General features: G+C 40.0%; 1 protein-coding gene across 5 annotated transcripts; it reads left to right on the forward strand.

The window, feature by feature from the left end:
• The first annotated feature begins 305 nt into the window (after window positions 1-305).
• Vps50 (VPS50 subunit of EARP/GARPII complex) lies at window positions 306-101,470 on the forward strand. Of its 5 annotated transcripts, none has more exons than XM_087657162.1 (28): window positions 306-435; window positions 6,628-6,696; window positions 16,557-16,679; window positions 17,774-17,845; window positions 20,344-20,397; window positions 21,291-21,361; window positions 23,126-23,243; window positions 24,603-24,638; window positions 26,006-26,088; window positions 33,655-33,697; window positions 34,834-34,932; window positions 37,717-37,857; window positions 47,054-47,186; window positions 49,377-49,465; window positions 53,668-53,762; window positions 54,058-54,156; window positions 60,587-60,677; window positions 63,682-63,858; window positions 66,712-66,830; window positions 70,484-70,590; window positions 82,936-83,057; window positions 85,823-85,903; window positions 90,603-90,751; window positions 92,216-92,312; window positions 92,939-93,097; window positions 96,635-96,756; window positions 98,441-98,630; window positions 100,797-101,450. In XM_087657162.1, the coding sequence occupies exons 1-28, from the start codon at window positions 403-405 to the stop codon at window positions 100,914-100,916; spliced, it is 2,892 nt and encodes a 963-aa protein (XP_087513288.1). In that variant the 5' UTR covers window positions 306-402; the 3' UTR covers window positions 100,917-101,450. The 5 variants fall into 5 exon arrangements, with proteins under 5 accessions (XP_087513288.1, XP_087513289.1, XP_087513290.1 ...); XM_087657163.1 differs by having other exon boundaries at window positions 34,840-34,932; window positions 49,374-49,465; XM_087657164.1 differs by having other exon boundaries at window positions 34,840-34,932.
• The last annotated feature ends 27,260 nt before the right edge of the window (window positions 101,471-128,730 follow it).

The following is a 128,730-nucleotide window of genomic DNA, read 5'->3' on the forward strand; positions in this document are numbered from 1 at the left end:
CCTCGCCCTGCTATTCCAGATGTACTTTCTCTCACACTCCTAGAGGGCGTCTTGACAAAGTCTTGTCAGAGTTTGTTTAGTTCAGTGGCCAGACTATCTAGGTCTTAAGTAATCGTCACGCCCAATCCTCTTCCGTGTCCAGGTACTGACGCTGGACTAAAAAGATTCGAAGTTCATTGACGCGTTGCTTCTTGGTAAATGTAGTACTGAGGCTGGCTTCCTTCTTTGATTGCAGCCGGAAGACTACATTTCCCATCATGCTCAGGGAAAGGAAGGCTGACCCAGGCGCGCAGCTCCACGTGACTACTTCACTATGGCTTCCCTGTGTTGTAGCTGGCTGTTGGGTGGTCTTAAGTGATTTGTTACTTCCCAGCGGCAGGGTAATCGTCTCTCGAGTTCGACATGCAAAAAATCAAATCTCTTATGACCCGGCAGGTGAGTTCTGTTGTCCGAAGCAAAGAGCTTCCCGCTCCCGGCTGGGAGAGGAGCCGAGACGCCCAGTTCCCGTGTGGCGGTGGGCGGAGACTTAAGTTATAGTGGGTGGCCGGTCTCAAGGGTGTTGGGCAGCTAAGTAGTATCCTGGAGAACTTACCTGAGCTTCCTAGATGCGACCTCGACTCTTTGTGGGAAGTGTCTTCCTACACACATTCATTTAGACAAAGCCAATCAGGGAATTGGGCTGTCTTTGTCTCTCCTCATTTGCTTTAGCTTCCTTTCCAGGACAGCCTCAGCTGCTTTGCAGCATCCCCTCGTCCTCACTGGTGGTGTTTTGCCAGTAGGTGCCCTGGAAAGTGAGGTGGGGTCTATGCAATACAGAAGACTCGAAAAGAGGGAGGGTGAAGGGACAGGGCTATTTGTAGGCAGCATGGTAGTGTTGTGCTTTGGAAGCAGCTCCCCAAACCTTGTACCTGTTTTCTGGATGTAAAAATGGGAATGACAGTTCCTTTTCTATCCCCCAACCCATCTCAAAGCACGCGTTGTATATGAACATTCTTTGTGTATTGCTACTTAAAAACATAATAAATGTCCTGGCAAAACAATGATCTTTTTATGTTTTTGCCACAATGATAATTCACGAATAAGACTACTTCATCTTGTCTCATGTATGTTAGGGTTGAAGTCGAAGAGATTTATTTTTTAGGTATTTATTGAACATTTTATTTTCGAAACCTTTCCTTTGACTGTAGCAGTTTTAGCTACTGTATCGTTGTTTTAATAAGAAAGAAGCATAGTTTAGATGAGTTTTTAAATAAGGGTGGCTTAGAAATGTTGGTAGAGTCCTTTCTTTAAATCTTTACTTATAATTCTTGTAATAAGTCAAAAGACTTCTTGTCCTGCTTAAGGTTTCAGAATTTTAGTGATAGTGGGACAGTTACATATAGTTTCTAATAGACAGTACCTACATGATCCTTGCAGAATGCTTTTTCTTTTCTTGATTGGGGTTGAGAAACTAGGAAAGACGTTCTGTGAATAATAAAACGAACAAGTAGGCAAGTAGAGACATTTAGCAATCTTTCACATTGTTGCACGCTGGGGCTGTGTTTCCTGCTGCTTCTTACTTGAGAATTGGTTTGGAGGCTTTTCATCCTGAGGTAGGAGGAGAGAAAGCAGAAGACAGTCACGAGCTGACTTGCAGCCACTCAAGTGCTAGATGACTACATTCTGGTTTTGCTTTCTGTCTGCTTGGTCTCCTGTTAAGCAACATAGTCCATTGTCTATCATACCACTTGTAAATGCCTTGGACTGCTGCATTTGGACTTTTTCTTTCTGAGGTTGGTACTCTCTTCCATTCGGTGCCTAGTATCATAGGTGTATACTTTATGAAAATGAGTGGAAGAGAAGAACCAAACAGTTCCAGAAAACTGATGATAATATATTCATGTTTATAAATGTAATGCTGACTGCAGAAAGTGCAAATTCTTAAGCCTCACACAGTTTATTGAATTATAGTAGGTTATATCTGTGTTTAGTTGGAGAGGAAAAAAACATCTTTAGGACATATACAAGAAACTACTGTATAATTGGTGACGCAAAGTTAGGTTTATGCAAATGTGTGGTTCTAATTATATGTTTAAGGCTCAATTATACATATTTTATTGTTATGCTGTTGATGCATATTAAAGAGATGAGATTCTGGTTTTTGAAATTTTAATTTTATTTATGTTCTCTATCTTGCTTAGTCACCATTTTGATCTTTTTTTTTGCAAAAGGTTCACAGGGATGGATGCCTTTTGTTAACTGGCCTTATGTAGATGAGAGGTATGACTCATCATTTCTCTCTATGCTGGCCTCTGTTCTTTCAGTTCTGCCAAATTGAATTGAGCATTATGGGCCAGGCACTATTCCAGATTGGAATGGGAGAGGCAGCAATGAATAGAATAGACAATGCTAAGGAAGACATGGTGACGAAAATGTTTGAGGAAAAGGAACTAAGAAGGCCTGGGAGGTTTGACAATTTAAGATCAATTATATTTATAGATATCGGCTGGTCATAGAAAGCTTTAGTGCAAAGATAATACAAAGGCTGGAGAGAATTGAGGAGGTGAGCTGGATGAGTGGATACCAGCAGAAGAAGAACAAATTCAGGAAATGTTATAGTTGAGTGTAGGCAGAGTAAAGGGAATAAAGGAAACGGCCTTAGAAGATGAGGTCAGGGTGAAGACATTGATCTAAAGGCAGGAACCAGGTAACACCAAACATTACAAGTCATAGCATACCATGACTTTTGTTCTGAGTGAAATGGCATACAGCCATTTTGGCCTCCGTTTTAATAATATACTTAAGAAGGAAGAAGAACAAGAATAGAGAGACTGCAGAGGCTACTGCAGTGATCCAGGTGGTATAGAGGACAGGCCTTATCCAGGGTGCTAGTGGTGGACATGCACTGAAGCTCCTGGATTGTGGACCTGTTGTAAACGTAGAGCTAGGAAAATTTCCTCATGTGTTGTGTAAAGGGGTCAAGGGTGGCCCAAGTTGGTTCAGCCCCTGTCACTTTCGGATATGAAGGACACTGGAGAGGCAGTGATTTGAGGGAAGAGGTTTTTAAACTTGTTTATATGAAGGCTGCTTAGATATTAAATAGACACTTTGACAAGTGGGTCTGAGTTTATGGGTAGGAATCTCAGGCATAGATAAACCTTCAGGAATTAAAAGTCTATAGCTGCCAAACACAGACAGACTGGCAGACAGCATTGGCTGAAGTTAAGTGGACTGACTGTAGATAATATGAAAAGTCCAAACTGCTCTTTTCATTTAATATTAAGAGATGGATTCTGCAGTGCAGAGCATGAAGGAGCTGTCAGTGATGTGTGAGGTTTGTAGCAGCCTGATGCTTAATACATACTTAATGAATTTGGATAAAAAGAAAAACATAAAAAAGCAAGGATTTAAAAGATGCTTTAGATCCACCAGGTCAGACTTGAGTGAGAGTCAGCTTTGGGACGGAACAGCTTGGGGGACCTAAGAATAGCCTGCCCTCCTTCCTTCCCTCCCTTTCTCCTTTTCTATGTCTTTCCCTCCATCTTTTCCTCTCTCTTTTTTTTCCTTTGACTTTCTCCCTCTCCTTAAAAAAAGATTTTCTTGTTTTTATAGTTTATATTATATACATTTATTTAATTTTTATTTATGTGTTTTCCCTGCATTTGTGTCTCTGTGACATGAGCCCTTGTAACTGGAGTCACAGACAGTGTGAGCTGCTATGTGGGTCCTGGGAATTGAACCCAAGTCTCCTGGAAGAGCAGTCAGTGTTCTTAAGTGTTGAGCTCTCTCTCCTGCCCTGACAATGGTACTCCTTGTGAAGTGGTGGGGAGAAATTCTGGGTGGGTTGGGCTCGTCAGCTATATTAGGGAGAGAGATGGAGAGAAATGACAATCACTCAAGTCTGTCTACGAAGAGAAAGAAACACAAATGGCTGCGAATGTCATTTTGGTCTAATAGGACATAATCGCTAGTTTCATAAGAGGAATAAAAGGTTCATAGCTGTAATCGAAGTGTCTTTATTGTTAATTGATTTGGGCTGGAGAAATGGCTCCACCACTAAAGGTTAGGCTCACAAACAAAAATAAAAGAAAGTAGAAAGGCAATTCTATCGATGCTGAATTTTATACACATTTAAATTGGGGAAATTGTAAAAAAATTTAGATATAAATATTAGATAGAAGATAATGATAATAAGAAATGTTTTGTTGATAAATGCAGATAAACTGTACCACATTTACAGAGGCGAACTTGTGTCCTAGATGAGAATAACAGAAACTTAACTTCATATTTAGTAAGAACTTAAAAAGTTGACAATGAAAGGGTTAACAGCTTATAGTCTTAAAATACAGTTGTGTGCTACATATGTGTAGAGAAATGTAGGTCCTTGTTTTTTTGTTTCTATTTTGTTAAAAGAAAAACCATTTCTCTGTGATCTAATAATTCTAAGTACAATAATTCTAATAATTCTAAGTGCAAGGATTAAAATTCAACAGATAATTTGTAAGCTCTGCTTTGGTTCTGCTTTGGTCCCACACAGGCACCGTCCCTTTCATTCTTTATAATGTTCTTTGTAATTCTGAGTTCTCACCGTGGTTGGGGGTTCTATCACACAGGAAGTGTCGGTAGATTGTGCAAAGCCATGGAGACCTAGGGCACAAATGAGGAAGTCTGTTTTGGAGTCCACTGTTGGCTCTTGACATTGGGCTTCCAACTTGTATTATTCTTACTTTGTATATTTGGCAGAAAGCTGCCCATGCTTTCTGTTGATAATTGTGTAATAATTTAGAAGTGAAACCTTTCTCTAGATACTGGTTTGTATCACACTTATATTCTGGCATTTATGAAGAGAATATAAACATGCTCTATTCATTCAAGGGTTTGTCAAATTAATCATACCTTTAAAACATGTTTAAAGACATGCTAGCTACATGTTGAAAATGGCATTTATGTAATAGTATCACTTGGATTAAAAGTTTGACTTTCCTATGTGTGCATGGTTATGTATAATATATGTCTGTAGAGGATTTGTGTGTGTGTGTGTGTATGTGTGTGTTTCTAAATCAGCTTGATGCTTCATATGAGTTGCAGTGAAAGCCATCATAGGACGAACAGTCCAAGCCTTGCAGTGGGATCCAACACGCACTCCTTGCGAGGCATATTAGACTGCAGCAGACTCCCCCACTAAGAGTTCCTGGAAACTGCAGCCTGTAGTCAGTTGCATGCTCCCATGAGAACACAGTGCTGAGTGGTTGGAGATTGGAGCCTGAGCAACAACTTATACCCAAGAATTTACTTTCTAATCTTAAAAAGGTTTTTTTGGTGCTTGTTTTGTTTGGGAACTTAGCTAGCCATTGGCAATAAAGGCAAATAACATTTGCTTTCTCCTTTCCTTGAGACTTAAAAAGTGTGAGAGAAGTATGTGCACTTCATGTTAAAACTTCACTGATTTGGCTGAGAGATTGCTTTGAAAATGTCTGGCTGCGTTTCTGAAGTATGAACAGTCCTGAGTCCCCCAGTGTGGGAGTGCAGACTGACCCAGTGCAGAAGAGCCTACTCGCTAGGTGCATGGCAGGACCTTTAAGAACTTCCCTGGGTGGTGGTAGGAGGCACAGTCCTTAGCTGTGTTTGGAAGTACGTGTGCCTTGAAGCATGGGGCTTTAAGAAAACTCATAAGAGGAGATAATTCTGAAGCTGGTGGGGTGTTGGTTTTAGAATTTTTGGAGATAGGAGGGAGAGTGATAACGGGAAAGGAGGGGGGTGGGCTGGATAATCTGGAAATAATGGTAGGAAATGTTGTTATAAACTTGTAGATGTGACCGGTACTATTTCATAGCAAGAAAGATTAGCACCCCTACAGCTTACAGAGAGTAAGTCCAAGTCTGCAGTAACTGACAGAAGTACTGTATTTTGGTGACTAAAGGCCCCAGAGAGTCAGTAGGAGACATCTGAAGGGCAATCGTATGTTTTTTTTTGTTTTGTTTTGTTTTGTTTTGTTTTGTTTTTTAAGATGGGGCTTTAAAATGGAGTTTAGATGGCTCCTAAGTGTCCCTGGTATATGTAAGCTTTTTCTGAACCCTTCAGTTGCTATATTTACAGAAGGACAAATAGCTAAACAGCAGTGAGATGGGGCTTTAAGTCTTACCTTAGACAGCATGAATCGACTATATTAGTGACAAATAACCACGATTAACAGAGGGCTTACTTATGTTTTAATGAGCATTTTAAAAGTTTTGAAGTAGATCAGTTGGTGAGTGTATTTTTATCTGTTTATCATTAAGGCTTGCTTGGATCCTTTTCTCAAGGTGAATTTATTAATGATTTAAATAAAAGTATTTTTATAGAAGGCTTTGTAATATTTTCTTTTTGTTTTAATGTTGGAGTTAAGATAGATTTCTGCTTCTCTGCTGACAGTGCCACATAATACTATTTTATTTTAAAATACTCCAAACACATTCTTACTTGATTTCCTAGCAGAAATCAATTTATGTGTTAGGTGACAATTGTTCTTAGAATGTATATTCTCTGTATTTTGAAGCAGGAAAATCTCATTTTAAAACTGTCATGTCTGTTTTGCTAGGTGTGTTCTATCTTGTTACAGTTCTTTAGCACAATTAAATTGTGTTTGTGTGTATCTCTCTCTTTTTTAAGGGTCTGAAGAGCCCTCCGGAGAGCCTCAATGATCTGGGTGCCTTTGAGAGCCTTCGGGTCCCTGGAAAGGTATTGATCTACATGTGTGGTTGACTTTTCACTTCCCCAAGAAGAGACTTTCTGCCCCTGGGTACTAATTGCTTCTCTGAAGCTCTGCTTCCCACAGCAGGTGGTGGCTGTGATAAGCTAGGTGACACTTTTGCTTTTATTGTGCGGGGGTGCAGTATGACTCACCAGGAAAGCAAAAACTCAAAATTAATAAAGGTAGGGCTTATTATATAAATTCTTGGCTTGTCAGCAGACATATATGTATGTTTTTATTAACTTTTTTGCTATAATTTGAAGACATCAAATACTGACTTTTTAATGCTATAGCATTCCGAGCCCCAAAGTATATTTAATTATGTTCTTCCTTTGAGTGGAGAATTTTGATAAACAAGTGAGACCCAACTTATATTAAGTCTGATATATTTCAGATTTTAATCCCTTGATATTTATGTGAGCATCTCAGTTTACAAGTTTAATGTATGCCACTTGAAAGCTAGCTGGCTTTCCTCTGGAGAACAGCCAGCCATTGTTAACCCTGCTGTCACTGCCTGTGGGTTGCTGCTGCCCCTCAGTGCGTGGTGTGAATCACAGCTCTGCCACAGATAAAGGCTTTCTGATGATTTTAATTTGAGGATTAAGGTGGGGGGTGGGATTTTCTCCTCCCCCTCTTTTTAAACAGCCAGGGACTGAAACCAGTGTTTCAGATTAATGAAAGCTTTTTTTTTTAAATGAAAAATATTAATTTGAAAAGAGTATTTAAAAATAACCCTTTCGTTTTCTATAAAAGTAGTTTATGTGAAGCACAGAGAAGAGTCCCTAGAAGACTATTTCGTGCTTGCCAGGCAACTGTTCTGTAGCTGAAGTAACCCTCCAGCCCCTGGGCACCATAGCTAACGGACTCCTCGTTTTTCTGTCTGGCATCCCCACACAAGCTTGCTTTTTCTTACTAAAAATTCCTTTTACATACTTTCATACATTCTTACCTTATTATATGTGGTTATACAAAGAGTGTTTGATACAGCTTTGTAATGACCTTTGATCACATTTCTCTCCTGCCTGCTCTGAGCCCTCACCCTCCTTAGTTGTCCCTTTTGTTATCCATTTAATTCAGCTTCTGCTCTCAGGTCATTTGTATTCATTTGTATGTATTTATAGCTTTTATATGTATTTATAGCTTTTATATGTATTTATAGCTTTTATATGTATTTATAGCATCTAGGACCTGTAAATGAGAGGGTATACAATGATTGCCTTTGAGACTGAGTTACCTTGCTTAACATGATGATTATGTCTGTCTTTCTGTAAATTACGTAATCGCTGGAGAAAATGTATTATGTACACAAAACACATTTTCTTCATCCATCCCTCGTTGTTGGAAACCTCTGCTAGCTTTCTAGCTTAGCTACAGTGAGTCCTGTTGCAGTGAGCACTGGTGCGCCGTGCATTGGTGCCTGGTTGCCAGGGGTCTTGTGGGCAGATGCACGGGAATTGTGCATGGGATACCACGGATGGCCAGTGTTTAGTTAATTATGGGTGGGCTGGTTTCCGTTCCCAGCGGCAGTTCATGTCCTTGTCAGCATAGGTGCTGTCTCTTTAATACAGGAATTTTCATGTTCTATTATCTGAGGCTCCTCATACCCCAGTGTCAGTTCCTATGTCCTTCAGAATCTTCACCAGTGAAGTAAATTTTAGACTTACTATTTAATCTTCATGTGAGTTCAGACCCAAGCATAATGTCTCAATATAATAAAATACTAACAATCATTTCGCAAGAAGTAGTTCAAACAAAGACATTGCACACACGTACACACACCACACACACACACACAGACACTTATTAAATGGATGTGGTACAGTTAGCAAACAAGGACTGACCATACATCCTAACTGATTAAAAAGTTGTCTTTATCTGTGTGATGAAAAAAAGATGATTATATATCATGGACACACCTTAAATTTGATTGTATTACATGTTATAGAGTCAATGTCAAGTTGATGAGTGAATTTCATTAAAAATACATGAATTTCGTAGTAGGAATGGTCTGTTGTCTTTAAACCCCAAGACCTGATGTTTTTTGTGATAGTGGTGGCAGTGGATTTGTGCATAGTTCTTATGGATTCTTTATTGCATTTTTTTGTGATATCTGGCCATGGGTAGAGTGTACAGACTGGGGGTTACAAGATCAGCAAGTGAAACTGGTTCAGGGGAACGTTATGTCTAACCATTGATCTTTTGGGCACATCCTGAGGAGTTTATAGATTGTAAAGTAATTAATAGAAACTGATGCTGTGCGCTAACTTGCAGCTAGCCTTATGATAAGAACACCTTCCAAGAGCCCCGTGTCTGTTTGCTCTCTGTGTACTGGCAGCATCACAAAAACTGGGGATTGTAGGGCTGCTGCCACCTCTCCAAGTGGCTCTACACACACAGGAGCCATACAGTCCAGGGTGGTGATGCTGCAGTGGTAGACTTGAGTTTGATGTGAATTGGACTCACAGTCAGAGGACCCGAGTTCTGTGACTGCACAGTGGGGCAGAGTGTGTGTGTGTGTGTGTGTGTGTGTGTGTGTGTGTGTGTGGTGTGTATGCATATGTATATAGTATTTAACCATATATAGTAAATGATTTCTGTACTGTTGCTTTAAAATTAATGTGTGTAACTTAGTGCTTGATCACTTGCAATTCGCTGTCTTCAAAAACTGATCCTAAGTTTTTCAGATTAGTGAAAGCATTTACAAAAATGGAAAATATTAATTTAAAATGAGTCTTTTAAAATAACCCTTTTGTTTACTGTAGAAGCAGCATATAAGATATACAGAAAATATTCTAGAAATAATTTACAAATTCTAGAAAAATATTACAAAAATCCCCAGCACTGTGAAGGGTGACGTTTTCTTCCTGTAGTCTCCCCGTGACTTTTCAGTGACAGTTTGAATATTGCCTGTGTGCTAGACATGCTGTAGAACTGGCAGCACCACAGTGGAACATGACCTTGGAGGACAGAGGTGACGAGATCACCTTAGCCAGGCTGTGCTGCTTCATCTGAAGTGTGTCCCCTCCTGCTACTGTACCACAGGGCTATGTGCACTGGAGATGATTTTGAAACTTAAATTATGAATTCAGTAATCTATCTGTTGCATGAAAAATACAGTATATTACTAGGGTTAAAGCTATTTGGTGATGGGTTAAGATGAATGTGTTATTTATTCTACTTAAGCAATTTAAATGCTGTGAAGAAACATTCCACTTAATGGCATTACCATACTCATCAATATATAGGTAGAACATTGAAAATAATCCCTTCTGCTCAAGAATGAGCTCATTTTTTTTCTTTTTAATGCTGTAACATTCTAAACCCCAAAATATATTTATGCATTTTCTTTGGGCAGAGAATTTGAAAAATCAAATGAAGTCCACTTTATATTGTCTGATATATTTTAGTCCCCTAAAATTGACGTGATCATCTCAGTTTACAAGTTTAATGTATGAATACTTTTCTTTTTTTCTTTGTCATAATATCTTTCTAGTTGCAAGAAGGAACTGTCAAATTCAAGAAATAATTAGATTAGCTTGAGTTGTGATATATTGGAAGGCTCTAGAATAAGGGCTAGTGTATGTAGGAGTGGATTATTAGGCTGGATCATACTGTGGTCAGTTAGGTTAAAAATGATTAATATTTGCAAGTTCCAAGCTGGTTCAGCTCCCTAGGAAAAGGAGGGCAGTGAAGAGGAAGTGGAGAACAATGTGTTGTGCTGTCTGACGAGCCAGGACTTGCTTATTTTTTATTGTTTTAATTTTTTTTGAGACTTGTGTAATTGCTAAGGGAGGGGCAGAAACCTTGGACATTATCTGCATGGTGCTGGAGAGCAAGGAGTGGTTCAGGGGCAGGTGCTGAAGCAGGGTCCCCTGGAGGCTGATTAGGAAAGGTGATGGGTCACTGGACTGGTTTGTAACACAGGGGTGAAGACTTGGCTGCTGATTAAAAAGATACATACATGTGGTGGAGAAACAGAGAAGCCATGGATTTGAGGGAAATTTAGAAAGCAGAATCCAAGATTCAGGATTTCCTTGATGTGAGCAGGGAGAGCCGAGAAGTACTGAGGCTGGAGGGGCTGCGATGCTCCTCTTAGCAAATCGTGTTCTTCTAAGAGGGTCTAAAAGACTGTAAGAGCTAAAGGAAAACAGGGCAGGCATGCAGTGTGCGGCTCTGTCTGAATCCCTGAGTGTGCCGTGCCCTCGCTCCAGTATTAGCACTCCAGTCGTGGCAGACCGCTTACTATTCATCGAAGCCGAGCGTTATTTTTAAAGAGAGCTTACATTTTTTAAGGTTTCCAATGTTACTATCTTCAGTGTTTTTTCATACAGTAAATTTATAAAAATATAATAGAATCCTAGACTTGGGTTTACGTTTTAGCTGTACAAGAAATTGCTCACAAATATTTGGCAAAGGGTCAAAAAGAAATTTATGGTGTCTGATTTTTGTGATTTTTTTTTAAAGTAGATCAATATAATACATTTGTATGGTTGAAATCAGTTTTTATTAATTACTTAATTTTTCCACAAAGTGATTAAAATGCTTTTATTACCTAATCTTATTTCAAGTATGGATTAAAATAGTCATACTTTAACAGCCTCGCAGGAGTGTTTGTTCATAAATCATTTACTTGTAGCCTTCTTTCAAATTGTAATGTAACCAGTACGCCACTAGATGGCACTGAAGACCTGATGAAAACAGGGAAGGCCTTTATAGCCTGCTTTACTTAAAAGTACAGAAACAACCCAAGGAAGCCACTACATTTCATAGATTATTATTGTTGTTCTCCTGGGAATATAAGAACTGTACCATTTCTCCACGTAATCAGACATATGGCAGTTCATTATAATCTTATGTGGTACATGGTTTAGGATAGCCGAGATCTGAAAATAGGTTTGAAATTGTTTCATTTGGAAGCAGATCAGCCCTATATCTATCTGTTCAGTGATTTATGACTTTAATAATAATGATCAAATATTGAAAACCATATTTTTTTCTGTTCATTGTATATGGATTTGGTGACTAAGTTTATTAATTTTTTTGCTTTCACTTAGGGCTCTAACAGGATATTAGCTTTATGAGACTGCAGCATTGTGACTGTCGGTTCTACCTTGCCGTCTGGACTGAGGAAGGGATGCCAACACTTAAAACACAGACAAACAGACAGGAAATGCGTGCTTAGAGCTACAACATTTCTCCTTATCATCCTTCCAACACTCAGTCAGTCAGTCAGTCTGTCTGTCTCTGTCTCTGTCTCTCCCAGCATTCTGCCATCTAGGTAGAAAAGCAAGCATTTGTAAACTATGATCTAATATGGAAAGGGAAGTCGGGGTTCCAGTATTTAGTATATTAATTTTCTGCAGAGCTTTGATCATGACCTATGAACTGAGGAATTTATGTCAATTTACGTTATATAATTAGTTTGAATAAAGACCTAAAATTGATCGTTATGTATTCAAGGTGTTGTTTCTTTAATGTGAGGAAGCAGTTATAACTAGTTACTTCTGGATTAAGTGTTTGGCTCAGAGAGTATGGGGTTTTGGGTAGTTGGAAGGTAGTACTTAAATGCAAAACTTGGAGGCTTCTTTTCCTTTACCACGGATAAATTCCCTAAGAAATGACCCCGAGGTATGGAATTGTTTTTTAAAGTGATCATTTAGTTCCTCAGAAACCGAAAATATCTTGGAATGTTTTCCTCACAATCTTCATTTGAGGGCTTGCTTTGTTTTATGGGTTTGAATCCCCATAAAACCTTTTGTTTTTATGTTTAGATAAGAAGTAACCCAGCCTATGCAGAAATAATGACTGAAATATGTTACGAATCTTTTTCTTCATTTCTCATAAACTTGTGTTCGCAGTGTACGTTTTATGTTGTTTGTTCAGGTAGCTTTATCTACCTCCGAGATAATCGAATGGAGGAGCAGCTAGGTGGTAATGTATTCAACCTGCGTGCGACGGCAAACAGCCGCCACACACCAGGAGCGCTTCCCTGCCAGGCTGCTCAGATAATCCAGCCTGCTGTATTCTGTTAATAAAATATTGAACATTGATGCTTACTTTTGATACAGTGTCTGCCACAATGGCATATGTTATTTACTTTAATTAAAGGAAAACATACTTCTAGCGCATATACATGTATGTCCATACATTTGCGTGGTTTTAAAAGTCCCAATTTGTTTTCTTGCATCCTACTGCTTCCTAGTGAGCATGCATGGTACCTTTTTTTTTTTTTTTTTCCAAATCAAGGATCCTACAGGATTCATAATTGCATTTTGTTCTGGTCCTCGCTTTAAACTTGAATTTTTATGTGCTCTTCTGTCTTCCGAATGCCTCTCTTTTCCCTGAGGTTCGGAGCACTTGTACATTGGTCTTTTGTCTCCTTTCTTCCCTCTGCTCTGCTGGCCTTGCTGTTTAATTGTTCATCGAGCCTCTTTAGTCACTGCTTGCGGGCAAAGCCGAATTTTACTCACCACTGGCTGTGCCGTGGAGGAGAGTTTTCCATGTAGAGAATGAAATCAGCGTTTGTTACATGTAGCTCCAGTGGCTGACCGAGGGACGCTAACGGAGCCTGTGCAGCAGGCTAGCAAGCTCCTGATGGCACTGTGGGCTGATGTGTTCCTTTGCTTTCTCTGCTTTTGTTTCTTTCATGTGCTGTCAAATCCATGACTGTAATTGTTTCTTCCCAGCTTTAATTATGAGATGCATTGATGTACATTTTCTGTATTTTACTGATCGACAGTTAGGTTTTGTTGCATTTTATAGCCTTGACTTGTTGACAAATTAGTTTTGGATTTCACATTTTAAAGAGCATTCACACTACACTAATCTTCATACTCATTTAATTATCCTCTATAAATCGTAAGCCTCACTATAAAATAAACCATTATACTTCATTAATAATATAACAGTTAGCAAGACTGAACTATTTAATTCTAACTTACCTGAACTATCTCATTAATGTAACCTCCGTTTTCTTAACGTATTTTAATATGCAATAAAGAATTTTATATGGATTTAGTTTTTTCTGTTTGCCTTAAAATTTTTTGTAGGGAGTCTTTGGTTCATTTTTTATATAAAATATCTCATACTTACAAATTACCCTGTTGATTCTGTTTTAGATACAGAATTGCATATTTTTGTACATCCCTCATGCTAGGAAGTGAGTTTTTAACTCTAGCAAAATTACGCAGCAGCTATATTAAAAATGCAGTGTAGCTGCTTGTGTTTATTTTTTCTCATTTGCATACATAAAATACTTTTAAGTCATCTGATATTTTTGTTGTTTCTCATTAATAGAAGCATTATGAGTTTATGGACCTTGTTGCTTACCAAACTGCTTTTGTTTCGTGTTCTTTCTGAATATCATTCACTGTGGCATTACAAATTGACCTGTTAATTATTCCTGGAGCGCTTTGGCACTGCAGGGCATCACGATGCATCTGCAGCGTGGGCTGTGACTGGGCAGGCAGCCTAGCACCAGGGAAGCGTGCAGGGAGTGATGAAGTGGAGGCAGAGCCTGTCGGGCTGCAGCGCAGCGACTGCACCTCGGATGAGCGCAGATGTGCACTTCATAGAGAAGTCACTAGATAGGCGGAAAGGAGGGCTGTTTTATCGGGTCACAGTGATGTATCAGGGTATCTGGTTTGGGTAGAGTATTAATAGGAGAAAGACCACTGACCCAAATCATCAAGGCCAAACTAATTAAAGCAAGCAATTAATTAAAGCAAGCTTTTTAATTTGTGTACACAAGCTGCCTCCCCCTGAGGTAGGGCTTGAGAGGTCAGCCTTGGATGTGAGGAGGACAAGCAGGTTTTTTGTTTGTTTGTTTTGTTTTTCATTTTAATAAGCTCAGGGTTTCTAAATAAGGGATTTGGTGGACAGAATAGGTGGGTTATAGGAGCAGAACATAAACCTAACAAGTTAGCCATAAGCGCCTAAGTTTACAAGGTGGTGGTAACAACAGGAAGTCATAGCAGGGTAACCATAACAACCCTTTTGAAACAAAGTTAGAGTTGCAAGATGGTTATTAGCTTTTGAAAGGAAGATGTGAGGGCCCTTCCTGGAACCCGCAGTAGGCAGCCATTTGCAGTTAATGTGGCAGGGAGGGTAGACCCATCCTTGAGAATCAGGCTTCATCATAAGCAGGAATGCACTTAGCTTTTCCTTGCTGTAAGATAGCTGTTCAGAGATTGAGGCATGCTGGCTGTTCGGAGTGCTCCACTGTACTGTGTCTTTCCCTGCCGTGCTCCATTTTATCCCCGCCTGTCATTTAGGATTGTGGTGTTAGAGTGTGAAGTTCTCCATGTTGGTTCTTTGTGCTCTCTGATGTTGACTGAATAGATCTCCAGGAAGGAACGGCATCTGACCTTTGTGTGCTTACACAGATTGTACTGTTTTTATAAACCCATCATATTTTTGAAATGTACATTTGTGAGATATTTTTAAATGAAACAACATTTCCCCTTTGGCAATTTTAATAACTTTAAAGCGGATAAAAAAATAGGCGTGAAGAAGCTAAATCAAATTTCCAAGGTTGTAGAGATGCAACTAAAGCTGGAGTGTCTTTGCCCTCAGGTCAGCCCACTCTTTCTGGGCTGAAGGAAAGCATCAGCATGCTGGTCTGTGCTGGTCTGCGCTGGTCTGTGCTGGTCATTCTCTTAAGATGAAGGGACGCTTGATGGTTGCATGGTTTTGAGTTTTTGGACTTAGCTACAGATGATAGTTTCCAATATTACTTATTTAGTAATGTTCACCATTTCTTTTTGAATGCTACCAACTTGTATTTCAGATGCTAGTGCCATTTTAAGGGAGGGAGGTTTGCCAGAAAACTGAGTTCTCTTTCTAGTTCATCCTTCTCACCTTATATTTGCGCTGAATGAGGGGAAGACGCTTTTCTTCCACAGGTGGTGTTGATTTCACTCCAGCCCCAAGTTGAGCATCTGCTGTCCATGGTGCCAAGTAGGTTAGAGTTGCAAATAACTTCCCTTTCCCAGCAGTTAATTCTGCTGCTGCAGAAGTGCTGTTCTCATTGTGATGATGGTGGGGTTGGTTGGTTTCCCCGTTTTGTTTTGTTTTGTTGTTGTTGGTGGTGGTTTCCCAGTGTGGGAAGAAGTAAATATCTAAATTGAGGAGATTTTTCTAGTTAACCAAGGGATTGTCAAATAAATCAATGAAATTGCATAGCATAAAGACACTAATATTAGGGATAGGGATCTGTCTGTCACGATTCTTTAGAGGAAATGTGTGGAAGACCATTCTGTGCTTTGGGGAGGAAGACTCTAGTACTCAGCTTGGCTCCACAGCCAGATCATGGATTGCAGTGTTAGTACACGTTGGAGGAGCATCATAGGACATAGGGAGGAAGCTTGTAACCCTGTTCTTGAGCTGGATCCTTGCTGCCCTCTGTTTCCTAGCAGAATGAGATGCTCACTGCACAGAGTTCCAGTCCTGCTGGGTCCCAGCGCCCATCGAGATGGTGCTTTTGTTATGTGTTGTCAGATAGGTTTTAGAATACTTTTGGTGTGATAAAATGTGAGTCAGTGATGTGTGATTATTATAGATTTAGGTATTTGCTTGCGTGTAAATTAAACATGTAAATTCTTTTAACCTTCCTGCATACAAGCAGTTCAAAATATAATCTGATATTTTTTTTTTCAATAGAAAAGCAGTGTTTAGCGTTTGTCTGTTTTCTAGTTTTCTGGTATTTAATTCATTTGTGTTCTCGGTCAGAATGGTTCTCAGAAGGTATATGATTGAAGATACAAGATTATTTGTTTTTATGCTGGTGGAATCTTATCAGTTATATATAATTAAGACTTTATTTTTTTTATCTTTTTATTTTTTTAAGGAGGAATTCAGGGAACTTCGAGAGCAGCCAAGCGACCCTCAAGCTGAACAAGAGCTAATTAATAGTATTGAACAAGTTTATTTTTCTGCGGATCCATTTGATATTGTTAAATATGAGCTGGAGGTAAAAGGGAACTTTGATTAAAACACATCTAAAGCCTATTTTCTCAGTGCATATGAATGAATTTGTGAGATCTGAAGTTTGGAGGGAACTAATATTTTCTTAATAGCACTAATAGGTCTGTGATTATTACAATATGAACGTAATGAACTGTCAGCCCGCGTTATTAAGTGCACCTTCAGAGCCCTGGTTACAGAAGCACTTCTTTGCTTTTGGTATTTAATTGCTGCTATCCAGCATGTTGTTATTCTGCTTCTCACTGTACTTATTGTACATGTTGCCAAAATATGTTTAAAAGTGCTAAAATAAAATAAAAATTTAGTTGTAAAAAATGTAAAATAAATGCCTGGAGAAGCCATGTAGGATTTTTTGTTTGGCTGTGGACTGGTTTCAAACTCCTGGGTTTAAGTGGACCCTCCCACCTCAGCCCATTACAACCATGTAACTCTGGGCCTGACTAGTGTACTGACTCTTTAGATTGTAAATGTATAGTGTGCTGAAAAAACCTTCTGTACAAAACTATCTGGATGCTCACAGTAGTAAATTTATGGGGACTCCATACGAATAGTCAAAACAGCAAAATGAGTTTTAAGCTAGGGATCTGTTTCCTCATATTCACAATTCCGTGTGCTTTTTGCTATTTCTTCATGGTGACTTAGAGTGTTGCCTGTCACTATAATATTCAGTTTACTTATAATATTCCTGAAGGGGGAAATCTGCATTGAAATGTCTTATAATACCATTAGCAGGTAAAATATAGGATCCATGTTAGAGCCTTTTCTTACTGTTTTCTGGCTGGAATCTGTAAACAGTCTCCCTGATGATGCCAGGTGGCCCAGTGGGTCTGGGTCTCTGCAGCTCGAGTAGCAGCTGTGGGTGGAGCAAGGCTGGACGAGGTTGAAAGGAAAGAGTTGTGTAAAACAGATACTGAGGCTTGTGTGACTGGAGCTGAGTGAGAGAGAATGTGCAGAAGCATCAGAGGACAGTGGGATGGGGCACTGTTGCATGTGCACGCTATGGCTCTCTAGTTAGAAGGGTTCTGGGGGTCAAAGCAAATTCAACAAATTTATTCTTCATTTATAATTGTTTTGCTATAGAAGCTTCCTCCTGTTCTCAATCTGCAAGAGCTAGAGGAGTACAGAGACAAATTAAAGCAACAGCAAGCTGCAGTAAGTAAAGTGCTTCTCTTTGATAAAACTGTACATGAAGACAGAGAAATCACACGCCCATCCCGTTGTCCGGCACCACTCAGACAACACGCTTATACTGTCTCCCGCTCTGTGCTTCTCCTGCTGTTGCTTTGCTGGGTTTCCTTCTAGGGATTGAAGTTCCCGAGATGTGACCAAGGAGCTTAGCGCAGATGTCGCAACCTTCCTAAGACTATGCTGCTTTAACATAGTTCCTCATGGTGTAGTGACCCCCAAACACTTTACAAATGTGATTTCGTTGCTGTTATGAATTATGTAACTATGTAAGGGGTCGTGGCCCATAGGTTGAGACCCGCTGACTTGGAGCTTGCTTTCTGAGCACCTACAGGCACCTGCAGTGGTGTAAATGGTGTTCCTACCCAGGATTTGTAGTGGAGCAGTTCTTAATCTCACAGTAAAAGTCACACTTACAGTTGAAATATGGGAAGAAAATGTAGAACTGAGATTCAGAAAGTCACAGTTGTCACTACTTAACTATGCCAATGGGTAGCTTGCTGAACATTACTGACTTTGTAGCACTTTTAAAATGATAGGTGTACCCACATTTCTTTAAATGCTATGAAGTTCAACAATTCTATATTTTCTTTGTATGAGGCAAAACAATGTTTATGAAATTCATTGGAAGTTTAGATGATACTAACGTGGTCTTGCTAATTATTTTAAGCTAGAGGAGCATTAATAAGAAATCTGTTTGGATTTAACACATGATTATTACTAACATACCTACAAGTTAAGGAGATAAATGTTTCTCTTTTCTGGTACTCACAGAGGAGTGTTGGAGGTCTTGTGAGAAGGTGTGGCAGTGCAGACAAACAGCAGCTACACCATCTGTTTTCTTTGTAAAGTCATCTGAGCTAGGAGGTTCTTTGTGTACATGACATAAATTTCTTATGGCAGATTTTGTGATGTCGAGCTAGAGCTTCCTGACTTCATTTTCTTATGACTCCTTGACACTTTCTAATAGGGATTATATTATCTAATTAAGCTATTGTTAGCCTTGGAGAATCTTTAGAATTCTTAAAACAATATCGAGGGATTAACTGAATTTTCTTCACTAACTGATCTAAAGCTATTTAAAGCTAGTCTTAAATGAAAAGCTTCATTGTAGTGGAAATTCTCTTAATTTTCTGATTGGCTAATAGAGGTGACAAATAGCCAATTGCTTGGCGAAAATGAGGAGGTGGGTTTTCTGGGCAAGACAGGAAGAGGAGAGGAGGAGGAGGAATTGGAGGAGACAGTGGACGCGGAGGACAGAGAGAGAAAAGTTGGAAGGCAGATAGAAGCGTGGTCTGGAGTAGCAGGGATTTCATAGCTGGGGAGAAAGTGGAGTAGAGGCAGACCTGCCCAATATGGGTGTGCAGCTTGTAAATACATAACTGGGTTGTGTTTTCCTTGCATGGGCTTATTGGGGTTGGAGATTTACCTCATCACTTCATAGATAAAAACAATATAGAAAATAATTTACATAATTTCAAGGATGCAAGCAGGTTAAACAATATAGAAAATAATTTACATAATTTCAAGGATGCAAGCAAGTTAAAAGAGTTATTATGCACTATTTAGTATGTTTGAAACAGCAGTTCTCAACATGTTGGTTGTGACCCCTTTGGCAAACCTCTATTTCCAAAAGTATTTGAATTAGATTCATAACAGCAAAATTACACACACACACACACACACACACACACACACACACACACACACACTAGCGATGAAAATAATTTTATAGTTGGGGTTCACCATAGCAGAAGGAACTGTCTTAAGGAAAGTTGAGAACCACTGGTTTAAAATTTTGTTCTCATTTGGCCTGGGGTAGGAGAACTAACTGTGTACCTCATTAAATGCTTACCCAGCCCAGCTTGTTGCTAGATGTCATGTATGGTTGAAAGGCCCCTAAAGCTTAAGAACTTTGTATTCACAAACAATGTAATATTAACCATGCACGTTAATATTATTCATGGAGTTGATAGCATTCCGACCAGCCAACCAACAAACCCAAAACGAACCAGTGAGAAAACCTGAGTATTTTTAGCTTTTCAAAGTAGGGACAAAGTGATTTGTTTGTTTTCTTACATGGTGCAAGCAGTTTCATTTCCACAAATATTAATTACCTCTGTAAATGCACTTAACTAAATCTTGCCTTAACATATTCATTCATCTTTCCAATCAGATCTTTGTCCTTAAAGATGGTTATGCTTACCTTTCTGTCTGTTGGAGCCAGTAATGAAGCACATATCCCTCACATCCATATGACCATTTGTTGAGGGTCTAGTAGGATTGCGTCTGTGCTAATTTATACTAACTTCCTAGTCTAGGTGAATGTTAACAGGATGATCATTCCAACAGTGTTCTAGAAGTTACCAGGAACGACTTGTATTATTGACTGAAGTTTGACATAAATGGTTTAGTGGAAAGTGTGAGACTTTTTCATTATTCTATTTGACTGTATGTTCTTATAGGTCTCTAAAAAAGTGGCAGATTTGATTCTTGAGAAACAGCCTGCTTATGTAAAGGTAAGATACTCTTTGCTGCTTGTTATAGTAAAGTTTAAAACTGGTTTAAGTTTATTTGACACTTAACGATATTAGCTATTATTCTTTTCTCTTTTGTGTATATATGTGTGTATATGTATATTCGTGATATTTTTATCAAATTAAAGAACCAATGAAAGTTGCTTTCATGAGCTTTGTGACAAATGTATAGAATAGTAATTTAGCAGTATGGGTTATTGTAAAAGTATGCTGCTGTTGAAACTAAGTCTATAACTGGATCTCCGTCCTCATCAGAAACAGAGTGCTGTAGATTGGAGAGGTGGCCCAGTGGGTAAGAATGCTTAAGGCATAGGCATGAGTCTGGATCCTAGAACCCATGCAAACAGTTGGGTGTGTTTTATGTGTGTGTCTGTGCCTCAGTGCTGTGTATTTGGAGATAGAAGGATCATTGGAGCTTGCTGGCTAGTCTCAGTGAGAGACCCTGTCTAAAAGGAAGAAGGCAGAATTCTAGAGCAGGACACCCAGTATGCTCAGGCCTCTGCGGTCTCATAGTGCACACTGAAGTGGGGCCAAAGAATAGCCTTCCAGATTCATGGAAACCCCTTAGCAAACAGAAATCAGATTTGTCATATCCTTAATTAATTTGTAAAGTCTTGTAGGGCAGAAATATATAAATGGATGTATTATTGGTATGTATTCCTGCCTGAAATAGATCGGGTTTAGATTTCCTTACAAACAATACTAAATATTTTGTCATTTGCCATTGTGAAAATCAATTGGAAGTAGGCATTTTAAATTACTTTTCGTGCAATATACTAACAGTTTTAAAGTTTACTTAGTCTTTGCTAGAATGTCATGTAAGTAGGAAGAAAGCAAACGCCTGAGACGATCGTCTGTACCTACTCTTCCCGCAGGAGCTTGAGAGAGTTACATCGCTGCAGACAGGTCTTCAGTTGGCTGCTGTTATCTGCACAAACAGCAGGAGGTATTGCTTTCTATGACTTTGCTCCCTAAGCTCAAACTATTCCAAGAGCTACTGAGAGATCTACCGTTGCTACTCTGTCTGTAATGTGTACAGTACTTTTCAGTAAGCAGATAGCTCTAAGACTTGCACCAGAAAGGCATGTGCCCTGTACCCACAGATCTCCTTCTACACTATTTGTAGTGAAGAACCAGAGTCCCCCTCCTCTTCTTTCTGTTATAGGCTATTTTTGTCATATACAGTAGAAGCAGATGGTTAAGAAAAGAAAAGGGAACAACAAACTCTACATAATGGAGTGCCAGTTTTTTAATTACTAGATCTACAAATAATACTATTCGGCTGTTTTGAGATGCTGTCTATTTATGTGTGTATATGCATGCATGCATACATGTGTGTTTTTATTTATATTATTATTTTACTTATTCACTTTATATCCTGCTCACTGCCCACCTCCCAGTTACCCCTCCCACAGTCCTTTCCCAAGCCTCCCTCCCTCCCTCCTTCTCCTTTTAGACAGTGGTGGCCTCCTGTGTATCCCCCTGACCTGTTACTTCTAGTCTCTGTGAGGCTAGGTGCATCCTCTTTCACTGGGGCCAGATAAGGCAGTCCAGCTAGAAGAACATCTTCCACAGACAGGCAACAGCTTTTGGGATAGCCCCCACTCCAGTTTTTCAGGACCCACACAAAGACTAAGCTGGACATCTGCTACATGTGTGCAGGGAGGCCTAGGTCCAGCCCATGTTTGTTGTGTGGTTGGTGGTTCAGTTTCTGAAAGTCTCAAGGGCCCAGGTTAGTTGACTCTGTTGGTCTTCCTGTAGAGTTCCTATCCTTCGGGGGCCAGAAGTCCTTCTTCCTGTTCTTCTATAAAGTCCCCAAGCTCCACACTGGCTGTGGGTGTCTGTATCTGTCTGAATCCGCTGGTGGTTGGAGCCTCTCAGAGGACAGCCATGCTAGGCTCCTGTCTGCAGGCATAACAGAGCATCATTAATAATGTCAGGGATTGGTCCTGGCCCATGGGATGGGTCTCAGGTTGGATCTGTCACTGGCTATCTATTCCCTCAGTCTCTGCTCCATCCCCGTGCCTTGTAGACAGGGTACATTTTTGGTTGAAAATCCCATGGGTGGGTTGGTATCCCTGTTGCTCCATTGGGATTCCTACCCAGCTACATAAAGTAGCTTCTTTAGGTTCCATATCCCCAAAGCTCTGAGTCACAGCTAAGGTAACCCCCATCGATTCTTGGGTACCTCCCTTATCCCTGGTCTCTGTCTTGTCCTGGAGATGTTCCCCACCTCCCCCACCCCCATCAGTTGTAGATTTCCATTCATTTTCATGGCCATCTAGCCATCTCTCCTGTCCCTACCCACACCTGATCCTGAGGTCCCCATCCCCCTCTCCATCCCCTCCCCCTCTCAGTTCCCTCCCTCCACCTACCTCTTATGACTGTTTTATTATCCCCCCTCTAAGTGAGCTTCAAACATCCTTGCTTGTGCCTTCCTTCTTGTTTAGCTTCTTTGAGTCTCTGGAGTGTAGCATGGGCATCCTGTACTTTATGACTAGTATCTGTTTATCAGTGAGTACATAACCCAGTCCCAAAAGGATGATATTTTCAAGATGCCTCTTCTTAATCTCTGTACTCCGCACACACCATGCGCCATGAACAATGATGGGTTGGATCAGTCCAGCACCATGTGTGAGCAATGCCCTCCTTTAGTAACCTAGGTTCTGGTTCACTGATTGCCTAACTGTTGTGTTGCTCACATCCACAGACACTTGAATATTGCGAAGGAAGGTTTTACTCAGGCTAGCTTAGGCCTTCTTGCAAATCAAAGGAAACGTCAGTTGCTGATTGGACTTCTGAAGTCACTGAGAACCATTAAAACATTGGTATGTATGAGTCACATTTTCAAAATTAAAACTTGCAGACTAAAGATGGTTTAGCAGTTAAGAGCTCAAACTGCTCCACTAGAAGTCCTGGTTTCCGTTTCCAGGCCCACTTCAGGTAGTTTACGCCTGCCTGTGGTATGAGGCCCCATGTCATCTAGAGGCTCTAGCGTCATTGGGCACCTGCACTCACATGCTCTTATGGCCTACTGCTACATGTACACAATTTAAAGTAATAAAAATACATCCTCTGCCACATATACAGCTGGAGCCATGGATTGCTCCATGTGTGCTCTTTGGTGGTTTAGTCCTTGGGAGTTCTTGGAGTTGGGGGTGTCTGGTTGGTTGATATGGTTGTTCTTCAGGGTTGTAAACCCCTTCAGCTCCTTCAGTCTTTCCCCTAACTCCTCCATTGGGCTCCCTGTGCTCAGTCCGATGGTTGGCTGCAAGCATCTGCTTCTGTATTTGTCAGATGTTGGCAGAGCCTCTCAGGAGACAGCTACATCAGACTCTTGTCAGCAAGCACTTCTTGGCATTAGCAATAGTGTCTGGATTTGGTGTCTGTATATGGGATGGATTCCCAGGTGGTGCAGTCTCTGGATGGCCTTTCCTTCAGTCTCTACTCCACAATTTGTCCCTGTATTTATTTTAGACAGGAGCAATTCTGGGTTAAAATTTTTTTGAGATGGGGGATGGCCCCATCCCTTAACTAGGGGCTGAGCCTATCCTCAGAATATGGTCTCCACAGGGTAGGGGAATGCTAGGTCTGTAAGGTGGGAGTGGATGGGTGGGAGGGGGAGCACCCTCATAGAAATGGGGAGGGGGCTGGGATAGGGGGTTTGTGGAGGGGAAATCAGGAAGGGGGATAACATTTGAAATGTAAATAAGGTAATCAATTAATAAAAGCAATGAGATCGTGATTAAATATAACTAAATAAACAGATAAGTAAATCTAAAAATAAATAAAAAAGGAAAGCACAGGCTTCTAGGAGATTAACAACAAAACACAACAAAATAAAATAGAAAATCAAACAAAAACCAGCCTGTCAAAGTTAGACAAGCCAAGCCAAGAGATAAATAGAAGAGCCTCAAGATAAGGCATAAGAATCAGAACCCACTCATTTGCACATTTGTGAGTTCCATAAGATTACTAAACTGAAAGTTGTAGTATATAAGTACAAAGTGCCCGAGGCAGACACCTGTAGGCCCCTGTGCATAGGGGAGGAACAGGGAAGAGTACAGGAAAGGGAAACCACATTCAAATTATATTGTATGAGAAAATTATGAAATTAAAAAGTAAATCTTAAAAATATAAGTCATTTTTGTAATTGAAACAGATTTGACTTTTTTTTTTTTTTTCAGCAAAGAACCGATGTACGCTTAAGTGAAATGCTGGAGGTCAGTGACCAAACTACATTTCTTGATGCTAAATTATTGCCAAGAAAAATCACAGAGGACAAACTTCTGCTCTGTGCTTTTCTTTGACCGATATCCTCTATAAGGAGAATATTTAACAGGAAAGGTACTTGAGCCTTTTCTGTCAGCAAATATTTCATTCGGAAAATGAACTTTGATTGGGGAAACATTTCTTTTGTAGTGTTTGCATGCTGGCTTTGGGCTTTTGATTGTGTCCAAACAATCAAATTAAATTCCCAATTAAACATATGGAAGTAATTTGTGAAATTGGTAATATTTTCCTTATATTTGGTATCTCATATAGTAATTTGTTTCCTGAGCTAGCCATTTGCTTTCTTTGATATTTCTGTTATATAGTAGGTTTTCCTAAAGCATAATGATATATTAAATATTATAGGAAACATATACTTGATCTCTTTGGGGTAGGTGCTTTGCTGTTATCTTAGCATCCCTAGTGTTTGAATTATTTCTGTTGGATTTAAATGCAAGCATAAGGAAATATTTTTGAAGTTTTCTGTATAACCAGTGTTACTTCTGCACCAACTAATAAACTGAGTCTGAGACATCTATTGGAAAGACTTATTTGGAATTGCATTACTATTTGGGTAACAACATGTTTTTAAGCTCCTGAGTTAGGTAGTTACTGAGACTGAATATCCAGGAAAAGAAACTGACAGAGGAAGGTTCCCTCAGGGTTTCAAAGGTTTTGGTTCATGGCCACTGGGTCTGTGGGGTATAATAGCCTGTGACAGGACCAAACAGGAAACACCACTTCCCTCACCTCTTGGCGCCTCTTGGAAGAGGGATGGAGAGTAGAGGAGCTGGCAGGGTGGGGGTTGGGGGTGGAGTTCGGTATATTCCTTCCTTGGGCATCCTTCTTGAAGGCTTCATTGCAGTCTGGTCACTAAGCCTCTGTCACATGTTCTTTTGGGAGACAGTTTTAAGCTATGCAGTTACCACTATTTATGCAGAGATGTTTATTGATTCTGTGGTGGTAAAACAGTTCAAACTCTACTGCACACAGGATGCGGACTTTTGGCACATTTTTTTAGAAGCGTTACAAGAAGATACTATAACTGCTAGAGAGAAGCTCTCTGGGAGTAGCTTCTGCTTCTCTAGTTCACTCTGGCAGGCTGGGAGCTAAGTAAGTATCATCGCACAGCTTTTCTCCACATAGGTTTTAGGTCTGAGGCTAGTTGCCTCTAAATTCGCCTGCTTTGTTACTTGTCAGTCATTAGTATTCTGATCTTTGTTTAAGAGATACATTGTCAGCCTATCAACAGCAGTGTGCTTCTATCAGGCTTTTTAAGGACTTGCTTTTAGTCTAATGGCTTTCCTTCTGTCTTAAGGAAGAGGACTATCCAGGAGCTATTCAGCTGTGCCTGGAATGTCAGAAGGCTGCCAGCACTTTTAAACACTACAGCTGTATAAGGTATGGCGGAATATACATTTTAACCTGATTCTATACTTTCTGTTTAGGAATTGTTCAACATAACGATGTGAATAAGCATTGAGGCTTACTGTGAACTTCTTAATGTTTGTGTTCTTAAACGGCACTGCAGTAAAATGACTACCAGCTGCTGAGGAACGGAAGAGCACATGCTTTTCAATCCTGCCTCTCCATCTCTTGGGGACTGCTGCTCATTGTAGAAAGATTGAAGTAGTATTGCAGCTTGTTTCACAGGTCCAGTTGTTTCAAGTGGTTCGTTTTCTGGAAAATTTAAATATTATTTCAGTTTATATAATAGTGGTGTTTGTGGTATTTAATGATTCTGTTTTATCTTTTGTTTAAACTAGATGCTTAAAAATATAAAATACTAACCTGACTGTCATTATTGAAAAGCTTGACAAAAACATTTACACGTAACTAGATTATCTAAGTGAATACAGAATTACCTCCCGTATGTTGACTGTACTCAGGAGTTCCCTTTCTCCCTTTTCTCTCTACTCATTTTTAATATTTTCCTTTGCTGGGAAATAAACCCAGAACCTTGCGTAGATCCTTGTAAACTTCTGACATGTTCTGAGTTTCTGAAAAAACATTGAGCATCTGTTTAGTTCTTTATTCTGGTACTTTTGCATGGTGGTAATAAGTTGGTGGGAGTGAAATCATTGAGGTAGCTGTGCATTTTCTAAGTGGGGACAGTGGGGAGCCACACACAGTGCCATCAGTACAAACCCTTGAGCAGCTGGAACTGGACGTACAAGGTCCATGCACTGGAAGCGCTGATTTCCCTCTCTTCCAGGATTCCATTGGCCTTTGGTAGTCTCCTATGAGACCTGAAGGAAAATGGAGGTAGGGGGTGAGGTAGGCCAAACTAAATGAGTCATGGATAAGAAATTCCTGCACCATGAGTGAAATCTTAGCTTTAGAAATGCCAGGAAAAATGAGGACTGAAAATATCTGTTGGCTTTAAGCAATAAAGAAGTTATGACCAACCATTTTGGGGTCAGATTTAGGGAGAGTTGGCTGAAGTGTAGGTATAAAATGGGGAACTTTTGTGAAAAACATGGAATTAAGAAAAGAAGGACTCGGATATTTGAAACTTGATGGAAAAAGAGTAAGAACTGGAAAGTAAAATAAAACATAAAATGCCAAGAGTTTGCAAGGGTTGACTTTGCAAAGGTCACTGTCTATTACAGGAGGGAAGAATGAATATAGAATTTGGTAGCAGGAAATTGAGAAAGCTGCTTAACTGTTGAAACTATACTCCCCATTAATTAAAAGTTCTATTTTAGCTATGCTAAAGTAAATGTCTTATATAATAAAATTTGGCTGTAAAATGTCTGAAAGTACATTTATCAGGAAGTTCTCCCAAGAACTTTTATATTAATGAATGTTTTGATACAAGGAGGAGATGTTATCAGACATGAGATTGAAAGTGATCTGAATGGCAGTATAAATTGATAATTGCTTTATTTTAGATGATACAGTGCATATAAAAAGCACCCATTGTTTGTATACATGAACGAGGGGCTTGTCTTTCTCTACAGATGGATAGACATTTGTCACAGGTACATTTGTGTGTCTCAGGAAAGCTGTGGTAGCATGAGCTTACCTTAGGATTCCTAAGAAAATTGGTGGATGGAGCTGGGTATATATCATGTGACTTACTTAAATGTGCAGCAGTGGCTGGGGCCAGGATTCTCCTCTGGCTTATTAAGTAGCAGTTTGCTTTGTCCTGCCTAGCTCTCCCACTTTCCCATTTCCTGTTGTCTCTTATGGTACTCCTTGTTCCTGCTTGAGAAAAACATACATTTCTCTCTTTTAAAAAAATCTACTCACATTTGAGGATGATTTATACTTTTATGTATTAACAGTTATATATTTATGGAGTATAAAGTGATATGATTTTCCAAAACAGTATGGAATGATAAAAATCCAGCCAATTAGCCTATTGTGACCCCAAATACTTGATTTTCTATGATAAGCACATTTGAGTTTATTTTTGCAGCAATATTGAAGCCAACTGTTCCTAGTTACTTGCAGCATTTTTTGCAGCGGGTTTCTAAAGTGCAGAGCGTGCTCTGTTACTTATATCCTATGCTTTGTATTCTGTGATGATCCCGTGAATTCCCAGTTTTAACACCAGGGAATCAGTGAAAAACAATTGGACACTCTGCTAATCATAGGAGTAGTATTTAATTTGCAATTGAATCTCCATATTCAAATTTTAAGTACTGTTTATTCTTTCATTCTTATGAGTACTAGAGAATCATTAATATTTTCTTTGTAATTATTTGTCTGTCTGTCTGTCTGCCTGCCTGCCTGCCTACCTACCTACCTATCTTGAGACAGGGGTGGCCTGGAACTTGGTGTGTATATATATTGGCCTCAAACTCACTGAGATCTGAATACCTTTGCCTCCCTAGTGCTGGGATTGAAGTTGTGTGACACCTGCCCCCCACCTCCCAGTAGAAATGTCTTCAAGAGAACTACTTCATGATATAGAGCATTTCTGTATTCTGATTTTTTTTTCTTTCAGTTACATTTATCATAACCGTGTATCTGCTTGGCTATGTCTTAATTTGGCCTTGGTTGGTTTCAGGTTCTAGTCGCCTGACTCCTTTATTTGAAATAAAAGGAGAGGTCTGGTTTGAGCATTAAGGTCATGTCTGCAAGAAGGAGCTTGGGTAGGTTAGGGACAACTGGGCTAACTCTTAAGGTTCTGAAAGTAGGAAAATCAGAATTCACACATTTGCTTTTACATAAGGGAGTCTCTAGTTTAACACTCGCTGTTCCAAGTGGTACTTGAGGCACTCAGTTGGTTACACAATGAAAGGTAACAAAGAGGTGCCTCTTCCGAACTTTGTGTCTTTGTTGAGATATACTGAAATATATCCTTAATAAAATAAAGTGTAATACCAATTCTGTTCACTTTGACTGACAGAGAACCTCTGTAATGTTATTGGAAATTTGTTGAGTCGACTGACATGGATCATATAGTTGGAATTTACTGGGAATACAATTCAGAATGTGTTATGTTAAAATGTATCTGAATGAAGTTTTTATTTTTCACTTGAAATTTATCTAAATTAGTTTCAAGGAAAGTTATCCCAAAAGTCGTAACTACTTTATTACTTTTTATTTCATTGGAGAGAAACTTCTTGACAGACCCTAAAAGTGTTGTGTTATGGGCTGGAAGTGTAAGTTGTCAGAACTACTTTGTTGAGCACTATACTTTTCCCATAATATAATGTTTAAAGTATCCTTTATTTTTTTTCTCAGAGTATGATGTTGACAGTTTTATGAACTTAATTTACAGTAAATGTTTACAGCTTTTAGCTGTGGACATGTATATGCTAAGGACTTTGCTTCTTTGTTTTCCCAAATTTGCTAGAATTGAGAATCCATATAGTTTGAAGATGTTTGGCTATTTAGCATTCTTAGAAATGGACTCCAAGCTTTGTGCTGATTGTGTTTGAAGTTTAGGCAGAGGATTTGAGGACAGAGATGTGATTATAAGCGAAGTCACCTTGCTTGTTCTGCTTGGTCTGGTCATGTCAGCTTTAGAAGATCATGTACCTGTTTCGTGATATCTCGGGTTGTTGGCTTCATTTCACGGTATTTGGTCTTCTTCAAGGTCTGTGGGTAAACTCTTTCCCATGTGTAGATTGGAACCCCGTGGGGCAGGCTCTAAGGCAAGCATACTGTTAATTTTCATGGAATATGGATATTAAATATAATTTAGAATTCCATTTTTTCACATTTATTCTAAAAGTTTTAGAACTTGCTCAGACCAGTATATATAAAGATGTGGTGACTGAATAACAGGTATTTGGGAAACCTTAGAGCTGGAAGCAGTCTTTTGAGTTAGCCTACTTTATAGAGCAAAGTGATGCCCAGAGATCTTACAGAAACTGACTTGAAACACCAGACCAGGCAAAGTTCAGTACAGTGCTGTTATCTTTGTATTATATTGTCTTTGTATCATCAGATTTATACAAAGGTTTTATTTTCCATCCTTACGACCAGTGTGTGTGTGTGTGTGTGTGTGTGTGTGTGTGTGTGTGTGCACTAGAGCAATTACATAAAAGCACTTAGTTAATTATTAAGGATACAGTATCTTTGTTCTTTCTCTGGTGATGCCCAGACTCAGCAGAAGCATTTGGTTCATTCCGTTGAGTTTGCAGGTAGCTTTTCAAAGCTTTTAGCCTTCCATCTTAGAATTAGTGATGTTTTTTACCACAATGCAGCTTTTATTTATCAAAATGTTTATGGGTAATTCTTTTGAATATACTGATTAATGTGACTAAAATGGCTTGAACTTAACGTTTCTAACCGATACCTAAGGGTTTCTTTAAAAGCTGCACATCTAATGCCTGCGCCTTTATCACTAATTTCTCTCTGTGTGTATTTAATTAGTAGGCAATTGTGGTCAAACTGCAGTTGTAGAGTTTGAGAGCCTTCTTAATAAAATGAAATTGATTTCTAGATTTTATGTTTATAGCGTTTGACATGTTATTTACATAACCATTCTCACAGAAAAAGAATGATGTAACTATAAATAATAACTGCCATAAAAGCAGCCAGATTTACAATTTTATAAATAAACAACCATTTTTATAGTGATTGAATGGGTGTGAATGCAATTGGAAATACTTCTTTGTCCTCCAGAGTGAAAATGTTCTCGAAAAGAAAGGGATTGCCAGTTCTAAAGTGCCATTATATTGCCATTCTTCCCTCTCTCCAGCTCAGCTCAGGCGGACTTTTCAACCTCACTGGGTGCAGGAGGGTATCTAGGTTCAGCTGTTACTGAAGCACTTGCAGGGTCTAATAGGACAGCTTTTCTTCTCCTTTATCTTTATAGTTCAAGTTATTAAAGTAGAAATGCAGGCTAACTAATGATTTTTCTTTACATTGCAGATTGGATCATAGATATGTTTTTGGCTCCCTAAGTCAGGTAGTGAATTTGGTCCTGGGCAGTCACTGAGAAATAGCGATTGCCTCCTGGAGGCTTTCCCCTGGGAACACAGTCACAGATACCCATTAAGGGGGGGACCAAGAAGTGAGTGGAAGATGTCACCTCCTAGAGAAGGTGACCTTGGAGACTGGAAAGCTAGGTGGATGTTTGGCAGAAGAGTTGTTCAGCTGTGAACACAGAGCAGGGATAATAGTGTGGAAGTCTGGGCTTTCCTTGGAGTCCTGTGTGCTGTCCGTGTGGATAAAGGGCAGGCTTTGGAAACTGGATGAGAAGTTGAGGCTCTCACACTCCATGCTAACTTTCTATTTGTCCTTATTTGGGAAGCTGCCAAAGTGTTTATTGCCTATGGGACAGTAATATGATTTTGCTTCAGCTTTAGGTGCTGCAAACATTGCTCTGTTGAGAACCAGCCAGGCAACAAAATCACGAGAGTGTAGATAGAAGCCCTCAGAGGCTAGGACAGGCAGCCCATGAGCCTGAGGATAACACGTTCTAAGTATTCCTCTAACCCATTCCTGTGGTTTCTGCTGTATACTGTGTGTTGGTTCTAGCTAGAGATCTGATTATTTCCAAGGTATCAACCTGGAAATGCTGGTGGACAAAGGATTTAGTTTTGCTCACTGTCAGTTTTTCTAGAGACTGTAGCTGCCAGTGTCTGACTTCAGGTATGACTAAGGTATGCGTATGGCAGCATTATATGCTTTCAAAAGGCAAGGTTTGTGCTGTAAGCTTGAACATTGATCCTTAGACCATCACACACATCATGCTACTGTTTTTCCTTTCTGGTAAATTGCTTTGTACCTGTATGACTGTCTGTGTGTCCATCTCCCTGTACTGTTACCTCCTTAGTGCTCAGTGAGAGGCTCAGCTAGGAGCCATTACAAGGAGCCCGTTGAGGTGTAGAGCATGAGGGTAGGATTGTCAAGGGTGCCTTTGACAACGAATAGTCCTCCTTATTTAAAAAAATTAGGAAAATTCCTCCCAGAGACTAATGACCTCAGAAATAAACTTTTTTTTTCTGTGCTCGTATCCTTTTCTTCCCTTAAATGTGCTTTGATCTTACGAATGATGAATTGTATATTGTAATCCTCCCTGTTTGCATGGGCTATCAGGAACTTGAGAGTCAACTTTATTATCAGCAGGCGATATTGAAAATCAAGATTTCAATGCATTGAACTAAGTCTTTTACTTCTTTTTATTATTAAGAGGTTTGTCAGTTGTCAGTGTTTTTTGAGATTGAATTTATTTTGTGAGTGGATTTATTTTATTAGAGTTCGGAGACCTCTTTTGGTAATATATAATTTTAATAATGTCAGCTTTATGGTTTTTGACTGTTACAAATAGGCCCAAGAATTGTATATACACTTTGGTTAGATTTTTTTTTTTTTTTATTAACTTGAGTATTTCTTATATACATTTCAAGTGTTATTCCCTTTCCCGGTTTCCGGGCAAACATCCCCCTCCCCCCTCCCCTTCCTTATGGGTGTTCCCTTCCCCACCCTCCCCCCATTGCCGCCCTCCCCCCAACAGTCTAGTTCACTGGGGGTTCAGTCTTAGCAGGACCCAGGGCTTCCCCTTCCACTGGTGCTCTTACTAGGATATTCATTGCTACCTATGAGGTCAGAGTCCAGGGTCAGTCCATGTATAGTCTTTAGGTAGTGGCTTAGTCCCTGGAAGCTCTGGTAGCTTGGCATTGTTAGATGTTTGTACCACACTGGAACTGCTAAGCTACAGAGTGTGGAGCGCAGTAGCCTTTAAAGATTTCCTAAGAGTTGTTGAGATGTCCCCTGTGTCGTGCAAATGCTAGAGTATTCCTTTTGTTCCACATCCAGCCAGAGTTTAAAGATGCAATCTTTAATTATTTAAAAATATCTTTTGGCCATTCTGCTTGTTTGTTTTGCTGTTTTTCATAGAAGCTTTTTCAGAATAACTAATGGACTCAAATACCACTTTTTTAAAAAATATTTTTTGTTGTTGTTTATTGGCAGTTGAATAGTCTCTGCCAAGTGTCTGTTGGCGCCATTTGCCCCCACGTTCACTTCACTCTGTGTCCTTCTGTCAGCCACACTGTCTTACTGCTGTATCTTGGCAGTCAGGCCTTGCTAGCCTTGTTCTCTGAGATTTAAGTCGCCACAGAGATTTCAGGAACTGATTATCAGATTCTCCAAGTAATGCTTTTGATTAAAGTTTGGTTATTGTAGATCACTTGATGAACATATTGTTGGAAAGTTTGATCTGTTAGCATGACGTGCTCTTTTGTGTATTTAAGCTCAATTTATTTCAGCTCAGCATTGTATTGCATAACTTTTGTTGATATTTGCTCTCCTTAAATTGTATTTTTAAGATGTTATTTTCTATTTCCTTTATTCCTGTGTTGTAGAAATTAACTTTGTGACATTTTACTTTTTAACTTAATTTTAAAATGTGCCATGAACTTTTAACTCTTCATTCTCTGTAGTTCTTATTATTCATTTTTCTTTTCTAACATCAGTGCACATACTGTGGGTACTGGTTTTCTGTTTATTCATCAGTGGTATTTAGCACTAAACACCTTTAACTGTTTTATTTGGTAGTGAGCTGAATTCAAAGCTGCAGGATACTTTGGAGCAAATTGAGGTAGGAGTTTTATTATAAATTGGATAGCATTTTCCTTTTGGAGGTTTTTAGCTAGTGTAGACACAACATTATTTTTTGTGTTTGTTTTATTTCCCTTGTCTCTTGTGTTTCATTTGAAATATCTATGAAATTAAGTCAGATTTAATCTACTTGTAAACTAAATAATACTTCTAGAATTAGGGGGACTTTAAAGCAGAATTTGAAGATATCACTTTTTCTAGAATAGTAACTCTCAAAATGGGAAATGGCTGTGTTGTCATGTTGTACAATGAAAATACTTTCCACATATTTTATTTTATAAATTACTTCTCTTTTTGACCCTATAAATTGATTTCATTGTGTTTATTAATCGACGAAAACCCTCATAAACTCCAAAAACAGATTGAAAGTGTAGAGGTGGGAGGAGAAGGGTTCCTCACGGAACTTTCTTACAGTTCTACCTGTGTCAGAAGCCATCTGCCTACTGCAGCCTTTACAGTACAGGGAGCTCCATTTACAAAGCAATATGAGCTCCTGGATTCCCTCTCCACCTCTTGCTTTCCTGATCAGGATACTGTAATTGTAAAAGGTAAACTATCAAATGACCTTTTGTGAAAGAAGTCTGGTCAGAAATATTATTTGGTAATTATAAAAATGTCTGTTTATTTGCTAATCAAAAGCAAGTGACTTGAATTCTGTAAGAAAACGTTGCTCTGAATATTTTTAATGAGGGCCTTGTTGAAAATTCAGTATTTATTCATTCTTAATAAAAACAAAAATAGTATTCTGTGCATATAGAAAATCATTATTTAAAAATGAAATCGTTGAAATAGAAACCCAATAAGAAGTGCATTTATGATGGAAAAGCTTAACTCGGGTGTGCATTTTTCAAAGTCAGTGCTGGGTTGAGAATGCTTATTTTGCTTCTTCTGAAATACTAGGCATAGGTTTCAAGGTAAATAAAATGCTCATAATGCTAATGATTTATTATTAATATAAAAATTATAGCAGCTAATTGTAAATTATACATGGTTTCTACTAATCCAGTAAAATGGTAAATAGTTATTAATTATAAATGGAGGGAGGGTAGTCTTAATATTTTCTTTATATTGCTGTGAAAAAAGGTTCTTTCATGAGCTCTTCTGTTGATTGCATAGGAACAGTTGGATGTAGCTCTTTCCAAGATCTGCAAGAATTTTGACGTTAACCATTACACCAAGGTTCAGCAAGCTTATCGGCTTCTTGGAAAAACACAGGTTAGTTCCGAGCAGATGTCACTCAGGAACCTTTATGATTGAGTCTGATTGTTACCAATATGATATCCTTACAAAATTTCACCTAACAAAGTGCATTTTAATGCCGAATAAATAACGGTAACATCTTATTAATAGAGTCTCAGAGTGTTAATTTGACAGAAACATCCTAAAACTTTGTTTTAAACAATATTTGACAGTTTTGCTATTTTCCCTACTTATGTAGGATTTAAGAAAAGTATATTTTACTTGAGAGGATGAGGCAGGAATATTGCAAGTTCAAGGCCATAGCAAGAACCTGTTTTCAAACAAACAAGTAAGCAAAAAACCCACAAAGGGAGGAATGGAAGTACAGCTGATTAGAGTCAGTGGGAGAGTGCATGAGCATCTGTGCTTTAAGTTGTTCCTGTGAGGGGGATCTTAATAAGAGCCTTCGTTTGTTTCCTAGACAGGCTAGCCTGACTCCTTCAATGATATATAAACTATTTCTTAGTGAGTACATTTAACCTAACAGGTTTCTCTAGTACTGTAGCTTTGTCATCTAATGTGTGCACACTCATTATGCACAGTCTTCCATGAAAAACATGAAACTGTTATAGTTCAGGAGTCATCACACAAACCATACGAACTCTGATCTCAGTTTGGCAGGAGTATTTTATTGAACACACCCTCTAAGACCGATCGATCCAGATCACAAAAAAGGACTCGGGACCCTAATTGTGGTACCAATCTGTTGTTAGGGCGAGTTTTTTTTTTTTATAGGAAAACCAAGTTCAGAAGTTGAGAAAGTAAGGGTGGAGGCAATACCATGTGTTTGGCTAACTCGACAAAGTACTATCAACTGACAGTTAAGCTGATTGGTTCTGTGTGAGGGTACGAGGGGAGGTGGACGGGCGTTAGATGGGTGGTGAACAGGGGAATTTCAGAGTATTGAGATAACAGGGTATAAGCAGTAATACAACCATAGTGTTAGGACCTTCTAGAAGAATTTTTCTTATGTTAGCTATGGATAATTACACTTCTGAGAAGCAGAGTCTGAGAACCTGAACTTGAATCCAAAATGGCTACTATTATATTAAAGGGAGAAGGCCTCAATAGAAACAAGGGAAGTGGTGTGAAACTTAATTGTATCTTCCGTATCTAGAATTATGCATTTAATCACTCAGCCTTTACACGTGATAGACACAAGCTTTTATCTTTTTCTCTTTTTTAAATGATGTCTTCTTTTGGAAGGAAATTCAAGACTACTCCAAATGTTTTGAATTTTGTTTAGTATCTAAAAACTGATTTTTTTATATTTTCTTAATTTTCATAAAGACTTCATATTTCTGAGTGACATTCGTAAAGACCTTTAGAACTAAGATTATGACTTTAAGTTTTCTCCATAAGACTGTTGGGTATTAAATATACATGGTACCTTCTTACTGTACTACTCCAGGTCCCAGAGTGTAACTTGTCATATGTATCCTGTTGTGGTGAGGGAAACCACTATAGTCAATGTTCTATTGCAATGTACTATGACCAGGGCAACACTTACAAAAGAAAACATTTAGAGAGCCTGCTTATTAGTTTTATTATCGTGGTGGGGATCCTAACACCACTGAGGCAGTCATGGTGCTGGAGAAATGGCTAAGAGCATTACATCCATCGATAACAAGCAGAAAGAGATATGGATCTATCCCCAACTCCACCCCTGCCCCCAATGGATCATGGGCCCATTTGGTCCACAAGGGCAGCGGGAGCAGAGACAGAAACCTGTGAGTATGTACTACGAATAACCACATCCATCGGGACTGGCTCTCAGGAGGCAGGTCAGCTTTGTTTAGGTGATTTAAGGCTTACAGTGTTTTGGAGGATTGAGGGTAGCACATCCAGGATAGACAGAGGTCATTGGTTGGGAGCTTAGGGTACCTTAAATACATCATTAGCATAGGGAAGCATTCCAGGAAACTCAGATGCTGGCTAAGCAGGCTTTATCAGGACAAAGGAAATTGATCCTAAAATCTAGCTGAGGCTACATGACATTCCTCCAGTAGAGGTATGTGTTAGAGCTTAGAATTCCTCAGACAAGGTCACTAGTAAATGGAGTCTTCCATATTGCACTGAGCCTATAGGTTATCTGGTCATGGTGGACTTCACCCTTAATTAGAATCTTCCCATAAGATACGGAGCCTATGCCTGAGTTGGTCTTTTGAAACCTCAAGCTTACTCTAGTGACACACTTCCTCCAACAAGACCACACCTACTAATCAGTCTAATCCTTTCAAACAGTTCTAGTCCCTGGTGAGCAAGCGTTGAAACACAGAAGCCTGTGGGAGCCATTTTTGTTCAAACCCCCACAGATGCACATGTTATGGTTGTAAGCGAAGATGCTGTCAGGCGGAATAGTGCTACAAAGAGCTCTGCCTGGAGAAACTAAAAAAGAGTGGTGGGAAGTACTGATTTAAATAGTCTAGTCAGGAAAGGCTCCCCACTGAGGAATCTCCTGAGTAATGTAAGAGACGGCCTGTGGTGGACAGTTATATGTGAGAGTTAAGAACAAGTGAACGAGAATGCCAGTTACAATGAGAGCAGCAGCACGGCTTCCCAGTGCACACTCAGCCTGAGTGGTGTGACGCCACGGTGACAGGAAAGCTGATCTGCAAACAGCGTGCACCACACTTAATTCTAAGATGGTAGTGAGCTCCTGCTACTGCTATAGTTGGTAAGGTTTTGCTTCTCTGTTTTGTCAAGTCTTTTGACGTGTATTTAAGACTCCAAACTTACATTATTATTTTTCTTTCCCAGACTGCAATGGATCAGCTTCATATGCACTTCACTCAAGCCATTCACAACACCGTGTTTCAAGTTGTGCTTGGCTATGTGGAGCTGTGTGCAGGAAACACAGATACAAAGTTCCAGAAGCTTCAGTATAAAGATCTCTGTACGGTATGTATTAATTTCTTTACTCTTCTCTCCCTTAGGTTTTAAACCAGTAATTCCCTGATTCTTTGCACCTATTGTCTGAAGGTGCCATTAAAATAAAAGCAAACATAGAAAACAGGTGAGGAATGCACATATTTAGGGTGTACTTTAGCAGGAAGCATGGCTGATGGAACTTCAGAGTGTGTCTGCAGAGGAAACGTAGCATCTGTTTGCTACTCATGCTACTCATTTTTTTTTCTTCTTTTTTTGGTTTATTTTTCAGATATCTTACCCTATATAGTCCAGAGTGGCCTTGATCTTGGGATTACCTCCCTTAGTCTCCCAAGTTTCAGATGCTGCCATCTTAACTTGCTTGGTACCTGTTAACCATCAGTGGCCTTGTAGATGTCATTGGCCAAAAGCTCAGGGTGGTCAGGGCTGTAGTTACACAGTTGGAAGTCATCTGTTTACAGTTAGAGCCAGGAGCCCAGATAAGGAGACTGGGGAAAGGGGAAGGGAGATGAACAAAATGTTAAACCGTTGGCTCTGTGGAAGAGGATGAAGGACTGAAAAAAGCAGCTGGTGGGGTAGGACAGCCAGGAGAGGCTGGAGACCCAGCAGTGTAAAGGAAAGATGCGGAGTAGTGAATGGTACCAGAGCCTGAATGCGAAAACTGCACAGGCCCAGTGACTGCAGCGTGGGTGGAGACCATTGCTTTCTGTGCGCTCCTTGGTCTCTCACTGACCTTGTGAGTCTTCTGACATCTGGTGAGGGAACCATTAGCACTTCCAGAAACTACACAGCTACTTTAAAAGATTATTTCCAGGAATTATTGCTATTGAAAAGTTGCTAATCTTAGTTCTTCAACAAGTTTCTGAAGGAAACAGGATGTGCGGGAGCACTCATGCACGTGCACACACATGATGTAAGGGTCTGTGATTCCCAGTGACACCCTGCACTCAAACAGCATGTAAAGGCCAAGAGAGCTCTATTCTGCAGAAGCCCAGCACGCTGGGGTCGCCCATTACCAAGACAGGGAGACAACCAAGTGAGCTCGCAGGCCTGATTTAAAGTGTATTAGTGGAATTCCGGGGTAGGTGACTTTATCTTGCTCCATGTCTAGGGACATTCATTCCAGAACCAACGTGTGGGGGCTGGAAACTGTTGCTGACCCACTGTCCTTGCTTCAGGCTTGGTAGTGGGCAGCTTCTGATGGCAGAACAGTTTCTGACTGAAGCCTGGGTTTTTTCTAGTAACTGACTAGCCTGGGCTTGCCCAGTTCTTAGGCCTGGTCTTCTGAACTGCCAATTTGAAGCCTGCATGGAGTCAGCCTATCTCACTATCTCAACACACACTCACACACGGACCCGTCTTTTGGGATCTAGAGAAATTTTCTTACTTTTGAACTATTACAAATATTCTAAGGGTCATACTATGTATATTTGCTATGTCAGGGAGTTAATGTGATTGAAATGTCTTTTAAAAATAATTTTATAAAATAGAACTTTTACCCATGTCAGTTATTAACTTTTAATCTAATATAGTTATATAATTATACATTTGCCCATTGGTAAATACAGCTGTCAATTGATGTTTCTGAATCATTTATTTTCTTAATCATCTACATTTTATTACCATAATAGTTGCCTGTGCTTCTGGTTTTGTTAGTGTGACTATAATTGTCAGATGGCTTTAAGTAATATAGCAGGTGATTACAAGTTTGTAATTTTGATGAAATATAATTCCTACTAATTCAAAAAAGCAGTTTAAACAAATAAAGGCCCAGTCTCTTTATAATGGTTAGCTCTAGTGTTTATATCTGTTTGTGCATATTGTTTTTGTAGGCTTTTTAAAGTCCAGGCTTTATGAGCAGGTCCTCTACATTCAAACTCTTAGTTCTGCAATTAAGATTGAGTTATATGTGCTTTGATCAGTGAAAAGCTGCTCAGTGTTTCTTACCATGCTTCTTCTGTATTGTTTTCACTTAAACAGCGATGATACAGCAATATTTTGTAATAGCTGTATTTTTTTAATTATAAGATAACTAATAACTTATCATTGTGGATTGCCCCTTGAGTAAATGCTTTTTAAAGTTACCCCTAAAAGATTTCTGGTACCTTGTTACAAAAGTAGTCATCTATATGTGGTAGTAGTTGAACTGTATAGAATCCAGTTATGGGAACCATTGGTCTGCTAATATTCTAGAGCTGTCATAGAAACCACATATACATGTAAAATACTGCCCAGTATGATGAAGTAATACAGCTTTCAGAGGAGTACAGTGTTATTGACTGCCTGTGGCAATTCTAGGCTAGCTTGTAGCCCCAGGTGGTTGCAGAACTGCATTAATTCTTTACCAAAATGGGTGCCAAAAAAATCAGTGGCCTGTGTGGTGTGCACCACAGTCTTCAGCTGTCGTCTTTAAGTCCCTGCATAGTGCCCCTCCTGCACAGCTCCCCTCCCTCACTTCACTGACGCTCAGCACAGGTAGGCGGGGATGAGCAGCGCTGTGCTTGAGAATGCATGTTGGGTCCACTGTACACACTGTGCTCTTGGTGATTAAGATTTGGGGGTGGAGAAAGGACTTCAGTTCAGTTTGTTGATTAGTTTATCAGAATAATACCATGTACTGACTTTGTTCTGTAAAAGACGGTGATTACCTCAAGGAAGTGAGAGTAGAAGGCCTTTGACGTTCACTAAGGGAACTGATTAAAGAAAACATAAGCACATTTTCCTCATGGGAACAAGTAGGGTGCTCATTGGCATCACTCAGACAAGGGGGTAATTCATGAAGGAGTCCGGTCGTAGGACATGAGCTTTATGTGGTGGTGGGAGTCATCTGTCTCTTATTAAAAGTATTTGAAAATATTAAAAATTAAGATAATTGAATGGCACAAAGTAATCAGGAGGTAGACGTTCTCTGAGCAGGGAAGGGTGCTTCCTTTAATTGGGAATAGTCTGGGAATAAAAGGAGACAGTGTCAGCCTGCTTTCTTCTTGGTACTCTACTGAACATCTGTCTGGGTGAGCAGGATTGAAGTGGAGCTAGTTTTTTTTTTTTTTTTAAAACTCCTCCTTTTATAAAGGAATTGGGTAAAATTATATCCTATTTTCATCAACTGATAAACAGTGTCTCTTGGTTCTTAAGCCCAGCAGAGAAAACAAAACCTCCATTTTCCTTTACTATTCCTGTGGTTCTGGAGGTCGGCATACAACTCTCAGCAGAAACAAAATAATTTACGGGAAGAAAACCACTTGAAGTCTGAGAACTGCTGCTATTAATTCGTTAGCGTTCTTATATTTAAACTAAATGTTTAAATGGTTATGGTCATTCAGATGCCATATCGCACTCTACCATTTGTAATGTTTAGATACATGTATTATTGCCTGTTTTACGGTGCTAGTGCATACCTGTTTGATTACAGCCCCAAGCAGCAGCTACAAACGCCTGACACTGTACTTGGGAGGCAGCGTCTATGCCACAGCTGTTACTTAGTAGTACATTTTTGCATTTTTTTTTTTGCTTGTATTTCTGTTTAGCACTGATGATCAAGTGCCCGGTAGTTGAGAATGGCAGCTTTCTCCACAAGCCGTTGGTGTTTTTAAGTCAGGAGTCTAATCAGATGCTAGGAATATTTGTCATCCCCTGGTGCCCTTCAGGAGTCTTGGCCAAGGAAGTGACAAGGATGGGCTCCAAGCCCAGCCCTGTCCCATCCAGTTCTGTTCTTTTTTCTGCTGCTGCCGAGGTATTTGGTGGTTACAAAGTACATAAGATATTAACATTGCATACAGCATGGCACATGCAGTAATCAGTAGAGATTCACAGCAGAGGGAATGTCTTTTAAGCACTTTTCCACTTGGAGACAGAGTTCAGTCCCCGTGTAGATGCTCTCAGCTCACTCGGCCTAGTGTTGTTTTGACCATGACTGCCCACGCTGCAGCATTTTCCCAGTGGTGATAATGACCGTGTGTGTGTGTGTGTGTGTGTGTGTGTGTGTGTGTGTGTGTGTGTGTGTGTTTGTGTATGTATGTACGTACACGCACAGGCACTGTGGAATTTGGATCTTGGTAAGATTCCAGAGCATCTGTTCTCTGTATGTTTATTAGAATGTGAGTAGAGTGCTAATTCTAAATATGAAACAACAAAACTGCATAGGACCCTCTAGGAATTTGTTTTTTTTTTTTTTTTTTTTTTTTTGTATATAGTTCATAGAGTTTCCTTATGAGTTCAATTGTATAATAAAAGACTGTCAGTCTGATATTCATCACTTTTCACTGAAGGAACTTTGAAACGATATTCTTCCACTGTATACTTCAAGTTCAGAATTTAGAGTATTTACACTAGACGTTGAGCATCAACTGGACTAACTAATCAAGACTGACATGTAGCCGCTTGAGAAGTCGGTGTCTTCACTTGAATGCTGATCAGATAGGCTCTCGGTGGTGGTTGGTAGTAGAGAAGGAAGGTCCTAGGCTTTCTCTGAACTGACTGTGGCGAGATGGGAGGTCAGATCCATGGAGTTTAAGCCCCAGTGAAGATTAGACTGGGAACCTTCCTGTGCTCAGATTGTGTCCACGTCTCTTCACTGTGCGAGCCAGGTCTGCAGATCCAGTTCTTGCAATGGAGAGCTTTGTTCTCTGTGCTCATCCCAGTTAGGAGAATTGAATGTCTTTCCTATAGATGTGGGATTTTTTTCCCCTTGAACATGATTTTATTTAAACTCTTCCTTTTCTGTACTAAACTTGTTTCTCAGAGACTGCATTCTCTCCTTCCCCCTCTCCCACCTGCCCTGAAGTCCCCAAGTGTTGAATACAGCTGTAGACCATGGAGAGGTGCTGGGAATCAGATTTGTGTCTCCTACCCTAAAGGCACTTCAGGAAGAGGTGATTGACTGTAGCATTTCCTAAATCGAATCGTTCCCAATGAATTGCACTTTTCCGTCAGTGAATGTAGAAACGGAACTGAGATGCCCAACCTGAGCATGAGCCGAGCTTTTCTGCTAGGTGTTTAGTAATTGACGACTGATTTAAGCAAGTGATGACATAGGTCTGGGTACCTCTGTCTTTTTTAAGGAACGTGAAACTCCAGCCCCTCAGCTGGGGACGGAAATCCATGCATCTCTCCCCTCCCCACCCCTCCTCTCCCCATCCCTGCAGAATTATTGACTGGTTTGGTCATGAATTTGGTAGTGAAGCGGGGGACCATGTAGTCCCAGCCAGACTTGAACTTGTAGCACACCTACCTTACATGGCTAGGAAGAGTTGTTTCTTGAGTACAGATGCTAATTGCTTGAATGATATAGTGGAAATGGCTCAATTTTAATGCAAAATGACTCAACAGCATAGGTTGCAAGTACAGAGGTTAATATGCCATAATTTATATACATTGAAAATACCCTTTAAAAATTACATTTATTTAGTAAAATGGTCTCTAAAGTTTATATTTTAAATATAAACAGATGAGAATTATCTTACTATATGGTGTTAAATTTATTATTCTCATATGCTTGTACACATTGATGTACTGGGTTTTAATTTGAGTTCTTTTGACAGACTTTTAGACAAGATCATTGATTCAGCTAGAGCTTTGAATCATTTATGCTTGAATCAGTGGTTAACAGGTTTGCTGTAATTTCAGTTGTTTTTGAAAAAAATGACAAACATTAATATATCTTGCTTGATACATCTGTAAAATACAGTAAGCCTCTAGGTGATAGCATAGGAGAGGATCTTCAAGAGAGCATGGGAGGGAGCCCTAAGAGAGAGCAGAGGGGAGGAGTCTCTTCTCCTTCCATTGTATAGAGTAAAAAGTAGTAGAATTAAGTTTTAATTTTATGAGTTGATAAACTATGACATTTGAGTGTATCAGTTATTTTTATAGTCCTAATATTTCTCTCAGAAAAAAAATATTCCTAATACTATCTTTCTCTTATCTTCTAGGCAAAATGCTGGAATATAGCTAGATGAAATGTATTTGCATAATATAAATATAAGTTAAGTACTATTGAATTTGTGGAGTTTATTGTTCTAAATTAGCCTCAGAGGAGCTCCTGTATTGAGTAAAGAATCCTGAAGTGCAGCCTGGGACTTTTGAGTTTTGTTTTACTTGGCTATGTATTTTTAATCATTCCTGATTTTGTTCTTTTTTTAATGTATATTTGGTAAGAAATGAGTCAGGTATAATGATGTGCTAAAATAAACTAAGAAAAATAATTAAAATTGGCTCATTGTAAGCTAGCGGTTATAAAAATAAGGATGTGAAATTATTTTACATAACTGCATGCTATTCTTTTATGTATGTGGATGATAGCTTCTTCTGCACATTCCTGTGGTGCTTGGGTTTATATAGGCTCCAGTGGTTTTTTAGCACACATTCTGTTATGGCGCATCATCAGGGTACATTTCTAGAGGTGAGGTGGCATGATTGAAGTTGCTGTTTTGTTAGGTGATTCCTCTTTCTCTGTGAGATTATATACCATTTCAGGTTCCTTTCAGCAGTGCTGTGGGAATCATGTTTGCCAGGCTTACTCTGACTAGATTAGATAAGCTGAGCATAGTCTCTCATATCATATTTTCTGTTTCTCTTTGTGAAGCTATTATTTTGTGTTTGCATGCCACCCCATAAACCAGACTGTTGTGATTCTTCTCTTTACTGAAAGAGACATCCCACTGTACTGCCTAGGCTGACCTTGAACTCATAGGTTCATGCCCCTGCCTCAGCTTTCCAAATAGTTAGAACTTCAGGCATATACTGACACATCCAGCTTTTCACTCTTTAGAATTCCATCTAGACATGGGATGTTAATTCTTTATATATGTATGTGTGAATTTTCTCAGCTATATCATTTGCATTTTGACTTGTTTATGGTCCTATATATTCTGCTTTTTCATGTACAAATTTATCAGCTTTTAGTTTGGTTGCCTCTCAATGTTGAGTTGTACATAAGGGAGCCTTGTATCAACATTAGAAAGGAAATGCTTCCTATTTTCTCTTACTGCTGTATAGTTACAGTTTTTGTTTAGCTTTCTGACTATTCTTTTCATAGTGTATGGAGTGGGTCTAATTCTTACTTTTCTACTGACTGTCAGGTTGCTGACCATTGGAAACAACAGTGTACTGATGTAAGGAGCCCCTCCCGCTTCGCTAGGTTTTCGTGAGAGACTGGGGGTTTTTAATTGGTTCCATAATAAGACTGAATCGACTTAAGTAATATGTCCATAACTGAAACACCCTCATCAAGAGTACCTTGACTTCCAGTTAGCTCAAATCTTCTACACTTTTTTACAGTGTCTCATAAGTTTTCCTTGTGGAGTCTTTGAACATATACTGCAAAGATTATTTCTAAAATTTTTTATCTCTTTATTGTAAATGCTTAAATGATTGTTACTGACATGAGTCTTATTCTTTTTTATAACCCTTATCATTGCTGGGTATTACTGAGTTAGTTTTACAGATGTGTAGGAATTTTCAGTTACTATGTCAGTTAGTAGATTCAAGTAGGTTTTGTTTGTGTGGCCCCTAGTGGTTTAATCTGATTGTTTTGACCACTATTTCCCAAAACTGTTTAATAGTGGAGGTCAGTCTTAATATAGTCATGAGTCGTTAGTTAGAAATGGCTCTTGGATGAATAACAATCAGTTTTTCTATCTTGGTATCTGGGAGGCTGTCATTTGTTTTTGCCTTCTTAGACCTATTAAGAGGGAAAACATTATTAATTTGTTTTGTAATATTAAACCAGTAAAATATCTTGTTCTAGGCCTTACATGGGGACTCTGGTTCCAGAGGTTAGCTCTTCTCTTTTGTGGTTCAACTTGAGGAATTTGACGTGCTCAACACAAAAGTGTGCCAAGACATCCTGGTTGGCGTTTTGGGAGGAGTGAAGTCGTTCAGGGAAGAAAAGGTCTTTTTGAGAGTGAGGGCTACTGACATGTGAGCACTCCAGGCAGTGGTCTGGAAAGGTCCCCAGGCAGCAGGCTGAGTTGCAAGCAGCCCTACTAGGCCATTGGTAGGTAAGCTTAGTGAGCAGCCCTATAAAGGCTGTGGGCTGGTGAGCATACTGAGTAGGGGCCTGATGTGTCTGTCTGTCTGCTCTGCTAGCACTCCTCCCTGGGAGCACTACTCACTCAGTGCCTGAGCCAGCTGTGTGCTCATCAGCAGAGTCCTCGATGGTCACAAATGTAAAGGAGCTAGAAAACCTAACAGTGTGACAGATGCTGCCATATGACAGAGGGGAAGCTTGAAAGGTAGACTAGGAAGAAAAATACAGAAGGCCTCTTCTTAGAGATGTAAGATAGATGGGTGGCAGAGACCTTGTGTAGGTCCCTTAGAGCTTTACAGTGTTCCAGAATTTTTGTTTGTAATATCTTGCTTTAAAATGTTTTACTTTACTGGAATATCTGAGTTCTGCAGTATCTGCAGAATTTGGAGATCTGTCAAAGTGTTAACTCGTTTTACACAGATTGAGTTGTAAATCCAGCCACCATTTTGTTAGTCGTGATTCTGGTCCAAAGATAAATATAAAGCCATGTCTGCATAGTTAGACGTGTATTTCAAAAAGTGTATGTATTTGGATGTTTAGTGGTCCAGTTGGTGGTGTAAACTTGGGAGTGTAGGACCAAAAAGAAGCAGAATCAAGTCTCATTCAGTAGCCAGCTTTATTCAGAGCAGCAGACGAGGGCTCAGAAGGGTAACATTAACAAGATATTCAATCATAAGGACGAACCTCACATTGCAAAAAACACATTTTTGCATATGAAAAACAATAGCTGAATAAACTTAATTCCTTTCCTCCTCGAGGTGCACAGAAAACACACTGTGTTATGGAGGGACAGTGACTAGGAGACTCTCATCTTGTTTACTTGGAGTTTTCTTATAAGGTCTCAGAGTTCCCCTTGCACAATTCCATTCTTGGACTGTGTTCCAACATTTGTGAAAGCTAAAATACTTATCTGTTACGTAATTTCTTGGATCCTTTGGTTCAGGGACTACAGTTGATTCACACTACACAGAATGTTGTTACTGATGAGTAATAAAATGCTATATTGAAATGGAAATCGCTTGAAATGTTTTCTTGTTGTTGATATTCTCATGTTATTCTAGTAGAAGAAATTCTTAACTTGTATTTTTTACCTGTATTTGATTTGATGAACAGTAGAACTTTTTATTTTGATTAGCTCTATTTAGGAAAATATAATCTCGGGAATTGACTCCTTCTCTTTAGCACGTTACACCAGACAGCTATATTCCATGCCTGGCGGACCTGTGCAAAGCACTGTGGGAAGTCATGCTGAGCTACTACAGAACCATGGAGTGGCATGAGAAACACGACAGTGAGGAAACAGCTGCAGCTTCTGGTAGGAAATGGTCTTAATTTCTCATTTAAAACTGAGCTGTAGCATGTGCCGCCGCATTCCTGGAATAAGGGCGAGAAGGGACAAGGCCCACCTTTAAGACGGGCAAAAGAAATCATTCACACCTACAAGTTTTTGGGGATTAAGCAGTGCAAAGGACTTTTCAAGTGTCACGTAATTCTGTTTTTGAGGTAGATGTTGATAGCCCTAGTGCTGAATTGTTTTGAAAAAGCTTAAAAAATTTCCCTGAAATGTTATCAGTTATCAGTTAACTGGTAAGAGATCCGACTTTTTTAGATTTACCAAGGAAAGAAATACTAAATATTATCACTCTGATTTGCAGGTTGTGAAAATTAAATTAGGTTCTAGTACCATTTTTACTCACAGTACCACACCACAACTTGTGGTTTCCACAAACCAGTGCAGATACACACATGTGCTCCTGTATACCTGTTCACATTCACCTTCACACATAAAATTTTACTTTTCAAACAATTAATAATTTTATTAACATTTGTTTAATACACTACATAAAAGGGATGGAATAATACACAGTGCATGGGATAAGTCAGAATTGCGAGCCAGGGGACTGGGTGTGCAGTGCAGTGCTAAGTGCCTGCTGAGCATGTGGGCTCACTGAGATGCCAGGGTTCATAAGACTTAGTCTACTTTGTTAATGTTTTACATTTTTTTCTAGTTAAAGGCAGTGGCAAGATGTTTCAACATCTTTTTTGTTTTCTAATAAGTAACTTAAACTGAAAGGTAGCTTTCAGATAGAAATAGCAGATCATTAGCTATAAGAACTCCTAAATATGTATATTTATAATCTTTATATAAATGATATAACAAAAATATAGTAATGGAATACTGAATCATACCAGATTTGGGCCTCAAATATTTAGACCTTTTTGGTCGCAATTCCCTCTTCCTAATCTAGATCTTAAAGCATTTGGGCTTTCTGACTCATTCAGCAGTCCACCAGCAATATGTAGAATTCTGGATAGTTTCCTACAGACATGCAATATATAATATTAATAATATTATTATATATAATTAATTAGTATTATATATAATATAATATATAATATATATGACACACAATACATATATGTACACACACACACACACACACACACACACACACACACACACAGAGTCTATACACAGTGCAAGAACTGTGATAGGAAATTGTTCCCAGGCCCTTTGGAAAGGTGTTCAGCTTCTAAAATGTATTTTCTGTAGCTTTGTAGCAATACTGTTTGTCTTTCCAACACTGGATTCTATACAAAACACTAACAATGTAGTTTACATGCATAATTATGCTGTGCTGTGCTGTGCTGTGCTGGGTCCCCAGCTGGGTTGTGGTAAGCTCTGGCAGTGCTCGGAGGTGGATAGAGTGTGTATGTACAGCCTTTTTTTACCCCTGGACACCGTGGAGGGAACTGGCTGTCACTTGCAGTGCACTAAGCTACAGTCACTTTAATACAGATGTGTGTTTGTGCTTTCACACATCTTCTTTTAGGCTTCTTTTAGGAACAATATTGATCCTGCCTGTGGGACTAGATACTGTTAAACTGATTATCTGGAATGATTAATAATATTGTTCATTATAAAATATAATATGAATTATAGCAATAAAAATATGTCTCCTGTGTTCTACTCTTGTTGGCATGCCCATGACTGACTGGAGTTGTTTGGTTTTCTAGCTCGCTGACCTCAGACTGAAGTAGGTGGTATGTTGCTCTGGGGCCACAGGGCGTTCATAAACAGGGTGCATATGCATAGCCACACGTGCACTGCTTAGTACTGGGTGTATTTATCCTGTCTCTGAAGTTACCCATGTGTCAAAGGGCTGTAATCTCAGTGCCTGATTTTACTATTCCTTTAATGTACATATATGGAGCATATTTTTTTTAATTTTATGTGTCTAGATGTTTGCCTGTGTGTATACTGTACACCAAGCACGTGCATGCTGGTACCCACAGACACCAAAAGAGGTCGGGGGATTCCTCAGGACCAGAGTTGCAAGAGGCTCAAGGGCCATATAGCTGCTCAGATCTAAAGTACTCTCTACCCAAAAAAAATATTTTTTTTTTTTTTTGAATCTTAGGTTGGCTTATAAAAATGAGAAAACACCAAAAGGTTTAGGAAAAAAACTGATTTAAAAACATATGCCATCTTTTGTTTCAGAAGGAAGTAATGTGATGAGTACTGAAGAAACCAATTTTGATCGTGGCTATGTAAAAAAGAAATTAGAGCATGGCCTTACGCGAATATGGCAGGTTTGGATTATTTATGTTTCTTTTTCAGAAACTTTGTGTGTTTGTACCCTCTGGAGGCTTAATCATAGGCTAGGTCGTCTTTGGCTATCATTTAGCCTAATTTGTGTAATTAGTTGATAATTATATAGATTACAAAGAACAATAGACAAGTCTCTTAGTTTGAAAATCTCCAGTGTGTTCAATGATTAAGGAATCTCAAGCTTTCTTAAAGAAGATGTGCCTCTCTATTGAGATGTCCTATTGAGATTTATTTTTATTTTATTTAATTTTCTTAATTTCCTTTTTGCTTAATTTTAGAAAAGAAATAAGTAGATGATATTTGGTCAGAATATAGGGAAGAATAAATTTTATTTCCTCAATGAGGTTCATTGAGGAATGCTATACACTTTTTCCTTGGGTTTGGGCCGATGTTGGTACTCTATTTGGGCTGCTATAATAAATACCCCAGCCTGGACTGTTTCAGAAGAATCTGTATTGTTTCTTATGACTCTTGAGTCTGGGAAGTTTAAGATCAAAATTCATAAAAGGGTTGGCTATCATTTTACTTGTTTAAGTTAATCCCATTCCTAAGGTTCCCCTCATCACATGGAGCCCCCATAAAGGCCCTACTTTGTGCTGTCGTCTTGCAGGTTCGGATGTTATCACATGAACTAATAAACAGACCCAAATATGAGAGACCAATAATGATCTTTTTACATGTTTTTCAGTCAACTGATTCAGTTATAATCTGGAATTTAGCTAAAACTTGGTTCTTACTAGATCAAAGTAATTTCTTGGGACTCTTTGTAACCTTGAGAGACTGTAGAGTCTTTTAGGTCTGCTATGGTCCCACACCCCTCCATTTACTTTGTTAGTACTTTGTTAATCCTCGTTAATACTCACCCAGGGCCAGGCATGAATTTTTTGTGATTTAGTTCCTACAGACCCTATACTTAACTGAAATTAGCGTATTTATGGAAGAATTTCTGGTAATCGCTGTGCCCTTTGAAGTACCTGACATTTTATGTAGTTAGTTCTCATCTGACACGGCCACCCGATTGTATTCTTGGTCTCTAAGAACCTATTTGATGTAAAACTTAGTACCCCATTGCTCCTTACGCCCTTGGCCAGTTTATGGAAGTCATCCTGCTTGCCTATATGATCGCAGTGTTCTTTTGAGTTGACTGTCATGCTCCAGTGTCACACTTTAGTTTGTTGTTATTTCTACTTCCCCTGCTAACCTCTGTGTCTTCTGTTCCAGTATTGGGCCTCTTCTGTATTAGAATTTGTTTTGTGGCTTACTTGTTTTTTTTTAATTTGTTTTTATATATTCTTGGTTACCAGTGCTAACTATAGTCCCTTATCTATTAACCGTCTTTTCCACTTACTCTAAGTGCAGGTGGCATTTCTGTGATGCCATACTGTGATCAGGGTCTTTTTATCTTATACTGTGCATATGGCTTAGCTAAGTGCTTGCCTGGTAGCTGTACTTTGGCCTCTAAACTGCATATTAGTTGCTGTATCCACAATGCCTACAGTAGTATCAGAAGCACTAGAGAGATAGTCTGGAAATGTTTTATCTTAGTAAATTATTGTGAAATTTCTAATCTTTACCTTTTTGAGAGTACATAGGAATCACTTATCTGCTGTGTACTCCATTTGATATCTGAGTAGTAAATGTTTCCCTCTACTAGTTTCCTTTTCACCACTTTTTGGATAATTCTACTGCTGTCTACTTCGTTAGTTGCCAGATACAGAGAAAAAAGGTAGCCTTGAATGAAGGTAGACCTCTGCTGTGCAGCAGGCCCAAGAGACAAAATGCTTGACCCTTCTAGCCTCCGCTTTTCTTCAGGGATATAAATGCTTGCTCACAAGACTGGTTTTATCTCATATATAATGTTGTTAGCATAGTGTATTTGACATGGGTAAATAATCAGAAAGGAGTTTTTTTAAACTGTTTTATTCAGCCATTGTATATGTTATATTATAATGTATACTCTTTATCATTACTGAATTACCTGGATTATTTATCTGAATATTTCATTCTTTTGTTTCAAATAGTTTATAATATCTAATATATTACAAGTCTTTTTTCCATTTTTTTTTTCTTTTTCGGAGCTGGGGACCGAACCCAGGGCCTTGCGCTTGCTAGGCAAGCGCTCTACCACTGAGCTAAATCCCCAACCCCTTTTTTCCATTTTTTTTTTATTGGATATTTTCTTTATTTGTATTTCAAATGTTATCCCCTTTCCCAGTTTCCCCTCTGGAAAACCTATCCCATCCTCCCTCCCCCTGCTTCTATGAGGGTGTTCCCCCCCCCCCCACACACACACACCCTCTAGCCTCCCCACCCTGGCATTCCCCTATACTGGGGCATCAAACCTTCACAGGAACAAGGGCCTCTCCACCCACTGATGCCCAGCAAGGCCATCCTCTGCTATATATGTGACTGGAGCCATGCGTACTCTTTGGTTGGTGTTTTAGTTCCTGGGAGCTCTGGGATGTCTAGTTAGTTGACATTGTTGTTCTTCCTGTGGGGTTGCAAATCCTATCAGCTACCTCAGTACTTTCTCTAACGTCTCCAATGGGGACCCTATTCTCAGTTCAATGGTTGTCTGCGAGCATATGCCTCTGTATTTGTCATGCTCTGGCAGAGCCTCTCAGGAGACAGCTACATCAGGCTCCTGTCAGCATGCACTTCTTGGCATCAGCAATATTGTCTGGGTTTGATAGCTGTATGTATATGGGCTGGATCCCCAGGTGGGGCAGGCTCTGAATGGCCTTTCCTTAAGTCTCTGCACACTTTGTCTTCATATTTCTCCTGTGAGTATTTTGTTCCCCTTCTAAGAAGGACTGGGGCATCTACACTTTGGTCTTTATTCTTCTTGAGCTTCATGTGGTCTGTGAATTGTATCTTGAGTATTCCAAGCTTTTGGGCTAATACCCTAATACCCACGTATCAGTGAGTGTTCTTTGGTGATTGGGTTACCTCACTCAGGATACTTTCTAGTTCCATCCATTTGCCTAAGAATTTCATGAAGTCATTGTTTTTATATTACAAGTCTTTCAGCATTACTTACAGCATTTATTTTTATATACTTTCACTTTAAAAAACGGTTATTGGGAGAAAGTAACATTTGGGATGTAAATAAATAAAATAATTAAGTAAAAAAAGCAATTGTTGTCTATTCTAGATGAATTTTAGAATAACTGTTTAGAACAAAAAGTTCTTGTGATTTTTGGCAGGAGTTTTATTTGACATACATAAAAATTTAAAAAAAAATTGTCTCTACTGGTTAGTCATATATGTAGTCCCACTACGCTTAATGTGCTGATTTATTTAAAATATATAGACATATACATTTATATATACAATTTCATTGGAGTTATTTTTTATGTATTAATGGTCTGGAATTTTTTTATAGGCGTTTTATGTTTTAGTATGCTTCCAAGTGAAAGTTCCCTATTTTATAGCATTTTTGCTGGTAATTGTGAGGGGTATCTTTTTTTATATATTACCTGATACTTATTTACACAGTTTTTATTTCTAAATATGCTGTATTTGGGTTTTTAATGAACAAGAGACATGCATTAATGATGATTTTGTCCTGTTATTTCAAAAAGTATAGCTTTTTGAAAAGGATTTTGTTTAATATTTAAATATATGTATGTCTGTTTGTGGTTATGTGCATCTGAGAACAGATGTCTTTAGAGGTCAGAGATGTGGGATCCCTTGAAGCTAAAGTCATAGTCAGTTATGAGACAGTGGGGCACTGGGAATAGCTCTTGAGTTCTCTGTAAAAGTAGTATGGACTCTTAACTGAGTCACCTCTTCAGTCCAGGATATCGCTCTTACCATAGGAAATGCATGTACAGTTATCAGTGTCTTTACATAAGATAGAGTTTAACACAACTTTGTCAAGTTGTAGTAAAATTTTGACCATTACTGTTTCTTAAAAAAATATTCTTGGGGGGTTGGGGATTTAGCTCAGTGGTAGAGCGCTTGCCTAGCAAGCACAAGGCAGCGCAAGGCCCTGGGTTCGGTCCCCAGCTCCGAAAAAAAGAAAAAAAAATATTCTTGGGACTGTCTCTATTAGGTTACTTATTCTTAAAGATTTGGCTGTTGATGTAAGTAGCTAGATGTCATTGAACTAAAAATGTACTATCTCATTTTATTCTGTAACTAGAATAAATTTACTCATTTATTTATTTGTGTCTTACAGGATGTTCAACTAAAAGTAAAAACCTACTTGCTTGGAACTGATTTATCTATTTTCAAATATGATGATTTCATCTTTGTTCTGGATATAGTCAGCAGGTAGTGTTTGAGATACTGACTTTTGTGGGATAATTCATTCAACCATAAATACTAAGAAATCAGAAATTGAGTTTTCTGTCTAACTTCTTTACAGAAGAGGGTATAATTATGCATGGCTGATGGATCTGGGCTTGTAGGATCTTTATAATTTTTTTTCAGATACCTAAATTTCTATTAGTTGTACTTGTTAAAGAAAGAACCTGGACGATTGCTAGTTTTTCTTTGTTGTTTGTTTGTTGTTTGTTTGTTCTTTCTATAAGGATGTTCTGAAACTTATACCTTTCTATCCAACTAGGTTGATGCAAGTTGGAGAAGAGTTTTGTGGTAGCAAGTCTGAAGTTTTGCAGGAATCCATTAGAAAACAAAGTATCAATTACTTCAAGAACCACCATAGGTAAGAAACTCAGTAAGATAGGAATAAATCCAGTAGACAATGAGGCCATTTATCTATGCTTACTTTTCTAAGATTGACTGATTTTAAGCTATTTTTCACTTTCAGTAAATTATTCTGTCTCTTTTTAGGATAGTTAGGGATACTTAATCAAGAATATACTAGAAAGTATTCTCATTATTTATTCCTTGTATCTTACATTTTTCATTTTGACTGGGTTGAACGTATTGGATTAAATATTGAACTGGTCTTTTTAGAGGTAAAACTTTAGTGTCACATAAGTGTTACTGGGAGATTTTAGTCACTGGTGTGTGCCTGAGGGTGTAATGCACAAGTAGAAAGGGAGTGAGAACAGTGAGCGGTAGTAGTAGCACTCAGTGGCGTGCTTCTGAGTCTGCTTTCCAGGAGTGAGAAGGCTTGTAGAGTAGCAGATGTGCTACTCAGACCCTAGCTGCAGAGCCAAGATTGTATGTAGCATTGCTTGCTTGAATGTCACTGCCAGTGTTGGAAAGGGCGATTAGGTGCTGTTCTGTGAGTGCAAGAAGATGCAAAAGAGTGTTGCCATGGCAGTGTGGCCATGTGCCCAAGCCATACCAGATGGTGAGAGAGGAAGAACACTGGTGAGACTCTCCGTTTTAAAGTGTGTTTTATTTGGAGAGAAAGAGGGAGAGGGAGAGGGAGAGCGCCGTGCATGTGGAAGTCAGAGAACAACTAGCCAGAGGTGTCTAGCCTCCTTCTTTAGGATGTGAGTTCTAGGACTTGAGCTTGTATTGTCAGGCCTGGCAGCAAACACTCGGACCCCCTGACCCGTGTCTCAAACCCTGGATCATTCCTGATGTAAGCCAGATTCCAAGTTGTATCTTTATATGGTTTGTCATTACTTATTTATAAATACGTTTTCATTCTGAGATTTTAATTTTTATAGCTAAATTTTGGTTTCGATATTCTAATTCGGAGCATCAAAGTATGAAATTCTGTGTTCTCTTTATTTTAGTACCTTCACACAGAGATAATGTAGCATGTCAGTAGAGAGATTATTGGGCATCAAAGTATTGATTGATTATTAAATACATTTATGTTAAAGAAGAGAAGGTGATTGATAAAAACAGTGGGAAAAAGACCACAAAAGAGCCAAATGCCTCTCTCTGCCAAATGCCTACTTCCCCAAAGAGTGCTTTGTACCCAGCATGACAACCAGGAGACATTTGTTGTTCCTAGTGTCTGGAGGAACGGGCATTGTCTAATGTTGATTTCGGGAGTGATGTCCACTCTGCATTGTACTGTTGTGACTGTTAGAGGGTGTCTGTCACCATCTCTTGTATCCAAGTGCAGACATTTTTGCGTTAGACTCTGATCATGGTGGAAAATATTCATGAGAATTTATCTTGCAGAAATTAGAGAATCTGGAAACAAATTTACTCTTCTAAATACTCAGCCAGTATCAGAGCTTCTTAGGCACATGTGCAGAGCCTGCTTTTCATTGATGAAGCTACACTGTGTGGTTAGAACTGGACTGGGAGAGCAGAGGCTCAGGCTCTTGTCTACCTGTGGTGCGTGCCAACTCTTAGATAGTTGGGCAGCTGTTCAACCTCTCAGGGCTGTGGCTCGAGCCGTTGTAAAGTGAGGTGGCTGGATTGACTGGCCTCCGAAACTCCTGCTTTCTTGGTTATCCTTTCTTCTTGCTGTATTGTATGTAACAAAGATTAGAACACCTGAAAAGGCAAAAAGTGGTTGGTGAATATTTTCTTTCCCTAATGATTAAACCAGAGCCTAGACACCAGTGTGCACAGCTGTATTGACCAAAGTTACATGAGACAGGGTCAAATCTAAGCCTATTTTTTCCCAACAAGTTGTGTTATATAAACACTGAAAAAGTATAAGATGTAGATTTTTGTATGATTTTCTTTTCTTAACAAGGTGCCTAAATGTGTGATTTGTTTTGTAGTTCTCTCCTGCTTAACAGAGCTCTTGGGGAGAATGAAGGACTGTAAAGTTACCCTCACTCCATGTCCATTTAGACTGCTAGTTGGAAGATACAGGCATGAGAGAGGTGACACTGAAAGCATGTCACATCTTCCGCTGTGTGCTACTTCTGCTAGTTATACAACCAAGTTTCACACCATTTATCTTTTTCTGCAGCAAAACCGTATGAGCATATGTGGGAAAACGGTTTCTAATGTTGAGATTTTATGTCTTAACATAGGGAATTTTATTGTCCAAATTTCTTTATGTTCATGAACTAAGAATTTGTACAGACCTAAAGCTATCCTTCTGCTACAAAGAGGACCACCCTTCTAGCTGAGGCAGTAACAGCCTGGAATGATGCATGAATGTGTGCTTATCAAAATAGCCTATTTAACAACAAATTCATTTGATTTCATGATTGCTCTGAGAAAACCATAAAGCATATCCAAGGGGTTGGACTGTGCTGTGAGTCGTGTTGGAAGAGGAAAATTACCTTTTTTTTCTCATTCAGAAGAAAAGGTTATTCTTTTCAAGATTATGATAAGGGACTGGACAGGTGGCTCAGCAGTTAAGAATGCTTTCTGCTCTTGCAGAGGTCCTGGGTTTTGGTTCCCAGCACTTATGTGATTGCTCACAACCTCTGAGGGCATTGTGTTACATATATGGTGTACATAAAATTGAATTAATAAAATAATTTATAGGAGATTATGTAAAGTTGAAAAATGATATGCTTCCTTTCATATACATCCAGCAAATTTCATGACCAAGTCCCCCACAATTGTAATTGTTAGCTTACTGGGAAAAATACATTGACATGTAATATTATCTTAAGAATTTTGCAACGAGTAGCAGAGGCCATTGCTGGTAGGATGAATGTTTAGCCTGTATGAGGTCCTTGGTTCAGTCTTTAGCACCAAAGAGACTTTATTATCTGGGTGGGCATTAAATGCCATCACAAGTTAAGAGGAAGGCAATGTCAGAGATTTCACTGAGACATGAGGAAAGTTTATCTGCAGCAGTGTGAAGGCCAAGGCAGAGAGAGTGTTGTGGCCGGAGGCAGCAGGGGTTCCAGCAAGCACCCTGTTAGAGCTGGAACAGCTGCCTCGGTTCCCCCAGGCCAGCATCTCTGGAACAGGGCAGTCCTGCTGCCCTCTTCATTTCAAGTCTTGATTTCAAAATTGATGTTTTATTTCCTGCCGCCAGAGCTTGAAGTTACTCAAGTTGTGATGATTTGTTGTAGAAAAATATAATAGAGACAGCAATTGGTTCTGCTGTTAACTTTAACAATTTGAGAAACCATGGAACTGTTTTCCAACCCACTAGTCACCACCGTTTTGTATTTGTGGTGGTACTGTGTATGTGTGTATGTGTGTATGTGTGGGGGGGAGGTTCCAGTTTTTCCACACCCTTGCCAGTTTCCTTTTCTCTTTTTGTGTAACTGCCCTGGTAGATGTAAATGGTGTTGTGTTCTGGCTTCAATATGCATTTCCTTAATGAATAAAGATGCTGCCAGCTTTATATGTTTTATGTGCTTATTAGCTTTTGGTATATCTCCTGTGCAAAAGTATGTCTAAAGCTTTTTCCCATTTTTAACTGGATTATTAGTCTTTTACTGTTAAATTATAAAAATTATATAGTTGTAGTTTCTAGTTAGGTCCACTATTTTTCCCTCTGTGGTTTTACACATGGACACAGCCTTTTAAGTAAATATCTGCTATTTCTCCTACTTTGACATAAGATCTTGTGTTTGTTCTCTCTCTCTCTCTCTCTCTCTCTCTCTCTCTCTCCCCCCCCTTTCTCCCTTTCTCCCTCCTCCCCCCTCCCCTCCCTCCCTCCCTCTCTCCTCCTCCCTCTCTCCTCCATCCCTCTCTCCTCCCCATAAGCACCCCATGTGTCTGTGTCTGTGTCTGTCTCTCCCTCCCTCCCTCTCTCTCTCTCTCTCTCTCTCTCTCTCTCTCTCTCTCTGTGTGTGTGTGTGTGTGTGTGTGTGTGTGTGTGGTGTGTATGGTGTGTGGTGTGTATGGTGTGTGTGTTGCTGTGTGTGTCTATAAACCAGAAGACATCAGTTGCCTTCCCCATATTATCCTTCATTATGTTTTTGAGCCAGGATCTCTCACAGACTCAAACTTTACCAATTCTGCTAGACTGCCTTCTCTTTCCACTTCCCCAACACTGGACTACAAGAGTCCACATGCCTGTTTACATGGATGCTGGGAATACAAACTCAGTTCCTCATGGCAGTGTAGCAAACACTTTACCAGTGTAGCCATTTTCTTGGCAAACAGGGTATCATATGTGCATCCCTATCCATCCATCTATTCATGCTTCTCCATCATTCCACCTAACTACTTAATATCTATTTTATATTTATTGATTATATTACATATTATATTTATTATCTGTATTATATATACTTATAACATTAAGATGTTTTCTTTTTTATTGGATATTTTATTTATTTACATTTTAAATGTTATCTCCTACACTGTGGCACTGAGTCTTCCCCAGACCAAGGGCCTCTCTTCCCATAGATGTCAAACAAGGCCATCCTTTACTACATATGCAGCTGGAGCCATGGGTCACTCCATGTGTACTCTTTGGTTGGTGGTTTAGTCCCTGGGAACACTGGGGAGTTTGGTTGTTGGATATTGTTGTTCTTCCTATTGGGCTGCAAACCCCTTCAGCTCCTCCAGTCCTTCTCCTAAATCCTCCATTGTGGACCCTGTGCTCAGTTCAGTGGTTAGCTGCAAGTATCCACCTCTGTATTTGTCAGACTATGGTAGGGCCTTTCAGGAGACAGCTATAACAGGCTCCTGTTAGCAAGCACTTCTTGGCATAAGCAATAGTATCTGGATTTGGTATCTATAAATGGGATGGATCCTGAGGTGGGGCAGTCTCTAGATGGCCTTTACTGCAGTCTCTGCTCCAAACTTTGTCTCCGTATCTCCTCCTATAAATATTGTTGTTCCCTCTTTTAAGAAGGAGTTATGCAAACGCACTATGGTCATCCTTCTTTAGCTTCATGCGGTCTGTAAATTGTATCTTGGGTATTCCAAGCTTTTTTCCTAATATCTATTTATTAGTAAGTGCATACCATGTGTGTTCTCTTGTGACTGTGTTACCTCACTCAGGATGATATTTTCTAGTTCATTCCATTGGCCTATGAATTTCATAAATCATTGTTTTTAATAGCTGAGTAGTACTCCATTGTGTAGATGTACCACATTTTCTGTGTCCATTCCTCTGTTGAAGGACATCTGGGTTCTTTCCAGCTTCTGGCTATTATAAATAAGGCTGCTGTGAACATAGTGGAGCATGTATCCTTGTTATATGCTGGAGCATCTTTTGGGTGTGTGCTCAGGAGTGGGTGCGACAGCTGGGTCCTCAGGTAGTAGAATGTCCAATTTTCTGAGGAACCTCTATAATGATTTCCACAGTGGTTATACCAGCTTGAAATCAGACTAACAATGGAGGAGTGTTCCTCTTTCTCCACATCCTCACCAGCATCTTCTGTCACCTGAGTTTTTGATCTTAGCCATTCTCACTGGTGTGAGGTGAAATCTCAGGGTTATTTTGATTTGCATTTCTCTTATGACTAAAGATGTTGAACATTTCTTTAGGTGCTTCTCAGCCATTTGGCATTCCTCAGTTGATAGTGCTTTGTTTAGCTCTACCCTATTTTTTAGTAGGGTTATTTGGTTCTCAGGAGTCTAACTTCTTAAATTCTTTGTATATATTGGATATTAGCCCTCTGTCAAATCTAGGTTTGGTGAAGGACTTTTCCCAATCTGTTGGTTGCTGTTTTGTCCTATTGAGAGTGTCCTTTGCCTTACAGAAGCTTTGCAGTTTTAAGACTCCCCATTTAGAGATTGTTGGTCTTGAGCATAAGCCATTGGTGATTTGTTCAGGAAATGTGTACTGTACTGTGTGCAGTTAGTGGAGAATCTGGAGTCTGAGTACTGACTTGCTAAGTCTTAAGTGCATTGTGGTGCTAGACACTGCCTCAGAGACCTGTGGAGAATGATGATTACCTTGCTGTTTTTGCTTAGTAGTCTGACACTTGATATATTTATGATACACTAATACATAAATATTTGTGAGATTATATTTGGCTAGTTGTTTCTCTATTTTTGGCATTGGTACATGATTAGTTAAGACAAATTTAAGTGCATGAATTAGTGACAGGTTTTATATCAGTTCCTTAATAAAAATCATATTTCTACACCTCATTTCTTACTCTGTGTTCAAAATATTTAATTTAGTAAATATTTGGTATATTTTGTTTTCTCTTAAGGAACATTAGGGTAGCTGACAGAAGCAAGCTTTTGTAGTTTCTTGTGCTAATCTAAATGGGTTGTAAAGGTGATTATGATGATGATAATTTTGTTGTTTCATTGTATCACGTTTCCTCAGTTCTTGTATTTCCTGCCCTTTTCTTCCATTGGACTATTCATTTTCTTTTCTTTAGGATAAGACTTGATGAACTGAGAATGTTCTTAGAGAATGAGACATGGGAGCTTTGCCCTGTTAAGTCAAATTTCAGCATCTTGCAGCTTCATGTAAGTTTTTCCTATGAACAACAACAAAAAAAATGTGTCTTCTAGTTACTATATGAGCTTTTGTTTTAATAACAGAAACACATGTGAGAGCATTTATAAAGCAACCAAAGAAGAGAAGAGTGTATAGCTTTTATCTTTGAAAGGCATTCCTAGCAGGCCCTTTTATAGGAATTATCCACTGGTGGACTTGAAAAGCTGCCTTCTTTCCAGAGCTTAGTTTACATGCATCAGTAAACTCTTTTGCCAAAAAACAGTGACAAGTACAGTGGATTATCTTTTGGCTTCAGAAGATAACCCAGTGTTTTATTTCATTTTTTCAGAGAGTGAATTGGCTATATTTTCTGTATAAAAATACTTATTTACAGACATAAAATACTAGAAACTTCCTAAAGGGATGGATGGGCATTTAAGTTATAACACAATTATCAGATTTGCTTGTATCTTAGTTAGGGTTTTATTGCTGTGAACAGACACCATGATCAATGCAAGTTTTGTAAAGAACAGCATTTAATTGGGGCTGGCTTACAAGTTCAGAGGTTCAGTTCATTATCATCAAGGCAGGAGCATGACAGCATCCAGGCAGTCATGGTGCAGGAGGAGCTGAGTTCTACATCTTCACCCGAAGGAAGCCAGGAACAGACTGAGCATCCTCAGGCAGCTAGGAGGAGGGCCTCCAAGTCCATCCCCACAGTGACACACTTCCTCCAGCAAGGCCTCACTTTCTAATAGTGCCACTCCCTGGGCCAAGCATATGCAAACCATCACAGCTTGTATTGACAAAATGCTTCATAAACAAAAGAGGCACTTATAAGAAATACTAATTTTTACTAGTTAATTGGAGTCTTTGGAATGAAGTTTGTGAAAAACTCTTTAATTGGTTTGATTGAAATAACATTATAGTAAGTACTCCTGCGTTAAGGTATATGTTGTACACCATGACTTGAACGTACAGTGTTTTGAGTAGTTTCTGTCTGATGGAATGGCTTTCTAGAAGCATTAAAACAAAATCTGTTATATTTAAAGAGTACTTGGGTTTTTTTTTAAATTATTTTATATGTATGGGTATTTTCCCTTGTGTATTTCTATGTATTACATATGTGCAGTGCTTGTGGGCAGCCAAATCAGAACATGGACTCCACTAATCTGGAATTATAGGTGATGGCTAGCTGTCATATGGGTGCTGGATTTGAACCTGGGTCCTCTGGAAGAACAGCTGGTGCTCTTAACTACTGACCCACCTTTGCAGCCTTATGTGTTCTTCTAGTAGGGGTATTTTTTTTTTATGTTAGGTGGTTTCTTATCCAGTACTATCATGTTGCTTTCCTAATATGGCAATAGTAAAAACACTAACAGTGGTGATTAGTATATGTTCAAGGACAATAAAACTAACACATTTTAATTGGCAATAATGAAATAACATTAAATTAAGCAGAATCTGTCAATTCTAAAAGTGTTATAACCCTTACATTTAGAATTCTAACTTTAACATTAGTTTTAGAGTATATAAATGATTTTGTTGAATTTTCATTTAACCGAATGATCGTGATTGGATTGTTCATGCATGTTTTAATTTATACTTGTAAGAGAATAATTGTAAGAGAACATTTAATAGAAACATGTTTCCATCTAAGCAAGCCTATTTTTTTTAAATGGTTGCCTTGAAAACCACTTACAACTTAATTACTCACATGTATTCTCATGAGAAAAAAATCATGTTGCTATATTGAACACTTGTTTAGATTTGTAAAAATAATGTCACGAGTTTCAGGCATCGCCTTAGATGTTATTTAAGATGTAGTTGAAATTTGTAAAGAGAACAAACCGAGTCTGAGACACAGTATAATGGTAAAGACGTTAGTGTACTTGGTAGAGATGTGAGACACTGCCCTTGGACCTTCTAAGACTAATTCTGAGTGTAAACCTGGGATCACTTTTGATAGCTTAAAATATACTTATTTTTTGTGGTAAGTTGTTGTCTTAGTTACAGTCTTACTGCTGTGCACAGACACCATGACCAAGTAAGTTTTATAAAGAACAGCATTTAATTGAGGCTGGCTTACAGGTTCAGAGGTTCAGTCCATTGTCATCAAGACGGGAACATGACAGCATCCAGGCAGGCATGGTGCAGGAGGAGCTGAGTTCTACATCTTCACCCAAAGGAAGCCAGGAACAGACTGAGCCTCCTCAGCCAGCTAGGAGGAGGGCCTCCAAGCCCACCCCACAGTGACACACTTCCTCCAACAAGGCCACACCTTCCAAGCATGTGCAAACCATCACAGTTGTCAAGTCAGAAGTTTTGTGCTGTAAGCAAATGTCAGGGATCATTTGATTCTTTTCTCCAATAAACTGCTCCTTGAGCTTGGCACTTGGTCTCTCCAGACTGCTGCACTTGCCTCGTTTCTGTAACGTGGAATTTGGATCAGGGATGGGTCCCTTTAGCTTTATCACTTTTATTTCTTCAATCTAGATGGTTTCTCCCCTTTTAAAGATGAGGAAGTTTAAGCAAAGAGAAGGCGAGTGGCATTTCGTAATAGTGTGAATACACCAGTCTAGGAGCAGAAGACACATCTGACCAAAATGAATTTTAGTTGCTCTATCAGGTTACAGGCACTGACATAATAAGGATAGATTGGCACTTGATACTTTCCGTGTAAGAACGCTCTGCATGGTCCAAGCGTGACGCAGCAGTGTCTCAGCCGTTGCTCTTGTGAAAGGCTATGGTGGGTTACAAGTGCCATCCCATGGTCCCTCCTGCTCGGCCTTTCCTTCAGGGAAGGCTGAGCTGTTTGAGGAGGCAGCTTTGACTTAGTGATACTATTGATTGAGTTGTCTTTTAGAAAAGCTGCCTTTCCGAGATGATCTCAGAGAACTTGCAAGGTATAAAGGTCTTGAATGGTGAAGATCACGCTCCCCTCCCACTTCTACATTTACATTTAATGGATATGTTTGTGGGCTCAGGTTTTGTTACCTTTCTAACAGCCCTTTGGTCCTTTCTGATATATAGGAGTTTAAATTCCTGGAACAGTCTCGATCCCCATCAGTTTCACCTAGTAAGCAGCCATCGGCAACTTCTTCCAAACCTGTGACTTTGTTTGAGCAGTACTGCAGTGGTGGGAATCCATTTGAAATTCAAGCTGACCACAAAGACGAAGAAACAGAAGATGTCTTAGCCTCTAATGGGGTATGTGATATTTTTAATATGCTTTGTAAAACAGAGTGAGTTTTCTTTTTAAAAGTGTTCTGAAACTCAAGAAGGATGACCAAAATGCGAATGCTTCACTCCTTCTTTAAAAGGGGAACAAGAATACCCTTGGCAGGGAATAGGGAGGCAAAGTTTAGAACAGAGGCAGAAGGAACACCCATTCAGAGCCTGCCCCACATGTGGCCCATACATATACAGTCACCAAACTAGATAAGATGGATGAAGCAAAGAAGTGCAGGCTGACAGGAACCGGATGTAGATCTCTCCTGAGAGACACAGCCAGAATACGGCAAATACATAGGTGAATGCCAGCAGCAAACCACTTATCTGAGAATGGGACCCCAGTTGAAGGAATCTTAGAAAGGACTGGAAGAGCTTGAAGGGTCTTGAGACCCCATACGAACAACAATGCCAAGCAACCAGAGCTTCCAGGGACTAAGCCACTACCCAAAGACTACACATGGACTGACCCTGGACTCTGACCTCATATGTAGCAATGAATAGCCTAGTAAGAGCACCAGTGGAAGGGGAAGCCCTGGGTCCTGCCAAGACTGAACCCCCAGTGAAGTGATTGTTGTGGGGAGGGTATTAAGGGGAGGAGGATGGGGAGGAGAACAGCCATATAGAAGGGGAGGGGAAAGGGTTAGGGGGATGTTGGTCTGGAAACCGGGAAAGGGAATAACATTTGAAATGTAAATAAGAAATACCCAATTTAATAAAGATGGGGAAAAAAAAGAAAGAAAACGGGAAAAAAAAGGTGTTCTGAAGTGAATTGGTAATTTGCTGGATTGCTTGCCTGTTGACTAGCGTTCTTGGTGTGGTATACAGAATATATTGTGGGAGAATGACTCTGCAGTGTGCTTACTCACAGTGCTGTCCCCGAACTACAAATTTGTCCCTGTTTGTGTAATATTCTTTACAGTGTATTTACCTGTTAGTGGGATATTCCCTTGGGATATTCTGGTGGCTAACAGATGGCTGAGGGAGTCGTGCACCCCTGCTTTTGTCATTACTGCGCTCCTGGGTAACCGAGTCAGTACTTTATTCTCTGTCCTTTCATCTGAGAGTCAGTGTTCTGTGGCTGTGAAGAGACATCCTGGCCGGCAGCTCTTGTAGAGCCAAGTGTTTGATTGGGGCTGGATTGCGGTTTTAGAGGTTTAGTCCATTGTCTTGGTGAGGAGCTTGGTGGCGGGAAGGTAGACATGGTGCTGGGGAGGTTGCTGAGAGTTCTACCTCCAGATTCTCAGACAGGAGAGAGACAGAGACAGACACAGACGGTGGGCGTGGCTTGAGCTTAAGCCCATCCCTAGTGCATTTTGTCCAGTACGTTTATTTACACTTCCTACCCCTCCCAAGTGGTGCCACTCCTGATGACAAAGTATTTAAATACATGAGCTTATGGGGCCATTCCTGTTCTAACAACCACACAGTTATTGCCTTGTTGCCTGACAAGGAGTTTAGAAAGGGGAATTTAGAGAACTGGGATCTTTTAACAATTCTTTGAGCAGCTTAAAATATTAAATATAGGTATTGCTTAGTAGGTAGAATTTCAATGCAATAGCGTTCCTTCAGTTTATTAGCTGTGTGGTTCTTGACAAGTTACATGTGTGCACTCTGGTCTGTCCATATTTGCAATAGAGAGCAGTGCCTGCTTTCAAAATCATCCTTTGATCCAGGATATTACTTGGTATGCCCATTTGTTCTCTATAATATCTAGATGAACCCACTGTAGACTTGATGAAACCAAACAAGCATTGTTTAGGTGTAAGAACACCTATTTCTTTTCTTTTTCTGTTTTAGTTTTGAAACCTATTTTGGGCAGAGTTTTGAAACAGGGTTTCCTCTGTGGTCCTGACTGAGCTTGGACTCACTGTGTCGACTAAGCTGGTCTCAGACTCAGAGACCTACCTGCCTCTGCCTCCTGAGAAGAATTTCTTGTCTAAATGTTTAAATACAGGGAAAGGCCACAATATTTTTCTAATTATTCGTGCAGAATCTAATCTTTGCAGATACAGTGTAAGTCCTTGAAGATCTGGGTATATATCTGAGTAAGGCCTGATGCTGTACCCCAGTAATAAACTACCAAACAGTAGTTGGCTTCGGGGCACAGACTTCTTCCCATTTGTATCACATTGGTCTCCTCAGCTGTGGATGGACTTGATTTAACTCCATATTTGGTTAAGCTGTAAATCCTAAGTTTTTAGAACTCGGGAGATATAATTACTGAGAACTGTGCAGTCTGTGGTCAGAATTGCAAAGTGCTAGTCAGTACTCAGTTCCAGCGAGTCTGATAGAATGAGAACGGCAGTGCTGCGCCCACTCTTCCCCTGCTTCACTTCGCCTGTGTTTGCTGGCACCCATCCACTGTGCTGTACGGCAAGGAAGCCGCATCCTAGCAGCGAGCCTTCCCGGAGGCCTCCCTGTGCTGAGTGTACTTTTGAGCTAAAGTATAGTTCTGGGATAGAATTGAATCCCCAGCTTCAGTGGTAAAGAGTTAGCAGCTTGAAAGTAAACATTACAACAGCACTAAAAGATCTTTGTAAGTCTAAAATGCACTGTTCCTTCTTTGAGGTCCAGTGAGGTATTAGTTGTGGTTATGAGTATTTGATTTACATTTTCATTTACAAATACATGACACACAAATGATATTTTTTATTTCTTTTGGTCAAGTTAAAGTAGGATGAAAAAGAAAATGGAAGGAGAGTTTACTACTTTGTGATAAAATTCAAACTAAATTAAGAATTTTCCTTTAGCCATTTATTAAAAATCACATCATTTTTGTGTTGCGACCCTGTATGCCCCGTGTTGCATATCCCACCATGTTTTCCTCAGTACGAATCTGATGAGCAAGAGAAGAGTGCCTATCAGGACTATGACAGCGACAGCGACGTTCCTGAGGAGCTGAAGCGCGATTATGTAGATGAGCAAACCGGCGATGTGCCCGTAAAGAGGTGACTACTGCTCTGGTCAGGGTGGGGTTTAGGCTCCTTTGAAGGTCAAGAGAGAACAAATTTAAATTCAAAAGTTAAAATATGGCAGCAGTTAATGTATGTTACAAAAATGATTTCTGAAAAACTTGAGCATGTAGGTTTTTTCCATAACTGAACCTTCAGGAAAAATAGTAAAACACTTACATGAAAGAAACTCGAGTTAAGCACAGCCTCACTTGGTGTTCACAGATCAATTAATTGGATGGAATTTGACTGTTACTGTAACAGAAATATTAATTGATTCTCCTCACCTAAGCTGGTTTAAATATGCCTTTTCTTTCAACTTACACAGAATATTTGACATTATAAAAATTATTCTGAAATTTGCCCATTCAGTCAGTGGTTTTGTGGATCTTCTGTCCCATAAAACACTTTCCTTGATGTATACCAAGGGACTACTCTCTTTTTCGCATATATTCTGTGCATAGAATAATAACTTTCATTATGACATTCTTGTGCATATTTATCATTGACATTGTTTTTCGTAGCAAGATTCTAAAAATTTTTATTGAGAATTTCATAAATGAGTACTGAATTTACATCATTTCTGCTCAACTTCTTTCCTCTCCACCTCTTCTAATGTCCCTCTCCACTGCCTCTCAAATTCATGACCTCTTCTTTATCATTACACACACACACACACACACACACACACACACACACACACACACACACACACACACACCCTCCCTCCCTCCTTGGTCCATTTAAAGTTGATCATTGATATACGGGTTTAGAGCTGACCACTTGGGATTAGATTGCCTGTCGCGGGCTTGTCTGACAATAATACACTAACTTCCCTCCCTTAGCAGCCATTAATTGCCTATAGCTCTTCATCTAGCCGCGGGATTTTATAAGGTTTTTTCCATTTGTCTTCTCATTTCTTTATAAAACTAATAGTAACACGAACCGGTGAGATGGCTTAGTGAGTGAGTAAAGACTAGTCCCCAGGCATGATGGCCTGAGTCTGAGCCCAGATTCCACCTGGTAGAAAAGAACCAGTTCCTATCAGTTGTCCTCTGACCTCCACATATGTACCTTGGCCCTCATGCCACTTCCACCCCAACCCCCAACCCTAAAAAAGAAATCTAATTAAGAGAATTTAAAAAACTACGATTACAAGCTAATCTCTTTTCCAGTTTGTCATTTTTGTGAGTGGGGGTGGGCTCTGAGATAGGGATTCTCTGTATAGCCTTCACTGCCTTGGAACTTATTCTGTAGACCAGGCTGGCCTCAAACTCAAGAGATCTGCCTACCTCTGCCCCTCAGTTCTAGGGTCACAGGAGTGTGCCATAATTGCCCTGCCTTTTTTCAAATCTTAAAAGTTACCTTATCATCTCATGCAAATATTGAGCCCTATTAAAGAGCGTTCAGTCATTTTTGTATTGATCTGGTAAATACAGCGTCTCATCTAATTTTCCAGCCTTTTGGAGTGTGTGGGTGATTTGTCTATTAAAGTTTCCTGCTAGTAATCAAGTTTTGTTTTATGATAAGCTCTTCAAAACTATGATTTTCTTAAGAATTTTTGTCACCTTTATCCAGTTCAATGGGCCTGATTTTTAGGTTGAATTAAATTCATTTCAGACACTTTTTAGTTCATACATACACATACTCACATACGTATGTAAATGCTAGATTTAAGTATATTTTACACTTAGTTAATTCTCTCCCTAATAGTGATCAGTCCATATAGTTGTAATTATTTTGACTGGGAAGGTTTGATTTTGTTGGGTTTTCCATGTGTAAGATATTAACCAGTTGTTGCTGTAATAAAGAAGGACTTTCTTTACCCCACACTAGAGCAGGCGCCTCAGTGCCTCATGGCATCTGTTGGGTAATAACACATCCAACTCTGCTCCATCCCTTGTCACACTGCCGATGGCTTCTCTCTGAGCCTGGCAACAATCTCTCTACCTGTTTAGTTCCCAAAGCAGCTTACCACCATGCAAGACATATACATCCCAATTCCGTAGTGGCCCAGTGTCTCCAGCCACTACTCACTCTTGAATTTAATTAAATCACCACATGAAAGAACACACAACACGATAACCTCTGATCCAATTGATAAGATATAACTGCCCACCTAGACATACAAAGTCCTGTTCACATCCATCCCTTAAGAATATACATAACCTGTAACTATGTGCAGAGAGGAATCTTAACATCTGCCACCACGTTCTCTCAACTTCTCTTCTTCTCACCCTTGCTCCCTTCTCTGCCCCTCTCTGAAACTTTTCTCCTGCCCATCCTTCCTTCTCATCCAATGACAGGCCTTTTTCTGTCCTATACCTGCCTTCACCTGTATAGGTAATGACATGATCCTACAACCCGTCTTTGAACTAAGGAGGATGATGTTCTTGAATTTATTCATCGGATATGTTAAGGAAATACTTTATCTAAAGGAAAGCTCTGTTTTAACTGAAGTGGACATGTAAGGTAGTGTCCGTTCTTTATGAATGTATATCCCAATTTGCTAGTTACTTTAGCTTCTTGACTCCAAACTTTCTCACCTTTCAAACTGTTCTTAGTTATCAATTTAGATTATTTGTTTTAGATATAAGTTTAACTCAGTGCCATGGTGTTTTTCTGGATAAGTTGTGATTGATTCACCTTTGCTTTAGAAACCCCTGTGCCCCTCAGGCCTGATGCTTTTGTTGACCTAGTCTGTGCTTGGCTCTCTTCTGGCATTTTCCTCTGCCTCTGTATTGTATGTGGCTGAATGGTGAAGTTCTGTTCATCTCTCAGTAGACTGTTTTATCTTCCTGTTATGTAGTAGATCCCCTTTTTCCGTACCCTTTGTAAATTATTTTTCTAATTTTTTGAGAATTACGATATCATCCTACAACCAGTTTTTGAACAAAATAGGATGGTCTTCCATTAAGTTCTGCTTTTCCTTTGAATCAATGTTACTTGTTCACTCCATACCCAGTCATTATATCTTCTTTTAACCCCAATTCCATAGAGGGTTTTCTTTTTTCTTGCTGGAATCTGTAGATTTGATAATTTACGCCTACGTGTATACCTTCCGTAGGAAAACATTTTTTTCACAAGTGTTACAGATTATACACTGGTTGCCGTACCTGGCCTGGTGCAGAACTCCTGCATTGGCTCAGCCTCTCACCTTAGACAAATAATAAAAGCAGCTTATCTGCCCAGGGAACATCACAAAAACACCAGCAATATGCAATGCACTAGTCCTGTAGGGATGTTCTCCAGTTGGAATAATCTGAACGAACCCCAGGGCTCAGAACTTGAAAGAGCACATACTTCCTCAGAGAATCCCGAGTGTTAAAAACCTAGCAACTGAAGGAACTTAAAGAGGAGGGCAGTAAATACTGAGTGATATCCGAAAACACAGACATAATCGGAAGAGAATGACAACAGATAGAAATGATAACAAGAACTCCAGGTGATGCATTCAGAATGCCAACAAAGAAAGAAATACATTTCTAGAACTTCCTTTCTCTCTTCTTTCTCCTCTCTCTTGCTCTGAGTTCACTTATGCATAGGACTTCAGGAATAACCTGTGAGTTGGAGCTAGATGATAATCTGAGTGTTGTACTGGGAAGTCGACTGCAGTCTAATGGCGCTTCTCCATTGTTTTCCCTGTGCAGTGTTTCACGAGAGACACTGAAGAGCAGGAAGAAATCGGATTACAGTCTAAATAAAGTGAATGCACCCATCTTAACAAACACAACCTTGAATGTCATAAGGCTTGTTGGTGAGTAGCCGTGCCTTTCTAGTTTTTTGACTATCATGTCAGTTACATGAGTTTGGTAAATTAGTTACCAAATTGTTTTTACTTAAATTCCTTTGCATGGTTACTTCATGTTCACTGGAGTGAAGGATTTAAGACTCTTACACACCAGTGCTTCTCATCTTGTAATGCTGCGAACAGTAGTATACAGATGGCAATGTTGGTCTCACTTTTTCACTTAACTACTTAGTATGGTATGGTGTCTTCTGATTTTTCTGAAGCATTCCAGGTGACTGAGCGAGACGTTGGTGTATAAGGATGATAGTGCCAATTTCTCAGTTTAATTGCCTTATAGAGCTTCCCAGCCTTCCTGTCAGATAAGCAGAGTGAACAGTGATTGTCTGCTCTTCTAAGACATGAGGGTTTTACAGAGGAAATGCTCCCATTGTAGGAAGTGTCTCATTACAGATGAGACTTTTAGTTGATGTCACCAAAGGCCACCGGTGACAAATGCCATCCTAGACATACAGCTCCAGGGGCATGTCAGTTTCTAATGTGGGTATTTCAACATCTTGGATTCTCTCAGACTTTATATTTCACAAATAGGACCATACATTTGACAGGTAAGTGTGAGAGTTTCTCTCAGTGCTGTCTAAACCAGTCAGGGATTTTAGCACTTGAATAGATCTCTGGTTCTATTTGTTAAGATTCCTTTTATCTACTGCCTTGTTTGAGTAAACTCAGATCAGATGAAATAGATCTATGCTATTTAAGATAATTTCTAAATATCATTAATGAATATGATAAAATGTACAAAATGCTTTAGTCCACCTGCTTTAGAGAAAAATATGCAAGTCATATTGAGCTGAGAAGAAAAGATACATTTTTTTTTTTATTAACTTGAGTATTTCTTATATACATTTCGAGTGTTATTCCCTTTCCCGGTTTCCGGGCAAACATCCCCCTCCCCCCTCCCCTTCTTTATGGGTATTCCCCTCCCCATCCTCCCCCCCTTGCCGCCCTCCCACCAACAATCTAGTTCACTGGGGGTTCAGTCTTAGCAGGACCCAGGGCTTCCCCTTCCACTGGTGCTCTTACTAGGATATTCATTGCTACCTATGAGGTCAGAGTCCAGGGTCAGTCCATGTATAGTCTTTAGGTAGTGGCTTAGTCCCTGGAAGCTCTGGTTGCTTGGCATTGTTGTACATATGGGGTCTCGAGCCCCTTCAAGCTCTTCCAGTTCTTTCTCTGATTCTTTCAACGGGGGTCCTATTCTCAGTTCAGTGGTTTGCTGCTGGCATTCGCCTCTGTATTTGCTGTATTCTGGCTGTGTCTCCGGAGAGATCTACATCCGGCTCCTGTTGGCCTGCACTTCTTTGCTTCATCCATCTTGTCTAATTGGGTGGCTGTATATGCATGGGCCACATGTGGGGCAGGCTCTGAATGGGTGTTCCTTCTGTGTCTGTTTTAATCTTTGCCTCTCTATTCCCTGCCAAGGGTATTCTTGTTCCCTTTTTAAAGAAGGAGTGAAGCATTCACATTTTGATCATCTGTCTTGAGTTTCGTTTGTTCTAGGGATCTAGGGTAATTCAAGCATTTGGGCTAATAGCCACTTATCAATGAGTGCATACCATGTATGTCTTTCTGTGATTGGGTTAGCTCACTCAGGATGATATTTTCCAGTTCCAACCATTTGCCTACGAATTTCATAAACTCGTTGTTTTTGATAGCTGAGTAATATTCCATTGTGTAGATGTACCACATTTTCTGTATCCATTCCTCTGTTGAAGGGCATCTGGGTTCTTTCCAGCTTCTGGCTATTATAAATAAGGCTGCGATGAACATAGTAGAGCACATGTCTTTTTTATATGTTGGGGCATCTTTTGGGTATATGCCCAAGAGAGGTATAGCTGGATACTCAGGCAGTTCAATGTCCAATTTTCTGAGGAACCTCCAGACTGATTTCCAGAATGGTTGTACCAGTCTGCAATCCCACCAACAATGGAGGAGTGTTCCTCTTTCTCCGCATCCTCGCAAGCATCTGCTGTCACCTGAGTTTTTGATCTTAGCCATTCTCACTGGTGTGAGGTGAAATCTCAGTGTTGTTTTGATTTGCATTTCCCTTATGACTAAAGATGTTGAACATTTCTTTAGGTGTTTCTCAGCCATTCGGCATTCCTCAGCTGTGAATTCTTTGTTTAGCTCTGAACCCCATTTTTTAATAGGGTTATTTGTCTCCCTGCGGTCTAACTTCTTGAGTTCTTTGTATATTTTGGATATAAGGCCTCTATCTGTTGTAGGATTGGTAAAGATCTTTTCCCAATCTGTTGGTTGCCATTTTGTCCTAACCACAGTGTCCTTTGCCTTACAGAAGATTTGCAGTTTTATGAGATCCCATTTGTCTATTCTTGATCTTAGAGGATAAGCCATTGGTGTTTTGTTCAGGAAATTTTTTCCAGTGCCCATGTGTTCCAGATGCTTCCCTAGTTTTTCTTCTAATAGTTTGAGTGTATCTGGTTTGATGTGGAGGTCCTTGATCCACTTGGACTTAAGCTTTGTACAGGGTGATAAGCCTGGATCGATCTGCATTCTTCTACATGTTGACTTTCAGTTGAACCAGCACCATTTGCTGACAATGCTATCTTTTTTCCATTGGATGGTTTTGGCTCCTTTGTCAAAAATCAAGTGACCATAAGTGTGTGGGTTCACTTTTGGGTCTTCAATTCTGTTCCATTGGTCTATCTGTCTGTCTCTGTACCAATACCATGCAGTTTTTATCACTATTGCTCTGTAATACTGCTTGAGTTCAGGGATAGTGATTCCCCCTGAAGTCCTTTTATTGTTGAGGATAGTTTTAGCTATCCTGGGTTTTTTGTTATTCCAGATGAATTTGCAAATTGTTCTGTCTAACTCTTTGAAGAATTGGATTGGTATTTTGATGGGGATTGCATTGAATCTGTAGATCGCTTTTGGTAAAATGGCCATTTTTACTCTATTACTCCTGCCAATCCATGAGCATGGGAGATCTTTCCATCTTCTGAGGTCTTCTTCAATTTCTTTCTTCAGAGTCTTGAAGTTCTTATTGTACAAATCTTTTACTTGCTTGGTTAAAGTCACACCGAGGTACTTTATATTATTTGGGTCTATTATGAAGGGTGTCGTTTCCCCAATTTCTTTCTCGGCTTGTTTCTCTTTTGTGTAGAGGAAGGCTACTGATTTATTTGAGTTAATTTTATACCCAGCCACTTTGCTGAAGTTGTTTATGAGCTTTAGTAGTTCTCTGGTGGAACTTTTGGGATCACTTAAATATACTATCATATCATCTGCACAGAGTGATATTTTGACTTCTTCTTTTCCGATCTGTATCCCCTTGACCTCCTTTTGTTGTCTGATTGCTCTGGCTAGAACTTCAAGAACTGTATTGAATAAGTAGGGAGAGAGTGGGCAGCCTTGTCTAGTCCCTGATTTTAGTGGGATTGCTTCAAGTTTCTCTCCATTTAGTTTAATGTTAGCAACTGGTTTGCTGTATATGGCTTTTACTATGTTTAGGTATGGGCCTTGAATTCCTATTCTTTCCAGGACTTTTATCATGAAGGTGTGTTGAATTTTGTCAAATGCTTTCTCAGCATCTAATGAAATGATCATGTGGTTTTGTTCTTTCATTTTGTTTATATAATGGGTCACGTTGATGGTTTTCCGTATATTAAACCATCCCTGCATGCCTGGGATGAAGCCTACTTGATCATGGTGGATGATTGTTTTGATGTGCTCTTGGATTTTGTTTGCCAGAATTTTATTGAGTATTTTTGCGTCGATATTCATAAGGGAAATTGGTCTGAAGTTCTCTTTCTTTGTTGTGTCTTTGTGTGGTTTAGGTATAAGAGTAATTGTGGCTTCGTAGAAGGAATTCGGTAGTGCTCCATCTGTTTCAATTTTGTGGAATAGTTTGGATAATATTGGTATGAGGTCTTCTATGAAGGTCTGATAGAATTCTGCACTAAACCCGTCTGGACCTGGGCTCTTTTTGGTTGGAAGACCTTTAATGACTGCTTCTATTTCGTTAGGAGTTATGGGGTTGTTTAAGGGTTTATCTGTTCCTGATTTAACTTTGGTACCTGGTATCTGTCTAGGAAATTATCCATTTCCTCCAGATTTTCAAGTTTTGTTGAATATAGGCTTTTATAGTAAGATCTGATGATTTTTTGAATTTCCTCTGAATCTGTAGTTATGTCTCCCTTTTCGTTTCTGATTTTGTTAATTTGGATACACTCTCTGTTTCCTCTAGTTAGTCTGGCTAAGGGTTTATCTATCTTGTTGATTTTCTCAAAGAACCAACTTTTGGTTCTGTTGATTCTTTCTATGGTCCTTTTTGTTTCTACTTGGTTGATTTCAGCTCTGAGTTTGATTATATCCTGCCTTCTACTCCTCCTGAGTGTATTTGCTTCTTTTTGTTCTAGAGATTTTAGGTGTGCTGTCAAGTTGCTGACATATGATCTTTCCTGTTTCTTTCTGCAGGCACTCAGCGCTATGAGTTTTCCTCTTAGCACAGCTTTCTTTGTGTCCCATAAGTTTGGGTATGTTGTACCTTCATTTTCATTAAATTCTAAAAAGTCTTTAATTTCTTTCTTTATTTCTTCCTTGACCAGGTTATCATTGAGTAGAGCACTGTTCAATTTCCACGTATATGTGGGCATTCTTCCCTTATTGATATTGAAGACCAGTTTTAGGCCGTGGTAGTCTGATAGCACGCATGGGATTATTTTTATCTTTCTGCACCTGTCGAGGCCCATTTTTTGACCAATTTTATGGTCAATTTTGGAGTAAGTACCATGAGGAGCTGAGAAGAAGGTATATCCTTTTGCTTTAGGATAGAATGTTCTGTAAATATCTGTTAAGTCCATTTGGCTCATGACTTCTCTTAGTCTGTCTACGTCTCTGTTTAATTTCTGTTTCCATGATCTGTCCATTGATGAGAGTGGGGTGTTGATGTCTCCTACTATTGTTGTGGGAGGTGCAATGTGTGTTTTGAGCTTTAGTAAGGTTTCTTTTACGTATGTAGGTGCCCTTGTATTTGGGGCATAGATATTTAGGATTGAGAGTTCATCTTGGTGGATTTTTCCTTTGATGAATATGAAGTGTCCTTCCTTATCTTTTTTGATGAATTTTAGTTGGAAATTGATTTTATTTGATATTAGAATGGCTACTCCAGCTTGCTTCTTCTGACCATTTGCTTGGAACGTTTTCCAGCCTTTCACTCTGAGGTAGTGTCTGTCTTTGTCTCTGAGGTGTGTTTCCTGTAGGCAGCAGATTACAGGGTCCTCGTTGCGTATCCAGTTTGTTAATCTATGTCTTTTTATTGGGGAGTTGAGGCCATTGATGTTGAGAGATATTAAGGAATAGTGATTATTGCTTCCTGTTATATTCATATTTGGATGTGAGGTTATGTTTGTGTACTTTCCTTCTCTTTGTTTTGTTGCCAAGATGATTAGATTCTTGCTTCTTCTAGGGTATAGCTTGCCTCCTTATGTTGGGCTTTACCATTTATTATCCTTTGTAGTGCTGGATTTGTAGAAAGATATTGTGTAAATTTGGTTTTGTCATGGAATATCTTGGTTTCTCCATCTATGTTAATTGAGAGTTTTGCAGGATACAGTGACCTGGGCTGGCATTTGTGTTCTCTTAGTGTCTGTATGACATCTGTCCAGGATCTTCTGGCTTTCATAGTTTCTGGCGAAAAGTCTGGTGTAATTCTGATAGGTCTGCCTTTATATGTTACTTGACCTTTTTCCCTTACTGCTTTCAATATTCTTTCTTTATTTTGTGCGTTTTGTGTTTTGACTATTATGTGACGGGAGGTGTTTCTTTTTTGGTCCAATCTATTTGGAGTTCTGTAGGCTTCTTGTATGCCTATGGGTATCTCTTTTTTTAGGTTAGGGAAGTTTTCTTCTATGATTTTGTTGAAGATATTTACTGGTCCTTTGAGCTGGGCGTCTTCACTCTCTTCTATACCTATTATCCTTAGGTTTGATCTTCTCATTGAGTCCTGGATTTCCTGTATGTTTTGGACCAGTAGTTTTTTCCGCTTTACATTGTCTTTGACAGTTGAGTCAATGATTTCTATGGAATCTTCTGCTCCTGAGATTCTCTCTTCCATCTCTTGTATTCTGTTGGTGAAGCTCATATCTACAGCTCCTTGTCTCTTCTTTTGGTTTTCTATATCCAGGGTTGTTTCCATGTGTTCTTTCTTGATTGCTTCTATTTCCATTTTTAATTCCTTCAACTGTTTGATTGTGTTTTCCTGGAATTCTTTCAGGGATTTTTGTGACTCCTCTCTATGGGCTTCTACTTGTTTATTTATGATTTCCTGAAATTCTTTCAGGGATTTTTGTGACTCCTCTCTACGGGCTTCTACTTGTTTAATTATGATTTCCTGGAATTCTTTCAGGGATTTTTGCAATTCCTCTCTGTAGGCTTCTACTTGTTCTCTAAGGGAGTTCTTCACATCTTTCTTGAAGTCCTCCAGCATCTTGATCAAATATGATTTTGAAACTAGATCTTGCTTTTCTGGTGTGTTTGGATATTGCGTGTTTGCTTTGGTGGGAGAATTGGGCCCGGATGGTGCCATGTAGTCTTGGTTTCTGTTGCTTGGGTTCCTGCGCTTGCCTCTCGCTATCAGATTATCTCTAGTGCTACTTTGTTCTGCTATTTCTGACAGTGGCTAGACTGTCCTATAACCCTGTGTGTCAGGAGTGCTGTAGACCTGTTTTCCTGTTTTCTTTCAGCCAGTTATGGGGACAGAGTGTTCTGCTTTCGGGCGTGTAGTTTTTCCTCTCTACAGGTCTTCAGCTGTTCCTGTGGGCCTGTGTCTGGTGTTCACCAGGCAGGTCACTTGCAGCAGAAAAGTTGGTCTTACCTGTGGTCCCGAGGTTCAAGTTTGCTCGTGGGGTGCTGCCTACGACCTCTCCGAGGTGGCAGTAACCAGGAAGTTCTGCGCCGCTCTTTCCGGGAGCCTCAGTGCACCAGGGTTCCAGATGGCTTTTGGTGTTTTCCTTTGGCGTCCGAGATGTGTTCAGAGTGCAGTCTGTTCTGGTTTCCCAGGCGTGTCTGCCTCTCTGTAGGTTTAGCTCTCCCTCCCACGGGATTTGGGTGCAGAGAACTGTTTATCCGGTCTGTTCCTTCAGGTTCCGGTGGTGTCTCAGGCGCAGGGGTCCTGCCGCTCCTGGGCCCTCCCCCAGGGGATCCCAGATGCCGTATGCAGTTTCCTCTTGGGCCAGGGATGTGGGCAGGGGTGGGTAGTGTTGGTGGTCTCTTCCACTCTGCAGCCTCAGGAGTGCCCACCTGATCCAGCGGTGAGGTCTCTCTCCCTCGGGGTTTGGGAGCAGAGAGCTGCTGCGGGCCGGGATCCGTGGGTGTGGGACTCCCGGTAAACACAGGAGGTGCCTGGTCCTAGAGGAATTCTGCCTGTGTGTGTCCCGAGTTCACCAGGCAGGTCTCTTGCAGCAGAAAAGTTGGTCTTACCTGTGGTCCCGTGGCTCAAGTTTCCTTGTGGCGTGCTGCCTTCGACCTCTCCCCGGTGGCAGCAACCAGGAAGTCGAAAAGATACATTTTTAAGCCCTAGGGGGAAAAAAAAGATTCTAAAAATCTACTCTGTGGGGCTTGGGGATTTAGCTCAGAGGTAGAGCGCTTGCCTAGCAAGCGCAAGGTCCTGGGTTCGGTCCCCAGCTCCGAAAAAAAGAAAAGGAAAAAAAAAAAGCTACTCTGTGGCTAATTATTGTCAGGATAATTAGCTTTTCTTCTTTAATCCAGAAGTAATAGAAAAGTGCCATGAATAAGTCTTTAGAATTTGCAGAGTCAGATTTGGACAGTTCGAGAGGTTGTCTGGTATAATACCCACAGAACAAGATTTCCTTCCAGTGGTGCCCATAATATGTGGTGCCTGTCAAGCTCCTGTTTCATGACTCAGAGTCACTGAAGGCATATAATATCACAAGGCTACTTACTCTACCATTAGGTGGATCTCATTCCTAAAAATCTTTTTCCTATGTTGAATCAGATTCTTTAGTTTGCTTAAAGATAAAGCATATGTCTATGCCTTTTGTCCTCCAGTTTTTCCATGGTCACTTTTCAGATATGTGAAGGTAGTTTTCTGTCAGTCCTTTCTCATTCTTCCCCCTCCAGCCCACTTAACCCTTACCCCTGTGGTCTTTAGTGATAGATATCCTAAGCCTTGTAGAAACCATGTTATCTTTCTTAATACCCTTTGTAATTTGAATAGACTGTTTGAAATAGTTTGTCTGGTTTTATTGAAGGTTAAATTAGAGACAGCTTTTGTCATATCAGCGGCTTTAGTGGCAGAGAATTGTCTGGGGAGGTACTGATGTCAAGATGTGGGGGCATAGTACTCTGGTTGGGAGTGGGGACTTAGTTAATGAGAATACTGCAGCTACCATTCACACATAAGTGTTGTTTTTAACCATACCCAGTTCAAGTAGCTAGAGGAGTCATACTGCGTTTTGTTCTGAATGCTTTATCACATTAAATAAAACAAGGACGGAGGCTGTAAATAAGTGTGTGTGTGTGTGTGTGTGTGTGTGTGTGTGTGTACACACACACATATATATTGTTATATGTATACATATATACATACACACATATATATTGTTTTATACATACATACATACATACATATATATATACATGTTTATTAAGACACCTCCAAGTTTAAGCAAATGCTTTGCAATCCAGATCCCCTTCCTTAGAGGAAGCCTTTTCCTGGTTTTTTGTTTGTTTGGTTTGTGTTTTAAAGTCTAGTGTGCACTTCTTCTCTTGATTGTTTCACTTTGGTTTCAAGACTAGCTCACACTGTGCATAGTGTTCTATAGTCTGCCTTTCCCCACTTTCCACATTAAATGAGGTTCATTGAAGATGCCCTAGGTGTGGTCCACTGCAGTGGCTTCCATTGTTGCTCTTCTCCATGATCCAGATGTGCATATGTGTGTGACTCAGCTTACCCTTCTCTTTGAACATCTGTTGTCTCATTTTTCATGATATGATACAACAAACAGTGGCACAACAGGTATCTAGGAAGAAATCAGTTTGCTCATGTGAAAATGCAGCTTTCAGATAATTTTACAAGTGCTTACTCTGTCTGAATTTAGTGTACACTTGGTTATCAGCTTGGTTCCAAGCTCATTCTTGATTTAACTGCAGAGGTTCTGTTAGTTTGCCCTTCTGCCAACAACCTGGGGGGACTCTTCACTGTCACCAACACTACGTATCACATATACATGGAGATCATTTACATTGCACACAAACAGCCACATGGAGTGGAAAGGCACATTAGAGAAAGGGTAAAATATGTCCAAAATACCAAAGAACACACACAGGATTATGCCAGCACCCAAAAGGAAAAGAAAAGAGAAGAGAAGAAAAGAAAAGAAAGGGGAAGGGAAGGGAAGGGAAGGGAAGGAGAGGAGAGGAAAGGAAAGGAAAGGAAAGGAAAGGAAAGGAGAGGAAAGGAAAGGAGAGGAAAGGAAAAGTTAGCTTTCTTAGAGTCAAGGTTCAGAAATGTAGGCAGTCATAGAGCCCCATGTTGGACTATGCTAGGGCTTGTGCAAGAAGCCTGGGAGGGAGAAGTGCATCATCTCATTAAAGACTAACTACCCCCTATCCTTGTAGCATGGGCTGAAGTGAGCCTGCTTTCTTTAGTGGTCCCTTGGCGAAGTGCTTGGACTTACCTTTTAGGGAATGTCGGGTCTTTCTGTTAAGGCTAGAGAAATAGTTTAATAGGCCTCAATAATAACTCTGATCAAATCTACTGCATCTCCCTTATGAAGAGGTAACACTGAAATCATTTAGGAGATAGACTGAGTCTGGGGGATAGACATAATCTATTTCTAATGAAAATCTGGATTTCCATGTCCAACTCTGGCTACCTGATTAGAGTCTGGGCTAGAATTTTGGTTCCTACTGTGATGTAGAGCCTCAGGCAGGGTGCTCATTTAGAGGGAGATGAAAAAACAGCTCTCTTTCGGCTTTCCTGGCCAGACACCCAAAAACATCTGTGGAACTGCTTCCTTGGGGTACCCTTTCCCCAAGTCTGCCTGTCCAGTTCTAGCTCCTGTTTTCAACAGTCTCCTCTACGAAGACTCCCCGACTGGCATTTAGGCTGCTTTGGTCCATCTGTCTTGCTTTTTGTCAGTGGAATTTGTCAGTGGAATTCTCAGATATGGCATTTGGGGTACCTATCCAGTGCAGCTGTCTAGGTGACTAGAAAGTAACTCAGTCCCATTTGTTTAATGAGCAGGTATAGGGGTGAAAGGACATTATTGGCTGGTACCTGGCTGGAGATATGAGGGGAATAAAGGCAAGAGGGAAATTAGCAGAACTGAAGTTGGAGCCCTTTGAGCAGAGGACACGGTTCATTCTACTAGGAATAGGAAATAGGCATGTTTTGATGCAGTGACTTACCATTATAAGACATAGGCAGAGAACCAGGGGACCCCAAAGCTTCTCAGAGGTCTTCCTTAAATAAAATCCACAAGAATCTCTGGGTGGGCTCAGAAGATGTTTTGAGCTTGTCCTCAGGGTATTTTTCCCCCTTTGGCTTCCAAGGCTAGACTACAAAGTGATAATCTGCTGTCAGGCACTTTGATGGATGTTGGAGTGACTACAATCACAGTGTGAGGTCCCTGTCAGGTAGCCTGAAGGGGAAGGCAGGAGGGGGGGCTGTAACTGTCATTTCAGTTTTAGGTTAGAACAGCAGTGGGTATATCTCTTGGCTTCAGGTCCTGTGTATGTACCATAGTGTGTTGAAGTTGAGCCAAGGAGGGAATGCCCTATGCCTGAGCAGCATTTTCTTTATCAAAAAGAAGTTTGTTGGTGAGGAATAGTTTTCTCGTGTAGATTTAAGCCTTTGTCTACAGAGTATAGTCTCTTTAGTTTTTAAGAAATCTTACCAGTCATTTTAATCCTTGCTTTTACTTTTTTGTTGAATATTTAAAACCATGTAATGTATATGGTCAAAGTTAACCTTTTCTTTGATCTGTCTTTTTGCCTTTTTTTATATGTATGTATGTATGTATGTATGTATATTTTCTTTGTTTCCTTCTTTCTTTTTCTTCTGTTTCTCTTTGTTTCTTTATTTCTTCCTCCTTCCCCCCCCCCCTTCCCTTCCTTTTTTTCTTGTCAAAGTCACTTAAGGGTCTGATTTCCAGGGGTTTCTTGCACTTAAGTAGAACCAGTTTTGATTGTTTAGTTGTTTCAGCTATAGAAAATGTCAACTATTGTTATTAACTTAATTTTCCTTGTTTTGTTTTAGTTTTGTTATTGACTTAAAAGAGATTAGGATTTCTAAGGATGTGGCTTTTGTTAGGTGGTTAAGCCTGGCAGGCAGTGTTTGATGGTGGCCACTCTGGGTGAGAACATAGACTAGTGCAGTTTGGCTCATGGGATATCTCCTCTCTTCTCAGCCAGTTTCTCACCTTCTATGCTATCATGATTCTTGAGTAGTCACTGATGGCTGTGGACCTTTCATCTTCCCCACAGTTTCCATCAACCTGGTTCTATCATCTTTACTTTAAAGATTTATTTTGATTATTTTGTGTGTGTAGTTCTTGTTAGAAAAGAAAGATAGCTAGATACTTAGAATTGTTTACTTGATTATTTAAAATTTTACTTATTCCTTATATATCTATCCATCAGATAAATTGGTAAATGGTGATTGTCTGTTAATTGTGATCATGTTTAAAAGAGAAGAGGCCATTGGCTTCTAGCGAAGGAGTAAGAATTACATGTCATTGGTACTTTGAGGGTATTGAGCTTATGTGTATATGATGTGGTAGATGTTTTGACACATGAGTTCATAGGGCTAAGGTTAAAGGGCCTGGGCATCACTTTTGTTGTGCAGTTTCCTCTTGCTCAATTTACTCAGTTTTTTCACTTTGGCTATGTGTATGTGATCTTCTGAAAATGTCCTTTTTTGTCAAGTAAGTTGCGTATTACCTTATTGAAGTTAAATATTCTTGAACAAATTATTTTAAGTAGAACCATTCAGAACATGGGTTGTGTGTTTGTACAGTGTTATCTACAGAAAAGTAAAAGACTCTGGTAAGAACTGACAAGCAGGCAATGCAGTGTAAAAGTAGGGAACTGTGGTAGGAGCATTCAGTGTGCTGCCTTGTAGAACACTGCAAAATATTGGAGCCGTTTTAGTTCCTGCCAGGTACTACAAATGCAATTCATATGATGAGGAATGTCATATTGCACTACCTAAAATACTTTACTGAAATATTCTTATTGCCTTTAATAATTATAGAGCAACACAGTTTAATTTCTTTTACTAATCTTCGGGTGTTCTTGTCCTTTCAGGAAAGTACATGCAGATGATGAACATCCTTAAGCCAATCGCCTTTGATGTTATCCATTTCATGTCTCAGCTCTTTGATTATTACTTGTATGCCATATACACCTTTTTTGGTCGGAATGATTCAGTAAGTCAACTTTGGAGGAAGATAAATCTCTTTTAAAATGTATTCATTTCCTCAAATGTAAAGTTTTTACTTTGTATAAGTAGATAACACTGGAGAATCAGCCATCAAACATGAAAATGTCTTCAGATGTCTGATTATGATGTTTATATATTCACTTTAGTTTTGACATGATGAACATACTTCATATTGTTCAGATCTTTGGTAGAAAAAATGAAATTGCTTTTTCTAACCTTTATATTTTTTTGAAAATGAAAAATGTGCAGGTTTCTTTATATAAACCTGAACCTATGTGTAATTAAAGTATAATAATTGAGACTTTTTAAATAGTTGCTTACCACCTTAGCAGATAATGACAGACATTTATTAAGTCATTAATTTTGCTAACTGAACAATCTGCCTTCCTCAGAGTTGTTTTCCATGCTTCCTTTTGTGTTTCAAGATCTTACTAAGCTTATCTCTTTCTTCTCCAACGTTAGTGGTTCATCTCAGGCTGGAAAGATTTGCACAGCCTGTGTGCATTTGTATAAGGTTTCTGTATGAGAGTAGACCCTGATTCATAGGAATAACTTTTCTAATGTAGCGTTTTCTTTTTTAAAATGTGTAAATTCTAATGTATACTTCCATAGTTTCTATTAATATTTGTATCTTTGCTATGATCACAAGTATAGCAAGGACATGACCTTTTAATAGACAGGTTTCAAAATTCTGGAATTTTTATGGTAAGAATGGTCAGAAACAAAGTATCAACAGATTTTTGCCCCAGAATTTGTTAATTCCAAGTGTGTACTCAGCATCAGTCAGAATTTAGAAACTGGTGGCTAGAGAAATGGCTCAGCAGTTAAGAGCATTTCCTGAGAGAAGTGTTCAGACTAAAGGGTTATATTAGCTCTTTGTACCTGCACCACTAAGCACATCCTAAAAGTCTTTAGTGACTTCAGTAATAAACAGGTATAATCTAATGACAGTATAATTGGGTTGGAAATTAATAAAATAAAATAGCTAGGAAAATTCCAGATATTTGGTAATTAAATGATGCACTTTTATAAATGGTTAGTTCAAAGAAGAAATTACAAGAGAATTAGAAAACACTGTGAGCTGAATGATGATGGTAAAAACATACATATTAGATGTTGTGGTGCACCTCAGTGGGGCTTTGGGGGAGGTGTCTACCCTTCAGTGTCACCAGCAAAAAGAAAATAGAAAAAAGTACAAACTAACCTTCCCACCCCTCCAAAAAAAAGTGGTAAATAGTAGGGGAAAACTGGTGTCAAGCAAGGTATTTACCCAAGAAAGTGAAAATGAGTGTAGTGGTCAAAGACCGGAGTGCTCATGGCAGTATTATGCAAAGACCTAAGCTTTCACTCAGATGTTAGTTAGGGACTGTGTCATGTCAGCACTGTAAACAGAAGTAAGCAGCACAATGCTCAGTCTCAACCACTGACGGGTTGTGAAGGCACACGAAGTGTTAAAACGTCAGCAAGAATACAATTCAGTTGATTCCCTTTATGTGAGATTTTAGGAAAACACAAACCATTGTAGGCTGGGGATTAGAGGCTACGGATGGGGTGTGGTGAGTGCCTGAGGTGAGGTGGCATCTTCAAGTGGAAAGAACTTCGCATCTTAGTTAAGTGGTGTCAGTTGAAAGATTATAACAATTACTGGATGTCACACACAGTTGATTGATTAAGTTTCTTATTAATTACAAAAGGGGAGAGTTGAGTTAATGAAGTGGATAAAACACAGAGAAAGAAGTTAGCTCATGCTTTCCCACAGGGTCCTACATCGACTTTAGTTTGAGCCTTTCTGTTCTTGCACCTTGGGTGGGAAGAAAGTTACACTAAATATGGTTTCATGCTTGTTCATATGTCAGTTCACACAATCACACGCCCATCCTTTTTATGTTAATGAGGTTTTATTTTATAGTTTACTAATATTATCATTTTAAGTTTCTTGGGTCACAGCAAGTAATTTAACTTTCTTCCAAGTACCTGCATGTGTTTACTATAACTTCCCAGTTAAATTAATTTCATCAATTGAATTATTATACAAGGGTCTGACTAATGTTTCACGTATTACACTAAAGCTTTCTCATTTACATGCTATAAACTGGCTTTTGTAAATGCTTTGACTTTGTTTTCTAATGAATAGAATTGAGTGCTGTGAGATGTTCAGTAGGCCTAAGAGATTTTATTTCAAGTGCCAATACACTTTCTTTAATTCATGTATGGAAAAAAATAGCAACACTTATTCTTTGCTTAAATATAAACATAACAGATAGTATACTCCAAAATGAACCATCTTTAAGAATCTAAGTCTTAACTTTTGTAACTAAAAATGTAACTTGCAGGAAAGAAATTCTGATAAACTTTATCCCGATAATTGACAAACTCCTTAGATGTTGCCCTGACCCTCAGGACTCGTGAATGGTTTGTTGTTTCCTTTTGGGCTAAGTTTTGACTGGTTTGCTGCTGCTGCTGTTGTTGTTGTTGTTGATGATATGTTAATGTTGTTGTTGATATCGTGTTGGCATTTTTTTTTTTTTTGGTTCTTTTTTTTTTTTCGGAGCTGGGGACCGAACCCAGGGCCTTGCGCTTCCTAGGTAAGCGCTCTACCACTGAGCTAAATCCCCAGCCCCTTCGTGTTGGCATTTTTAATGCAGTTTGAAGACCTGTGGTTACTAATCATCTGCACTATTGAGGTCTTACTTTTCAGGTCTTACTGCAACAGCGTCTGCAGAGCTGTGTAATGTGTTTTTTTATTTTCAGTTGGAATCAACAGGACTTGGCCTTAGTAGTAGCAGACTAAGAACAACTCTAAACAGAATTCAGGAAAGCCTTATTGACCTGGTAAGTAATTAAGTGTAATTAATTCGTTTGAGTTATGTGAAACAAGTAGTCACAAATCAACTGTATATAAATGTGCATGTATGGAGTGTCTGAGCCCTTTAGTGTTATTTCAGGTTCATACAGGAAGTAAGAACCTGTTACTGATAGTCTTGACGTATCTCCAGTTGGCTGCTGGTAGATACTGAGATCTGTGCTCAGAAAGTGTCTGATAGCACTTTATAGTTAGTCACCTTGAAATTCACAGCAAAGTTTGGGTGGGTTTTTGTTTGTTTGTTCTTTGTTTTGTTTTTTGTAGCAGGAACTCCTGGGTCTTGACTGGTGTGTCAGATGATGAGATGCATGGTTTAAGATGATATAGCAATCCAAAGGTGGGTTTTAAGGTAGTATAAACACTGAAAACTAGAAACGAACTTCTGTCTCCCGATTGGTTGCTGTGACGAGAAATTGCTGCTCAGACATCTGCCTGCCTCTATGTTGACACAGACCTCTCTGAATTTTCCTTTATTCCTTTCACTTACTCAGAACAAGCTTTATTATCCTGTTTTTCATAAACAGGATATGTATGCATACTTCCATTACTGAAATTTTATAAAGCAATGATGATACATCTTTTAAGAAACTGTGGCTGGGTATGGGGATGCATGCCTCTGATTCTAGTCCTTGGGAAACTAATTGAGGAAGATTGAGGGTTCAAGTGAGACTCTGTCTTAGAAATAAAGGAGGAAATAGTGAAAGAAAAGGGAAAAGACAGAAGAATTGAAAGAATTGTTATATATTATACTATGACTTTTCAGTGTACAAAACTTCTGGCAGTATTAAAAAATAGCAATCTTTATCTTTTGCTCCTAAAGTGTGTATTGTGTGGTAGTGAAGAGGCAGTTAGACACATGCATTCTCTAGCAGATATGATACACTGTTGGGCCATGCTGAACGCTGTGGTGGATGGAGTGCAGAGAGCTAAGATGGCCGCCGCTGAGCACTGATGGAGTAACTGCTGTCTCAGATGGCACTGCTACAGCAGAAGAAATAAGTAGCACTCACCCCGGGTTCTTCTGGTACTGCACATCTCTGTCCTATAGCGTTTGTGGGTCATTGGTTCCAGGATCACATTCACCACCCGTGTTCACCTCCTTTATGTAAAAATAGCATTATATTTGTATATAAACTATGCATAGCTGTGTATTGTACATCATCTCTACAGTATATACTTACCTAACACAGCATAAATCTTTTATAAAGATGTGTAATATATGTTTCTTTCAGAAGTAATGACTTTCAGTACAAATATGTGCCCTACACCTCAAGTATTTTTGAACTGTGGTTGGCTAAGTACAGGCATAGACGTGTGGGTATGGAAAGTAGACAGCGTAGCCATCACACTGCCTTTCTTGGCACATAGACATCTCCTGGAAATGTTCCTAATATGCAAGACTCTGCTACGGTCCTTGTATCCTGATTTAGTCTGACTTCTTTAGGTTTTGATGTTTGTTAATCCTTAATCTTTGTCTCAAATAATGGTTCCTTTTTTGACCCAGCATTTATTTTCCTCATTTTTACCTGCCTGTCTTTGTTTTTTGTTTCTCGTTTTGTTTTTTTGTTTTTTTTAATCCTTCAGCTTTTGCCACTTCAACCATTTTCCATGTTTTGTTATGCATTTTCTCTGCCTTGGGATGGCTTTGACCATCAGATCTTGTTCTCTGTTGAGCTTAAAACTCAGCTGAAGTTTTTCTCTTCTTCTAACAGAACGCTTCAAGACTGCTGGATTGAACTTCATCATTAAAATCATTCTGGCATGTCTCCATCTCTCCTGCTGGTTACTAGACTAGAATTGTCAAACCAGAGTTTTGAATTTGACCCTTAAGGCATGGATTCGTACCTAAGGTTTTGCCACAAGGCATGTAAGAGATCAAGGAACCAAACAAGTTCTTTGAAACAGGCAGTTACTCATCTTCTTGACAATGAAATGCCCATGATGTTTGTCCAACTCTACGATGATAACTGAATGAATTTGCTCCCTAAAGTGGTGAATTTGTCAAATTTACAGCTGTATGTTCAAAAGTAACATGCCTGCTTTTCTTGTTTCTCATTTTTGGCACCATTTTTCTAAACATGCCCCAATTTTAAGTGTTATGCTTATGTTCTCATAAATCAGAAGGTTGTTGACTGTGGGATAGAAAATCCATCGAGCCGTCAGTTCATCCTTCAGTTTCTAAGGCCCCCCCTGCCCAGTTCATGCAGCCAGATAACTAACACTCCCTAGAGTACAGCCCAAGTTTTCAAAATAGTTTCCATTTCCTTCTGGGTGTCTTGTTTTGTATTGTTTTGTTTTTCCTGTTAGTTTTTATACCATTGCATAGATAAAAGCCTTGGTTTATTGTTTCAGAAAAATCTTGTTTGCTGTTTAATAGTTTTGATCTAGATTATTTTTAAGTTAGTATATGAACTTTAACTTGTTTCCATGATGTTGGAAAGCGTGGCGGAGTTGCTGCAGTGTGTGTATAGGCCAATAAGGAATAACCAATCAACTCAGAGCTAAGCCGAAATATTTTTCCTCACATTACTCCTACTTGGCTATTTAAACTTTAGACTTTTTCATGGCTTTATTTTCTCTATCCATATCTTCTGAATTTTCACTTTTAATTTATAAATGGCAGATCCATTTTGATCCTTAAAAATGCTACCTGGAATAATTTTAAATTCTGTTTAAAATTTAAAAATGTGTTTCCCACATCAAGGGGAAGTCTTCAAGGTCTAATAGAGGAAGTACACATGAGGAAGTGACAGCTACTGATCTCGTCCCAGAAATGAGTCTTTACTCTTCTGTTTGGTGACTGTCAGTCACTGTTCTATTGCTGCAAAGAGACAACACAACCAAGGCAACGTATGAAGGAAAGCATTTAATCGAGCCTTGCTTGCAGTTTCCTAGGCCTAGTCTGTAATCTTCATGGCAGGGAGGATGGGGGAGGCAGGCATAGTGCTGGAGAAGCAGTAGTTGAGAGTCACATCCTGATCCACAGGTGGGAGTTGGCAGGCAGACAGACAGAGACAGACACTGGGTCTGGCATGGGCTTTTGAAACCTCTCCTACCCCAGTAACAGGCTTCCTCCAACAGGGCCACACCTCTTAATCTTTCTAATCCTAGTAAAGAGTTCACTCCCTGGCATTCAGATATATGGGCCTCTGAGAGCCATTGTTATTCAGACCATCAGAGTGGTGATAACTAAATAGCTTAAAACCTTTGGCCAACTTTCCGTGTTTATTTGAGACAAGGCCTTGCTGTGTAGCCCAGGCTAGCCTCAGACTGGTGATCTCCTGCTTCAGCCTCTTAAAGCTAAGGTTGCAGATATCTATCACCACACCCAGCTTGAATCTCTGATTACTTAAAGAAGCATTTTCAATCTGACCAGAAAATCTGTTGATTTAAATTCTCTTTACAGTGGTAGGATGATGGCAGCAAGAGGCAAAAGCATGACTTCTGCCATGACTAGAGACTGAAAGTTCTTTTCTGTCTTCAGAGGGCCCCATGCTCCTCTCCTGTCAATAAGCGTAGCCTGACAGTTTTTGTAACTGGCTGGTTCGTTGGAGTATATTTTCTTATGGAAACTTGGTGTAAACAACTAATTGCCAGAAAAGTTGATGCCTAACGTGCCGGTGTTGATGGGAGAAAAGGAGGGCACGAGCCTGGGAGTTCTTTTTAGTGCAATGGTAATTTTACCCCCTGAAGCCCCCTCAAAAATAGTAAATAAAATTATTTTTCTTTGACCTTGAGTGTGGTGACTAGTTACTGGTGACTACTCACTAGTTACTAGTGAGGACGGTGTTGTCAGCAGCAGTTTCTCATGAGTGTTTCATGGAGGGCAGCTTTCCACCCACATAGTTTAAGTGTCTGGCCGACTTCTAGTCTCTGGCTACTTCATGTGGCCAGTTGAGCATCCTTAGCTAGACTTGAGGATACTGTTTCCCTAGACTGCTTATAATAGGAGATATATTTCTGTTGCATTCAGAGGCATGTGTGACTTGTACCCTGCTTACTTAGGTGCCAAGCTGAGATCATATAGTAAGGAGAGGATTTCCAGTGAGTATCGGATGCAGGGATTTCACGTGAGAATTTTTCTGACCACGGATTTTCTGCTGTTGGCCGCGGCACTGTTTATGTGATTCAGTGTCTCCTGGCCAGTGCCAAGGAGTGCAGCGTAGCCATGGCCATCTCACCTAGAGTCACACATCAAAACCACACATATACAGGGCGGTTAGATTTAAGTTTATAACAGCGTTCTAGTCCTGCCTTCTTGAGAGTATACCAGATTACCTGGGTTCCGTTTTTTCTTTGTGAAATAATTAAACCATACGTTGCTATTTCATCATAATTCTCAAGGATCAGACCCTCACCTTCCAGTTTTTGAGAGACATTGCTCTCTGAACAGCTGTCACTTATTGAAGATTTCCTGTGGTGGCTAACTTAGGTTGTGTACATGTGGTAGCATGTTATATTGGGTAACAGACGGAATTATCTTAATTTAATATATAAAGGAAAATCCCAATAGCTGCAAAGCATAGAAGCAAAAAAGAGCGGCCGAAGCTAAGTATGCATCAACTGTGCCTGTGCCTGTGAGGTGCACTGTGTGCAGTCCCGCGGTCCGCCGTCACCAGTCCTCAGTGCTAGCGACTGCTCTTTCCACTGTGTGCTTTGTCTTTCCAGGAGGGCTCAGCTGATCCTACTGCCACTCTCACAGCAGCCGAGGAAAGAAAGGAGAAGGTACCCAGCCCACACCTCAATCAGCTAGTGATTTTGACATCTGGGGATACATTGTATGGGTTGGCAGAGAGAGTGGTAGCCACAGAATCCTTGTAAGTTGTTGAAAACAGTTGTTTGCCATAAATATTTAAGGAAAAATTATGAGAAGTAAGCATTGTGTAATTATACTTTTTGCTATATACTATTGCTGTGTTACTACTACTACTACTACTACTACAACTACTACTACTCTTAAATACCACTTACACATTGTTGCAAAATATATGTTAGCATAGATTACTAATTGATTTTTTTATAGTTGCATGGTTGCATGTGTCTGTGTCTATGTGTATGTGTGTGTTCATGTGTATGGGAGACTCATGTTTGTGCAGGTGTATGTCTCTGTATGTATGAGGGCCAGAGAACTGCCTTGGATATCATCGCTCTGATGCTGTTCACCTGGCTTGAAACAGGATCTCTCAATGGCCTAGAGATTGCAAAGTATACAGATTGGGTGAGGAGTGAGCCCCGATGATCCACTTGTCTGCCTGACCACCGCTGGAGTTACAGTGGTCCCACCACCCTTGGCTTTTTATGGTTGGCTTTAATTATATAAATCAATGTAAGGGAATATGTTAAGATTTGATAGTTAAAAAGATGGTCCTTGTTAAGTAAAACTTTAAAAAAATGGATGATATATTTCTGCTTCCTAGTAGAATCCATGGTAATTGTAGTCCACTGTTATTGTTACATAGAATTTATTTTGGGCATCAGCAAGAATGCCTTTTGATCTTTCTTAACCCCCCAAGTTAATTTGTTTAAATCATGCAGACTGTTCCATAAGGTACAGCCCATACATAACAGAAATCCAAGGAAAACAGTATTCAGTGGCAGAGTATCTGCAGGCAACAGTCCAGGAGCACTTACCCAGTGTATATATGCCTGCCTCTCCTGAGAGAGCCTTTAGGATTGTTGGGTTATGACAAATATCCTTTTGAATCTCTTTAAGTTTCAGTGTATTGAATACGTTGAGTGGAATTAAAAGAAATCCTCTAAAAGACAAGCCGTGGACTGGAGAGTTGGCTTAGCAGTTGAGAGCATGTATTGCTTTTGCAGAGGACCCAGGGTCAGTTCCCAGGAGTGACATGGTGGGTCACAATCACCTATAATTCTTGTCCCAGGGAATCCGATGCCCTGTTATGGCCTTGGTGGTCACCAGGCGTGCACATGCAGGCAAAACATTCTCATATAAAATAAATAAACCCTTTTCTTTTAAAAAGAAAAGCTCTATTTTTAGTTTGTTTTTTTTTTTAACGTTAATTGGGCTCGTATGTTGCATATGAAAAGCTATGTAATTCCATACCTTAGAGCCTGAATGTCCCGGAAATGACTCTTTAACTCACAAATGAACATCCACTGCTATAATGTGATAGGGGAACTTGTCTAGTTCACGGTATAAAGTTACTAAAGTGAAAACAGTTTTCAGTTGTTTTTGTTCTTAACAGCTTCATTACACAGGAACCACAACAGGTTCAAAATCCTGCAGTAACTACCCCATGGTTATTCATTCTCTTTAGAGTGTTCTTGGCTGAGCAGTTCGAGTTCCTTCAACCACATTTGGATGCTGTGATGCCTGCAGTCAAAAAGCCCTTCCTGCAGCAGTTTTACTCCCAGGTCAGATGCTCCTGTCTGTCATTTCAGCTACTGGCCAGGTGCGGCCATTGCCACCTCCTAAGCTGTTTGTTACTATATCACAAGAGTGAAGGCTCCAGGGGAGCTGGATAAAATGTTCTTCTATTTGCTCATGACTTAGATTAAACAATTTAGGGAACAGCTGGGTAGGGAGCAAACTGGGGGGACACGAGTGTGTAAGGAAAACTAAAGTTGTCAGAGCAGGGAAGAGGAGGAGATCTGGAGTGACAGGCAAAGGAGCCTTTTACACCCAGGCTCTCAGCCTGGGACTAGGTTGTATTCCAAGGGCACCAGGAAGGTCCGGGAGCGTAGGAGAGGGGTGCGCTTGGAAAGGAATCTCTGGAGGTGTGGAAAAACTGTTGCATGGCACCCATAGGGTGGGATGGGGCAGTTGAAAGCTGTTAATGAGGATCGAATCCCAAGCTAAGAGGACCAGGAAGAGAGATGGGGTAAGTGGAAACAGGGCCATTGCCTCATGTTAAAGTATTTTCTTAATTGAAATTTCCAATTGTATATTATATATTTTACAAACTAGAAAAGAGCAAATTATTCTTTTTAGGTATAGCACTTTTAGAAATAATTGTTCTTGTTTCTCTGGAACATTTCAGACAGTCTCAACTGCCAGTGAACTGCGCAAACCCATTTACTGGATTGTGGCTGGTAAAGCTATTGATTATGAACAGATGCTTCTCCTAATGACAAATGTGAAGTGGGATGTCAAAGAGATCATGTCACAGCACAACGTCTATGTAGATGCATTGCTAAAGGCAAGTGCTCTGAGAACTTTTGCTAATGATCACTTTTATTAAGAGTTGTGGCTCTAAAATATGAGATTCTAGTTGGTTGGCACTCACTTCTGGAATTGGCTTGAATTGATGTATGTGACCTTTAAATTCCGTGCTTGTTTTGATCTGTGATATTTGCAGATTTGTGTTTTGTTTGTTAAATTTTGCTCCAAGTTTCTAACATTGGGTTAGTTTGATTATTGCATGCCATGGCTACCTTTCTGATAGAACCCAGTAGCTTTATCTGTAAACACAGGAAGGTATTTCTGTTCAGAGTCATGGCTGTAGCCCAGTGTGTGCTCCTTTGACAGGATCGTCTTCTTTGGTCCAGGTTGTGTTCTCTATAAATCACATTACTTTTGCAAGGTCTTATGCATCAGGTTTATATGCGATGCCTGCTTTTGTAAGTTCCCTAAAAGGAGTTGCAGCTCGCCTCTTTTCCTTTGTGCGTCACACAGTTGATATTTATGACCACCTGATATATACCAGGCCTGAAAGAAATCTGCCCAGGTAGTTGCCAGTTAAGGAACTTATGTGACTTTGAGGGACAGCCACGTTGGTATAGAGGTAGGAGCATACACACAGAGCCTGAAGTGTTTATTATCTATTGGTATATAATGCTGTGAACAAACACGCCCAGCACAGGGAGAGGGAATGACACTTGTTCATTCTGGTCACAGAAGGAGTCTAATATTGAAAGAGTATCTGAGAAAAGGAAAGTAATTTCCACAGAGTTCTTTTTCATCCCTATCAGCATGGAAAAACTGACCTATAAAGTCCTGGTTTTGGTCTCACTTGCAATCATTCTTAGTAGCAAGGGTACCTGAGAACCAATGAGCTGAAGGTTAGAACACAGGTTAAGTAGGATTGGGCTGCAGTGCTTGACCACAGCTTACAGTGCTTCTGTGGGACTTTCTGCTGTCCCAAGACTCACAGGGTGCGCTTGGCAGTATCTAGGCTTGGAGATCTAAAGGGTGAGTGACAAGCGCGAGTCTTTGAGTTTTGCTTTTTGCTGGCCTGGAACTGAGAGATACTTGTCTTCTGAGATTTGGTTGCTGCTTTAAATTTGGAATGAAGAAGTCAAGGACAGTTTATAAATAATGGTACCTCCTCATTTCAAAACAATATGTTCTATATATTTTTTTTTTGCCTTTTCTTCATTTTATTGAGGCAATACACAAGGTAGGTGTTTTTTGTTTGTTTGGTTTTGTTTGTCATAGCTCAGACACCTAGAAAGTCCACTGTCAAGGCTCTGACAGATTTGTTGTGTAGGCTGGGCTGATTTCCCACCAATCTTATCTCCCAGCACATGCTCAAGCGATGAAAAGGGACAGGCAGCTGACCTGAGCCTCTTATAAACGTGCCAGTCCCCAGGCACATGGACTCTGTCCTCAAGACCTAGTCACTTTCCAAAGACCTGACTTCCAGCACTGTCACCCTGGGGTTGGGGTTTTAGAAGATGAGCTCGAGGTAACAAAACTTTGGGACCATAGCCCATGCCCACAATCAGACACATGGGATAAAGGAAAAAGAATTCTGTGCTCAGGGCACAGTTCTGAAGGGCACTGCTTGCTGCCCTGTCTTAGTTCCTGGAACAAAAATATTCTAAAGAAGAGCCAATCTCATGGAGGTTATTAATCTCAATCTGTCCTTTTTTATTGGCCCAACGCCTTCTTTAAGCTTAAAAGTTAATCATCTGATGTCTTCTGTTCTTTATGTTGCTCTTCTGAAACTGGGTGAAGGCAGACTATGCCGTTGCTCTCATCTAATCCTGAGTAAAACGCACTGCTTCAGTTAGCAGGCGGTGCTCGCGCACACCGAGCTCAGCAATAAATAGTTTGTGTATGAAGCCTATAGCTGTCTAAAGTAGAATATTAATGAAAGTTACCAAGCTATGACTTGAAATCCAAAGTTGTTTACTGTAGCAGATGCATGAATAAATGCCGTAGCCCATGCTGCTGCTCTGTGAGGTCCCTGAAATGAAACAGCTGATGGAGAGCAATTACTTATTTAACTTTGATTTCAAAAGGTAAGCTTGGTGAATTGGAGACACGTTCCTCAAAAAATAATTAAAAGCAATGAACTGTTAAAAATAAATCGACAGGAAAAGCTGTGCTTTGTGATGTAGGCAAAGAACAGTGGCTACTGCTGCTGTCACTGTGGCAGCTCACCTGGGCTGAGCTCACCTGTCGTCCCGGGTCCCATTAGGACCTGTGAGCACATGTTGGTCCCAATATGCTAAATAGCATGTGACTTTCTATCCAGAAAACTGTAGAAAAATTCTACCGTAACCCTTCTTAAATTTGTATGAAATACATCCCAGGGAGGAGTCAGGGGCATTTCTTTGTGTATGAGCATTTAGATGGCAGTACCCCTCCGGGATGAACTCTTCACTGCTGTTACACAGTCACTCAAGTTCCCTACTATAATCTTGTGAAAGTTAAGAGTTGATAGAAAATACTTTATGGTTGTTTTCCTGTGTATTAAACTTTGTGACTACGAGGAAACTCTCAAATCATTTTTTAAATGCTAAGTAATGGTTAGGAAAGAAAATTATGTATCAGGTTTTTTATTTACCAGGAATACTGACAAGCTATGAATAGTTAGTTTTGAATTAAAAGATTATTAAAATAGACTTTAGGATCGGAGGAACTAGAAGAGTCACAGACACCACAAGAACACAGCCCAAAGAATTAACTGACTAGGGCTCATGGGAGCTCAGAGAGATCAGGGAGCCTATGGGAGTTGTTCTTATAGGATTCCTAGCAGTGGGACTAGGGTCTGTCCCTGAGTCTTTTGCCTACTTATGGGACCCTTTTCCTCCACTGAGTTGCCTCCCTCCTGGTCTTATTATAGCTTCTTATACTGAGTTTCGTTTTGATATCCCCTGAAATGCCTGCTCTTGTCTGAGGGGAAGCAGGAGAGGCAGGGGATGGGAATCCTTCTGGGGGAAAAGGGGAGGTGTGGGGAAGAGATTGGGGGAGGGGAAGGAGAGGAAACTCTGGTGGGGATGTATTATATGAAAGAATATTAAAAACACAAACCAAAACTGTTTCTTAAAGCCAATAGCTTTTTTAGTCCAATCATAGAAAATTTTGTGATATTTAGGCATGATTTATATGGTTTAAGTCAATTTATGATGCTTATTTCTCCTTAGATAAATTCTGGTATAATGTGCTATGCTTTTTCTTAAAATGTTTATTCGTTTACTTACTGTGAGAAAGAGAGATCTATATGGGCCTGAGGTCAGAAGACAACTTTGTGAGTTGGCCTTACACAGAAGGGCCTTTACCTACTGAGCGAGCCATTTTGCTAGACCTGATTATATTGTTAAAAACTTTTTCACTAAGTCCAAGTTGTCTATGACATAAATCACTCCCCACCCCACCCCCATTTTTCTTTTTTGCTTCATTTAGTTAATAGCTACATCCTTGGATCTTTTTTGTTTCTTTTTTTAAAAATAATTGTGGGAAAATATTGTGGCATTAAAATTATAGTCATGCTTTGTGTCCCTCTTAGGAATTTGAACAGTTTAACAAGCGGTTAAATGAAGTTTCTAAGAGAGTTCGGATACCCTTGCCTGTATCAAATATACTTTGGGAACATTGTATACGATTAGCTAACAGAACTATTGTGGAAGGGTAAGTTTCATGAAAGCATTCATTGTTTCTTAAATTACAATGTAGCATATGAATGAATGTCCTATGATTTAAAAAAAGCATCAATAGAGCTGATGACCAATGGCAGCCATGCTTGATCTCAAGCTTGAGAAGGAGCCGTAGGTCAGTGGGCCTGTCTCTTGAGGGTTATTCTCTTGATACTGACACTGAACCAAGATGGCAGATGAATGAGGAATACAGAGCCATTAGATTATCTGAAAGTAGCTGATAATTATTATCTAGTAATTCTGTGAGTATTCCTAACATTTATTGAAGATTATTTACTGAGCCAAAGATTTCACAGATTTTATTGACAACTCATGACTTACCTCAGCTGGTAATTGTCAGTGGAAAACCTTGGATCAGAAAGTCCAGATTTAAGAGTGTAGCTTGTCCAGGCCCACCATGTTCAGATGCACGGAAGGCTTCTCCATGCCCGGTGCTCAGTCCAGGTTGCCCGTGTCTTCAGGCTTTTTATGGTAGCTCTCCCTCTTACTCGACATTGTCCCTACTGTGTGCATACATTCATCTGACACATAGAGGAAAATGGGCCTGAGAGGCAAACAGCTCTTTCAGAGACCATGTGCAGATTGAATTTCATACCATCTTTCATCTGACTGCTCGCTCTTCCTTTTTGTCTTTTTTTCTTTCTTCTTCTTCACCACCACCACCACCACCATCACCACCACCACCACCACCACCACCACCACCACCACCACCACCACCACCACCACCACCACCATCATCTGAAAAGAATGCCCTAGGCTGGACACACCTTTAATACCAGCACTCCCTCTAGAAACAGGAAGCAGAGTTAGGTAGATCTCTGAATCTGGTAGTAGGCTTTGATATATGTTTAATATATGCAGGCCAGCCTGGTCTGCAGAGCGAGTTTAAGACATCCAGGGCTATGCAGAGGAAAACCCTATCGAGAGGGGGAGAGAGAGAGAGAGAGAGAGAGAGAGAGAGAGAGAGAGAGAGAGAGAGAGACAGACAGGCAGGCAGACAGACTGCTTTAGAAAGTAGGAAAGTGATCGGTCTGACCTATTAAAAGAACAATCTCAGTGTCATATGTAAGTAAGGTAGCATATCAGCAGCCATAGTGTAGAAGTATTGAAAATAAATTTGTTTAAATAAAAAGCGACAAATATATGTTGTTTACACATATACCACTTTATTAAAAATACGTACATACAAAATCCATTGATTGCTAAATAATATTAGCTATGATTTTCTGGTCAGTTTTTTTTTTTAAAGAAATGGCTCATTTTCTAACATTGAATACATCACTGACTTAAGAGTACTCAAATTCTGTGCCGTATTTGTATTATCATGCACCCACCTTAAAACCCAGTATTTCAGTAGTGTGTAAGAATACATCATGGGCTGGAGAGATGGCTCAGTCATTAAAAGCTAGGCTCACAACCAAAAATATATGAATACATCCATGAGTTATTTTATTATGGCAAGTGTGTACAGTGTTGATGGGAGAAATATTTCATTTGTTCCTTTTTCATTGAGTTGCTACAGTGTTGAAATGTATTCTAACCTGAGTTTGGCTTTGGAGTGTTTGAACATAGTTGTGCGGTCGCAGCCTGTTCTGGAGCATAGGCTCCTGCCTCTTCTTGCTGTCTCTCACATGTTACCTCCTCCTTGTGTCTCTTAGGTACGCCAATGTCAAGAAGTGCAGTAATGAGGGACGTGCCTTGATGCAATTGGATTTTCAACAGTTTTTAATGAAACTCGAGAAACTAACTGACATTAGGCCTATTCCTGATAAAGAATTTGTGGAAATATATATCAAAGCCTACTACCTGACTGAGAATGACATGGAGCGTTGGATCAAAGAGCACCGGGTAAGAGTGGGTTGGTGTGTGCTCATGTGCTGCTCTTGTCCAGGTGTTGTGTGACTCCAAATCATAAGAATAAAATACGAAGGAACACACTGAGGTCACTTTTCCTGTACTAACACTGTCTAGGCAACGTCCTTTGTCGGGTCAGATCCATTTGAGCCCTTTGAAGTGTGTCCTAGGATCAGAGTGTGAGTCTGGTTTTCCTGTGCTGCATCGTAGGAAGACACTAAACATGGTTGTCAAGACAAGTAGAGTAAGTAATGCTGAAATGACTCATTAGCCATAGAACCTGGGTGTTATACTCTCAAGTAGTAAAATGGTAGCGTCCTCATCATTGTGGCCTGTAGGGGTGATTCAAAAGTACTTAATACTATGGCTACACTTTTAACAAGCATGAGATTTTACCTTTAATAAAAGTTTGGTAGGTTTTCTTCAGTTATGTAGAATGTTGGATCTCTACACTTTATTGAACACATACACAAACATTCTTGGCAGAGGGCATCTGCTCTCTTCTTCATTTGTTTGGCTAAACAGCTTGTGAAAGGGTCTTGAGGAAAACATGGAGAATATTAAAGTTACCAGCAGTCAGGCAGGAGTAGCCTAAGTTCAGGAGCAGCCTTGGCTTCATAGTTAGGGCCAGCTTGAGCTACATAGGAACCACTAAGAGAGGGGTGTGGGGAGAGAGACAGGGAAACGGGGAAACAGGAAGAGGAATCACCAAATCTCAATACTTCTGAGTTTTAACATTATAAAAAGATGAAAGGAGCCTTGTTAGGATTTTTTGTAGATATCTAGTGTGTTGTAAGCAAGTTAAAATCCATGCTATTTTAACGACTTTTTGATAAATAAGCCAGAATTAAGAAAAACTTCACTACCCTTATTCCACTTCTATCTGAGAACCAAAATGCTAGCCCTATATGCAGATGGACTGCTGAGTGAGTGTTCAGTTCTGGTGCAGGGGGTGAGGGTAGGTGGTGAGGATGGATATACAGGGTGCAGAAGGAGAGAAAGCAAAGCTCTTAAGTGTTTGTTACTTGATGCAAAATGTTGCCCCTTTTAGGATTTATTCTTTTAGTACAGTCAGTAAATGTTCTAACTTGGCACTGTAGAAGCTTTAACTGGATGATTTGTAGTTCATTGACAATTCCCAGGGAATTTCCTGCTGGTTCTATGCAGGCAAAAAAGCAGGGAGCTTCTCGAACAACCCACCAGAGCAATACAGAGGCCAGTGATGGTGGATACTGAGTGCTGAGCAGGCTCAGGAACTCTGCCGGGTGGTGATAGGTACATACGTGAAACCATTCGCTAAGGGGTTGGAATGAACTGCCTTGTGCTGTAAAATAGTGTTGTCTTTTACAATGCCTTCAGTGCACCTAGACTTTCTTTTCTCTTCCAAGTGAAGGTACACAGTTGTCCTTCTTTATCTTAACTCCTGTAATCCAGGAGAAAAACAGTGTGTCAGCATTTCTGAGGAAGTATCCATGCCCATCCTAACAGTGCACTGTTGAAACCCATGAGCTAGGTAGATTTGGACAGTTAGGATATTTAGTCCTCATTTTACTAACTGTCCAACAGTTATAATCTGAGGAGTTTAAGAAGAGTGATTTGGGGCTGGAGAAATGGTTCAGTAGTTGAGCATGTGTTGCTCTTTCCAGCTTGACTCTGAGCATGTACATAATGCCTCACAAACATCTGCCAGTCAGACCCAAAGGATCCAGCAGCCTCTTCTGACCTTAACACACAGCAAGCACAAGTCTTGTAGGATGTAAGGAGTCAGTGTTCCTTTGGAGATTTTCAGCTAAAGTATATAATGTATACTGTACTTTAAAATGTGAAATGAAAATGTGTTTTGATAATTTGAAAACAGACTACCACAAAAACAAGTACAAAGTGTGCGACCTTTAAAGTGACGAAAGCACATTATGTTGCTCTGTCATAGTGACAGAGGTGGTTTCCGCCAGCCTTCAGGATATCCTACCCCTGCTCCTCCCCTGTGTGACACCAGAGCCCTTTGTCTTTTATGCTTCAGCTGTGCCTTCCAGTACTCTCGCTGGGCCACAGCGCTCAGCCACCCTCCAGCCTCAGATGTCTGCCTGCTCTGTTGTATTAATCAGATGCATCAGTTCCAGTGCATTGGGTGTTACATTTGGATTTTCTCTCTTTGGGCAGGAATATTCAACGAAGCAGTTGACCAACCTGGTGAATGTTTGCCTGGGATCTCATATTAATAAGAAAGCAAGACAGAAGCTCCTAGCAGCTATAGATGATATAGACAGACCTAAACGATAATGAACAGAGCTCTTCCTCGATGGCATTGATCTTCTCTCAGCCTGTACGTCACGAAAGGCGGTTCTTCTTGCACTCCTGATAATTCTCCTCTAAGAAAACTTGGAGCATGTCCTTTTGAGCTGGAAAATAGAAAATACTCAACTGTGTGTGGTGCGCTCAAGCGACTTTTATATGCTCCAGTTTCTTCAGATATTGCTCCTCTTTGTTGTAACCTTTTCCTGAAATGATCTTATTGTCATAACTATTATGTGGCTACAATTATACAGTTTACAAAAGAGTGTAAATACATAGTTGGAAGAAACGGTGGCTAGTGTGTCTATGAATAGTTTTTGGAGAATGCCTTAATAAAATGAGAGGATGAGTGTACAGTCTTTCCTAATTATGAGCATTGCATGAGAAGTAAAAAACATGTAAGAAAGTAGTTGAAAAATCAGTATGTTCTCTGTTTTTAACTGTCAGAGCTTCTGCCAGGGCTAATTTGGTTATAACAGTGATCATAAATGATGAAATTTAATAAATGTTACTCTAAAATGATCAGTTGTATGAGACTACCTTTTAATATTACTGTGTGTTGGAAAGATTTCAGGAGACAATAGTGTCATTTTTTTAGTATGTCCCCACCCTAGTTCTCCTCTATCCTAATCAGCTGTCATTTTATTGCATGGATTATCCAGTGCCTGAGTAGCATATTGAACAACTATCATGCATTTTTATAAAAATATAAAATATTATACAGGCTTTGCTCTCTTTAAATTCAACTTTTAGGACAATAAAATCTGGGTTGAATGGCTACAGACAGAGCTGTTGCTAGTTATGTGTAAGTACAGGCCATCCACAGGTGTGAAATGTGTGTCTCTCACTTTAGAGTTTCAGAACCCAGCTCATTTCTGTGTGCTGCTGCTTGGAACGTTCGCCTTGAAATCAAGCGTCTTCTCCCAATACGTATACCATGAAAGTCAATGTTGAATGTGTGTGTTCTTTCTGACCCCGGGTTACAGAGTATCTAGGCTGGGTGGCACTGGGCCAGATCATCAGTGGCATCAATGGACTCCAGGACCCTCAGAAACTTCATCAGAAATTGGTCTTGCGTCTAGTGAGGCTTAGGGGATGAGGTGGAGTAGATGTGTGGCTGTAGTTGGCATGGTCTGACAAGAGGATGCCACTCATTCCCTCAGTCAAGAGAGAGCAGTAATAATGGGAAGCATTTTGAGCATTGCTCGGTGTGGGGGTGGGGGTGGGTATGTGGCAGGGCATTCTGGGTAAGCACTATGAGGAGTTTTATTTGTTTTCAACCTTTTGCTCTACAGTCTATCTATGATCAATTTAAACTCTTATAACAAGATGAGTTTGGTGCGTTATGATTAACGTGTGATAGGAAGTTCTGTACTTGTAGACTCTCCAGCAGACTTCATTTATTTGCACCCACTTTTTTGTAACAGCCTTGAGAGCCTTGGCACGTGCAGTTGGGTACATAAAAAACTAATTAATCTTACTTATGTCTTAATTGACTAGAGGCTGTTAATTTTTTAAGGGGTTTTATGTTTAATTTCCATTCATTTCTTTTTTAGTCATCTATGGGTAAAATGAACAGAAATTAACTACCTTGGAAGAACCTGGTTCTCTGGGGGTAATAGGACTAGACACTAAAGAGATGTTCCCTTTACAATAAGACCTTTAAATCCACCTTCACTTTTTCCATTTTCAGAAAAAGAATGGAAGGTTTTCTCAGTGCACTGCTATGTGGTATGTAGTACAGAAAAGCTAAGAAAGTAAGTAAAAGTAGCTCAAGAAAAGGACTGTGGGTAGCTTCCCCTCCCCTTTGAGTTTATACATTTTTCTTAATTCAAGCATTTCATATGAAAGCTTCTTGCAGGATTCGGAATTTTAAGTTCATATGGATGCACAGTTATTTATACAAGTAAACGCGCAGAGTACGCACAACATCTAGCTAATGTGTTTCCGTTTGTTTACCTGTGTAGAGCACTAGCTCTCCCTTTAGTCATCTGGCTTGATCTGCTCACAAATCAGATTTCTGTTGAGGAAGAGCCTGTGTAGGAGTTTATCGAATCTTTAGGAAGCACCTCCTGTGGGTTGTTTTTTGTTTTGTTTTCTTTCTCTCTTTTTTTTCTAGTAGCAGGGTGCTACGGTGAAACTTTAAATAGCTTTTTTTCACTTGCCCACTGGAAAGTAGTGGACAGAAGGCTTATAATTCAATTCACTTTGAAAACATAGTTATCTTCTGTAATAGAAAAAAATCGAATCTGAAAATGATATCCAAGTGTCCACAAAGCAAACAGAAGTGGTGTGGGGAAGAGAGACATAGACATGTATCATATCCCTTTGAAAATTACTTTGGTATAGATGTTATAGTTAATCAAATGGCATTTGGCTCTCGCCAGTGATTGATGACTAGCGTATCATTGATACACTGGCGGAATCTTTGTAAATTTTAAGACTGGTTTAGCCTTTTACAGAGTTTTTTTCTTATTATGGACAATATTTGTTAGATTCTAATGGTCTACAGATTTTCGAAGGCTATCAAAAAGTTCAGGCTGTTGAACTCTCACCAGAGCAACACTTAGATTCATACACAAGAATCCTTGTATTAAAAACAAACGAAAAATAGTTTGTTGACTTTCGTGGACTTACCCTCTTGTGACTGTTGCTAAGTATGCCTGAATATTTGTCTTTAAACACCACCGCTGAATGTTCATCGCTTCGAGCAGCCCAAGTAAAATTGTAGTTATTGCGTTTGGTTTGTCTCTGATTGAAGTTAACTTTAGCCATCATTGCTATCTAAGAGCTGAGAAGACCCAGCCTGTGGGCCCCTTCAAATTTACCCTTTAGTTTTTCACTGTGAGCTGAACCTTTTTATCTGGAAAGGGTTGCTTGCTTTTAGGCTGAATCTTGTACTATGCAGCCCAGGATAGCTTCAACCTGAGGCTCCTCCTGCCTCTGCCTCCCCAGTACAGCATCTAAAGGAATGCCTGGCAGAAAGCCCGTCTCTGAATTGCCTCTTCCCAATACCTGGTTCTTTTCCTGTTTGTAAGCAAAAGGACTTGCCTTAAGAAGTCAGCATTTCCATTCTCTGAGAATTTGTATTTAGCCACAGCAAGCAACACAGTAATCAAGTGACTCGAAAGTTGGGTCTCATGATACAACCTGTATGTTCCAGCTTTCAGTGTGTTACCTCCTGCCTCTACCCCCACACCCCCATGAATGGGTTACAGATGAGCATCTTCACTTCTGCAAAGCTCCATTCTAGAGCCTTCGCCAAGTGTAACATCACATGGAATCATCATAAGAAGACAGTCCTTTTGTCTCCCTGATGCCTACGTCTCCTAACTTCTGTGGTCTTGTGTTAACAGTAGAGCCTCTGACCCAAATGAGCCATTTCTATGAAATTGATCTTCTCAAGGACAGGTGTGGTGGAGTAGAATTGGTGGCTCCTGTAGCAATTGGTTTTAATGAGTAACTATGACACCTTGTGGAAGGAGCTGACAGACTGCCCATGGGAAGTTGGGTAGATTGTGGCTGGCTGAGAGAACATGGTCAGGATGCTGGATAATAAGGAGTAGCAAGGGGACCCTGTGGCTGGCACAGTAAGGGAGAGAGTAGAAAGGATGTGACAGGAAGGGTCCCTTGTGCAACTTTGTAAAGCCCAGGAAGAGACTGATTGGGGTTTGACTGAAATGGGAAACACCTGGCCAAAGTGCTAGTCTGATTTATGACTTCAGTTTTCAGCCAATTACTGTTTTCAAGAAGAGGCCACAGAGGGGCCACCAGCAAAGCAAGAATACATAAAGCTTGCCAAGCTGATGGACAACAGCGGTATTGGTGGGTTTTGTGAGACGCTATCAGACATCAGATATTTGGAAGTCAGACAGTAGTGTCTGGTGCTGAGGTGAAGAATTAAGGATGATTTAAGGTTCGCTTGAGAAAGTACAAGTCTGTCAGGACTGGGTCTGTGAAGCTCAAAAGAGCAGTCGCGGGATACCTTGAGGTAGGAGTATTAAAGAGCATCTCGAAGGCACCTGAGACAAGCAACTGAGGATGTCAGAGTTGCCAGTGCAAATGTGAGTATGAATGTGGCAGAAAATCGGGCACGCTTCATGAGACAGGAAAGTCTACCACAGCCAGGATAGTTAGTGATACTGGGAAAGACGCTGTCATCTCTTGAGTTAACCACCTGCCATGCAACAGCTCTGGAAGATGCCACATCCTATAGTATGTGGACTCTATACAATGTAATTTCCATTACATTGGGTTATGTACCAGAGAAAGTGTGAGCTGTGGATCGGGAAAGCTACCTTAAGGAAGAGGCACTTGGGCAGAAACTGGCAATGAATAGGACTTAGGTGAGAAGGTGGAGCAAACAGTATGCAGGAGGATCACAGCCAGTGTGCTGACCCGAGAAAGGGGCCGGAATTAGGGGTAGGAGCTGTACTGAGAATGTCCTGTGTAGCCAGGCAAAAGCATGGGTCCATAAACAGCAGATGGGGGCAGTACAGAGTGACAGGCATGCATTTGGAGAAGGAGTCAGTGCAGGCCAGCCAATACCTAGAGCACTGAATTGTCACTTAAAACTACATCAAAAGGAAGAAAGCACCTTTCTGCTGGCCTTTTAGTTGGCATGCTGGGGAAGTAGTGTATAGAAGAGATTATGGCCTAGAACTTCCAAGTGTGTATTTCAAGGTACAGCCTAAGCAGCGCTTAGCATAGAAGCTCAAAACTTCTATAGATAGATGCAGTGTAAGCACTCAGGTCCTTGGACAGGAGTTCCTGGCCAGTAGCTGGCCTAAGCAGCTAGTCCATTCCTTTGGGGAAGATGAGCAACCTTCCAGAGCACCCCATTATAGATCACACAATGAATTGTGGAAGAAAGATTACTTCCCTCAGGCCCATTGAACAGAGATAGATATTAGCAATTTGAGATGAAATATTGGCAACTTTAAAAGAAACAAGTAACTCTACTTCCTCACTTTTTAAAATTACTACAAGTTATAGAATGTGAAGCTTGGCCTGGTTTTAGTAGACTTCGTTCCATGGTTCCCAAAAGCAATGACCAGCAGCCTCGGATCACCTGTGAGCATTTAGGCGTGCAGATTTCTGTGCCCTACCCTAGTTCTGTAGGAGGAAGCTTGGCCCTAAGTCTTCTATCAAGCCCTAAGGCACACTGAAGTTTGAGAACCATTGCATGTTGCTCAACCACTTCTGCTGTTAAGTCGGTTTTCTGTTAGACAAAATACCCGACACTAAATAGAGGAGCAGAGTTTTCTTTGGTTCCGATGCTGGTGCTTTTAGTCCATTTTGGGTTCCCCTGCTTCTGGAACCTATGGCGAGACAACACATCATGGTGGTAGGACCGTGTTGAGGAAGAAGCTGTTCATGATGGTCAGGGAGTGGGCAGAGCTCACTTTCATAGGTAAACCTTCCCTCTTGATCTATTAAACTACAGATCCATTCATGGGTTAATCCATCGTTGCAGATGGCCCCTCATGTTCCAGGTACCTCAAAAGCCCAGCTCTGAATACTGCTGTACTCAGAACTGAACCTTCCACATACGATATGTTGAGGGAAAGTTAAGACCGGAACTACAACACCACGACTCGCCCCACCACTACCCTTGCTGCCTGATGGACTCAACGCAGCGTTGTCCACCTGGAATTTCCCCTGCCGTGACAGAGGTACAGTCCAGTTATTTCAGCACACTGTTGGGAGTCTTTTCTTTCCACTTTTAGACAACATTTCTCTTTTGTTCGTGTCAGTATAACAAATAGACATTCTCTGCCAGATGACTCTTAGAACATTGTCTTTCGCCTCTAAGTCTCAGAGTGACCTGCAGTTGGACCGGCCACCATCTAGAATCCAGCTGAGAGGAAAGGCCCTCGTGGGAGAGTTTGGTGCCTGAGCTGCGAGCAGTGGGGCAGTTGGAGCTCTGAGGATAGCTGGTGTGATGCATCTCGATTTACAGCAATTCCATCTTTTAAGTCACCGATTCAGTGAACCAGACAAAGAGAGAAACCACGATTTGCTGAAGACAGCCAGCCAGCCAGATGGCAATTGTCTGAGAATCAGCTGGCTGCAAACATTCACTTTCCTGACGGTCCCTAGAATACAGGAAGGAATCAAACACCTGGCAGGATTGGTTTGTCCATATTGCCCTTGCAAGTCCTGCAGCATTTGTGGGGGGCACCTCTTTCTATTCCAACGCCACAACTGGGCTCTGCCGGAGGCGTGCATGCCCATTGAAGTACATGTAATGCCTAAAATTTAAAAACAAAGCAGAGCTGAAGTTATTCTGACATTTCCATAAAGCTTTGTGTACACATATGCATGTGCATGCACACAGACACACACATACACAAACACACATACACTTGCACAGGAACACCCACACATGATCCTATAGGAATTTTTTTTCCTAACAGTGTATCATGATGGCCATCTTCACCTGTTCGCCTGCCAAAATTGCAAAGATGGAAGGGTGGTAAGAGAAGTTGACTTTTGAAAATACCCGAAATGCATCTTTTGGTTTGTATTCATATGCTTCTTCCGATGAAGCAAATCAGACCTATAATACACACACACACACACACACACACACACACACACACACATATATATATATATATATTACAGTCTTTTCCTGAAGAATGCGAACACCACTTTGTTACATGTAGGTTTTTTTTTTTTTGTTTGTTTTGTTTTTTTTTTTTTTCGGAGCTGGGGACCGAACCCAGGGCCTTGCGCTTCCTAGGTAAGCGCTCTACCACTGAACTAAATCCCCAACCCCTTACATGTCGTTTTTAAATGCTACCACCTTCGCCCAGGATCGGACCGCACTCTGGCCCCTCCTAGCTTCCCCTTTGTTCCTACCTGGCTTAGCTCTGAGATTGGCCACTCCCAAGACCCTTGAATCCTCATATAAAAGACACACACACAGCTTTGTTACTTTATAACTTGTCTACTGGTCCCAATTACTGGGGGCAGATATCTCCAGTCTGGAAAATCGTGCCCTTACCTATTTATTATCTCTGTCTCTCCTCCTACTCTGAACCTAGTGGCGTGTTCCACCTAGCCCCTGCCAATCATCCTTGGCCACCCTGTAGCCCACAGGCCCAAGCTACCTCTGAGGGCTTATGCTTACATGATTGTTGCATTCTTCTACCTCCAAATCATGGCAGAAAAAGCCTCTCCTTCCCGCTGGCTGCCTTTTTCCTCTTGGGACTCGGAAGTCCCATCTATACCTTCCACCCAGCAATTCCCTCCCACACCCCACACCCTACCCCTGACTTTCTTTACTGACAAATCAAGAACCAATTGGGAACAGTTTTAGCATCATAGCCTCCCCCTTACAGCACTTTTGCCATATAATTGTTAGTAACAATCTAAATATAAGCTAACAGTCACAAAGACTGTTTTAAATTCTTCGTCTCTGTCCATTTGACCTTAAAGTCAGCTTAGTACTGACGCTATTATCCTCCCCATACTCTATGAGGGAGGAAACGGGCTTATGATCGACTTACTTTTCATGAAATTCTCACAGAATGAGTTAAATGCTGAGGTGGGCTTAGGTAAGAGATGTAGGAATCTATTTTCATTCTGTTTGCCAACCACCCTATAAATCATCCCAAGAATGTGAATTTTGTTTGCTTAATTTTGGAAAATATATATCTTATCCTGTGCAAAGTTAATGTGGGTTTTTCTCCCCCAATTTGCTCCTTGAGAGCTGGATATGTGCTGATGGGATTCTGTCCTTGCCTGATTTCTGGTCACCTTTCTATGCTATGATGGGAGAAAGCCTTTCATTTGCTGTAAATTGGGAATAATAGTACCTACTCCCTAGGGGTGAGACAGAAAGTAAGAAAACAGCCTTAAACAGGGCTTAGTTTGCAAGTACATGGCTGGCATCATTAGCCTTATCTGGGGAGAAGGGAATCACAGCTGGAGTAGTAAGCATTTCCCAAAGTCATGCTGAAAAGTGGAGGACGAGCTTAAACCCAGCGCTCTTCCTGTCTGTGTATCTAGGAGTGGTGAGTCACAAACTGCCCACTGACCAGCTGTATCACGTTTCTGCAGGGCACCGGTGAGCTTGAATTTCGTGTCCATATCCACTTCCTGGCTGGGTCTTTTATCTTCTTCCCAAAGGGTTAGTTATTACAGTGTCCGATGCATGCGGATCTTTAGTGAGATTCCTTCAATTTTGTGTGTCTCTACATTTAATATCAGAGCCTATTGCTAGCAGAGAATAACAGGTCTTGCTTTGTAAATGTAAGAATCCATGGTTACACCATGTACAGGCGAGGGCTCTGGAGGATTCTCTTTTGAAAAGTACCCCAAAGGGTCCTCTCCTGACGGCTAAGAAATTCATGAGACACTGCCACTCTTTCCTGCCATATCAGCTCCAAAGGAAATTCCAACTGTTTTGCTCTCAGTTCTGCTGTGGAGAAAATTTTTTCTTTAAGGTGTACACCTCCCCTCTCCCAACCTATGTTCAGGGAGTCTGAGCATGGGAGATCGAATGACAGGAACCTTCAAGGAATAGAATTCTACTACACAGCAGAGTCCCTTGCAGTCCCTTCCCTTGTCCCCCAGTGAATCTCCTTCCACTGCTCCCTTTATCCCTTTTCCATCCAAGCTATCCCACTTCATTTTGTGTTCCAGCCCCGAATATCCACGATCGATCGATCGATCAATGGCAGGAACACAGGAAGCAGGTAGCACTCACTTATTTTAGCTCACAGTGAGATCAGCGGTTTCTCAGATTCATTGTTTTACATTCTTGGAAAGTTAAGGAGGAACAAAAGGCACTGAGTGCTGGGTAGTGAGAAGCAAATCTAACAGAAATGTGTGGGGAAGTCAGCAGACAGACTCATTTATGTGATGGAGAAACAATTCTGCTGTTCAGGGGGTGGGGCCCTAATTGTTTTTATGAGGATTCTTTGTGGCTGCAAATTTATAACTCAAAAGACCTCTGCAGACTGATAGGTCCACACACATGCTTCCTTCTCCCTGCTCCACTGACTAAGCAAACATGGGCGCTGCCTGCTGTTTCTGCAGATAATGGGGTGGTTATTTGAAAATTTATTTAGGCTGGAGGTGCATTGGTTACCTCTTCTGAGTCATTAATCTTTGTGACAAGGCTTGTAAGCAAAATAACTTCAGTTCATGTCTCTGAGATTTAAATATGTGTCAGTAAAATTCTAAATGAGATTATAGTTAGTGACCATCCACAGACGCAGAGTTGGCAATGTCTGATGTACTCAGTAAGTACCTTATCACTGGAAACTGAGATACTCAGTAAGTACCTTACCACTGGAAACTGAGATACTCAGTAAGTACCTTACCATTGGAAACTGAGATACTCAGTAAGTACCTTACCACTGGAAACTGAGATACTCAGTAAGTACCTTACCATTGGAAACTGAGATACTCAGTAAGTACCTTACCACTGGAAACTGAGATACTCAGTAAGTACCTTACCACTGGAAACTGAGATACTCAGTAAGTACCTTACCATTGGAAACTGAGATACTCAGTAAGTACCTTACCATTGGAAACTGAGATACTCAGTAAGTACCTTACCATTCAGTAAGTACCTTATTTTTGGAAACTGACAGATGTTGCCCTGCTAATTAAGGTCTAAGTCTACCATTTTTCCCATAGCCTTCTGATCTTGGCACAATATGGAGAGGTCTCTTTGCTGGCAGGGCTTCCCCTTCTCTGACCTTGTTGGGGAGTTCAAGCTGCACTCCCCTACTCCCTCCCCTATGGAGAAATGTCATGTAGCAGTGGTTAGATTGCATGTTCAACTTCCTTTCTCCGAGAAGAACGCATTCATCTAGCATCTGAGATTCCTGAAATGTTTCCCCCATACTAATGAGGCATTTCGGTGCTGTAAGCCTTCAGAGCCACTGACCTTTGCCCAACCTGGAGACTCTGACTCCCATCCCAAAAACTATACAAGCCTTGAATCACCCCAAGTCAAGTCGATCTGCCTCCCTGAAGCGGGTCCTGATACCATTTCCAAGCATACACAGAGGGTTCCCAAAGCCGGTCCGTCGTCTCTGCTCCCTTTGCTGTTGTAGGCCAGTATTGGCCAACAATCCCGAGTAAGTAACATACTTACTAAGTACCTTACCTTGGAAAATATTTTGTTGCGTGGTCATTAAGTGCTTCTCAGAACACCTTGGAAGTAAAGCCAAAGTGACTTTCATAATTTAAATTCTATCAGCCAATCACTTGGAGCATAGTAGAGGAGTTCTGAGTGTCTTTTTATGTTTGAGATGTTTGCCTGGTAATAAACCCTATTGATAAGAATTTGTATCTTGCGGTTTAAAATGGATAAACCATATTTGTATTTTTTTTTTAAAATTTTAAGCCCAGATACATTTTGTCAACTCTTCTTTTCTTCTGACCCCCTTAAGTCACCCTGCTTTCAGAATTTCTGTTTTATCTTTGGGATATGATAAAGAGGATTTTGAAAAAAAAATTAAATGATGATGGCATAGAAGGCCTTGTACAGGGGAAGGATGCAGGTGACCACCAGTTGAGTTCTTCTTGCCTGTGCTGTGGAGACAATGTGTAAATGATGTGTGGGAGGTACAGCTTTGTCAGCGACAGTAGTAAACTACAATTGTCTATTTGGTAAGATCAGTTAGTTAGAAAGTAAACAGTATTCTAGTCAGCTATCCTTATAAATACAGAGAAAGGCAAGATCTCCTTTTTGTACTCCATGATGATTGAGCTGGGAGTGAGTGATGAAGGGGCCAAGCGGAGTTAGCTGTCTCTTGTGAAGCAAACGTTCCGTATCATGGTGTTTGTCAGCATCAGGTGATCACAGAGATAGCTTAAGTGGGTAACTGCCGGGGGGACCAGACAAGATGATGAGAAGCTTCCCGGGAAAAATATGTTTTGAAGCAAGTAGGACACTTAGTAAATAGATGCCCAGTGTCCCTAGATCTGTCTGTCCAGGGGGAAAGGTGTCTTCTGCAGTAGTCCCAGTTACTCCCTGAGGATTTCCAGTACTAGCGAACTTACTTCTTTTCAACTTTTCAGGCTTTTGAGAGTAGCTCTAATCACCAGAACTCTTCCTTGACACAAAAAGCAGTTCACAGACCTGACACCAATCGTCCTGTTCTACCCTCTGTTCAGAAGTATCTCCCTTTCATTGATGCTATCTATGAATGCATTGACTGTGGACAGGCAAACCAGATGCAGAAAGTGGTACATATGGTCAAGTACACATCTTCATCAGAACTGTTAGCATCTATCCCTTTAGTGTTTATTTGTAGAGTGGCTTGTCTTCATTTTTATATTTAAAGTAATTTCCTTCTAAATATTGTAATTTGGGTTGGTTAATTTTCATTGTTAACCTGAGTGAATTTGTGATAACCTGGGGGTTTATAACATTTGAGAGAATTTTAGCTGAGGTGAGATGACCTGTCCTTAAACTGGGTAGCACAATTTGGGCTGGGGTCCTAGACTGTGGGAAAAAAGACTGAATTAGCAGAGCACCAGATCTCTCTCTGTGTCCCCCCTGACTGTGGGTGAAATGTGACCACCTGTCGTATATTTCTGCCATTCTGCATTTCCTGCCATGATGGACTGTAAGCCTGAATCAAGACTTCCTCTTGAGGACCGCCTTTGTCAGGCATCTGGTCATAGTGATGAGAGTGACAGCCAGCTTTGTGTTGCCACAGACTGTCTGGAATGCTTCATACGTAAATTACATCATTCAGATTATGAAGTAGGTCCAGTATTTATTTCTAGGTCTCCATTCAAGTGGATTAAAATTATTTACTTAAAATAGGATACTTGTAACTGCAAGGTAGAAATTAAAGATTAAGGAAATGAATGATCACTGCAAGGTGATCTTATTGACAGGTAGCCTAATTCCTCTTAACAAATTAGTGAATAAACATTATTCACTAATCTCAAATTTTGGCAAGTCTCTTCCATTCGTATAATTGTGCAGAAGTTTCGGGGTTATTTGTTTGTTTGTTTGTTTGTTTGTTTTTTAATAACCACAGGGAGAGGATTTAAATTCACATAAAGTAGCCAAGGGTTTATTGACTTAACATCTGACTTAAATTTATCTTAATTGTTTTTTTTCTCTTCTTAGTTATAAATATTCATTCTTAGTGATATGAGTCCATAAATCTTCAGCAATGAGTTATTTTTCTCCTTTTTCCTTCGTGGGATACATGCAAAATCCCTGAGAATGGTGCTAAGGTTTCCTGTATCATAGATAATTCTGTACATCCTGACCCTTTGCAGGGTCTCTGTCACTCATTATGTTTAACATCAACTCTCAGTAAACACACTTCTGATTATCTTCTCTCTTTTCCAGAGTGAGATGAACTGTGCAAATACTCTGGCTTCTTCTAATTCAGAAAATTGTCCATACTATCCTGTAGAAAGAATATGTGTGTGTGTGTGTGTGTGTCTGTCTGTCTGTCTGTGTGCGAGTGTGTGTGTCTGTCTGTCTGTCTGTGTGCGAGTGTGTGTGTCTGTCTGTGTGTGAGTGTGTGTGTGTCTGTCTGTCTGTGTGTGTGAGTGTGTGTGTGTGTGTGTGTGTGTGTGTGTGTGTGTGTGTCTTAGGGAAAGGTGGAAACCTCTACCTGAGGTCAGCACTTTACTACTTGTGTGATTCTGACAACTTTACTTTCCTAAGTTTTCCTAAACACAATTCTTTCATCTGTAATAATGGGAATTATAATACCTGCATCTAAGACCTTGATATGTGAAGGTACTCTAGGCAGCTCCTCATACCAGCCATTCTGTGTTCAGTAAATGCATACAGCCTGTAGTTTGGTGGCTAATAGATGCATGTGCGAGTTAAAACTGATTTTCCCTTTTCCATGCTCCTTGTTTGGTATTGTCTGCATGCCAGTGCTACCTTTCCATGCTTGTAAGTCTCTTTCTTTCAGAATCTCTTTCTTTTCAGAAAGACCCATTGCCTCTTACAGTTTTCTGTTGGGCACTGGATAGGTCCTGCTATGTATTTAAATGCTAAATACTAGCCCCCAAGACCTGGTTATCCCCTCCACAAAGAGATCTTCGTGTACACCAAATGATGCTATATCAGCCCTGCTCCACAATTTAAAGTTAGTTGGTTAATAAAAGGCTAAATCCTGTGGTTGGGCAGTAGGGAAAGAAAGGCATGACTTGAGGATTGAGTGAGGGAGAGATGAGAAGAAAAATAAAAAAGGACTCAGAGAGAGGAGGAGACTGCCACGAGAGGAGACAGGCCATTTAGGATATGTCCAGGAGAAACAGCAAGTAACAAGGGACATATAGCTGGGATTTAAGTTAGAAAATCCCAAAACCTGTCCAATCTAGACTTAGAGTTTGTAAATAAAATACCAGGATTGTGGGTCAATTATGCAGGTTAGCTTGAATAGATAATTTTTATAGTTTTCTCTTCGCCTGTCTCACACCTCCAAGTTGCAATGTTACTTCAGAGCCATAACTTCATATCTTTCTTCAGCTGCCAAGACTCAGTATATCCTGTCAGTCTGAGGCTTCTTGGTGATTTCTATTCCACTAAGATTCATTGAGAAACTACAATTCCCCTTTTCTCAGCTTGGCCGTAGTGGGATCCTGTGAAAGCATGGTGGCTTGCTGGGCACAGATTGTTGTAGTAGAGTATGGAGAGCAGGCTGTGACCTGTTCTAAGTTATACATATTATAGACAGTCTGAGAATATAATATCCATCAGGTATCCTTAGGCATAGGGTGATGATAAAAGTCTCATACACAGATAAAACCCTTATGAGACTGGATACCTTCACTGATATAGGCTGGGCGATTGAAATACAAGAGGCAAACTTACAGACCTATGAAGAGTTAACCTTGTTCTCTACATAGATGGCTGGAAAAAAGTCTTTTACCATGTTAAGATAACTGTCCCATGTGTGTTCATACTTGTTTTTTTATGTAAGTCTCTGTGTGTCGTTGTACACTAAGACAGAATGAAGCAAACCCATCCATCCTCAGAATTAACCAAAATAACTGAGTAACCTGGGACCACTCCATTTTTCCATTCATTCCATCGTATGCTGAAATCACTACTTATTTTTTTTATTTGGCATGCCTGTTTATAAAATGTATGTATGTATGCGTGTGTCAATGTGAATATTTTGAGGATACACACATTTAAAGGCCTCATAATTACATGGTGATATAAATAGGCATCTACTTTTTGTTCTTCTCTTGGATAATGTTCTCCCTGCCAAGGTTAATGACTCCATGATAAACAGAAACAGCAGGATTCCAGAAAGTGAGAATATATCCGGTGTTCCCCAGCAAAACAGTAACAATGTGACCTTCAGGACAGCCCTTAAGGCTGTGGAAAAGAACTCTGAAAACATGAAATCAAGAATGTATAAATCAGTATAACAACTGTTCTTTACAGGATTTCTCAACTATGCAAAAACATAAGGATGCAATACAAATTACAGACGTGAAAGAACAGAAGTAGCTTCACGAATGAGCCAGTTTAGATAAGGAGACATGATGTAGTCAATAGAGGGGGAAAAAACATAAATCTGGAAAGGGAAAGAAACAGTTAAAAAAGCAAGAGCAAATAAATGCAAAATATATGGTTCAAGTAATAAAGGGTTGCCAGGAAGTTAGGGTGATCTCAGAGCACAATTCCACCCAGCTAAGCTTATTGTTTGTGTTTGCAATTGAACAAGGAATAATTTGGACATTTAATCTGGAATGAACCACAATTCAGAAATGGAGGGCACACTTGTAATCCAAATCTTCAGGCTGGAAGACAAAGGTTTTTAATCCAGATCTTGAGAAATAGTGGCCATGAAAAACTTAGTCCCAGGCATGGGAGTGCATGACTTTAATTACAGGAGACAAAAGCAAGCAGATTTCTGAGTTCAAGGCCAACCTGGGACAGAGCAAGTTTTTGAAGAAAAGCTTAGGTTCAGATGTGGTGGTACATATCTTTAATCCCAACATTCAGGAGACAGAGTGATACAGATCTCTCAGTTTAAGGTCTGTCTACAGAGTAAGTTCCAGGATAGCTGAGCTTAGGCAGTGAAGAAACAGGAAAACAGAAAGCTAATGACAGTGTAATGGAACAATGGAGCCATGTTCCGGCTCCAGCAAGCAGCAGAACTCAGTAGCTTCAGCCATGTGGTTCTGCCTTTAGGATCAAGAAGCTAAGGTCCTAAAGTGTCAATTTATAGGAAAATCAAAAGGGAACTTGGAGTAAATGATTGAATTGATATCTAATTTCTGGGAACTGGTGTGGCCTCTGAGTTTCCAAATACCTCTGGAAGAGCAGGGGCGGTCTGCTGGAGTTGTGGGATGGGATATGGAGATGAGGGGAGGGGGCTTTGTTGCAGAAAACTTAGTGGACTGTAAAGTTAAGTGTTAGCAGGTGCTGGGCACTTACCAGGAGTTCCAGCGACTGATGTGTCCTCCAGTAAGTCAGGGGGTTCTGTTGGAATTGTGGGCCAGGATATGGAGATGAGGAGAGGGCCTATATGGCACTTAAACTCAAGCTGTATCTCTAAGCCTGTTGGAGCTTATTCCTAGAATATTTAGAAATATTCAGTCCAGGCTGCAGAGATAGCTCAGCAGTGAGTAGCATTTTCTGCCTTTGCAGAGGACCTGGACTCTTCCCAGAACCCATACCGGTCAATCTAGAATGGCCTGTAACTCCAGTTTCAAGTGGCCTCTATAAGCACCTCCCACATGTACATACCCACAAAAAAATACATAAATCTTTTTTTTTTTTTGGTTCTTTTTTTTTCGGAGCTGGGGACCGAACCCAGGGCCAAAAAATACATAAATCTTAAAATAAAATTCCTTAGTCCAGCCAGTTCCTGACACTGGTAAATATAGGGTCAACTGAGGGTATGTGTTTTTGGTTTGACAATGACTAAAGACTACATTCTCAGAATTAATTCTCATTATTCAAACCTGTGTCTTTTTCTTTCCTGGGGGAAGGTATTTGAACTAAGTTTTATACTTTGTGCTTTTTTATATGTACCTCTTTCTCCCAAATGATGTGTTGGAGGAAGATGATGATGGGATTATAGCTGATAGCTGAGAGTTCATCATTCTCAAGAGTCAGTTGGTCTGTGGGGCTATTTGATCCTTAATGGAGGAGTTTACAGTATAGTTTGCTTGGTGTCAGGTACACTATAAAGACAGTCTGTAGCTACAATAAATTCTAATTATGCAAAATCTCTTGAGGTATAATTCAGAGTGCACACAGATTCATAGCACAGTACTTACACTGTTTTCAGTTAGAATCCTGATCCTCTGAAGATGCCATGAGTGAATATTGGTTAGATGAGCAAGGGAAATCTTCTGATTTGTAATCTCTATCAGCTCATTGACTTGGGCAGTTTTAAGGTATATTTGTATTTAAAAATATAATGGTTAATTTTCTGTGTCAATCTTCCTGGTAGAGGATGGATAGGTAGTGAGTGTCTAGACATCTGGTCTAACATGATTCATGGTAGTTCTGGGTGAGATTATCATTGAAATAAGTCATTTGCATAAGAAAGAATGCTCACTCTTTCACTGTGTGTGGGTCTTGCCCAATTAACTGGAAACCTAACTGGAACAAATTGCTTAACTGTTCTCAAGGTAGAATTTCTCATGCCCGATTGCCTTTGAGCTAAGGCAATAGCTTTGTCCTATCTTCAAAGCTGAACTAAAATATTGGTTAAACCTGCAGCTATTCAGAGTGTAGCAATACCACCAGTGCTCCTGGCTTTCCAGTTTATCAACTAGTCCTAAAGATCTTGGGATCTGGCAACCTTCCATAGTTGTACAAGCTAGTTCCTCATAATGATTTTTCTCTCCCTGTCTCCGTCTGTCTGTCTGTCTGTCTGTCTGTCCCCTGTCTGTCTGTTCTCTCTCTCTCTCTCTCTCTCTCTCTCTCTCTCTCTCACACACACACACACACACACACACACACACTCACTCACATACTTACATACCATTGTCTTTGTTTCTCCATAAAATTATAATTCTATATTTTCTTAGTGTGAATATGTCTTCTAGACTCTGTGGAAAGGTGAGCATTGGCTAGTTTTCCTGGTCTCATTTCTCCTGCTGAGGCCAACAACTTTAGCTTATATGAAATTTGTTTCAAGAATAGCCCCATGATTTTAAAACCCTTGCTCTGACTAAAGTCTGCCTCCCTACGTGGTTCCAGAAAAAAAATAATTGCTGTTCAAAATAAACCTCAATTCAACACCCAGATGGATAAATATGAAAAAGCACACATTTTTCAATACGAGGGAGTTAGAATGTATGCCTCATTAAATTGATAGCACCTTTCTGCTTCATTTATTTCTATAATCAGTTTATAATTAAAATAGTATGAAATTGACCATGTTTTGAAGGTCCCAGATTGATAAATCAACTAGGATCAGTTGGACAATGCCAGACACTCCAGACAGAATATACCAGAAGGTTTATTCTAAAACAGGTACATGAGTTTGGGAAGAAAAATGCTTTGTGTAGCTTTTTTAGGAATTCTAAGGGTGTCTGTTGTGGATTTGGGGTAAACAGATGTCCTAAATGAGCAGAGCACATGATAAAGCAAGAAAGGAGAGAGAACTTCTAAAGTAGCTCTGAAATTGTCATGGTGGCTTGAGGAAGTCATTGAAAGTTGCTCAGTGCTGTGTCCTCTTCCAGAGACAAGGCAGATGACTTCCTGTCTGTCTCAGATAGTGGAATCCCAAGCTTTCAGACTGACACCTATAAAGAATTCTAGCTATTAGTTTATCACTTTTTCTGAGATTTTTAACTTGCCAACAAATATGTAAGACCATGTTAAAAATACATATAATGGTAATATTAGTAAGTTTATACACACACACACACACACACACACACACACACACACACACACACACAGCATTTATAACAGTACATTTACCTATCAGGCAAGTGTAGCAGTAGATTTGATTATCACAGCAAATGCTTGACACAGATTAGAATATGTAGTGCTTATATTTTGTATTTGGTGATCTCTTATGCAGATGTTTATACTTACTTCAGAAAGGGGATGGTGCAGAAATAGTTCTTTTGTTTGTGTATTATTCAGTATTGTTTTATTTATGAATTTATTAATTATCAATTGGGATATAAAATGGAAAAAATAATTCTAGCAAAAGACCGTGGTGAATGCAGGCTCCCTCCTCCAGCCCCCATACTCTTCCCCCACAAATTGAGTTCCTATTTAAGTTAGGTGTTCAATTTCTTTTCACTTCTTTGAATTGAACAGCACACACTTATATGTGGAAAATACCAACTTTCCATGCACTTGACCATTTCTTACTGGATAGCATTGTCCGAAAAGATAGAACATAAGCAGAAGGAGTTCCACAATGCTATAGGATATCTGGGAAAGATTATCTCATGTCTAATACAGTCTTCAAGGTATACTACTACCCAAATTGTGGGATTTTTTTCATTGTTTTGTCCAAAGTCATTGCTTGCTTCTCTACATACACTAATCGGTCCAAGATAGCACCTAATTTGAGCTGGACCAGTTAGAAAGAATCCTTTGCTATGGTTTTAAAACCTGAGTTAAAAGAATGCTAACATATATCCTGTATTGGATGAGCTGGGAGAGCAGAGACTGCATGTTGTAGATGCCCACAGTTTCCCTCTGGAGGAGTCCAGTCTGATAATGAGGCCAGCATCAAGAGTAGCTTAAACTTGAATGGAGACAGCCTTGGTTAGAGCTGGGACCCTGAAGCCCAGTTGTTTTCTAGCCTGTGGTTTATATTTTGTGAATCAAAAATCTCCCTTGGTTTAAGATAAAACTGAGGTCACTGTGTGTAGTCAAAGGTGTCTGACCACTTTTAATGGATGTCTGTAAGGGTTTTTTGATTTTGTTTTGGCCAAACATCCTGACCTCTCTTTCCCTCCAATGATGGTACTTTGTGTTTCATTTGGGGATTGCCTCTCTTCATTCTCAGTTCTTATAAATTGGGTCATGCGAGGGGAACACTGAACTTCACCAACTCTTCTGCCTAAGGCACAATGTCAGCCTTTTCAGACTTATGATCCAGTGCCCTCCTTCTCTGACCTTAAACTGACTTGTTTTTCTGTACTCAAAACTAAGATCTTCACTTAATAACAAGGTCTGAACCAATCCTATTTTTATTCAGTGTTACTGCAGGGAAAAACTACATGGCACCTTTCCTTCATATATAAATGTAAAAAATTGGTGGGAAAGATAACTGACCACCCAGGAGTCCAGACCACAGGACAGACTGCCACCTCTGCACACCTCTGCCCACATCCTTGGTCCAAGGGGAAACTGCACAGTGCCTCTGGACACAGGGATATAGGAAAAGACAGCTGCCAGTACCCATGGTACCCTCGGTATTAGTCTGCACCCAGGACTGAACTGAGCAAACAGCTTCCTGCATCCAAATATCGTGGGGGAGTGAGCTGGACACTCGGAAGTGTGGATACTCCTGAGAAGTCAGAGGAGAATACCCTCTGCACACAGTCCAGACCCAAGAGAGAATTGTATAGTGCAAACTGTGCCTGCTGGGTGCAAGGAACTAGGAGCAGTCAGGGGCAGGACCCTTTGATTCCTGCCCGCACCTAGAGCTGGAAGACAGTCTCCAGAAATGCCACCACACCTGAAATCAGAACACTTGTTCTCAGGAAAGGCTGAAAGAAAACAGGAAAACAGTTCTACAGGAGTGCTGACACAAAGGCCTAGAGCAGGGTCAAGTCACTCTCAGAAACAGCAAGACAAGTAAACACCAGAGACAACTCAATGGCTAGAGGCAAGCACAGGAACCTAAGCTACAGAAACCAAGACTACTTGGCGTCACCAGAGCCCAGTTCTCCCACCAAAGAAAATACTGCATATCCAAGCACACCAGAAAAGCAATATAATTGGTCATAAAACAGGCCTCAACAGATACAGGAAGATAGAAATAATCTTATGCATCCTATAAGATCACCACGCACTAAGACTGGTCTTCAATAACAACAATAATGGCAGAAAGCCCACATATACATGGAAGTTGAACAATGCTCTACTCAATGACAACTTGGTCAAGGAAGAAATAAAGAAAGAAATTAAAGACTTCTTAGAATTTAGTGAAAATGAAGATGCAACATACCCAAACTTATGGGACACAATGAAAGCTGTGCTAAGAGGAAAACTCAGAGCTCTGAGTGCCTGCAAAAATAAAGAGGAGATAGTATATGTCAGAAGTTTGACAGCACACCTAAAAGCTCAAGAACAAAAAGAAATAAATAAACCCAAAAGGAGTAGAAGGCAGGAAATAATCAAACTCAGGGCTTAAATCAACCAAATGGAAATGAAAAGGATGATACAAAGAATCAACAAAACCAGGAGCTGGTTCTTTGAGAAAATCAACAAGATAGGTAAACCCTTAACTAGACTACCCACAGGTCACAGAGAGTGTATCCAAACTAACAAAATCAGAAATAAAAAGGAAGACTTAACAACAGAATTTGAAGAAGTTAAAAAATCATCAGATCCTACTACAAAAGCCTATATTCAACAAAACTGGAAAATCTGGAGGAAATGGGCAATTTTCTAGACAGATATCAGGTACCAAAGTTAAATAAGGAACAAATAAACCATCTAAACAACCCCATAACTCCTAAAGAAGTAGAAGCAGTTATTAAAAGTCTCCCAACCAAAAGAGTCCAGGTCCAGATGGGTTCAGTGCAGAATTCTATCAGACCTTCATAGAAGACCACATACCAATACTATACAAAATTGAAACAGACGGAGAGCTACCGAATTCTTTCTATGAAGCCACAATTACTCTTTTACCTTAACCACACAAAGAACCAACGGAGAAAGAGAACTTCAGACCGATTTCCCTTATGAATATTGATGCAAAAATACTCAATAAATTCTCGTAAACTGAATCCAAGAACACATCAAAACCATCATCCATCATGATCAAGTAGGCTTCATCCCAGGGATGCAGGGATGGTTTAATATAGGAAAATCCATCGATGTAATCCACTATATAAACAAACTCAAAAGATAAGAACCACATGATCATTTCTTTAGATGCTGAGAAAACATTTGACAAAATTCAACACCCCTTCATGATAAAAGTCTTGGAAAGATCAGGAATTCAAGGCCCATACCTAAACATAGTAAAAGCCATATACAGCAAACTGGTAGCTAGCATCAAACTAAATGGAGAGAAACTTGAAGCAACCCCACTAAAATCAGGGACTAGACAAGGCTGTCCACTCTCTCCCTACTTATTCAATATAGTACTCAAAATCATAGCCAGAGCATTCAAAAAGTGAAGGGAGGTCAAAGGGATACAAATTGGAAGGGAAGAAATCAAAATATCACTATTTGCAGATGATATGATAGTATACTTAATTGACCCCAAAAGTTCCACCAGAGAACTACTTAACCTGATAAATAACTTCAGCAAAGTGTCAGGGTATAAAAATATCTCAAACAGATCAGTAGTCTTCCTCTACTCAAAGGATAAACAGGTTGAGAAAGAAATTAATGAAATGACACCCTTCACAATCGTCCCAAATAATATAAAATATCTTGGTATGACTTTAACCAAGCAAGTGAAAGATCTGTATGACAAGAACTTCAAATCTCTGAAGAAAGAAGCTGAGGAAGATCTCAGAAGATGACCTTTCATGTTCATAGATTGGCAGGATTAATATAGTAAAGATGGCCATTTTGCCAAAATCAATCTACAGATTCAATGCAATCCTCATCAAAATTCCTACTCAATTCTCTATAGAGATAGAAAGAGCAATTTGCAAATTCATTTGGAATAACAAAAAACCCAGGATAGCGAAAACTGTACTCAACAATAAAAGAACTTCAGGGGGAATCACTATCCCTGAACTCAAGCAGTACTACAGAGCAATAGTGATAAAAACTGCATGGTATTGGTACAGAGACAGACAGATAGACCAATGGAACAGAATTGAAGACCCAGAAATGAACCCACACACCTATGGGCACTTGATTTTTGACAAAGGAGCCAAAACCATCCAATGGAAAAAAGATAGCATTTTCAGCAAATGGTGCTGGTTCAACTGGAGGTCAACATGTAGAAGAATGCAGATCGATCCATGCTTATCACCCTGTACAAAGCTTAAGTCCAAGTGGATCAAGGACCTCCACATCAAACCAGATACACTCAAACTAATAGAAGATAACGTGGGGAAGAGACTCAAACACATGGGAACTGGGGAAATTTTCCTGAACAAAACACCAATGGCTCATGCTCTAAGATCAAGAATCCACAAATAGGACCTCATAAAACTGCAAAGCTTCTGTGAGACAAAAGACACTGTGATTGGCAAAAAAACGGCAATCAACAGATTGGGAAAAGATCTTTACCAATCCTACAACAGATAGAGGCCTTATATCCAAAATATACAAAGAACTCAAGGAGTTAGACCGCAGGGAGACAAATAACCCTATTAAAAATGGGGTTCAGAGCTAAACAAAGAATTCACAGCTGAGGAATGCCGAATGGCTGAGAAACACCTAAAGAAATGTTCAACATCTTTAGTCATAAGGGAAATGCAAATCAAAACAACCCTGAGATTTCACCTCACACCAGTGAGAATGGCTAAGATCAAAAACTCAGGTGACAGCAGATGCTGGCGAGGATGCGGAGAAAGATGAACACTCCTCCATTGTTGGTGGGATTGCAGACTGGTACAACCATTCTGGAAATCAGTCTGGAGGTTCCTCAGAAAATTGGACATTGAACTGCCTGAGTATCCAGCTATACCTCTCTTGGGCATATACCCAAAAGATGCCCCAACATATAAAAAAGACACATGCTACACTATGTTCATAGCAGCCTTATTTATAATAACCAGAAGCTGGAAAGAACCCAGATGCCCTTCAACAGAGGAATGGATACAGAAAATGTGGTACATCTAAACAATGGAGTACTACTCAGCTATCAAAAACAATGACTTCATGAAATTCATAGACAAATGGAATGAACTAGGAAATATCATCCTGTGTAAAGTAACTCAATCACAGAAAAACCCACTTGGTATGCAGTCATTGATAAATGGATATTAGCCAAAAAGCTCGAATTACCCAACATGCAATCCACAGACCACAGGAAGCTCAAGAAGAAGGTTGACCAAAATTCGGATGCTCCCACTCCTTCTTTTTTATTTTTTTTTTTTCGGAGCTGGGGACCGAACCCAGGGCCTTGCGCTTCCTAGGCAAGCGCTCTACCACTGAGCTAAATCCCCAGCCCCCTCCCACTCCTTCTTAAAAGGGGGAAAATATCCATAGGAGGGGATATGGAAGCAAAGTTTAGAGCAGAGACTCAAGGAACAGCCATTCAGAGTTTGACCCACATGCAGCCCATATGTGGCCACCAAAACTAGATAACACTGATGAAGTTAAAAAATGCATGGTGAAAGGGACCGGGCATAGATCTCTTCTGAGAGACAGATCCAGAGCATGTCCAATACAGAGGTCAATGCTAGCAGCAAACCACTGAAGTGAGAACAGGATCCCCTTGGGGAGGATTAGAGGAAGTATTGAAAGATTTGAAGGAGCTTGCAATCCCATAAAAACAATGCCAACCAACCAGAGCTTCCAGGGATTAAACCACTACTGAAAGACTATACATGGATTGACCCAGGGCTCCAACTGCATATGGAGCAGAGAATAGCCTTGTTGGGGCACCAGTGGAAGGGGAATCCCTTGGTCCTGCCAAAGTTGGACCCCCAGTGCAGGGGAATAAGGGGGGCTGGTAAGGGGGATATATAGGTGAATACCCGTGTGCAGGAGCGGGAGGGGAGGGAATGGGGGCTTATGGTCAGTAAAACCGGGAAGAGGAATAACATTTGAAATGTAAATTAAGAGATATATCTAATTAAAAAATTAAAAAAATAATAAATGTAGAAAATTTCTTATTCATACTAAGCCTCAAATCAAGTCCCTTTTTCAAAGGGAAAAATAGATTTAAATACATTTTAGTTCATCAACATGTAACATTTTTCATCTATGTTTTCCCAGAGATGTTTTGTACTGATTAGTTTGTGTCAACTTGATACCTGGAAAGAACCTTAAGTGAAGAATTGACTCTATCAGATTGACCCGTAGGCATATCTGTGGGACATTTTCTTGATTAATGATTGTCACAGAGAGGTTTTGGTCTAGTTGAGCAGTGCAAGCACCTTGCCATGTGGTCCTGGATTGTATAAGTAAGCAAGCTGAAATCTGGGTGGTGGTGCCACATGGCTTTATTTCTAGTACTGAGGATGCAGGCAGATCTGAGTTTGAGGCCCAATTGGTCTACAGAGCAAGTTCCAGAATAGCCGAGGTTACACAGAGAAACCCTGTCTCAAACTCCAAACCCCAAACAAAAGAAAAAGGAGAGAAAGAAAAAACAATCAGAAGAAAGTTGAGGAAGCTTTGGGGGTGTCTTAGTTAAGGTCTTATTGCTGTGAACAGACACCCATGATCAATGTTTTATAAAGGACAACATTTAATTGGTGCTAGCTTAGAGGTTCAGAGGTTCAGAGGTTCAATCTGTTATCATCCAGTCAGGAGTGTGGCAGCATCCAGGCAGTCATACTGCAGGAAGAGCTGATGAGTTCTATCAAAGGAAGCCAAGAACAGACTGAGCATCCTCAGGCAGCTAGGAGGAGAGTCTCCAAGCCCACCCCGACAGTGACACACTTCTTCCAACAAGGCCACACTTAATAGTGCCACTCCCTGGGCCAAGTATATGCAAACCATCACAGGAGGCAAGGCTGCAAGGAGCTTTCTTTATGGTCTGTTCACTGGCTCCTGCCTCTAAGTCTCTGCATCCTGATTTGTGCTGTGGCTTTCTTTTCTTTTTTTTTTTTTTTTTTTTACAATTTCTCCATTTATTTTCATGTCTATTAGGTGTTTAGTCTTATTTGGAGAAACAGTCTAAAACCTGGACAGTCTAACATGGAGCCAAAAGTTTCCTTCTGTCCTATACGACATTTTTCTTTTTCTTTTTCTTTTTCTTTTTTTTTATTAACTTGAGTATTTCTTATATACATTTTGAGTGTTATTCCCTTTCCCGATTTCCGGGCAAACACCCCCCCTCTCCCCTCCCCTTCCCTATAGGTGTTCCCCTCCCCATCCTCCCCCCATTGCCGCCCTCCCCCCAACAATCTAGTTCACTGGGGGTTCAGTCTTAGCAGGACCCAGGGCTTCTCCTTCCACTGGTGCTCTTACTGGGATATTCATTGCTACCTATGAGGTCAGAGTCCAGGGTCAGTCCATGTATAGTCTTTAGGTAGTGGCTTAGTCCCTGGAAACTCTGGTTGCTTGGCATTGTTGTACATATGGGGTCTCGAGCCCCTTCAAGCTCTTCCAGTTCTTTCTCTGATTCCTTCAACGGGGGTCCTATTCTTAGTTCAGTGGTTTGCTGCTGGCATTTGCCTCTGTGTTTGCTGTATTCTGGCTGTGTCTCTCAGGAGCGATCTACATCCAGCTCCTGTCAGCCTGCACTTCTTTGCTTCATCCATCTTGTCTAATTGGATGGCTGTATATGCATGGGCCACATGTGGGGCAGGCTCTGAATGGGTGTTCCTTCTGTGTCTGTTTTAATCTTTGCCTCTCTATTCCATGCCAAGGGTATTCTTGTTCCCCTTTTAAAGAGGAGTGAAGCATTCACATTTTGATCATCCGTCTTGAGTTTCGTTTGTTCTAGGGATCTAGGGTAATTCAAGCATTTGGGCTAATAGCCACTTATCAATGAGTGCATACTATGTGTGTTTTTCTGTGATTGGGTTACCTCACTCAGGATGATATTTTCCAGTTCCAACCATTTGCCTACGAATTTCATAAAGTCATTGTTTTTGATAGCTGAGCAATATTCCATTGTGTAGATGTACCACATTTTCTGTATCCATTCCTCTGTTGAAGGACATCTGGGTTCTTTCCAGCTTCTGGCTATTATAAATAAGGCTGCAATGAACATAGTGGAGCACGTGTCTTTTTTATATGTTGGGGCATCTTTTGGGTATATGCCCAAGAGAGGTATAGCTGGATACTCAGGCAGTTCAATGTCCAATTTTCTGAGGAACCTCCAGACTGATTGCCAGAATGGTTGTACCAGTCTGCAATCCCACCAACAATGGAGGAGTGTTCATCTTTCTCCGCATCCTCGCCAGCATCTGCTGTCACCTGAGTTTTTGATCTTAGCCATTCTCACTGGTGTGAGGTGAAATCTCAGGGTTGTTTTGATTTGCATTTCCCTTATGACTAAAGATGTTGAACATTTCTTTAGGTGTTTCTCAGCCATTCGGCATTCCTCAGCTGTGAATTCTTTGTTTAGCTCTGAACCCCTTTTTTTAATAGGGTTATTTGTCTCCCTGCGGTCTAACTCCTTGAGTTCTTTGTATATTTTGGATATAAGGCCTCTATCTGTTGTAGGATTGGTAAAGATCTTTTCCCAATCTGTTGGTTGCCGTTTTGTCCTAACCACAGTGTCCTTTGCCTTACAGAAGCTTTGCAGTTTCATGAGATCCCATTTGTCGATTCTTGATCTTAGAGCATAAGCCATTTGTGTTTTGTTCAGGAAATTTTTTCCAGTGCCCATGTGTTCCAGATGCTTCCCTAGCTTTTCTTCTATTAGTTAGAGTGTATCTGGTTTGATGTGGAGGTCCTTGATCCACTTGGACTTAAGCTTTGTACAGGGTGATAAGCATGGATCGATCTGCATTTTTCTACATGTTGACCTCCAGTTGAACCAGCACCATTTGCTGAAAATGCTATCTTTTTTCCATTGGATGGTTTTGGCTCCTTTGTCAAAAATCAAGTGCCCATAGGTGTGTGGGTTCATTTCTGGGTCTTCAATTCTGTTCCATTGGTCTATCTGTCTGTCTCTGTACCAATACCATGCAGTTTTTATCACTATTGTTCTGTAATACTGCTTGAGTTCAGGGATAGTGATTCCCCCTGTAGTCCTTTTATTGTTGAGGATAGCTTTAGCTATCCTGGGTTTTTTGTTATTCCAGATGAATTTGCAAATTGTTCTGTCTAACTCTTTGAAGAATTGGATTGGTATTTTGATGGGGATTGCATTGAATCTGTAGATCGCTTTTGGTAAAATGGCCATTTTTACTCTATTAATCCTGCCAATCCATGAGCATGGGAGATCTTTCCATCTTCTGAGGTCTTCTTCAATTTCTTTCTTCAGAGTCTTGAAGTTCTTATTGTACAAATCTTTTACTTGCTTGGTTAAAGTCACACCGAGGTACTTTATATTATTTGTGTCTATTATGAAGGGTGTTGTTTCCCTAATTTCTTTCTCGGCTTGTTTCTCTTTTGTGTAGAGGAAGGCTACTGATTTATTTGAGTTAATTTTATACCCAGCCACTTTGGTGAAGTTGTTTATCAGCTTTAGTAGTTCTCTGGTGGAACTTTTGGGATCACTGAAATATACTATCATATCATCTGCAAATAGTGATATTTTGACTTCTTCTTTTCCGATCTGTATCCCCTTGACCTCCTTTTGTTGTCTGATTGCTCTGGCTAGAACTTCAAGAACTATATTGAATCAGTAGGGAGAGAGTGGGCAGCCTTGTCTAGTCTCTGATTTTAGTGGGATTGCTTCAAGTTTCTCTCCATTTAATTTAATGTTAGCAACTGGTTTGCTGTATATGGCTTTTACTATGTTTAGGTATGGGCCTTGAATTCCTATTCTTTCCAGGACTTTTATCATGAAGGTGTGTTGAATTTTGTCAAATGCTTTCTCAGCATCTAATGAAATGATCATGTGGTTTTGATCTTTCA

This window comes from Rattus norvegicus, chromosome 4, assembly GCF_021556685.1.
Source record: "Rattus norvegicus strain SHRSP/BbbUtx chromosome 4, alternate assembly SHRSP_T2T, whole genome shotgun sequence".
Classification (NCBI taxonomy): Eukaryota; Metazoa; Chordata; class Mammalia; order Rodentia; family Muridae; genus Rattus; species Rattus norvegicus.

Excerpts from the sequence above, each read along its gene's own strand:
- Vps50 (NM_001173511.1), top strand. The coding sequence starts at position 403 with ATGCAAAAAATCAAATCTCTTATGACCCGGCAG. Across the intron at positions 17,846-20,343 it reads TAAAGCAACAGCAAGCTGCA|GTCTCTAAAAAAGTGGCAGA; the intron begins GTAAGTAAAGTG and ends ATGTTCTTATAG. Across the intron at positions 98,631-100,796 it reads GTTGGATCAAAGAGCACCGG|GAATATTCAACGAAGCAGTT; the intron begins GTAAGAGTGGGT and ends CTCTTTGGGCAG.